The sequence below is a fragment of the Muntiacus reevesi genome, chromosome 4, assembly GCF_963930625.1.
Source record: "Muntiacus reevesi chromosome 4, mMunRee1.1, whole genome shotgun sequence".
NCBI lineage: Eukaryota > Metazoa > Chordata > Mammalia > Artiodactyla > Cervidae > Muntiacus > Muntiacus reevesi.
The window spans coordinates 144,554,856-144,671,645 of NC_089252.1; the positions used below are offsets into that span (position 1 = coordinate 144,554,856).

General features: G+C 43.3%; 1 protein-coding gene and 1 non-coding gene across 2 annotated transcripts; one reads left to right on the top strand and one right to left on the bottom strand.

Moving 5' to 3' along the window:
* Nucleotides 1–17,437: 17,437 nt before the first annotated feature.
* Nucleotides 17,438–96,789, bottom strand: SLC4A8 (solute carrier family 4 member 8). Its single transcript, XM_065934376.1, has 25 exons — nt 96,740–96,789; nt 82,066–82,147; nt 70,824–70,970; nt 69,881–70,016; nt 68,100–68,260; nt 65,377–65,565; nt 63,773–63,864; nt 62,664–62,821; nt 61,667–61,754; nt 60,602–60,748; nt 59,672–59,772; nt 53,743–53,917; nt 53,009–53,142; nt 51,398–51,643; nt 44,957–45,062; nt 44,191–44,352; nt 38,753–38,866; nt 35,147–35,308; nt 34,001–34,252; nt 31,215–31,283; nt 29,800–29,973; nt 27,396–27,533; nt 25,806–25,897; nt 23,804–23,899; nt 17,438–22,667 (listed from the first exon to the last, which is right to left on the bottom strand). The coding sequence occupies exons 1-25, from the start codon at nt 96,782–96,784 to the stop codon at nt 22,655–22,657; spliced, it is 3,279 nt and encodes a 1,092-aa protein (XP_065790448.1). The 5' UTR covers nt 96,785–96,789; the 3' UTR covers nt 17,438–22,654.
* TRNAE-CUC (transfer RNA glutamic acid (anticodon CUC)) lies at nt 82,561–82,633 on the top strand. Its single transcript has one exon. It is a non-coding gene; the product is annotated as a tRNA-Glu (tRNA).
* Nucleotides 96,790–116,790: the final 20,001 nt, after the last annotated feature.

The window sequence follows — 116,790 nt, forward strand, 5'->3', positions numbered from 1 at the left end:
TAAACTCAAGTGTGCGCTCCATATTTACACCTCTGGCTTCGCCTGAAATTGATATACCGAGTTTGCATTTTCTATCAGTTTCCCGTAGGTCAGGGCAGTCAGAAGCCTGGTACCACCTCTCCCCTGGGTACTGATGATGTCCTTTCTAGAGAAGTCAGGCCAGGCAGATTTCAGTGGTCCAGGCTGAGCAAGGTGAGAGGAATGCTTCTCTAGGTTACCATGGAAAGAGGTTCAGCTTTCCCCACCACCCCTCAAATTGTCCCTTCTCCATAAAGAATTGAAGATTGCTTTGCTTCTTGAACTTTCTGCGGTCTTAGGTCAAGTGGTTTACTAAGGAAACATTCCCACTGCTGTAAGGAGCTGTGGAAAGCAGAATAGGGAAGGAGAAGCTAGTGTCTGACTTCAGCTGAAGTCCCAACCTCAGTCTGATCCTGCGGCGAGCTCAGGAATATAACTGGTAGCTATCTTGGGGCAAAGGGACTGTTCCTTCCTATTGCCACACCCATCGGTCACTGGTTTCCACTGCCCCAAGGGACATAGTAAACTCACAGACACTTCCAGCTTCCTGATGCCTCTGGGTGAGGTAACTTCTGGAATGCTTGTGTTACACTCTGCAGACTCTTGTTGGCAGGAACCCTTAGGAGTGAACACAGCAGCCAGGGGTGGACAGGGAGCCGGTGAGAGGGATCTGGGGGGGGCAGTGGCAACACTCCCAGCATCTGCAAGGCCCCTTCTGTTTAGCCGGCTTCCTATGACCCAGGACTTTGTCCCCACCCACCCCCCCCCCGCCAGGGAGAGCCTCTGGGAAACAAATGAAGGTTTCAAACCCTCCCTTAAGAGGCATTTCCCAGGATCTCAGCACTGCCTTTGTTGCTCTCAGGAACGTAGATTTTCATTGCAGGGTTCTCTTCACCATCTCTGAATCCCTCCTTGCCCAGCTCCTTGAAACTTATCCCGCCAGATCTCTCTACTCCCAGCAATTGTCACTTCAGAAACCCCCTGTTGGACTTTCCTGGTGATAGGAATCTGCCTGCCAGTGCAGGGGACATGGGTTCGATCCCCAGTTCAGGAAGATCTCACAACTACTCTAGAACCTAAGAATGGCAACTACTGAAGCCCTTGTGCTTGAAGCTCATGCTTTGCAACATAAGGAGCCATCTCAAAAAAAGCCTGAGCACCGCAACTAGAGAGTAGCACCTGCTCGCTTCAGCCACAGAATGCCCACACACAGCAGCAGAGACCCAGTGTAAACAAAAATAATTTTTTTAAAAAAGAAAAAAAGCCCCATGTGTGTATGAATGGCAGAGAATGCTCCAAGAGGCGTACATTTTATCCCAATGACCCTCTGTTTCGCTGAAAAGTAAGTTCTTTGAGGGCAGGGCTGGGTCCAATCACCATTCAGGCAGCTTACTATGGAGTCTCCCCCTGTGGTTCATAGACCTCCAGTGTCAGCCTAACAGGAAGTGCTTGTAAAAATATTAACCCTCCTTCCCCTCCACATACAACGAAGAAGTCTGGGAATCTGTTTTTTTCACAAGTTCCCTATATGACTGGTGCTCATTAAAGAATGAGAACCACTGCTGAGCATCCAGGGGCAGCTTAGGGTTCTCCATAGAATTTTCATAGGTGGCTGACTCCCTCAGAGGCTCAGATGGTAAAGAATCTGCCTGCGATGCAGGAGACCCAGGTTCAGTCCCTGAAAAAGGGCATGGCAACCCACTCCAGTATTCTTGCTTGGAGAATCCCATGGACAGAGGAGCCTGGCAGGCTATAGTCCATGGTGTTGCACAGAGTCAGACACGACTAAGCAACCAACACTTTTTCACTTTCACCACCTCACCCAGCATTCTGTCCCTTATATCTGCTTGACTTTCTCAAGCAGGTATAAAACAATAAGCAATAATTACCTTATTTGTTTTGCCTGTTGCTTCTAGCCTCTCGCCATTCCCATTAGAACTAATAAGCTTCATGAGGGCAAAGGTCTGTTTCTCCCTGACCGGGGTACTCCAGTGCCTGGACAGTAGCATCTACAACTGCAGGTGTTCAGGGAATATTTGTGGCATGAATGAAGCATTTCTGTGGAGAGGCATCACTGCAGCTGAAGACAAAGATTATTCCATTTCTAATCTTCTTTCATCACAGACATTATGTTGGGAGTCCCCAAGGCCACCCTCAGGCTCAGTGATATACTGGAAGGAACCAGAGGACTCAGAGAAGCTCTCATACTCACAGCTATGGTTTATTACTCCAAAAGGATACAGATTAAAGTCTGCAAAGGGGAAAAGAATCTGGGTGTAAGTCCAGGAAAACCCAGGCTCAATCTTCAGGTGTCCCTTCCCATTGGAGTTACATGAGGATGAGACATGTGTGACAACACATGCAAAGTATTGCCAAGTCAGGAGCATATCCAAGCCTTGCCTCCAGGGATTTTACTGGGGCCAGTCAGGTAGGCATACAGTGCCCAGTGACCGACCTTAGCTGCCCAGTCTTTAGCTCTCTGCCTCCTAGAGGTCAAACTGATACACATGGTTTCAAGGCCTTCAACATGCAAAAACAAGTATTAGCCAAAAGTTACATTGTTGGCATTAAGTAGCTGGATAAGCTGGTACAGTGTGGCCCAAGTTCTCAGGTATTGAAAAAAAAATTTTTTTTTTTTTTTTTTGGTCAAGCAGGATATTCCAAGGACTCTAAGGTTATTTCCTAGGAGCCAAGTCAAAGGGCCAGTTCAGAAGACACACCTTTCTTTGAAATGTGCAGGGTTTGAGCAACCCAGGCCTGCTGAGTTAACCTTTCTACACAGACATCAAAATCATGCCCTCAGCATGGACACAACTGAGGTTGTTCTGTAATTAATTTATTTGGGATTGATCTGACTTCTCCTTAAACACAATTGTACCTAATTAGCATATACTTGCAGACTAATTCTGCCTCGGAGTTGGACTGAATGTTCATTTAACAAAGAGTTACCAAGGATTTACCATGTGATAGGTAGAGTTCCTCACTGGGAATGCAAAAATGAACATAATAGACCTTGTCCCTGTCTTCAAGAAGTTTAGAGTTTTAGGCCTGTAAAGACAGTTTTTGGACTTTGGCATGTAAAGTATTATTCTGAGATGACCAATTTCAAAGGTAGGCAGGGAAAAGGGACCATGGAATAAATATAATAAAGATGTAAAAATAAAAAGATAAAGATGTGAGTAAGAAAATTCCTACCATATGGTCAGCTCTGTTCTTTGGAATTGCTACTGCAGATCTTGGGGATTCTCCTGTGGTTTGTCTGAGCCTGGAGATTTGCTAGAAGCAAGGCTGCCTTCTGAGATTAAGGGCAGTCAGAGAATATCAATTTTGTGTTCATGTTTATTTATCACTTATATGGCAGCTACTATGATAGACACTTCATTGATGTTAACCCACTGCCACCCTGTGCCCTTACCTGCAGCCTCCCCACCCCCATGTTTCTGATGCAGGCTGTATGTGCTAGGAGGGCAGCAAAAGTCACTAGCTCTGCCCCTGGAGCCCCCTCTGAACCCAGCACTTTCCTACTCTCGAATGTTCATCAGCTTAGCCCTCCTGATCCCACTCATGTCTTCTTAATCTCTCCTTGGCCAGCCCCCTTCCTTATATTCTTAGGAAGCCCTTTCTTATAGGAACATACTCCCTATATTGCACTTTCTGCTAATGCTTCTGGCACTTTGCTTTCACTGAAACCTGGCTTTCTCCAGATATATTGATTCTCAGCTCAGGTAATCAATGAAGTAGTGACAGAATCAGTTTGCAGTCTGAGAAGCCAGCTAGGGCAGCAATGAGGATGGAAACAGGAGTTCAAGAAGAAACACCCAAGGGCAGAGCTGAAGGTCCCAGAGTCACATTTCACTGGATTAGAAGAGGTGAGGAGCTCTAAGACATGTGGGGATGATGGGCCAAGGCAGTGACAGATGAAATGGCAGGAGCTTAAGGAAACCCAGAGCTACCATTAGCCCATAGGGTGCTTTTGTGCAAATCTGACAAAAGTGCTCCTTCCCCCACCCAAATACAACCATGCTGGGGTTCAGAGTGTGGGGAGTGAGCATGAGGTTCCAGCTCCTATTCCCTCTTTGGCCTGGGCACCTTTTAGTGCAGCCTGTGCATGAATACACAGAGTAACCTTGGGAAACCCAGGTCAGAAGAGGCAGCTCTGACTCTGTTCTCCTCCCCAGATCAGCGGGCCAGTCCAAAGGCAGTTTGGCAAATTTCTCCACTCCAAATATCCCAGTCCAAGGGGCAGGTCAGACACAGCTGTGGAATTTGGGTGCCGTGGTTTTCAGAGTCTGGCGGCCATCTGGAAGGGCTGTACCAGGAAAGAAAGACCTTGGAAAGTCATCCCAGAACTAGCAGGAGCAAGGAAGGGATATAATAAGGGAGCGGAATAATGCTGGGGCCCTGTGACTGCTGGGCCCAGAAACAAGGGAGCCAGGCAAGCAGAGCTCCATGTCATTACTTCTTGTCCTGGCCCTCACACCACCCTCCCTAAGACACCCAAGTCCCACATCAATACCAGCGTCTCAGATACTGTTACTCTATATATTATTTCCATATCTCTCAGTTCAGCATTAGCTCAGTTTAGCCCCAGCAAATGCTTGTGGATTAAACAGAGAGATCCATTCTTTCTGTGACCATCATTTGTATGGTATTTATGCAACATAAAACAAACACTAAATATGTGCTATGTACACTGTGTTGTAGCAGAGAAATTACAAAATCATCATAAAGTGATAGGGATGGAAGCGATCTTAAACTTATTGAAATTCAACATCCTCTCTTTATAGACAAGGAAACTGATATCCAACATAGAGAAGTGTCTTACTCAGAGCCCCCCAGCTGGTGAGTGGCAGAGCTGGGATGAGGAGCTGAAAGAACAGTCAGATGGGGAGTGGAGTTTGGGCCCAGTATGCAGGGAAAAGGCTTGCTAGTTGTTGAAGTCTCGAACTTTGCTTTTGCTCCTGACCCATATGGCCAACGGAGAAGGCAATGGTAACCCACTCCAGTACACTTGCCTGGAAAATCCCACGGATGAAGGAGCCTAGTAGGCTGCAGTCCATGGGGTCGCTAAGAGACACGACTGAGCGACTTCACTTCCACTTTTCACTTTCAAGCATTGGAGAAGGAAATAGCAACCCACTCCAGTGTTCTTGCCTGGAGAATCCCAGGGACGGGGGAGCCTGGTGGGCTGCTGTCTATGGGGTCGCACAGAGTAAGACATGACTGAAGTGACTTAGCAGCAGCAGCATGTGGCCAAAGCAGAAAGGGAAAACCTGAGAGTGAAATCATTGAAGAAGTGTAGGTTGGTCTCTGTTCCCAGTTCCTGGCACAGAGCTCTTAAAACCCTTATAATTTCCTGAGTTACAGGAGGGGACACAGAGCTTCTAAACCCTTGAAATTCCCCAGGTGATGGGACCATCTTTTGTTCTAATGAGGCAGCTCTGCTTGGGCTCCTGGATGGGGTCTGATAACTAGAAAGACCAAGTCATGAATAGAAGCATGGAACTTCCAGGCCCACCCCACCCCCATTTTCTGGAAAGGGCAATGGGGCTGGAAGGTGAGTCAAATAATTGATAGTCTTAAATTATGTAACCTCTATAAAGCCCCCAAAGTACAGGGTTAGTAGAGCTTCAGGGTTGCTGAGCACATTCCTATGATGGCACCTCAGCTCCATGGGAATAGAAGGTCCCATCATGGAGACCCCCTCACCTCACCCTCTGTATCTCTTCATAGGGCTGTTCACTCATATCCCAGAAAGTATCCTTTGAAATAAATCATCAGTAGTAGGTAGACTGCTTTCCTGGGTTCTATGAGTCACTCTAGCAAATCATCAAACCCAAGGAAGGGATCGTGGGAAGTTTGTAGCCAAGTCGGATGGAGGTTGTGGGCAACCTGAGGACCCCACTACTTGCAATTGATATCTGAAATGGGGGAGAAGAGGCAGCTTTGTGGGACTGAACCCTTAACCTGTGGAGTCTATGCTAAGACAAGGCAGTTAGTGTCAGAATTGCCTGGTATGGAAAACCCATACATCTGGTGTCAGAAGTGTTGTGTGTTTGGGTTGAGAAAGAACAGAGCTTTTCCCTATTCACTGAGCATGCTCAGTACTGAATAGAAAATCTCTTGTTTTCACGAGGTGAATCTCAACAGGAAAGGGGGAAGTTGCTAATAAACTGGTGGTATACATGGAAGGGTTTTCCTACAAAATTAAAAAGTCTCCCAGAATCTGAGCACAGACTTTCTACATTTTAAAATATTTCTTGAAGTGCCTATTTCCTTTGAAGTGCATCTGTATCGTGCTCAAACTGCAGGTAAAACCCTGACAGTAGGGAACCCATTCTTCCTTTTCTCTGAGTTGAGAGGTCTGTAGTAGACTTGCCCAGCCCAGCATCTGTCAGTTTCTGAGGACCAGAGAAAAGCTGTGCTTCTTGGCAAGGGTTCTGTTCAAGCCCTGGGGGCTGATGAAGATTCTAAACTAGCCCTACCCGTTGCTGGGAGGTGCTCAGTCTGGTGGGGAGACCAAACTGGAGATCCTGTGATCCTGTTCAGGGAGGCTCAACCACCTCAACTCAGTCCAAACGGAGTGTCCCACACCACGATCCCACTGCACTGAAATGGGCTGCTCACCCCTGCTGGGGAATGTCAGTTGGACTATCAGGCCCGCTCACTACCCTCCAATATAGGACAAACTGAACAGAAAAAGGGCTGCTTTCTGGGGAACTAGAGCATGTTCCAACCCAGATAACCCAGGCAAAGGAGAGAGAAAGAACAGGCTCCTGTTCCCACCCTAGGGCCCCAAAGGCCCGTTCTTTTGTACCTTGACTGATTCTGGCTCAGAGTCATTCGTGAGGCCCATTCTAAGTCACTGCAGATGGCTTTCTTTCAGACACACTCTTCAAGCTCAGCATAGGGGCATTCTGGCTGCCCCACAAATAGAATCACAGGACTCTAAAGCTGCTCATGATCCCTAGGAGCTGGAGTGCGCAGCAGACTTTCCGGGGAGCGGGGAGGGAGCAGAATATAGAATACAGGCATGCTTAGTATTATGAAATAATTTTATATTTGGATAGTGTCAACTACAAATTGGCACTTGCCATGGGCACTTGCCATCTATCTCTACAAGGATCATTAATAAATCATGTGCTGCTGCAGCTGCTGTCCTTCAACACTCCTGAAGGGAGATCAAGGTGGAAAGCAGAAATGAAGTACTCTGTGCTCTGAAAAACTGGCAGAACAGGTCTTCAGGTAGTTAGATATTTTAAGGAGTCAATTTATGAGCCCAATTCTTGTATTTCCTTATATCTAGAAAAGCACTAAAATCCTTCACGGTGATGAATGTTCCTTGTGACTAGCAGAAACCTTCTGGAAACAAGCGTGCTTGAGTGCATGTATTCCCCCTTGACCAAAATCACATATATACTGTCCTTCCTCTCCTCCTCTTTGGAGCAGTTTCTCAGAGCTATCTGAGGTACTGTCTCCCAGGCTACAGTCCTCATCTTGTCCCAAATAAAATTTAACTTGCAACTCTCACATTGTGTATTTTTTTAAGTTGACATGAGCATCAGGTTAAAAGGCTTGAGAAAACTTCCCCTGAGGATTTCCCTTATTGGTTAGGACTGTATGCTTCCACTGCAGGGGGGTGGATTTGATCCCTGGTGCGGGAACTAAGATCCCACAAGTTGTACAGTGCAAACAAACAAACAAACAAAAAACAAACAACTTCCTCTCCAGACACTGGGAGGTAAATTAATCTAGTGGAAAGAGGAAGGACTTTGGAGGCATATCTGCCACCTAATAGCCGTGTGATTTCAGGAAAATTACTTTGCATCTCTGATCTACAGTTCAGTTCAGTCACTCAGTCATGCCCAACTCTGCGATCCCATGGACTGCAGCACACCAGGCTTCCCTGTCCATCACCAACTCCCAAAGGTTGCTCAAACTCATGTCCATTGAGTCAGTAATGCCATCCAACCATCTCATCCTCTGTCATCCCCTTCTCCTCCTGTCTTCAATCTTCCCCAGCATCAGGGTCTTTTCCAATGAGTCAGTTCTTTGCATCAGGTGGCCAAAGTATTGGAGTTTCAGCTTCAGCATCAGTCCTTCCAGTGAATATTCCGGACTGATTTCCTTTAGGATGGACTGGTTGGATCTCGATCTTGCAGTCCAAGGAACTCTCAAGAGTCTTCTCCAACCACAGTTTAAAAGCATCAACTTATTGCCACTCAGCTTTCTTTATAGTCCAACTCTCACATCCATACATGACTACTGGAAAAACCATAGCTTTGACTAAATGGACATTGGTTGGCAAACTAAAGTCTCTGCTTTTTAATATGTTGTCTAGGTTGGTCATGGCTTTTTCTTTCAAGGAGCAAGTGTCTTTTAATTTCATGGCTGCAGTCACCATCTGCAGTGATTTTATGAGACTGATGTGCTGCCTACTGCACTAAGGAGGCAGATGTCTGCAGTGATTTTAGAGTCCAAAAAAATAAAGTCTCTCACTATTTCCATTGTTTCCCCATCTATTTGCTATGAAGTGATAAGGTTGGATGCCATGATCTTAGTTTTTTGAATGTTGAGTTTTAAGCCAACTTTTTCACTCTTCTCTTTCACTTTCATCAAGAGGCTCTTTAGTTCTTCTTCACTTTCTGCCCTAAGGGTGGTGTTATCTGCATATCTGAGGTTATTGATATTTCTCCCAGCAATCTTGAGTCCAGCTTGTGGTTCATCCAGCTCGGCATTTCTCATGATGTACTCTGCATAGAAGTTAAATAAGCAGGGTGACAATATACAGCTTTGATGTACTCCTTTCCCAATTTGGAACCAGCCTGATTGATAACATAGAAACAATTATACCTTCTATACAGTGCTCTACAAAAGGTTTGTCTTCTTTGAAACTATGTATAGCCCAACAGCATCCATATACTTCAGTCAATTCCAGTTCTCTGGTGAGGCTGAGAGTAGCAGGTAGATGGGAAAGTATCTGGAGGCAGAAGAGGGCTTTGCTGGACACGTGTTGTGGAGAGGTGACGTGAGCAGGAAGGACCCGGAGCTGGAGTTTGAAGAGAACAACGCCCCATAGTGTCCTCTGAGATATGACGTTCCTGGTATGTCTGTCCCGCGCAAAGGGAGATATGGATGAGAAGGAACCAGTGGGGAGAACAAGGATGGAGAAGTGGGGAGGAGCGGTGTTAGAGAAGGAGGCAGGAAGGACAAGACCCAGATGTCAGTGGATGATCAGCTTCCATCACATCCCCAGGGAAGCTGGCGACACAGTCAGTAATGAGATATTCAGCAGGAGGACGGAGGAAGGCTGATGTGGAGGGCTAAACAGGGCTCTTCTTCCTCTATGGGTGTTCATTTTCACCCTTCCTGGTTGGGATATTGCCAGTGAGATGAAGACCCCAGTTCCAGGGACTTGATCTGCAAGGTCACAATGTCTGGGAGTGTAGTTATCACAATAGTACATAACTCAGGTTCCCTCTGGTTAGAGTTTTTCCAATAACTCATTAAAGGCCACACAAAGCTGAGTCTGTTTCCCTGTGATCATATGAGTGGGTTTGTGCTCCCTTCAGCAGGCAGTTAGATCAGAGGCTGTAAAACCCCTCCTTTGGACACTCTTCACAGTTAGTAGGCCTGGTTCAGGAGATCACACGTGGACACAGGCACCCAGCTGTCCCGATAGGATCCCTGAGGTTCTAGGTTCTGCATGGATTTCCTGCCCCTGGTGCTGCTTCCTCAGACTTCTACCCACTGGCTTCCAGACTCCAACGTGCCTGGACCCTCCTTGATGTCTCTGGTCCTCAAAACAGGATTCTCTGCCCTTGCACCTGATCAGTCTTATGGGATTTTCCCACCTCTGCTGCTCCTGGTTCACCACAGAGTTGATCCTGCCAAGCAATTCCTGCCCTCATTATAGACTCAAGGCACATAGAACTTGCAAGTTAAGACACCATATGAAAAAAATAAATAAAAAAAAAAAAAAAAAAAAAAGACACCATATGATCTAACCATATGATCCAGAGATCACACTCTTGGGCATATATCTGGAGAAAACTCTAATTTGAAAAGATACATGCACCCCAGTGTTCATAAGCAACACTATTTATGATGCCAAGACATGGAAGCAACCTAAGTGTCCATTGACAAATAAAGGAATAAAGAAGATGTGGTTTGCAAACACAATGGAATACTAATCAGCCATAAAAAAGAATGAAATAATCCCATTTTCAGCAACATAGATGGACCCAGAGATAATTAAAACATCATACTAAGTGAAGTAAGCCAAAGACAAAATCATATCATTCATATGTGGAATCTTAAAAAAAATTATACAAATGAACTTACTTAGAAAACAGAAATGAGCTCACAGACATAGAAGACAAACATGGTTACCAAAGGTGGAAGGGGGGAGGGATAAATTAGAGGAGTTTGAGATTAAAATATACACACAACTGTATATAAAATTGATAACAAGGACCAACAAAGACCACAGGGAACTATACTCAATATCTTATAATAACCTATAATGAAAAAGAATCTAAAAAGAATATTATATATGTAAAATATATACACAAATTATGAAAGTCACTCAGTTGTGTCCGACTCTTTGCAATCCCATGGACTATACAGTCCATGGAATTCTCCAGGTCAGAATACTGGAGTGGGTAGCCTTTCCCTTCTCCAGAGGATCTTCCCAACCCAGGGACTGAACCCAGGTCTCCTGCATTGCAGGCAGATTCTTTACCAGGTGAGCCACAAATTATATATATATATCTAACTGAATCACTTTGCTGTACACTTGAAACTAGTATGACATTGCAAATCAAGTATATTTTAATTTAAAAAATTTTTAAAAGAAACCATCTAAACATGACCTCTCATTTATACTAAGAAACTAAGGCCCAGAGAAGGAAGTGGAAACTGGCAAACAGCAGAGTCAGGACCAGAACCCTATCTCCTGACACCCACTTTCCCAGAGCCATGTAGTGACCATGAGACTGGGGGTCTCAAAAAAGTTTTACCAGCTGCCCACCCTGTTGGTGAGATCAGCCCCCCGCCCTGGATGTATGTAATGTGCTCATTTATGCCACCCCCTCCTAGACTGGAAGCCCTATGAGTTTGTTCACCATTGTGTCCCAAGCCCTAGGGGTAGTGCCTGGCTCAGAGTAAGTACATCATCATTATTTCTTGACTCTATAAGCTGGTCAGAGTAGATATGGCCAAACCAATTTACTCAGCTCTCAAAGTAGTCATTTGGGCCTAGGAACTGGATGAGCTGAACCCGTGTCATCAGAACAATGAACAGTGATACGGTTTTGAACATGAATGTACTTTGGACTCAGGAAGATTTGGGTTTGAATCGTAGCTCTGCCATCTACTGGCTGTACACCTCTTAACCTCAGTTCCCACACCCACAAAAAAGGAGTAACAATGCATACCTCAAAGGATTGTTGTGAGAGTTAAACGAATTATGTATTTCAAAGTACTCAGCTCAGTGTTTGACACATTCTGAGCCCTTAAAGCATGGAAACTTTTTATATTAGAGCAATTCCTATCCATGCTGCCTTCTAGGAGCCTCCGCTACTCATGATCTCTGCTGCCCACGTGACCTTAACCTTGGACATGGCTGATTGGACCAGGGTAGGGCGTTAAAAGGGGTTAACTTGTTCATTCCCCCTCTTCGTGGGACCTTCCAGGCAGCTGCCACCCCATCTTGTAATGGATGCTCTTCCTTTGGCCATGGGAGGAACCAAGGCAATTTAGCTTTGGGTAGCCATCGGGAGAGGGGATGGTGCCTCCGTGCTGGGAGAAAAGGCTCTTCATCCTTGGATCAGGGGAGCAGCCTGGTGATGCCTGGAGGGCCCCGGTGCGCCAAAGCCATCAACGCCTGAGGGTGTTGGCCCACCGCAGGGTGGATCGGCACTAAGTGTGTCTGAGGGGTGACAGTGGACGTGAAAATGGCAGGAGAGTCTCATTCAGCATTGGATGTGGAACACAGATGTGAGGTTGTCACTGAGGTCACCACATTTGTGAACAGACAGGAGTTAGCTCTGAGGGGTATTGAGAGGACCTGGAGGTCCTAGGATAGCAGCTGAGGAGCAGGAGGCAAGCAGGAAAATACTCTTATGTTTTTATGTTTTCTTATGGAACCCTAATATTTTAACCTAGACCCACGTGATCTGGGACCTGCATAACCAAAGGCCCCGCCCCAGGATGGTGGGGATTCGAAGTGCAGAAGCCCTCAGCCTCCTGCTTGGCCTCAGCAGCAGACAACTGCTTCCCACACACTGTCTTCCCTGCACCGTTTGCTCCCTCCACTTGACTCAGACATCTGTTCCCCACCACTCCTTCATCACCACCCTCCCATCTCCTCCCGGGCCATGCAGTCTGTCTGCAGCGCCCTCCCTATCTCTGCCATGGATTCAGGGGCCCGCCCGTCCATCCTCACACACCTTCAGGTCTCCAGCCAGTGTCCACCCTGCACCCCTGTGAGCTGTGCAGGCCCTGGCTCTTGAAGCAGCTGATTCTGTTCTTGGTCAGCTTTGGCTCTAAGTTCCAACCTTGAACCTAAACCTGTCTCCTTAGGAGAGAAGCTGGTCTGGGTTATGTCCTCTGGAGCTCTGTCAAGTGACTTTGCTCTTTATTCTACACAATGGACTTTTGCTCAGATGTGTGACTTCAGAGTGAGGTCCACTCTGCTTGGATCCCCCGCATCCTGTTGCTTTTTGCCTCCATCTCCCTCATCTGCCTGTCTCTCCGTCGGTGCTTCCCCTTCCTTCCCCAGAGCCTCACCACCTCGTGCTGGTCCACCCACCTCCCTTCTCCTTTTCCAAGTCTTCTTCCTCAGGGCCACAAGAAGAATTTTTCCAAAACATCAACAAGCATACATTTCCCTTGGGACAGCAGCCTGGAATATATAGGAAAGTCCTCCTTAATCTGGCATTCAAGGTCTCCTTTCCTCTGTCTCCAAGTTCATGGATAGTTGCTTTCTCACACAAAACCCTTTGTTGTTGTTTAGTTGCTAGTTGTGTCTGACTCTTTTGTGATCTCATGGACTGTAAACCACCAGGTTCCTCTGTCCACGGGATTTCCCAAGCAAGAACACTGGAGTGGGCTGCCATTTCCTCCTCCAGGGGATCTTCCCATCACAGGGACTGAACCCTCATCTTCTGCGTTGGCAGGAGGATTCTTTACTACTGAGCCACCAGGGAAGTCAACTGCAAGCAAATCAGTCAAATTCACTGTCATCAGAACATTCCGTTAGCACTCTTGCCTCTGGGACCTGATCTATATACTGTCCCTTCTCGTCTCCTTCTTCCTCTCCTGTATCATCTTTGGAGGCCTCCCTGACTAAGGCTCTGACAGGATCCCCTCCACATCCCAGAGAAACCCACAGGCCTCACCACTATGCGTCTCATATGTGATCTTACTTTTGATATGAGTCCCACTGAAGATCCTCTGAGAAGTTTTATTCCCCCACCCCCTTCCTAGGTAGGCACTGAACACCTGAGCTTTGAGGACAAAGATGAGATCAACCCTGCTGCCAAGATCCCTGAGTCCTCTCCCGCCTTCTTCACATGTTCCTCCTCCTCTCTTTTTCCAGCAGGCTCTGAAGAGGACACAGAAGTCTCTGGGGTCTGACCACTGTCAGGCGTGATGAAACCACAGCTCCCCTGAGCTGAGGTAGGGAGGAGCATGCAGTGGGTTATGATGCAACAATTTGGTCACCAACCATGAGTTACCAAGTTCCCCAAATATTGGATCTGTACTTGAGTCCTTCACATCTTAACAATGCATCCTAAAGTTCCTCTTCTTGAGAAAACATTTCCAGGATTGCTCAGAAGTGATCACTTTCCTTGGCCATTCAGGTTTCTTTTTGTTTTCTAATTGTTTAAAAAACCTGCCATATTGTAGGCACTCTTTTTGGACCACTGAATTTGGGTTTGTTTCCTCAAATTTGCCTGCTGCTTACAGGTCATATAACTTGTACATTCTCTAGTTATACATTTCTATGATGACTTTTCAGTCTACTCCTTTCCTTTTCTGTATGCATCCACACATGACCCCACAGTTAGGAACCTTATGAAGCCACTAGAGAGTGGGGAAGCTGAGGGCACAGATTCCAAACACACAAACATAGGCTCACTCAAGCCTCTGCTGTATCAGCTGCGTAAAGTTAAACAATAACCTTTGTGAGCTTCAGTCTTCATCTGGAGGAGCATCAAGTATCCATTCCGTATCTCGTGAGGGTCGGATAATGTACATCTGATGTGCTTAGCCAGGCATGTTACGCATACATACCAGATGTTGGCTACTGTTGCCAGGAATTCCCCAGTGAGGGCTTCAGCCCTGGTTATGAGGTGCCCAAGGAAGGCCTTTGCTGGTGATGATAGTGAAGATAGAACTGTTAAAAGAGGCCATGGAGGCCCTTCTGACCCAAAATTAGAGCTAGAATTACACAGCCCAAAATTAGTAGAAAACTTACCACTCTTTAGAGCAGTCAAGGCATGAGCATCTTTTCTTTACCCACTGTGTTTCTTAGGGAAATCAGGTGATAACTCATTTAGTAATTTCTGAGAGTGGGGAGGGGCTTTGGGGACTATAGTAAGAATATTACTATGGTAAGACTATTATCGTTTTGGGGATTGGGAATCACCCAGTCACCCTTCCTCTCCTCTTGGGACCTAGGGACTACACCCCTAAAGATCAATGGCTGAAGGAGGAACTGATGGTCTTATGCTGAGCTAGCACCCCACAACCCCAAATGGAAGCTGAGCTGGAGAGCGTGGCCAAGGCCCAGAAGCCAAAGCAAGGGGCTGATTCAATACCTATGAACCACACACACAAAGGTCACAATGACCATGACCCCTCTCCCCTTGACTCTAGGGGGTCCTCTCCACCACACAGCTGCAAGTCCGAGGACCAGGAGGGCAGGAGAGGGGCAAGCCTGCTCCTGGAGGAGGCACCAAGGGAAGGCAGAGAGGGGTTGGCCTTACCTGCTTAATTTAGCCTCTCCCGTACACCTATAAAGAAGGCAGTATAATCACTCCCATTTTGCAGGCAAGAAACTGAGGAAAGGATGAAGCAAGCTGCCCCAGGTCACACAGCTATGAGGCAGAGCTGGAACTTGAAGCCTGGCAGGTTTATTCCTGGTTTCCCTCTTATTTACTTGCCGTTTGCTGAGAGCCTCAGTCACACCCACTTAGTCTCCTGACAAGGAGGCTCGGTGCTTCCCTCCACTTGTGAGCACTGACATCAACCAGACAGGTGAGATTATGGGGGGTATGCTCTGCTAGGGACTTTTGGGGCAATGGTTGAAAGAGGGAGCAATGTAATTCTTGCACGTTTTTCTTGCAAGCTCGTACCTATGAGTTCCAGCAATTAAACACAACCAAGAGGTAAAGGGGGTGAACTTGTGATCAGGTTTGTAACCCTTGGATCAGCCTTGAACATGGGCATGTCAATTGCTCCATCTCCTTCTAAGGGACACCAACAAGTCATAGCCTCTGCTGAAGGAACATCCCTCAACTGCCATATCTGTTACCACTTGACCCTCATTCTTCCCAGTCGCCCTGAGAGGTCCTAGACCCAAAGGCCCATGATTCACAGGCTGGCCAGGGACCTACAATTTGGCTAAGAAATAATGAGCTGGGCCCAATCACATTCTCAACCTTGGGAATCTGATTCTAGAAATACAGAGACAGTGAAAGCTGTGAGCCATGGGGATTGAAGCTGAAAGAATCTGGAGGTGGTTAAGGCTGTGATAGGTTGGGCAGAGAGACAATGACACTGCAGAAGAGCTGTAAGGCAGGAAAACATACACAGTGGAGGGTGAGAATAAGCTGGTTGGAAGTGAAGCAGGCACAGACGAGCTGAGTCAGGCCAAGATGAAGGTGAAGCGTGATAGCAGTTGACGTTTGATCTTCCTGCACTTAAGTATCATCTGGAGAGAATCTAACAAATACCAGTGTCTGTGCTTATTCCCAGGGAGTCTGGGTAATCAGTGTGGAGTGGGGGCCAGGCATTAGTAGATTAAAAATGTCCTCAGGTAGAAGCAGGTGGAACACCTCTAACCTGCCGGGAAGCTCCCCAGCCTCCTGAGTCTCTTGTTTTCACAGCCTGGCTCCTGCTCTGCTGGAAGCCCCGTGGTTCAGGTTCCCCTGAGTCCTTTGGCAGATTCTTTTGGATATTCGGTCACTTAGAGCTCCTGCCTTATTCCTTACTAACAGAAGTTTGTACAAGTATTAGAGCAGCAATATGGTCAAGGAAGATGGGCCCAACCCTGGAGAATGAAGACAATTTGTCCAAGCCAAACAAGATAATCCCATTCCCTTCTCCCATCTTAGAGACGCATATGTGACCCAATTCTGACCAGTGACATGCTGGGGGCAGGGGGCTTCTAGGAGAAGTTTTCCCCTTTAAAAGAGAGAGAGAGAAGCTGGAGAAAGGCCCCCTCACCCTCTGTTGTACTGAAGAGTTACGCAGCCTGATGTGATGACCAGAGCTTCTAGAGCCGTCCTGTGACTATGAGGGGGAAAACCAAGAAAACTGCAGAAAATCTGACCAGAGCCCTGATGCCATGCCAGCATGCTGGCAGTCATGCTGCCATTAACCAACCTAGGAACCACTTTCCTCCAGGTTTCTTGTTACTTACTCTGTGTTTTTTGTGCGCCAGGTACCATCTTGAGCACTTTTCATGTGTAACTTAATGGGTGAACACTGGCTTACGTTCCTGCACAGGAGCCTTCCCACACACCCTGCGACGTAACCCTGGCTGGTCCTGTGGCCCACACCCACTTGTCCTGGTTCTCCTTGCTGGAAGAGCTGCGGAGGGCTGGCGTCCAGCAGGCTTCCAGCTGGTGCCCTTCTAGTCACATTCCACAAGGCTGGCTGGCTGGCTTTACCCTTGCCTTCTACCCCCTCGCTCACCACTTCACTCTTCCTTCTTCCCCTTTCCTCCATCCCTCCAATGACTGGATTTGAGAGGAAAAGAAATGGAGCCCCATGCCCCCTAAAACCAAAAATATCTGGAATGACTGTAGATCTTTAAAATCTGGATTTTTAGACAGTTGGCAAGTCCTTAAATATTAGCAATTGTCCACATCAACCTAGTTGTAGCTCCAAAGTGGGCTGGCTTTCTTTTCATGCTATCCTGTCCCCTGACCCAAAAATAAGTCTAAGTGGTCCGCAAAGAAAGGGCATTCTAGCCTCTTCTGTGGCTCCAGCCAGGGATCCTCAGGATTTGCACCCAGGAAAGCATACAGGCCCCTCTTCAGGCCCACCCCTGCATCTTCATAATTCTTCTTCCCAAGTCTGGAACGTGGTCACCTTGGCTCAGATCCCATGTTTCAAGCTCAAAGAACACCATAGGTATTAACAGTTACACAGACTTTATTTTTCACCCATTGAGCACAGGAAGGTCTGGGCAGGCAGAGGTGTCACCATCACCCCCTCGGTTCACAGACACAAACCGTGAGACTAGGCGGTGAGGGACAGGGGGTCCTGCTGCTACCGCAGATCGTTAGGGGATTATCACAATGACACGTGTTCTCGGTTCTATTTACACCATGGAGTGTGGAGAGGGTACATTTCTTACACTAAAAATATATACTTTGGAATCTCTAAAACAAAAATATCTCTATCTCTACAGGAGACCTACTAGAAAGAAGAACATAGAAAACGAGGGAAATGTACCAGCACCTCAAGCTGTCCCCTTCCATGGGAAGGTCGCTCTGCTCTCCACCTGACACCATGTGCTCGGGAGGGCAGCTGTATCTAACCAATCGGACAGACAGACACAGAAAAACGAGAGGGAGGCTTATCATCTTGGAGGAATGAATATGGAGGAGAGGTGTGGGGAGGAGGATTTTGGCCTCTTTTGCAAAAGGAGTAATTGCACATTCAGTTTATTGCACGTGTGAAAAACCTGCAAGTTGAAATCGACTGCAAACCTGCTAAGAGAACCCAAGCTCTGTTGATTCCTGCTGGGCTTGGGAAAGGGCTGTGGATAGGCGCTCTCTCTCCCGCTCAGAAATATTAATGCCATCATCTAGAAGAAAAGTTCTGTATTCTCCAATGCTGAAGGTGAGTTAGGTTTCAGAAAATGCTATTCTTTTTCTTTTCAGAAGGATCAGAAACTATTCCATTCCCTTTGAGCACAGAATCTCCTAAAAGAATTATGCCTGTAGTTGAATTTTTCCACTTTCTGATGTTTCCTATTGAAAAGATTCATGTGACACTCCTTTCCTCTTTTGATAGAGTTACTTCACACCTCTTTGGTTGTGAAAGTCAGCCTCCTTCTGATAAAGAAACTAAAGAAACATGAATTGAGTCAACTACCCCATTCTCTATAATTAATATAAGACCCCAGGGGCACCAAGAATGACAAAGAATAGGTTTGGTAGAAAAATCCCTTCTATTTGGTTTTGAAATGTCTTTCTCTATTTACACTGAAATATGGATGAGCCTGAGGGCTTGAGAATTCATAGTCCCTCATCCTAAATAAGGCAAATAACCATCAAGTTCCCTTTTGGAGCAGCCCCAGAACTATCCAACCTCCTTCCCTTTCTTCCCAGCCCCCACTGGAGGGGATTGTTAGGACCTCTGACCAAAAACTCCTTCCCTTCAAGAAGACCTTGAAAGACTGAGGAAAAAGCAGAAAGAAGGGGAAAGAGAGCTTGAAAAAGCTAAGTCAGCAAAAGGGGGCAGAACTGAGATGATGTCTCAATTGGCCAGTTAGGACTGGCAGGAACAATTTCTACCTTAGGAGGTCTGGCAGCTACAACCAAAAGAAAGTCAAGAAGGTTGAGAATATCCGATGCATGTTGACTGTCCTGCCAGGATGTGGCTTGGGAACCTGAGAAGTCTAAGGAAAATGCAGTAACGAACTAGCAAGCAGTACTTAAAAGTCCTCAGAGGATGTGCTAACTCTCCTGCAAAAGCAGACATTTAGAGAAGCTGACAAATTAGTAGAAAGAACATACTGGAGAGTATGGCTGATGATAGTTAGAATGAAAGCCACAAGACCTTGGGTCAAGCCTTCTCCTATGCATCAGGAAAACCTGGACATCCTGAACATGGATGTTGAAATCAACAGAGAAGTTTCAGGGAGAATTACTGATTCCTTAATTAGGAGGAGAGTCTAGAATACAGAATAGGTAGAATATAAAGTCAAACAGGGAATTGTCTTTTTTGGATGACCAAAAACCAGATTCCCCAAAGCAGAGACCTCTTAAAGGTCACAGATGTCGACCTAAGATGTTAACCAAACCTAAGACTTAGCATACCAGATTTTGACCAAATATCTATGACTAATTTAAAAGTCAGTCACATCTCAGACAAATAGAAAGAGCAACTATTTATAACTTGTTTTGGAAATGAATGGTTCTCTAGCTCTCTACCCCAAAGGCAAATTTAATATACGAACAAAGAGAGGGGACAGGAGCTGAGTGCAGTGAAGACCAGCCCTCCTGACAGTCCCATCATCAGAAGTTTGAAATCATAAACAGCTACAAAGAATTAGCTTGCATTTCATGTAAGCAACATTTTGGGCAATTTCACAACACATTTCTGCTGACCTTCACCTTCTCCCTAGACCAACCCTTCCCTAAGTCATAGATTAGGAAGTAACCCACTCACTTAGTGATGCCACTAAGATGCCACTTTTTCTGCTTAGAATCAAGATTCCACTCACCATCACTTTCTTAATCCCTGGCTTCCATCCGTTCCTACTCTACAATACCAGCCTATCAGGACACTGACTGTCAACACTCAAACTGCTGCTGAAATTTCCCCTTGTCAGAGAAGAGGTGGACAACTTCTCTGGCCCAAGCAAGCCTGGGCATGGGAATTACCTAACTACCTGCCTTGCTTTCTACCCTTAAATCAGTTTCTCCTTAACGTTGAGCTTAAACATCTTTTTCTAAGACTAAGCTACCTATATTTGCCCTCAGGCAGTTCTAATCAGGCTAGAGAGGGGAAGTCCTAGATGGGGGAAGGACCATATTCTCTTGATATCCCCACAGCTTAGATGCACAAGGCTGTTCGGTAGCAGCAACAAAATCCCCTGGATATACTCTTATTTGTCAGTAAGCACACATGCATGCACACACACACACACACACACACACATATACACACGAGGCCTCTGTTTCACTATCACTCTCAGTTTCCTATCCTAAACACTGTCCCAACTTGACTCTGCCACCCACAGTCACCAGCCACAGACCTGAGCTGGGAAGCAGCCAGGATTGGAGTTGAGTGCTGGGTGGGATTTGGGAAAGATGAGAGAGGAAGAGTATGGAGTGGTTCCTACCACTGAGATGTAGCACAAACAGAGCTAGCTGTTGTTTGAGGAAAATTTAATCTCCCCAGAAGACTGGCATAGCCTCCCAAAGCAGGCTGTGCCAGGACCCTGGGAGGGTAACAAAGACAGGAAGCCCACAGGACAGGGCCTCATGAGACATCAGTGTGTGCAGAAACATGTTCGGAGTGACACTGTCACCCAGTTCTGCTGCATGATGGAGATTTCCCTGCTATATTCCTTGTAGCCACACTGAGGCCAAGGGAACAGGATGCAGTCACCACCTTCCCTATACAGAGGTGGCAGGAAAAGATGGGAGGGGCAAGATGGGGGAAGAGAGGAGGGATGTTCTCAGGGAACAGAGAAGAAAGGAGGCAAGTTCAAGGAAGCAGCCAGAGAGGGACAGGGAAAGTCAGCAAGAAAGCTTTTCTCAATGATGGGTTGCCTTATGACTTTTCTAAACCAGGTAGGTAAACAGGTACAATGATTACATTTATCCTAAAGTGATAAAATGTGAAGCTTTGGCTCTCAAAGATTTTAATGCCCATAGAGTTCAAAGAAGCATGCCTGATCCTGTCTGCACCATAGGAAAGGAAGCTGAGGCTGTCCCTGAAACAGCCTTGTGAATAGAAATTAGACAAGCAGGAACAATACCCATAATTCAAAGGGATATCACTTTAATATTTGAAAGCAGGGTGATGCTCAGCCAGTAGGCACTGGTATGGCCATACATACTGCTTGTTTACATCAGGCATCCTTTCTGAGTGGTTGGTATCTATCCTGTACCAGTTGTTAAATATTTTGAAAATCATCTATGTATTAAAAATAATTGTGGCTCTAAGATATAGGGAGATAGGAAAATGCCGAATTCCTTCAATATCAAAGTCCCTAGAGTAAGACTAGAATAGCATCAACATATTTTTGGAGTCTAAGGAATGTAAACTTCAATAAGATTATGTAGCCAACTCTTCACCTGTGAAAAAGAGCACCCTGAGGGGCCGTCCCTCTGTACAAATATTTTCCAGGATGGAAACTGATCAGATCCCCTGGGTACCAACATGCTTGTTAGTCACGTTCTGTGCACAAAGGGAAAGTCTATACACAATGGAGCCCAAACCCTCACTGCGACAGAGGAGACAAGAAGTAGAAATATAGTTTTAAACTGAATACCAGAATGAATTTCACCACTTACAGTTCATTTCCCCATTGTGGCTTTTTACATCTGAAAGTCAAAACATGTGTCAACAAAAAAAATCCAGGATGATGAAAGTGGTTTGGTCCATTGAGTTGACGATGGTTTGCGACTAAGGCAGCTAAGGAGACATTATGTAAGCACTTGGATCTCTCCAGGAATGGAATCAAAATATGTCCTCAAGAGACAGCAGCAAGACACGGATGTTTCCTCAACATGCCCAATAAAAAACCCCTTATCTCCTTTTCTACTCACAAATAAATATAATCAAACTTTCACCAGATATCTAGAAAGCAGACAGTATGACAAATCTTCAGGCGAGTAAGTCCTTCCTGATGTCTAAACTAATTCCTTCTGTAGCCACTAAAGCTCATTCTCTTACTCTATCAATGAAACCAAGTGAAGCTGCTCATCCTCACTCATCATTTTCCCCTGAGCCTTTTCCCATCTGAGCTAAGCAAGTCCAGTGCGTGTGTCCCTCTTGGCCCTTTCATCATCCAAGGTTCTTGCTGAGTTATGCAGGCTGCTGCTAGGGAGCGAGGAGGATGCACTGGGTCAGAGGCATCTTCTGGTTGTTGTAGTTGGCACTGCCAAAGCTCAGGGTGCAGACCCTCCTAGGAGCAGACCTTCTGACAGCCTCTGGGTCTGACCAGCATCCCGCAGAGGAGGCAACCAAACCAAGGCCCAGGGCTGCCCAGGAGCCTGCAGTCACTATGCAACCGGAGAGGCTTCCCTTTGCTCTCTGCTCTCCTCCCACTCCCCCATCCCGTCCTTGAGCAAAAGGAACCTCACTGAGGAAAATCCTCAGTGGCAGAATGGATTTAGATGGCTCAGCAGGCCAGCCACCTGAAGAGGAAATGTCTGGCAAGTGGGAAGCTGGGTCTTCAATGGTGGCAGTTTTGAAGAGAAAGAGAAGGAAGAGGAGAAGTACCAGCAGGAGGTGGTCGTCTGTTTCCATGCGCACGCCTGGCGATGCCCTCTGACGCACACCACCAATAACTGAATCTCTCATGTCTTGGCCAGGACCAAGGACAGGGCCAGGCTGGGGCTCGCTTCTTCTCTGAGACCCTCGCCATCTTCTCTGTAACCCGAGCTTCCCTGTGGCACCTCAAGGCCCACAGCCTCCAGCCCAGCAAAGACTTTTAGTTGAAGAGACTGAACAAAAGTGTTACAATTAGACAAAAAGGGAACACATGATTCATTCCTGCTTTTAACACAATACTTTGAAGATGTCACCACAATTTGGATCTGGTTATATTTTAAGTTCATTTACAAGTAGACTAGTTCTCAACTAAAAATAATCATGTGCGTTATACTTTCGACAGCTGCCTGGATTTTCCTCTGAAGGAAACAAGATTCTATATTTCACTCACATTCAGCACAGATTTATTTTAACCCATTCGATGAAGAAATAACCCACCACTACCACCCACTGGTGGCTGTGACTTTCCAGAGCAGCATTATGAATGAGACAGTTATTACCCCCAGTTCATGGCTGAATAAACCAAGTGCCAGAAACAGTGGTCTGCCCAGTTACACATGAAATTAATAGCTAGGCCAAGTCTCCTGACCTAGCCTACTGAATTTTTTCTCTTTTTTTAAGCTAGAAAAATTGCCTTTAGTAAGACCTAAGATTTCACCTTCAATTATCTGATGACTTAGTGTTTGGATCAAATAATTTATGTAATTTGAGTACACAGCCTACCTCAATGTAGGCAAAAATGCCTCAAGTCTTTCCCTTTTCTTCATGAACCAGATTAAGATTGACCTATGCTACTGACAAACGATATTCAGAATTTGGTTTTCAAAATAAGAAAACAGTTATAATTTAATATTTCAAAATCTTTATGAGACAATAATTCTCATTATGGAACAAGTTAAATAGGTTAAAGTCTGTATCAATATTATCAACACTATCCAAATATTGTAAGGATTTTCCAGTTTGTATGGCTGCAATCACCAGAGAGATGCTCTACAGATTTTGAAATGGGAACTAGAAAGAGGATAAAGGGAATGAAACAGATAAAGCAAATTTACATTCCAAAATAATTCCATCCTGACTTTGGGCTTGTGTAAATGGGCAGCTCAAAACAATGTATCTGCTCAAATAGTTGGAAAACATTTTTGCTTCTCTTAGGCTTATAACAATTCTGTGAGGTTAGCGGCAGTCCTAGATGTGCTATTTAACAGATAAATTCAATTTTATACCTAAAATACAGTTTACTTTCAACATGATTTCTATTTTTAAAAGCCAGAAATAAATAAAAATCAGCAATTATAGTTCTCTTTACCTCTTTTCCTTTGTGTTTCCGGAATTCATACTGAGAGCTTTCCAGACCGTGGTTTTAGGCATTTCATCAGATATATTAATCTCAGAGGGGTCACATCTGAAATCAATGCTTAGGACAGTCAGTGTCAGACATAAAGTCAGACATATACCCCAGTCTGTGATGCCCGCCACCCACCAGAAGGGAAAAGATGAAGTCTGAGGGGGCTCGTCTCAGCTCTCGCAGCACTAGGAACCAGATGGTTGGAATTCGAAAGGCAAGGTGGCCTGTGAGTCAGAGCTGAGGGTTGGGCTGGGTGCTGGCAAGTGGCCAGCCCTGCCTGCACAGTTCTGCTCTCCTCTGAAGGGCCCCTCTGGCGAAGCTGGTGACAGCACTGTGATGCCCATAGTGGCAGCATCAGGAGCTACAACTGACTGAGCGCTCGCTGTGTGCCAGGCATGGGGCTAAGCACTCTTTGTTCCTTTTCTCATTTACACGGCCAGATCTTTTCCATTTGTAGTTTACAAATGTCTGTTACAATGTGGTATCTTAACGATTATAGCAACAGAGATGATTAACATCCTCACTCTGAATGTGTAGAAACCAGAGCTTGTAGGGTTGAGAGACCGCCCAAGGTCAAACATGCATAAGTGGAAAATCAAGGCCTTGAATCCTGTCCTTGGTCTCCCAGAAACTCCCAAGTCCCCAGTACTCTGAAGTTTTCCACATGCCAGACTGTTTCCTTCTAAAAGGCCAAGAGGAGGCAACACCTGTTAGAAAAGGCACATGGCTCCCACTTCACCGCAGAGAATGCAGTCTCTGGCTCCTTGCATGGCAACGTACAGAAAGTTTATTACGGACCAAAGATTCCATTTCTTTGTGGTCAGTGTTTTTTTTTAAGTTAAATACTCATAGTAACAGAGTTAGAATGGTGGTTACCAGAGGCTGAGGGGTGGGGGACAAGGGGAGATATTGATCAAAGGGTACAAACTTCCCATGAGTTAGTTCTGTAGAACTAGTTAGTTGAGTTAGTTCTGAAGACTTAATATAGAGCATGGTGACTATAGTTAGTAATAAGAATGTATTGTATACTTGAAATTTGCTAAGAAAGTAGATCTCAGCTGTTCTCTCCACCCACAAAAAAGGAATGGTAAGTATAGGAAGTGATGAATATGCTGTCAATTTGATTAAAGTAATTCTTTTACTATATATATATATTTATATATTATATATAATGCTGCATACCTTAAGTATATATTACTTTCAGTTGTCATAAATAAATGAATAAAAGACCAAAGAGAAGCTTTTCCTCTTCTCTCCCTCAGTATAAACCACAGTCAATTCAATAAGTCAGCAGTAAATTATCCAGCATCTAGATGGCCCAGATCCCCTCTCTCTCCCTTTCCTGTTCCCTCTCCACCTCTGGGCTTCTTTCAGCTTGTGTATTCCTCTCTCAAAGTGGAAACAAAATGCTAGGAATGAAAGCACAAATGGACCGATTTAGCATCCTGTGATTTGTGGTGAGCAGACCACGAACAGGTTGAACAGATCAAAAGGCTAAGATCACTGGCAGAAGTAAGGAATTGGAGGAATCCCAGTTCAGTTTCCCCTTGGGTTCTAGGACTGCAGTTGCCATGAGCCAAGCTGGAAGGGGCTTGGCTGCCCATCCCCCAAAGACTTGCCTAAGCATGGGAACTTCATGCCCACTAGAATGACAAGCATAGCCTGTATCCTATTCACCTTTGGAAGGCGGCAGAGATAGGCAGAAAGAGGACTGGTTTGAGGAGAGCATGAACTTTGGAAGCAGGGTCCTCCCATGACTCCCATAACTGGCACAGTGGCTGACGCATGGCAGGCCCTCAGGAAACCAAGAAAGGAAGGGTGTTTTCATAGGTTGCAACTGAGAGGTTGAATGTTTAGCTTTTTATAACGGCAGCTGCATTCATGCCCCAAGCCCCACCACAAAGCCAGAATGTTTACAGAACCACCGAAAGAAGTCAACTCTTCCATGTTCTGGGAGCTTTACCTGAAACTGTTGCTCTTTCCAGGACTACTTAGTAACTTCCTGCTCTCTAAGGGGAACTTGTCTCCCCCAATTTCTAACATTTTCTCAGCCTCCTGCAAGAAAAAGAGATATTATTTTACCTTGGATCAAGGTAGTCTACACCAGCCCATTTTTCAATCCCTATAATTTCTACCTAATTTTCTCTCACATTTATTATAAGAGAATGTAGCTATGTTCTTTCATAGTTTTGACTCACCATAAAATGAGTGACAATCCAATATCTGCACCTACTGAACAGTACTTAAAAAAAAAAAAAAGGAACCTGAATCTGAGTAAACCTTTAGATACAACTACCAATTTACTGGAAAGAGGACCCCGACAGGCTACAGCCAATGGCACTGCAAATGATTTAGCGACTGAACAACAATATTTGTTAATTATAGTCACGAGGCTGGATATTATAACCCCAGAACTTACTTATCTCATTGACCACCTTCACCTATCACAGCCCTACCCCTTAGCGCTCTGTGATGCCACCAGACTCCAGTCTGGAGATTTTATCTCTGAGATTACTCCTAATTCCCACACTGGCAAGCCCTATAGAAATATTGGTGATGTGGAGGACATTACTCACTCTAGTCTTCCTTTCCTCTGCAACCAGTGTGAAATCCCCCACAATAACATAGCCTATGTGTTAGCCTGTGGACTTTTGGACTATCCTACTTTTGGTTTAACTTACTTTAGGCTTGTTGTTGTTCAGTCACTAAGTCGTGTCTGACTCTTTTGCGACCCCATAGTCTGTAGCCCACCAGGCTTCTCTGTCCATGGGTTTCCCATGCAAGAATATTGGAGTGGGTTACCACTTCCTTCTCCAGGGGATCTTCCTGACCCAGGGATTGAATTTTTGGCTTATCCTTATATAGTATCACTGTACTGTACACTGTACACCTTAAACTTACACCATATTATGTGTCAATTATATCTTAAAAAAAAATTAGATTTTCAAAATTCAAGATTTTGGGAAAAAATTCCTCTAAAATGAATTTCAAAGTGCCTATTTCAGGCACTAACTGGATGCGGAAACTCTTTCAGGCTCATTCTTGGACTGGTATTTTCATTTTGCTACACATCCATTCTTTGCACATATTATAAGCCACTGACTGAAGGTCCATTGTGTGGATGGCAGATGCCAAGTGCTCAGGAAAATGAGAAAGGACAGAAAGTCCTATACAAGTTATCTCTGTGAACCACAACACCATCTGCAATTAAGTATGTAACAAATACTGTCAGAAAATAACAGATTTTGAATAATTATCAAATTAGACCTTTGGGAAAACATAAACTATTCAATCTGATAATAAAAGCAGATTCACATTCATATTCTAAGTGTAAACCTGGTAAGTAGGCTGTAGACAAACAGAGGAAAAAACAACTGGTTATCAAATTTAAAGATGAAGGACAGATATCAGCTGAGAATATCTTCAGAGTAATCTTCCTCAATCCTAAATATAACCCTTGGGATTCCAGACATGCTGACTTTTCATGTGGCCCTTCCTATGTTCTGTAATTTGAGGCTGCTGCAAAGTGTGCAGTTGGTGCAAGAACTATGACCTCTTCCTCCTTGGCCTTCTTCTTGGCATCATCCAACTTCTTCTTTTTGCTCTCAGGCATGAGATCATCCAACCAGCTCAACTCCCGCTTAGAGAAACAGAGATCCATGACTTTCCTGACAAAGACCAAGGCCAAAACCTGAAGAAATACAGAGAAAATAAATTAAAAAGGCTTGTTCCCTTCTGGAGTGAAAAACCAAGTCTTATATTCACAGCAGACTAGGACATGTCAGGCAGAATCAAACTCATAATAATCATCATAGTTGCCTTTTATTGAGACTCTCTGTACCAGATACTAAGTGTTTTATATACAATATTTTATTTAACTATCATCATAACAACTCTACAACTTATTAATTCCCTACTTGAACTAATTTAATTTCTTCATTGAAAAGAGAAACCCTCATCGTCAGACTGCCCTAAGAGCTGTCTTCTCCTGGCTCGAGGCCAGTTGGAAGGGCTAGAGGGCAGGATAGGGGTGGCAAGCCTCTCTAGGAGATGGTTTTAGTGGAGCCAGTTATACCCAACCCAAGCATGGGCCACCACAGGGTTAGGGAACCTTGAAGGGCCATCTGGATTTCCTCTGGGCCTCTGCCTGTACATTTACTTGCAAAGCCTTGCTTTGTGTCTGCCACATGGATCTCGAGTGGTTTCTGTCTCTGGCCTGTGATGTGGTTTGACACTCATTCTATAAATGAGGAAACTGAGGCCCAGGGAGAAAAGGTAACTGCCTAAAATATGACAGCTAATCGACTCAACAGAAATGACCAGAGTTCTCAATTACTTCTCTACTTTCTCCTCATTAGGGCCATTTCAGCCAAAGAAGAACCAGTAATAAGCCACAATGCCCTGCCTGGACTGACTGGTGTTCACCAGCTAAATCTGGTGACTGGACCAGAAATGGGGCAAATCTAGCTAACTGCATTCATTTCCCCTTAATTTCAACAACTATTTTCACAATAAATCCAAAATTGAAAGTATCCCCCTTCCAGGAGTTGCTGGGGGTTTGCTATTTCTTTAACCAAACACTCAAGCCCTGAGCATAGCACCCCAATGCAGAACCGTACCTGTATTCCGACAAAACTGAGAATCCCATCAGGAAGATATATATCTAGGAGATTGGGGAAAAAGAACCCCGAAGTTTCCTCATCCTTGAATATTCTCCTAGGAAGACAGACTTCAAAAGTCTGTAAATGAATACTCAATATTACCCTCATGGCCTTTTCCCTCCGGAGGCCCATCCTTTGGGTAACTTTCAAACACTGAGTGCTCAGCATTCTCGTGACATAGAGTGAGCCAGAGAGAGGAAGGCATCAAGAAGACAAGATGAAACAGTGCGGTGGTCGGGTGGCATGTATTTCATCATCACCCTGGTTTTAGGAAACAGGTTGTCACCAGTTGCACCACATAGTTCAACTTTCCTGGTCTCCTTCCCAAAGCCCTTGTTTCAGTTTGAAAGGAGGTAAGGGTGTCCCAGCCACTTTGCAGTGCTACACACCTCTTCCTCTCTCCCATTTCCACCACTATAGACACTTCTGATTGCAATGAATTCTAAACTGGAACCATATTGCTTTCAGATAATATGCAAATTATCATAAAGAGTCCTCTCTCCATATCAAATTCATGAAAGAAAAAGAAATATGAATAAATAGAAAGAAATACAGACAGGCAGAAAGGCAGACAGATAGTCTTAAAAAAAACATGGCATACTACTACACACATGCATCCACACCTCAAGGTCCCCTAAATAATGCTTGGCCTATGAAGACCAACCAAAAAAACAGGAACTCACCATCAATAAAGGACGAATACCCAGAATACAGAAAGAACTCCTAAAACTCAACAACAGAAAAACAATCCACCTTATCTCAAAATGGGCAGAGGACTTGAACAGACACTTCTCTAAAGAAGATATACCAATGGCCAATAAACACATGAAAAGATGCTCAAGATAACTTATCACTGGGGACATTAAAACCAAATCAAAACCACAATGAGATACTAACTCACACCCATTAGGATGGATGTTCTCCAAAAAACCCACCCTGACACAACATGGACGGACTTGAAGACATTATGCTAAGTGAAGCAAGCCAGTCACAAAAGGACAAATACTGTGATTCCACTCACATGAGATCCTGAGAGGAGTCAAACTCATAAAGACAGAAATTAGAATGGTGGTTGCCAGGGACTGAGGGGAGTTACTGGTTCACAGGTACAGAGTTTCAAGTTTTGCAAGATGAAGAAGGTTCTGAAGAAAGATGGTGGTGATGGCTGCACAACAAGGTGAATGTACTTAATGCCACTGAACTGTACAGTTAAATATAGTGAAGATGGTAAGTTTTCTATTATGTCTATTTTAGCACTATTTTTTAAAATAAAGAACAATACCTTTTAAAACTCACCATCATAGGAAAGACGATGGCAGCTGGGGATGCCTTGATGACCCAGAGCAGGACGAGGCAGGTCAGCTGGATGAGGGTGAAGAGGTGCACCTTGCGCAGCGGCACATGCCGGAGGTAAATGAAGTCTGGCTGGTGCTTCGCAGGCATCCCAAAGAGCTTCAGACGATCAAAGAACTGAAAAAAGGGAACCAGCACTTATCTTTCAGTGGTTTCCCTGGGGCTTGGAGGGCCCATTCATGTCTGTTATATCATAGGCTCTGAAAGGTAGCTAATACCATTTCTACCTGACAGAAGTAGAAACTGAGTCTCAAAGAGAACAGGTCATTCGGCCAAGGTTGGTAAGGGAGAGCGTCACATTTAAATCTGTCTCTTCTCATTTTCAGTTCAACTGTCTTTCTTCTATCCACACTGTAGCTCCTGAGAGAGCTCTTTCTTAGGGAGTACTGAAAACAAAATAGGCCAATGGCATTCTTCTGCTTAAAAGCCCAAATCTATTTGTTCTTGGAGGAGTTCGGAGCTTTTCACGAATTATTTAAAGAAAAAAGATAAAATGAAACCTCACAACATTCTGGATATAGAAAATATCCTTATATTATAAAAAGGAAAACAGAGACTCAGAGAGATTAAATAACCTGCCCAAAGAACTCAGTGTATAAAAGTGACTACTGGACATTCCAAAATAACAAAGAGGAACCAGCCACCAATAGAAGAAGCAGCTAAATTATCATTTTATCTATGATAAAATGAGCTAACACAAGTTAGCTCCTGATTTTCTCAATTCAAAGGACTCAGAGGAATGAGTTGATAGATGGGGAAAGACAACATGTGACAGGAAGTAATACCTGCTTACCTGGGGCAGTTCCCATGACTTCCCAACCTCTTCACCAATGTACCCCCAGTTACACCCCCACACATTTTAGCCTGGCACCAAAACTAGGATCATCCGTGGTAACTCACTCCAGTATTCTTGTCTGCAAAATCCCACGGACAGAGGAGCCTGGAGGGCTATGGTCCACAGGGTCATAAAGAGTAGGACACAACTGAAGCAATTTGACATGCACGTATGCATGTGTAGAAGCCATTTGGCTTCTGACCAACCTTTCAGATCTAAGTTTACTAGCATCTGACAAAATACCTAGTGTTTAATACATGTCTGATAACTGTCTGTTGAATAAAACTGATGAAGGACTGGAACCATGGTGCTGAGTCAGGCCACCCTGGAAGTCTCTGTGCCCTCATGCCAACATGACTGTATTTTGCCCAGTGTCGAAGGGAATGTCTAAAAGAGCTTAAGCAGCAAGACTAGGAAATAGTCCCTCGAGAACTGGATTGTGGTTCCCTAGGGAAGCTGCTCTCCCTGGTCAGGAAGGGGAGCTCACAGAGGGAAGACGCTGCCTGACTGAACCCCACAGTACCTGAATTCCCTGCAGGGAAGACACTCCCATGTAGAGGAAGACTCCATACAGGACCGGCATCGGGATAAACTGAAGATGAAAGGGCAGAGACCAGAAATTCAATGTGGTATCATAGCACACTCAAGATTATATAAACTGCCAAACCTCCAAGAAGGAAGCAAACTCCCCAAATCACTGCAGAAATGCTGCATTCGCTTCTGCTGTCTTTACATGATTAAGAAGCAGAAGCGAAAACAGAAGCTGACAATGATACAAATCATTTTGTTCTGAAATGAAATGATTACATGTAAGTGTAATCTGGTCCCGGTTAAATCATAGGCCTCACATCTTCTCCCCATCTGGTTCTTCCTCCTCCAGGGAAATGGGCAGGCACACACACTCATATGCACACATATGCACACACACACACACTCACCCATCTCTTTTACAGAACTGAAATCTTTTAAATCCTTTATAATCACATAATCATCTCCTCAGGGATTTGGTATATTTTAATATAGGCTAAAAGCATTTGCTTTTTATTAATCAGAGACTTAAGGGCAGGGGTAGGGGGTATTTTGTCAGATAAAGAATGGGGAGAAATGGCAACATGATTTTATTGCACTTGAATACACATGCAGGCTTCCCACATTATACCAATCTAGGTAATTTTCAGAGCAACTTTACGAGGTAATGAAGCCCATGGAATTAAGGCAAAGAAAATATCATTGCAAAGACTACACTCAATTTGCTTTTATTCTGGGGCTAAAGAACATTTCTAAACATAATTCTTCTTTGAACTAGAAAATCCGCATTGGATTTTATGTTGTTCTGGCTCTAGAGTGAGCAGACATCTCAATTTGGTGCTAACCTTGTTAGAACTACTGAATGAATGATTTCCCAAAAGAATCCTCCTGAGGCTGTACTAGGAAGGCCAGACAATGCCCACCACCATGACTTCATGGTTACGTTCCCAAAGGAGCAGACACCTTTGGGCTCCTCCAGATGGCACCCAGATCAGAGGTGGGGGTGGAGGTGGGCCAGGGACAGAGAGTAGAAGGGGGAAGGGGCATGAGGAGAGGTGGCAAGATTAAGCGGAAGGTAAGCGGGCAGGAGGAGGGTTCAGAATCCTGTCCCACCTCTGCCAATCTGCACCCTTAAACAGCATCTGCACTGTAGGCCGAAGTGGCTGACGAGTCACTAAAAAAGTGGGAGGAGGCAAGGGAGATAAGTAAGTGCTTCACAATGGCTGGGGCTTGAACTTTCTTTTTTATCCTGTTTTTCCCACAGGCAGGCCTTTCAGCCACAAAAAGTTTTTTTCCTCATGTTCAAAGTAGCTTCCATCTTTCCAAAAATCCTCTTTTCACCCCATGTCTCATATCAGTCACTGCTGATTTTGCTGATCTACTTTAGTAGAAAAAACTTTATAGAGTTGTCTGCCCACACTCTCTTTACTTCCTCACCACCTATATACTCTTCAGATCCCATCATTCAGCTTCTACAGTATTGTTCCAATGAATCTGCTCTTGGCAAGTCTCATTAGGCCTCCATGTTGCCAAACCCAATGATCTTGGTTTGGTCTTCATTTTTCCACAGTTTCCAACCAAGCATTCCCCTCGCTTGAACTCCCTGACATCATATGCTCCTGGTTCTCCCCTTCCCCCTCTGGCATCTCCTCTGAGTCTCTGCTGCTGTCTCCTCCTCTACCGACTTTCTAAACATTGGACCTCCATGGACTCTGCTCTTCTCTCTGCTCCTCTTCTTTTATAGCTACCCTTCCCCCTGAGTGAGCTCATCTATGCCCCTGGCTTTCACTACCACTGATGTGCTGCTGACTCCCACATTTATATTTTTAGTCTAGTAACCTCCCTTAGCCTCTTCACTCAGATGCCTAAAAGACATCTCACTCAAATCTGATCACAGCCCACCCCTTACAAAATCACTTCCTCCTTCATACAGTCTTTTCCACTTTAAATGCCATCACTCTCCACCCAGATGGTCAAGCCAAAAACTTAGCAGTCATTTTGATTTTTACCATTTTCCCATTCCATATCCAGTCAACCAGCGAGACCTGATCTCCTCCAAGATATACAGAAGTCATGCCTTTTATGCATTCCTTGCTACCAACTTCCCTATCCAACACCATCCTCTCTCACCTGTAATAGACTCACCAGTCTCTCTACCTCTACTTTTCCTCAAACTTAAATACTTAATTCTCTAGATATGAGCCAGAGAGACCTTTTAAAAAAATACTAAATGGATAATGTCCCTCTACTGTTAAAACCCCTTGAAGGTTACCTTCACCAGTGTCAACAAGCCCTACATGATCTGCCCTTGCCCTCTTCATTTGCATCTTGCATGCCTTTGGCCTTAACATCCCTGAGCCACACAGCCCTGGCAGCTCCTAGAACATGTATCATTATTTCTCACCTCAGGACTTGTCTAGACTGCTTTTCTGTCTTCCCTCCATGTCCTCTCCCACCACACATGGCAGGGCTGGCTCCATCTCATCTTAAACACCATTTCCTTAGAGAGGCCTTCTCTGACCACGCTAACAAAACACATCCCTTTAATTCTCTATAGAACCATACAACACTGTATATTTCCTTTGATCACATATTACATTCTGTAATTACCCTGTTTATTTTCTTAACTAACTTCCTTAACTACATCTTGTCTGTCATGCTCCACTTAGAATAAACTCCTCAGGGCAGGTGTTTGTATGTGTATCTATTTGTCATACCACTGCATTCCCAGCACAAATTAGGCACTTAATATTTACCTAATGAACAAATGAATAGTTTTACCTTTAATATAGTTGTCATGAAGACTGAGCAGCCCATCAACACAAAGATCATAAGGCCTGTCACTCTCTGTTCTCGGATGCCCAAGAACTTGGGCTGTTCTCCTGGGGCAGAGCACTCAGATTCCAGTTTGAGGCTATTCACGTGCGTGATGGATAGGACAGTTGCAGCCACAAACCAGGGCAGGCCCATGATGGAGCAGACACCCAGCATGATGGCCACCATCAGCAGGTCCAGGTGGTAGCCACATCCTTTCTGTGGGGAAACAGAGTCTCCATCACCATCAGTGGGCTGGCTGTAGTGGGACATAGGACAGTGAGCTAAGAGTCTCAGGCCCAAAGCAGGAAGGATAAGGAAGGGGTCCAGGGATTCCAGAAGAGTCTTGCAGCCCCTCCTGGTTGGAGGGAACAGAGAAGAAAGAGAAACCTTAGCGTGTCCTACACATGCCAATATCCAATTTTTATCCAAGTGTCCCCAGATCTCACCCTGAGTATCACATATTCAAAGATTCATCCTTTCTTGGCAGAGTAGCCAGAGACACATCTTGACCATTCTAGAGGGTCGAACCTACAGGAGTTGGCGATAGACAGGTTCCTATAAACACTCCCCATTCCTTGCCAAATATGGATGTTGCCTACTCTAGGTAATGCAGGAATAGAGACAAGTCATGAAGCCTCTAATAAACGTATTGGCACCAACCCTACCTCCTAGGATTCTTGGGCTCAAGGTTCAGTCTGGAAACCTCAGTAATGGACACCAGTGGGAGAACAGTTGTCTCCAGGAAACTGTGGTCCAAGCTCTAACCTGAACCTCAGGAAGATAATGCTGGACCAGAGCATGTGACCATATAGGGACCACCAAGAATTCTGCCCACCAACCTCCTCCATAGGTCTGAGAGGAGAGTAATGGATTCCAAGCTTCCTTCACATTGTACAATCATGCTCTACTCTAGTTTCATCTCCAAACCAATCTCTGTCATTAATGAAGGAGTCAGAAACCCCTGGAAACTCTGTATGAGCTCCTTCCATGACTGCTTTTACCAAGGTTCTACAGTTCATGGTCTAAATGGGCTTTTCCTATAATTTTTTAAAGATATAATAGGTTGCCATTATTATTACGCCATTATTCTAGGTCAGAAATTTTTCTTACCTTGAGTTTGTGTTCCTTCCTGTTAATGATGACGGCTGTGATCTGCTGGTCCATGAATATTAAAATAGTGCAGAGCAGTGCTGGGATAACCGCAGCAATTACAGTCCACCAGGGATTGGGGCCAATGGGACTAATAATCCACCCTCGGTCATCCCGTGTTGGCTAAAGGGAAAAAGCAAGGTTTTACTTTTGTATTTTAAGTTAACTGTAGTCATTAGGGCAAAACAGATCAAACTGAATCACAATAACCACATTTCTTTTTATTCTTGAATGAAAATTCTAAAAAAAAAAAAAAAGGCATGAAATACAGCAACTCCTTAGAAAATCTATGGCTTTGTTCCAAATCTCCTTTGAAAGAGTCAGTCCTTAATTGTCAATTTCTTATGGAATATTCACCAATCCTTCACTTCCTTCCCTGGCTCTCCAAACTCCTGCGTACAGAAAAAGTGACTTTATCTCTGCATTGACCCAAATAAAATATATTAACTAATAACAAAATTTGTTGTTTAAAGAATTTATAACTTCCAAAGACAATACAAATAACTTTGATTATCCTCCTCACTACTCTCCCCACCAGAAGCCATATCATGTATGTTTACAGCACAAATAAAGACAATATAGAGCCAGTTACATGGAAATTCAGAGCCTGGTCCAAGACCCACCTCCCACCAGCAATGAAACAAGGTCCAGGCCCTAGAGACCTGAGAGAGGAGACCAAAACACTGAATCTGGGGACTCGCATGATCTGGGACCCTCTCCAATGCCCCTGTAAGACTACTGTTCGTAAATCTTATAAACTAACTAAACTCTCCTAGATCTCAAAGAAAATGACAGGGTACTCTGGGGAAGAAAAGTTCACTTTGATTGGCAAGTAGGGATGGAAGGTAAAAGACTGGGGATACAAACTGGCCCCAAACTCATGAACAAAGCAAAGATTTTAATCCAAAGTATTTGGTTCCACATTGGTTATCATTCTAGGATTCAAAGACTCTTCAATAATGTCACCAAGTCCCAAATTATGAATAGGTTAGGTTCTGAAAGTTTATAGAATCTGTGTTTCCTTAGTAATAATGTTCGAAATGGTAGTTAAACTGTTAGGTCAACACAAAAACTTATTAATCCTTGACCAACATTCAGTTCAGTTCAGTCGCTCAGTCGTGTCCGACTCTTTGCGACCCCATGAGTTGCAGCATGCCAGGCCTCCCTGTCCATCACCAACTCCCAGAGTTTACTCAAACTCATGTCCATCGAGTCAGTGATGCCATCCAGCCATCTCATCCTCTGTCATCCCCTTCTCCTCCTGACCCCAATCCCTCCCAGCATCAGGGTCCTTTCCAATGAGTCAGTTCTTCGCATGAGGTGGCGAAGAACTGTATAGGAGAAGAAAGTATTGGAGTTTCAGCTTCAGCATCAGTCCTTCAGTCCTTCCAGTGAACACCATCAGGACTGATCTCCTTTAGGATGGACTGGTTGGATCTCCTTGCAGTCCAAGGGACTCTCAAGAGTCTTCTCCAACACCACAGTTCAAAAGCATCAATTCTTCGGTGCTCAGCTTTCTTCACAGTCCAACTCTCACATCCATACATGACCACTGGAAATACCATAGCCTTGACTAGACGGACCTTTGTTGGCAAAGTAATGTCTCTGCTATTTAATATGCTATCTAGGTTGGTCATAACTTTCCTTCCAAAGAGTAAGCATCTTTTAATTTCATGGCTGCAATCACCATCCGCAGTGATTTTGGAGCCCCCCAAAATAAAGTCTGACACTGTTTCCACTGTTTCCCCATCTATTTCCCATGAAGTGATGGGACCAGATGCCATGATCTTAGTTTTCTGACTGTTGAGCTTTAAGCCAACTTCTTCACTCTCCTCTTTCACTTTCATTAAGAGACTCTTTAGTTCGTCTTCCCTTTCTGCCATAAGGTGGTATCATCTGCATATCTGAGGTTATTGATATTTCTCCCGGCAATCTTGATTCCAGCTTGCGCTTCTTCCAGCCCAGTGTTTCTCATGATGTACTCTGCATTAACCCATCAATAATAGTATGAGTCTTCAGACTGGGTCTTGGTCACTGGGGGTCATGTGGTGTAATAGGGAAGAGAAGAAAGAAGAAAATGTTTTCTCTGCTTCCTGAAAGGGAGGCCTGCCAATGAGCAGCACTGCCTTTGACATTCTCCCATTTTCTTTGACGTCTCTCCCATCTTCAAGAGAGAGGCCTTCTTCCCAGATATCCCAGAAATTCAGTGCCTTCTGACTATCTTAAGCCTACCCATCAGGGAACCTTTCCAAGAACTGCTTAATGCTCCGAGATTACTTATTTTTACACAAAATCCATTCCTCCTGCAGTGTCGACCTCAGCCACCTATTAGAGAAAAAGCTGATCGCACTCATTTACACAGGGTGAGAATGATATATATTCTAGAAGGTATAAACTTTTAAAGAGGATGTTTTTTAATCCATCAATTTCTAACTGGATGGCATTTCAGTTGAATTTAACAAAACGAAATAAAAATTTTTCAAGCAATACAGAAAAAGATATTTTTAACCAGGCCTGCTTCAGGGAGAGAGAAAGGGAAGACGAAAGCCGACTGTGCCGGGTGTTTACACGTTACCACGGGCCTGCGTTCCCGGCCTCCTCCTCCTGCCCAGCCTCCCCCAACCCCTCCTCTCCTGGCCCCTCTTCAGTCCCCAAGGACACCCAGGTTTCCTCTCCTCTCCACCCTGTGGGGATCTGCGGAACTGAGCTCAGCTGTTCTATTTCCTCAGTTTCCCCAGCAGCTGCCCCCAAACTGAAACAGATTTGGAGTCCAGGTTTAGATCATCTGTTTTACTTTTTGTATAGGTTTTTGGATCAACAACAGTATTGATTATAGAGAGATATACAAACAATGAATTAGGGTCGAAGAGAGGTCACGATTACTCTGGGGGGGGGGCCCTAGACTGAGGGTGAAGCTCCTCCACCGCCTTACCTCCTCATGGGGCAAGATACTTGAGGAGCAGGACTGAGGCTTACAAAGAGCCTTTTCACCCTTCCCGATTTCCTAAGACAGCTGATATTCAGTGAAGTGCTGTGAACCAGAACTTGTTCCAGAGACCCATATTCCCACAGTCTTTGGTATATGTTTATGTAAATACAAATATTCCATTGTTTTATTTTTTAATTATTTATTTGGCTGCACTGGATCTTATTAATAGCTGTGGCATGGAAACTCTTGGTTGAGCCATGTGGGATCTAGTTCCCTGACCAGGGATCGAACCCGGCTCCCTGCATTGGGAGTATGGAGTCCTAGCCACTGGGCCACCAGGCAAGTTCCCACATTTCATTGTTATAAACCTTCACATATTAAAAACAATAAATGGCATTAAGAAAATAAATAACGCTTTTCATTCATTAAACAACATTAGGTTTTCTGACTTCTCTGATTTGAATTCGGCCAAGCCTGAAGAGTTTGCTTTTCTGAATGGCATGGCATGAGCAGCACAACTCAGATTTAGAGGACTGCAAAATATGTGATTAGGATAAGGAGAGAGAGGCCCCTGAAATAACTCGGGATCAGATTCTATGAACTACATAAGGGCACCAAGTACCCTAACATTTGTTTACCTTGAACACACTGGGAACCTGAAGCTTGGGTGATGGTACTCCAATCAAAAAATCAATAATCACCATTGTGAAGATAGTGAGGAAAACAGCAAAGTCACTCACCATGGAGCGGACCTGGCATGAAAAAGGATTGGAGATGTGTTACAGTAGATTAAACACAATAGAAAAGACTCAGGTATTGTAAAATGCTTAAACATGTCAGAAGAATGCTTTAATTTTATCGGTCAATTAATACAAGCATATTTAAACAATAGGACTATGTTAACATGCCCAAATTAATACCACCAAAGTGTGGGAATCATAAGGAAGAATGAATCCTCTGACAAACTCTACTGGGACCCACTCCAAGCTCTGAGGAGTTCTGTTTAGAGAATCTGGGCCCAGCACTTAGGGAATAGCTCTGAGACCTCGGGATAAGATTTTCTGGGACCAACAAGATCCAGCTGCGCCAAGACCTCGCTGCAGCACCAACTCGTCTTTGCTCTCAGCCCCAACATCGAATCCATCTGCAAGTCCTGTTGGCTCTGCTTTCAGCTCACGCCCACAATCTGACCCCTTCTCACCACCCCGTAGCTCCCAACCAGATCAGAAGCACCGGCAGCTCTTGTCTCTGTAGCAGCAGCAGACTCCTAACCGTGCCTCTGTCCTTATGTAAAGCTGCTGGAATGAGCATTCAAAACACAAGTCAGATCATGTCACTCTTCTACCAAAACCCTGAAATGGCTCTTCATTTCAATGGAGCTAAAAAGCCCAGAGACCTCCTTGGCCAGTGAGGCCCACACACATCTGATATCATTACTGCTCTGATCCAGGTCCTAAAGCTCCCCAACTCACTCTGCCTGTCCCAGCCGCACAGCCCTCCCTGCTGTTTCTTACTCACACCAGACTCTCTCCCACCTCAGGGCCTTTGCACTTGCTCATCCCCCTGCCTCAGCGGCTAGTCCTCCAGGTGACCCCATGGGCAGCTCCCTGCTTTACATCCACTCAAGTGTCACAGTTTCCACTCAGTCATCTCTGATGGTCACCACCCTTCATCCCGGTGCTTCCTGTACGCCTTTCCTCCTTTTTTTTTTCTTCAAAGCCCCCTCATCACCATTTTGCCCCTACAAGGACTGACTAACCAACTTTATAGTTTTGTAGTTTTAATAAAACACAGTCCCCCTCAGTGTCTAGTGCCCACTGTATGCCCACCTTAATCTGAGCTTCCAACAAGACAGAGCCAAACATATCTTGGCCACATGTAACATCGCTGACACCTTATGCTGACTTTGCTTTCATTTGAAACCTGAGGTTTCTAGCTCCCCTTCCCTGGTTTTTTAGTTCTCTTCTGAATGTTACATAAATTCTCTGAACATGTAGCTGCTCTACCAAGAAGCCCATCCTGGGGCCCAGGGTCCTTCTCTCCTCTAAACTCCCATGGCACTTATATCCCAGGATGGCATCCATCTAATGACTGCTCTCTCCTATGGGCCTCGTTGTTTCATGGGTTTTCCCTTCCTATTGATGGCAGGGACTCTCTCTCTCTCAATTGTCTCTAATGGTCACCACCCTCCATCCTGATACATCCTGTATACACACACACACACACATTAGAGGATAATAACTACTTTACAATACTGGAAGGTTTCTTCCATGCTGCTGCTGCTGCTAAGTCGCTTCAGTCGTGTCCGACTCTGTGAGACCCCATAGATAGCAGCCCACCAGGCTCCGCCGTCCCTGGGATTCTCCAGGCAAGAACACTGGAGTGGGTTGCCATTCCCTTCTCCAGGTTTCTGCCATACTTCAACACAAATCAGCCATACGTATACATATGTCCCCTCCCTCTCAAACCCTATCCCACCTCCCTCCCCATCCCAATCCTTTAGCTTGTCACAGAGCACCGACTTTGGGTTCCCTGCATCTTACAGCAAACTTCCACTGACCATTTTACATATGGCAATGTATATGTTTCAAGGATATTCTCTCACATCATCCCACCCTCTCCTTCACCACTATGTTCAAAAGTCTGTTCTTCATGTCTGTGTTGCCTTTGCTGCCCTGCAAGTAGGAATAAAACTACCATATGAGAAGCTAAAGGCAAAGGAGAAAAGGAAAGATATGCCTATTCGAATGCAGAGTTCCAAAGAATAGCAAGGAGAGATAAGAAAGCCTTCCTCAGTGAACAATGCAAAAAAATAGAGGAAAACAATAGAATGGGAAAGACTAGTGATCTCTTCAAGAAAATTAGAGATACCAAGGGAACATTTCATGCAAAGATGGGCACAATAAAGTACAGAAATGGTATAGACCTAACAGAAGCAGACAATATTAAGAAGAGGTGGCAACAACACACAGAAGAACTATACAAAAAAGATCTTAATGACCCAGATAACCACGATGGTGTAATCACTCACCTAGAGTCAGACATCCTGGAATGCGAAGTCAAGTGGGCCTTAGGAAGCATCACTACGAACAAAGCTAGTGGAGGTAATGGAATTCCAGATGAACTATTTCAAATCCTTAAAGATGATGCTATTAAGTGTTGCACTCAACATGCCAGCAAATTTGGAAAACTCAGCAGTGGCCAATGGACTGAAAAAGGTCAGTTTTCATTCTAATGTCAAAGACTGTTTAAACTACTGCAAAATTGCACTCATCTCACACACTAGCAAAGTAATGCTCAAAATTCTCCAAGCCAGGCTTCAACAGCACGTGAACCATGAACTTCCAGATGTTCAAGCTGGATTTAGAAAAGGCAGAGGAGCCAGAGATCAAATTGCCAACATCTGTTGGATCACTGAAAATGCAAGAGTTCCAGAAAAATATCTACTTCTGCTTTATTGATTATGCCAAAGCTTTTGACTGTGTAGCTCACAACAAACTGTGGAAAATTCTGAAAGAGATGGGAATACCAGACCACCTGACCTGCCTCCTGAGAAATCTGTGTGCAGGTCAAGAAGCAACAGTTAGAACTGGACATGGAACAACAGACTGGTTCCAAATTGGGAAAGGAGTACGTCAAGGCTATATATTGTCACCCTGCTTATTTAACTTCTATGCAGAGTACATCAGGCGAAATGCCAGGCTTGATGAAGCATAAGCTGGAATCAAGACTGCTGGGAGAAGTATCAGTAACCTCAGATATACAGATGACACCACCTTTAAGGTAGAAAGAGAAGAACTGAAGAGCCTGATGAAAGTGAAAGAGGAAAGTGAAAAAGCTGGCTTAAAATTCAACATTCAAATAATGAAGATCATGGCATCTGGTTGCAAATAGATGGGACAACAATGGAAACAGTGATAAAATTTATTTTTGGGGGCTCCAAAATCACTGTAGATGGTGACTGCAGCCATGAACTAAAAAGATGCTTGTTCCTTGGCAGAAAAAGCTATGACCAACCTAGACAGCATATTCAAAAGCAGAGAAATTACTTTACCAACAAAGGTCCGTCTAGTCAAAACTATGATTTTTCCAGTAGTCATGTATGGATGTGAGAGTTGGACTATAAAGAAAGCTGAGCACTGAAGAATGGATGCTCTTGAACTGTGGTGCTGGAGAAGACTCTTGAAAGTCCCTTGGACTGCAAGGAGATCCAACCTGTCAATCCTAAAGGAAATCAGTCCTGAATATTCACTGGATGAACTGATGCTGAAGCTGAAACTCCAATACTTTGACCACCTGATGCGAAGAACTGATTCAATGGAAAGGACCCTGATGCTGGGGAAGATTGAAGGCAGGAGGAGAAGGGGATGACAGAGGATGAGATGGTTGGATGGCATCACCAACTTGATGGATATGAGTTTGTGTCCATCGGGAGTTGGTGATGAATAGGGAAGCCTGTCATGCTGCAGTCCATGGGGTCACGAAGAGTCAGACACAACTAAGCAACAGAGCTGAGCTGATAACCCAGCAAACCCAGGCACATACCCTGAGGAAACAGTAATTGAAAGAGACACATGTACCCCAGTGTTCATTGCAGCACTGTTTACAATAACTAGCACATGAAAGCAACCTAGATGTCCATCAACAGATGAGTATATAAGGAAGTTGTGGTACATATACACAATGCAATATTAGCCAGCTATAAAAAGGTACACATTTGAGTCAGTTCTAAAAAGGTGGATGAACCTAGAGCTTATTACAGAGTGAAGTCAGAAAGAGAAAGATAAATATCATATATTAATGCATACATATGGACTCTAGAAAGATGGTACTGATGATCCTACTTGCAGAGCAGCAAAGGAGACACAGACATATGTTTTAAAATTATATAGTAACTTTACTGAGATATAATTTACATGTTTTACAGTGTATTATTTTTTAATTGAAGTATAGTTGATTTACAGTGTTTCAGGTGTACAACAAAGTGATTCAATTTCATATATATATTATTCTTCAGGTTCTTTTCCATTATATGTTAATTACAAGATACTGAGTAGTGTTCCCTGTGCTATACAGCAGGTACTTGTTTACCTATTTTATATATAGTAGTGTGAGTATCTGTTACAGAGACCACATTTTAAGCTTCTTTTGCATCCCCTGTTTCACTTAAGCCAGGTTTGGACAAGTAGCAAGTAGTCAGTACACAACTGCCACCTGTTCATTATTTGTCCAAACCGGAAACAACAACTTATTTAGAAACTATTTATTTAGACAACTTATTTAGAAACAACAACTTATTTAGAACTGCAGCCTCCACCTGCCCTCCATGTAGCTTCCCTTAACCACTGTGTAGACTGACTGACATCTGAGAATGTGTTGGTGTCCTGAATGTATACACAGAAAATGTCTCATCAGCTGAGACCCCCACCCACTCACACATCCTGCTTTGCATATCTGATAAAAGCCTCACACACAGAAAAACCACCATTTCCTCCTGATCCTAGCTCCTTCTCAAAGCAAAGATACCTTTGGTCCCTCTATTCTTGGCCTCTAATTCCACCCCGCCCAAACCAGTCATTATACAAACAATGCCATCTGTGTCAGGGAGAGGCAGTTGAGGCTTCAAACCATCATGCAAACCAAGTCAGGAGCGATTTGGCTGCTGTGGTCAATGTGCCCAGTGATTTCACAAGCTATTACCAGTCATCCCCAAGAGGAGACCCTAGGGTACCCTACATGTCCCAGGCAATCATCCCCATGTGCTGTCTTCGGGTGCCAGTTCCAGCTACTACTGGCAATATACCCCAGCATTCTGGAAATGAGATGTAATTGAACACGACGACCACCTTAAACTCACCTGACACTTTTCAATAAAAAATTCTTAGGTATTAACCCCTCATCCTACACCACACGTCTATGAAAGAGGCTGCTGGACACAGGAAGAAGAGAAGGCCATGGCCTCCAGAATCAGGTCTTTTGGAGCTCTGCACCTGTCAATGTACTCACAAGCAGCATGGAGGCTGAGAATGGGTTCTGTGATATTATAAGTCTAACACAAAAGAAATGTGCTACCTACTCTGGTTGGGAAATAGCGACTCGTCTTGAAAGTCTTCAAGGTGCTGGAAAGGATGAAGGTAGTGAAGAAGAGAATGCAGGACCAAAAGAGCACATCAGGAGTATAGGGTCCGTGGTGGCCGCACGCAGAGCCTGTAAACTCTCCGTGCATCTCCTGGCACTCCTGGAGGAATAGACATTCTGGGTGATGAAAGGCGGGCACAAGGGAGGAAACAGCTGCTGTCTCCTGACTGTCACTGTCATCCCAGGGTTGCTGGCTGGACATGCAGACTGCCTGTGGCTTCCACCTGCCCTCCGTGCAGCTGTGGGCTCTTGTTTGCATTTTGGGTGACCGCTTATGGTCTTAACTAAGACACTTCTGTAAATGAAATCAGAACTATCCTGAGCAAACATGAGGTTCTGGGATGGCCTCAGCTATTGCACTGTTTTTATTACAGAGGACTTCCAAACTTGAATGTTCTTCAAGCCCCCCCAAACCTGGATCTGCCCCCTGATCCTCCCTGATTTCATTCCCACACAACCTCAGTGTAGGGTCACTGGGCAGGACGTGTGTGGGAAAGAGGGGCAAGGTCACTTTCCTTTCCCTTTGTGTACAAGAGAATTTTGAAGGGAAAGGAAAGTCAGTTAAGAATTGTGTTCTAAAAAAACCAAAAAGTTTTATTTCTATCAACACCAGAGTTTACTGAAGGGCTCCCCACTTCTACCTAGAAGGCCCCCTTAAGCCCAGGGGTCAGCAGGCTGAGCTGCCTGGCAGCGCCCAGACTTACACTGACAGTCAGGTTGGCCCAGTGGACTTCTGTAGTCACGATGTTGTGGTCCTTCCAGTACTGTAAAGTGTGATTGTTTGGATTCTCTGGGAGGCTACACCTACAGCTGAGGGGGAAAGAAAAAACATTCCTGAGAAAAGTAGCCAAGTATTCAAGTAAATATTTTGAGCCATGATAGGGCCAAAGGCATTGCCAAAGCCCATGCTATTTCTCCTTTTTCCACTTCAGATCCTTGAGGTTGGTCCTCCTCATTGAGACCCAACTATACCCTGATTTTTCAGTCAGTCATTACTAAAACTGGGCTCAAATCAGCATGCGAGTCTTCAGATACTGTGCTGACAAGTTAGGCATCTGACGTGGTAGTTCCCTTGCTTAGTTTATATGTCTTGGGCTATTCCTACAAAATCCATTCTACATAGCAAGGTGGACCGGATACCCCATTCAGCTCTCAATAGCCTCCCCAAGCCTAAATATTTTGTATCTTAAACCCCTATCACAGTCTTGCTCTAAAATCAGAGCCTCCTGGAATCATGATGGAAACTACACTATTCTCCCTGGTAATATCCACTCTTCTGGTCATTCCCTGGCTTGCCCAAGCCTCATCTTGCATCCAAAGCAGAGCAGATCAGACCTGTCCCACTGGCCACCATGCTGCTTCCCAATCCCGGCATACTTCACGCCTGTATTGGCTCCCAGTATACTCAACTGACGTGGCCATTCCCAGCAACTTGGTTTCACCTCTGATTCTGCCAAGCATGCCTTCTAAAGATGTAGCATGACAGGATTAAAATTCAAAAAGATCTCAATAGGTAATAACAATAGAAGGAAATCAACAAAACAAAAACAGAGAAAGCCAAAAAGTGCTATATTTAAGTATTAAAAAAAATCAGTTCCAAACCTGGAAACAACACAAATGTCCTTCAGTAGGTGAATGTATGTACGGTAGTACATCTAGACAATGGACTATTATTCAGTGCTAAAATGAAATGAGCTACCAAGCCATGAGAAGACAAAGAAGACATTTAAGTGCATATTATGAAGTGAATGAAGCCAATCTGAAAAGCCTATGTACTGTACGATTACAACTATATGACACAGTAGGAAAGGCAAAACTATGGAATAAGAAGATCAGCGGTTGCCAGAGGTTGGGGGGAGGGGGAGGGATGAACAGGCAGAGCACAGAGGATTTTTAGGGCAAAGAAACTACTCAGTAGGATGCTATAACGGCAGATATGTCACTATATGTGTGTCAAAACCCACAGAATATACAATTCCAAGAGTGAATCCTAATGTAAACTCTGGATTATGGGTAATCATGATGTGTCATTGACTGCAACAAACATGTCACTCTGGTGATGGATGTTGATAATGGGGGAGACTACACGGTGGGGGCCAGGAGGTATATGAGAACTGTCTGTACTTTGTGCTCAATTCTGCTGTTATCCTAAAATTTGCTCTCAAAAAATTAACTCTATTTAAAAAATCAGTTACACAACCGATTACCATAAAATCACTTAAAGAATTGGGGAGTTCTAGCTTTATAATGGGCTTCCCTGGTGGTTCAGATGTAAAGAATCTGCCTGCAATATGAATCAACAGTGGAATGCAACTGAAATGCTAAAAACAAAACAAAACAAAACAAAAACCATCTTGGCACTTCCCTGGTGACTCAGTGGTAAAGAATTGCCTGCCAAGGCAGGAGGCACCGGTTCAGTCCCTCACCCGGGAAGATCCCACATGCCATAGAGCAGCTAAGCCTCTGCACCGCAACTGTCGAACCTGTGTTCTAGAGCCCAGGAACCACAGCTGCTGAGCCTGTGTGCCGCAACTACTGAAGCCCACTCAGACTGAAGCCTGTGCTCCACAACAAAAGAAGTCACCACAATGAGAAGCCTGTACACCACATCTAGAGAGTAACCCCAGGCCTCTGCAACTAGAGAAAGCCTGAGCAGCAATGAAGACCCAGAACAGCCACAAATAAGTAAAATTATTTTTTAAAGAAAATATTGTCTGGAGCTTTATTAACAAAGAATTTCAGCATCCAAATCCAAAGTCTACACAATCCAGAGCTGGTCACTTTGTCTGTCTTCTCCCACTTGGACATAAATCTCATGAGGGTTGAACTTTTGTCTGTCATGCTCACTGCTATGTTTCCAGGGTCTAAACAGTGCTGGGCACATAGTAGGTGCTCAACGAATTTTTGTTAAGTGAACAAATGACTGATTAAAAAAGGTCAAAGAATGAACCTTCCTCCAATGCCAATCAGAAATCCACTAGGTTTCAAACATTATACTCCCTGATGGTGATTATTTTGTAATAAAACAATATTTCAATTTTAATACATATTTAAGGAGTTATTTTTAAAGTGTGAATAAAGAGATAACTAGAATCTAGAAAAGTGTATCGAGGCTGGTTGGCAGTCATCTCCACACTGTGTGCCTTCTGCTTAGGCAGTTTCAGATTGATATTGTTCACTTCACAACCAGATCTTCCACATCAGAACGGTACAACCAGAACGGAGGGAACTTGATGTACAAAGCTAAAGGATAGGGAGAATTCTCTTTAGTTATAATTCAGAGAACACCATTCCTGAGAAGAAATGTTTACAGTACCAGACTCTCCTAAAAGAATGAAAACACAGTGAAACTCTTTTTTTCAACTTAGCCAAACTATAATGAATAAGTAAAAAAAAAAGTTGAAATCTAGGTAAGTAAGTAGATTTTTTTTTTTTTTTGGTGTTAGTTCTAGAAAGTCATGTAGGTCTTCAGAGAACCACTCAACTTCAGCTCTTCATCATTATTGTTTGAGGCATAGATTTGGATCACTATGATGCTGATTGGCCTGCCCTGTAAATGAACCGAGACCATTCTGTCATTTTTGAGTTTGCACCCAAGTACTGCATTTCAGACTCTTTCATTGACTATGAGGGCTACTCCATTTCTTCTAAGGGATTCTTGCCCACAGTAGTAGATACAATGGTCATCTGAATTAATTCACTCATTCCTGTCCATTTTAGCTCACTGATTCTAAGATAGCAATGTTTACTCTTGCTATCTCCTGCTTAACCACACATCCAATTTGCCTTGATTCATGGACCTAATATTCCAGGTCCCTATGCAATATTGTTCTTTACAGCATCAGACTTTACTTTCACCGTCAGACATATCCACAACTGAGTGTTGTTTTTGCTTTGGCCCAGCTGCATCATTCTGTCTGGAGTTATTAATAAATGCCATCCACTCTTGCCCAGGAGCATATTGGACACCTTCTGACCTGGGGAGGGGGGCTCATTTTCCAGTGTCATATCTTTTTATCTTTTCATACTGCTCATGGGGTTCTCGTGGCAAGAATACTGGAGTGTCCTTTTCATCAGAGGGGATTGGAATACAAAAGGAGAATGTCAAGAGATACCTGGAGTTACAGGCAAGTTTGGCCTTGGAGTACAAAATGAAACAGGGAGAAGGCTAACAGAGTTATGTCAAGAGAACACACTGGACATAGCAAACACCCTCTTTCCAACAACACAAGAGATGACTCAACACATGGACATTACCAGATGGTCAATATTGAAATCAGAATGATTATATTCTTTGCAGCGAAAGATGGAGAAGCTCTATACAGTCAGTAAAAACAAGACCTGGAGCTCAATGTGGCTCAGATCATTAGCTTCTTATTATAAAATTCAGTCTTATATTGAATAAAGTAGGGAAAAGTACTAGGCCATTCAGGTATGATCTGAATCAAATCCCTTATGATTATACAGTGGAGGTGATAATTAGATTCAAGGGATTAGATCCGGTAGACAGAGTGCCTGAAGAACTATGGACAGAGGTTCGTAACTCTGTATAGGAGGCAGTGACCAAAACCATTCCAAAGAGGAATGCAAGAAAGCAAAGTGGTTATATGAGGAGGCTTTACAAATAGCTGAGGAAAGAAGAGAAGGAAAAAGCAAGGGAGAAAGGGAAAGATATATCCAACTGAATGCAGAGTTCCAAAGAATAGCAAGGAGAGATAAGAAACCTTCTTAAATGAACAGTGCAAAAAAAGAGGGGAAAATAATAGAGTGGAAAGACTAGAGATCTCTTCAATAAAATTGGAGATATCAAGGGAATATTTCATGCAAGGATGTGCACGATAATGGACAGAAAAAGTAAGGACCTAACAGAAGAAGAAGAGATTAAGAAGAGGTGGCAAGAAAACACAGAACTATATTTAAAAAGGTCTTAATGACCAGGATAACAACGATGGTGTGGTCACTCACGTAGAGCCAGATATCCTGGAGTGTGAAGTCAAGTGGGCCTTAGGAAGCATTACTACAAAGAAAGCTAGTAGCGTGATGAAACTCCAGTTGAGTTATTTCAAATCCTAAAAGATGATGCTGTTAAAGTACTGCACTCAATATGTCAGGAGATTGGGAAAACCCAGCAGTGGCCACAGGACTGGAAAAGGTCAGTTTTAATCCCAGTCCCAAAGAGGGGCAGTGCCAAAGGAAGTGTCCAGTTCAAACTACTGGACAATTGCCCTCATTTTGCATGTTAGTAAAGTTATACTCAAAATCCTTCAAGTTAGGCTTCAACAGTACATGAACTGAGAACTTTCAGATGTACAAGCTAGGTTTAGAAAAGGCAGAGGAACCAGAGATCAAACTGCCAACATTTACTGAATCATGGAGAAAGCAAAGGAATTCCAGGAAAGCATCTACTTGCTTCACTGACTATGTGAAAGCCCTTGACTATGTGGATCACACAAACTGTGGAAAATTCTAAAAGAGATGGGAATAGCAGACCATCTTACCTGTCTCCTGAGTAACCTGTGAGTCAAGAAGCAACAGTTAGAACCTTACATGGAACAACTAACTGGTTCCCAGTTGGGAAAGGAGTACATCAAGGCTATATATTGTCACCCTGCTTATTTAACTTCTATGCAGAGTACATCATACGAAATGCTGGGCTGGATGAATCACAAGCTGGAATCAAGATTGCCAGGAGAAATATTAACAACCTCATATATGCATATGATACCACTCTAATGGCAGAAAGTGAAGAGGAACTAAAGAGCCTCTTGATGAAAGTGAAAAAGCTGGCTTAAAACTCAACATTCAAAAAAAGAAGATCCAGTCCCACTATTTCATGGCAAATAGGGAAAAAGTGGAAGCAGTGACAGACTTTATTTTCTTGGGTTCCAAGATCACTGCAGATGGTGACTGCAGCCATGAAATTAAAAGATGCTTGCTCCTTGGAAGGAAAGCCATGACAAACCCAGACAGTATATTAAAAAGCAAAGACATCATTTTGCTGACAAAGGTCCGCATAGTCAAAGTTATGGTTTTTCCAGTAGTCATGTACAGACGTGAGAGTTGGACCTTAAAGAAGACTGAGCGCTAAAGAACTGATGCTTTCAAATTGTGGTGCTGGAGAAGACTCTTAAGAGTCCCTTGGACAGTAAGGAGATGAAACCAGTCAATCCTAAAGGAAATCAGTCCTGAATATTCATTAGAAGGGCTGATGCTGATACTAAAGCTCCAATATTTTGGCCATCTGACTCGAAGGGCTGATTCACTGGAAAAGACCCTGATGTTCGGAAAGACTGAAGGCAGGAGGAAAAGGTGCAACAGAGGATGAGATTGTTAGGTAGCATCACTGCCTCAGTGGACATGAATTTGAGCAAATTCTGGGAGATAGTGGAGGACATGGAAGCCTGGCATACTGCAGCCCATGGGGCTGCAAAGAGTTGGACACAATTTGGCAACTGAACAACAAAGTAGATTTCTAGACCTTTTGGATACAAAGTAAGAGACCTATGGATCTATAAGGAATTATTAATATTTTCTACCTAATGATTCCTAAGAGTAGCCTATATATACTCACAGAGAATGTGATGTGGTCCAAAGTCTCACAAGTTTTTGCAAAAGAAGTTATCCCAACAACTAACTTGAATTCTCCTTGTTACACTTGCAGTCTATTTTTGTTTCAGTGCCTGGACCCAAAAGACATACTCTGGAAAGCATTTCTCAAGTCCTCTCTGATTGTTACTCTTAAGCTATCTTCCCCATCATTATCTTTAAAAGAATTTTTATGTGGGTAATTTTTAAAGTCTTTGTTGAATTTATTACAATATTCTTCTCTTTTATGTTTTAGAATTTTGGCTGTGAGGCATGTGGGGTCTTAGCTCTCTGGCCAGGGATTGAATCCACACACTGTGCTTTGGAAGGTGGAGTTTTTACCAATGGTCCACCAGGGAAGTTCCCCCATCATCACTTTTGACTGTTCTCCTCTGGCAGACCCCCAGGTCTCCATATTCATGTCTAAGCTCTGTTTCCCAGAGGGCCAACACACTTCCTTAACAGAAGCTACAAGCACCACATGGCATGCTACCTCAGCCATTATACTCAGGCTCTTCACTTTATTTTTTAAAAAATAAAAGAAGCAGAAGCATACTCACTAATACAGGCTAAGGTGGTCCAGCTGGCTATGCATGTGGATGGGGTAGGTCTCTGCCAGGTGAATCAGCTTTTCTATTGCTTCATAGATGAAAATAATGCAAATCAGGGAGGCAAACGCTTCTTCAGTGAAGCGAGTAATGTAGCAGACAAGGGAACTGGCATCAGTTGCCACAAGGACAATACATAGGAAGGCAGTCCACAGTCCAATACAAGCTCGCAGGGAGAGGTATGAAAGAGCGTAGTCTCTGAAACAAGACCAAAGTTCATCAAAAGTCAGTGGACAGCTTTACCTTCTGACCCACTGCATTACAGCAAGGGTCAGAAATGTGGTTAATTCATCTGCTATTGTCAATTCCAGTACTGCAAGCTACTTTGTCCCTAATTCTAACTGCACTTTACTTCTGAAGGCTGTCCTGGGACAGTTGTCACAAAGATTTGCTTTACAGGTAATATTTCCCACAGCAAGGACAGGGACAATGGAGAAGGTGCAAACTGTCCACTATCCACTTCTGCCATTCCTGTTGAACATGGTTAAGATCCTCTTCCTGCAGCTAAGGAGAAAGAGCTGGTCCTTGTTCTATGCGTTCCTACTTCTAATACACAATGAAAGAAAGATTTTATAGGAAAAGTAGGAAAACGAGGGCATTGCTGACTCCCCACCAACAATCAGAATATAAAGGGGGAGTATTATTTGAGTATTATTAACTGAGTATTATTATTTGAGTATTATTAACTCAAATTGGGACTTCCCTGGTGGCTCAGATGGTAAAGAATCTGCCTAAAATGCGGGAGACCCGGGTTCGATCCCTGGGTCGGGAAGATCCCCTGGAGAAGGAAATGGCAACCCACTCCAGTACTCTTGCCTGGAAAATCCCATGAAAAATCCCAGGAGTGTGGTAGGCTACAGTCCGTGGGGCCGCAAAGAGTTGGACACGACTGAGCGACTTCACTTCACTTAACTCCAATTAAAAGTTGACTGGAACAGACTTAGAGATATCAAAAACAAACTTATGGCTACCTAAGGGGAATCATGAAGAGTGAGAGATAAATCAGGAGTTTGGGATGAACATACACACATTACTATATATATATAAAACAGATACCCAACGAGGACTTACTATATAGCACAGGGAACTCTACTTAAAATTCCATGATAACCTATATAAGAAAAGAAACTGAGAAAGAATGAATATAGGTATATGTATAAGTGAATCACCTTGCTTACAACTGAAACTAACACAATATTGTAATTCAACTACACTCCAATTTAAAATTTTTAAAAATACATACAATTAAAAAATAAAAGTTTTTAAAAAGAAAAATTGACTGGAAATGAAAATTGAGTTTTCATTAGGAAACTTTCATTAGGAGTTTGGATTAGCTAGGGAAAGTGCTTTTAAAGATAAAAAGTCAAAAAAGCCAAAAGTTGAGGGACATTAATATGCTCTTAGGGCCAGGAGATCTGCTATTTTAGGTATGGTCCTACCTGGGGGCAGGGTGACAGACCACAGGATACTTTTGCCTGCTTATACTCTACTAGGACCCTACATTCAAACCTAATAGTAAACTAACACATCCAGATAGAGTTTTCAGAAAACCAAATATCTTACTTGCAGAATTTGAACAAAATCTTTTCAAACACGAGCACCGGCCCAGTACTTCCCAGGATGGTGAGAGCCTGGCCGGCAAACAAGGAATAGGCGATCCCAGTCATGGAGGCTCCAAACAAGGATTCAATCGCACTCTAAAGAGGGAAAAAAATCATCACTGAGTCCACAGCCCATCTGAAATGAGTGACACAGGCTTATATACATTTCTAACTTAGCTCTCCAATGCACCTGACAAGCCACTTGTTTGTATTTTGTCTCAGCAAGAGTGATGTGTACATAGTCTAATCTTCTTGTAAATGGATACTGCTTCAATAATTTAGGTCCCCAAATCTATCTACATATGATTCCTTAACAAATCTACTATGCACGACTCAATTCATTATTTATAAATATACATAGAAAGCACAATGATACCATTTACATTATGGGTTGTCACACAGAGTCAGTTTAAATCTTATTTTCAGATGACATCAATATATAATTTTCTATCTCTGGAGCAACGGGCAATACACCAGGAGAATCAGCTACCTAAATTGATATGCAGGCAGAAGAGGGTCTGTCTAAAAGGAGAGTGGTGTTGCTCATCGGCATGAAGTCAGAAGACTCTGTAATTCAGCAGGAAGAAACCAATCTCTTCAGTCCACCCCCAGGAAACTTTCCTCCCAGTAGACCTGGCTACCTTCATAATATTTTTACTCTCATTTGGGACCATTAGAAGTGGCAAAAGTTCTTACTATGCGCCCCTCAGTGGCTTCTCCCAGCAATCCCCCGAAGGTGATGACAGGTGACATGCAGGCGCAGTACAGGAACAGAAAGGAGGCCAAACACTGTAAGCTGAGGGCATCCCGGAAGTCGCTCCAGTACCAGGGGGCCTTCCGCTTGATGTCCAGCAGCAAGCCCCCAAAAAGCCTGCAGAAACACGGCAGACAGGCGTCTAATGCAGTCCCTCTCCCACTAAAGCAAGTCAACAGACCACATCTGAAAGCACTTCAAATGTGCTCTGTATGGAGGTTAATATTTGGCTTCAATTTGACCCCAAGCACAAGAGATGTCTTTTGGGCCAGCATGGATTCTGGCCATGTTCCAACATGGATTCTATTTGCAATCAAATGCATGAATTTTAATGATTATCCCAAGCATAAAAATAATTAATTTGCTATGCATAACACCCATTCAATAAAAAGTTTCCAAAATTTAACATGAAATTAAGTATTAGCTTCAAACTTCAACTTCTGAGCTGTTAGGAAGCAATGAACAAAACTATCAGGGTATTAAAACTGTTAGTTTTATTATATGTTTTCTAGATAAAAAGCCCCTATCACATGTATATTCTAACTCTGCACTACCCACCTTACTCTAGAAATCAGCATAATCATTCATGCAGTTGCCAAGTAGTAACAGATACTTCATGCCAAGCACTGTGCCAGGTGTTGGAGATGCAACAGTAGCAAGACAAACACAGCTCTCTCTCTCTAGGATGAACAGTCTGGCACAGGGGGCAGTGTTGTGAGGGTGCCATGGCCACAAAGAACAGGGAAGGCGTTCCAGCTGGGACTCCAGAATGGGTTGGGAGTACCAGATGAGGCAGAGGGGCTGGCGTGGATGACGCCTAGAGGTGAGAGCGCTTGGCACGTTCAAGGTGCTGAAAGAGGTATGACTGGATAAGGCAATGTGCGGGGTAAATATCAATAGACAAGGCTAGAGAGGTTGGAAAAGCTAAGTCTCAAAGGGCTTTATAAAAAGGAATCAGAAATTCATCCCAACAGTGTGTGAAGCAGTGAAGGACTTCAAACAGGGAAGCAGCATAAGTAAGCAGGCATTCTGAAAGGATCACTCCGGTGAGAGTGTCATGAAGGAAACATGAGGCAAGGCTGGAGGCTGTGGGTTGGAAAGAGAATTGGGTGCCAATTAGGAGGCAGAATCAACAGGACTTGGTGGCAGGACTTCGAGATCCCTCTCCACTTCCCAAGGACGAGAAAGATCAAGAGTGAGATGTCCTACACCAAGGAGGAGGAGTATGTCCAGACAGGGGCAATTTTTAAAGAGTGGAGTCATTGAAGAGTCATTCAGCATTCCACAAGGCAAATTACCTACTTTGTTCTACATGTGAATGGCACAGAAAAAAAAAAAGAGGAGGCGACCTGTTATGGAAGTTATAGAACGGGAACATAATAATGAAATGCAAACCTCCACTGGATCCTGTGTCAAACAAACTCTAAAAGGGTGTTGTCAAGACAATCACAGAGAGGTGAATTTGGACTCAGCATGAGACAATGTAAAGAATTATTGTTAATTTTATTAGATTTCATAATGGAATGATAGCTGTTTTTTAAAATGTCCTTATCGAACAGAGATACCTACTCAAGTAGTTACAGGTGAAATGACAAGCTACTGGTGATTTGGCTTAAAATAATCTAGAAAATATAAAAATAAAACAATTAAGTATTGAAGAAATATGAAACGAGGTTAGCAAAACGTTGGTAACTATTGATGGGCACATGGGGGTTCATTACAGTGTCCTCTCTTCTTGTTTATGTTTGAAATGTTCTATACTAAAAACTAAAAAACACCGATCTACTCTCTCATGAAAGGAGGCTTAGCTAGCTCTTTCTTTCTTTGTGCTCAGGAGCCTAAAGGTGTCCTATGAGGCCTGGGATCTGTATGCCAGGGGAGAAGGCCTAGCCAGCTTTCTTTCTCCATTCAAAAGCTCTCTCATGGGATGAATTGAGAGAGTAGCTTTGACATATACATACTGCCATGTGTAAAACAGACAGCTAGTGGGAAGCTACTATATAGCACAGGAAGCTTAGCTTGGTGCTCTGTGATGACCTAGAAGGGTAAATGGTGGGGGGGTGGGAGGGAGGCTCAAGAGGGAGGGAATACATGTATACATATAGCTGATTCATAGTTGTTGTACAATAGAAACTAACGCAACAGTGTAAGGCAATTATACTCCAATTTAAAGCAAAATAAAAGCTCCCTCTCTCATCTAGCTAGGTCAAATGGGAATGCAGATGGACACAGGGCACACGCTCTTTTATCTGACCCATTTGCTCTTCTGGTCTGCAGGGCACAGTTGGGATTTACTCTTCCTCAACCTACAGCAGTAACATCACAGTCTGGACCCGGGTTTAGAGGAGAGAGGCGAAGTCAGCCTTGTGACCTGCTCTGGTTCTAGCCTGCCTGGCAGACCCAGATGAGGTAAGGAGCTATCTACAGGGTCGAAGGAGCATGGGAGTTCCACCTCAGGGTTCGGGACCCAGGTTACAGTCTGTAATAAAATGTCACTGGGTCTTGCTTTCCCCCCCTGAGAAGACAGCCCCTCAAGGACCTTATGGGCAGCAGCAATTACTCCGGGGAAGCATTCAAGATTTTCCAGATCCTTAGCCAGCATAGCATTACCTCCCAAACACCAATGACCTTCCTCTGAAGGCTATTACTCTGGGAGAATAACCTTCTGCAGCAGTGAGCCTCACCCTACAAAGCTGCCATGATTGGTCATCCTGGATGCGCGAGGCTCATTATTCAGGAGGAGAGTCTATGAGTAACAGGCAAAAGATTTATGTGAAATGGATTTATAAGAAGCCATGGAAAGGAAGGACATCTGTCTGCCTAGCAGTGATTAAAAGGGGAGAGAAAAGATCTGAGGCTCCTATTGATGGTATAACATAAATTAACAAAACGATTTCAAATCCTGTTTTGAAATATGCCTCATTCCCCACTCATACAGACCCTAATCGAGTATCTGGCACAGACAATAACCAGACATGGATGCTTTCCTCCACACATTCGAGACTTTCTTTCCCTTTCAATACTATCCTTGATGCTCAAGTTTGGGGTGGCAGGAGGCACACAGGGCCACAAATTTAAGCTTGAAGCCAGAAAGGACTTACCTGTGGGGGGGGCCCCTAGACTCTAGAGCACCAACTTAGGAAGCCCTCTGAGGAGGGCTTTAGGGGCAGGCCAGCCATCCAATTGTCTGCTGTGCCTGGGAAAAAATCTGTTTCAAGGGGCTGGGATCATCGAGACAGTAACTCCCAATACTTATCTTCATCAACCCTTCCCCAAAGTGGCTTCTCCAACGAGGTATACCAAGCTACTTGGGAAAACCCCTCAGCAGAGCATGATTCGTGCTGTGAAGCTTCTGGCCTAGCAACTCTAGTCAGACTTTGCTCTTTGCTCTGCATGGGAATGCCTCGGTGTCACGATCTACCGTCAACATCGGGGAGGCCCAAGACACTGTCTCGGCCCTGGCTTGGGAGGTCAGATCACACACAACTCAGACTGTTCTCAACTTTGCCTCCTCTCCCACCTTCTTAGAGCCTATATTTCCACATCTTAAGTACCTCTCCATCCACTAGGATGGTGTCCCCAGGTTGTGCACCACCTCAAAGAAACACAGCTAAAGGTACAAAGAATACAGAGTTCAGGTTAATATAGTTTTAGTCTGTGAAGTCCAGGAAGGGCCAGAAAACGCTAGGATGTTCATCTGTAGAGGAAGGTTTATATTCACCCCTACATACTTTGAGACTGGGAAAGGAGCCTGAGTTGGCATGAACTGTGATCCCCGATACGAGCTGAAAAAGCTACAAGAAGAGGAAAGCCATGTGTCTTGAGGTCTTTTCCTAAGGGCTCTGAGGGAAACTTCTGGAGCTCAGGAAGAGGCACACCAAATAGAGTGAGGATCTGAGTCTAGATGACCCTTCCTTTCAGCTTTGTCAATTCCAGCAGTTCCCCACTCGGCATTATGGAAGAATGTCCTCAAGCCCCATTTGAACTTGTGAGGAAAGGTACTCGGGGCTGGTGATTAAGTGTGTGATGGTCCTGGCTATATTGGTTTTTCTTTGAGGACGTCAGGTACCATTTCCCAGGTCCTGTATTTGGTCTAGATATAGATCCAATCTAATGGGCTCCCAAACACCCACGTGGAATTGATTGTAAGTGACCCACCTCTAAAAAAGCATGGGACCCTAGTTTATTCTCTTTTTGACACCAAAAGAAAGCTGAGCTCTCATCTCTGCAAAGATCATGTGTTTGAAGGAAAGTTGCTGGCCTCATTTCTACTACTTTCAAACTCTCAGTCCTGAGTTGTGAACATCCTTTGTATTCAAAAGGATAAATCATAGCTTTGAAATTCTATCAAATCCATACCCAAGACTCTTCCCCTTAAAAAAGCACCACCTCCTTTAAGATAGTCTCAATCCTGGAAACTATTCTAAAGACAAATGTATCCTTTGAAATGCTTCTCAATACCAGGACTCCTCTGCCACAACTCAGACCTCCTCCAACTTTAAAGAAAATATGAACTTTACTCCTGGAACTTGATCCCTCTTTCAGTGATCCCTTCCATGAAAGGGCTCCTCCTTTCCTCCAGTAATCCCTCCCAGAGCCCAGTTATCCTTCCACCCTCGAATACATTCCTCCAGCCAGGATGAATTATCCCGATCAACACTGCTAGTTAAATGCTATTCTGTCAGCTTCTCAGTCTCCTCTCCTGTCTGTCCCTGAATATCCAAGAATGGAAAAATTAACACTCTCTGCAATCCAAAAAAACAAACAAATGTTGGGTTTCTATTGGATAGAGTATTAAAGATAAAGAAATAAGGAAAGCAACTTCAAGGAAGGAAGAAAAAAATAGTGAAAGCACCAGAGTAGACATTAGAGCTCCTTTCCATCATCTGAGTCCTGTGCTGAGAATCTCTGCCCAGCAGACCCTCTTAGACACAAGCATAACCTACAATGCCAGAACCATAGACCCAACCTTCCACTCCAAGCCCAAATCTCATTCTCTTTTACTACCTTTCTACCTGGAATATAAAGCATCCCCGCCTGGGGACCCTCTTTCCTCATCTACCACAGAGAACCTCCTCATTGGACATCTGTCCTTAAAATTTGGGCCCAGAAGAGTAAGTTGCCTGTTCTCAGACACACCTAAAATAGTACTTATTTCCCTACCCCAAGGGGTTTCTTAACTTAAAATAACCATTTAAAATTTATCCATGTCTTAACTTAAAATAACCATTTAATATTTATCCATGCCATGTCCACTAGTGCTAAAGAACAGTCATTATTCTAATAGTATTCATTCATCAGATAATAATTGTGTAGCCACTCTATGCAGGGCACTGAACAGGGTGTTAGGAATACAGTGGGGTCCCTGCCCTTAGGGAGCAAACATTCTGGCAGGAAAGACATCAAATCAAGAAAGAATAATAAAATCTGATCAGGGCTATAACGGGGGACTAGGCTGAGGATAGTAGCTGGGCAGGGGACAGGGCTCCAAGCTGTGACATCACACCGCAGGAATAACCTAACCTCTAAAGAGTGTCTTGGAAGACTCTCCAAAGGGACACCTAAGCTGAATCAAAGGACAAGTAGCGGTTAGCCTAGAAATGAAGATGGGGAGGAAAGTTCAAATCAGGGAGAACAATGTGTGGGAAGGATAGAAGGTTAGACAGAACATGGTAGGTGGTTTGAGAAACTTGAATGAATGATACAGTATTTGATAGAATTGTAATACTTATTGTCAGTGGTCCCATTGAAAAGTCATTCCCAGCCAATAAAGATACTATAGAGAAGAAGGCTGAAAGCAAAGATGACTCACTTCTTTATACAGCTTCTGTCCAGTAAGCAGTATTAGCTGTGAAATATTCCAGAACTTACCGCCCAGTGCGCTGAAGCTCTGGCCCACTGTGGCCCCCATGTGGCTCCTGTTCTATGTGGCAAATGTTTCCATTTGGAACTCCAGGCATTTTCCTTTTCTCCTGTTAACAGAGGACCACACAATTAGCAAAGTCAACCACCTATTCTGTCTTTCCTGCTATGGGGGGGTAGGTGTGGTGGGAGGGTGGGAGATGGCGGGGGTCAGGGTAGCATGAGAGAATCCAAAAGCAGCCCCCAAAATACCCAAGTGTTTCTTATAGCTTTCAGATGCATTTACTGATTTGGGACAGTTTATTGACTTTCCTGAAAAACACAAAAGACAACAAATAATTTCTCTTCCTCTCCACTGGTACCTGACTCCTCTGTCTTGTCCAGAAATAGAAACGTGAAGGCTTTGGCATCAGATATGACCTAAGTTCAAGTTGCAAATCTATCTGTGTAATCATTACCTTAAAACCTTGAAGATAGTATTTTTATTCCTCATTTGTTAAAGAATAACAACACCTGCTCAGAGATTTAATTAGCATATGTAAAGCACCTGGCCCAGGGACCAGTGTATAGTAGAAGTTTTCTTCCATCTTTAACATCTCAAAAAAAAGTATTGGGAACTCTATTTGCACTCTCTATGCACCAAGCTCTTTTCATTTAGTGGCTTCATTCTTAATAGACTCCCAAGAAATGCCCCCTCCTCTCCTCTCTGCCATTTCACATCAATCCTTCAAAAGTTAGCTTAAAATTCATCCCAGGGTAATCCTGGTCAATCAATGTTACTGCATATTCATATTTTATTACTCTTCTGACATTCTAGGCACCCTGCAACAGAACCACATCTCAGTTTATTTAGCATACACCAACATGGTCTTTGCTGTGTCCATGGTGGACCCTCAGTGAGTGACACTAAGCCACCACTGGCTCATGTGCATACATTACCTGGGAAGGGACATTTTTGGGGGGCTCAATTCGAATGGAGGGGTCCCACTCCCCTGGAGGAAGCACCGTCACCTGGTCTAGGAACTCATCAATCCCTGCCAGGAGGTCATCTCGCTCTTTTGCCTTATAAGCCACATCATGAAAAATCTAAGAAAAGAAAAAATCCTCAGGAAAGCTGAAAGTCACTTGACTTAAACAATAACCAATGGATATGGTAAAAGATTGATAAAACCTCTTGGTTTTTATCTTTGTCATAGGGCTCTGAAATGTAGATAAGTTTAGTACTTTAAAAAGTACAGGGATAAAAGAGTTTTAAAAATGAATCTAAAGATGAGGCAAAAAAACCCTAAATACATGTCTATTAGTATAGAAAGAGATAAGACATAACTCTAAAGTTTTGTAATTCTGTTATCTCCTCAAAGAACAGAACAAAAGCCAAAATGCATGAGAAATTTTTCTGACCATGATGGATGATCTGGATGGAATTACTAATAAAGGTCCTCCATGAAATATGCCTTCCAACCAAAGACAGCTGATAAAACACATCCCCATCTCCCTTTGCCTCTAAGACATATGCCTTTACAAGGCTCTACTTGGCAACTTACCTGAGTAGCACAGTCCTCACCAGGGAAGCAGCAGGGGCAGCTGAAATGTCTAGTAACCCTAGGACATTCACATGACAATGCCCAAGAGCATCTCCCTGATGAACTGGTCTCATTTATGTGAAATGGGAGTGAGGTTTCTTTATGTAAATAGCTTGGATACACTTCATTAACTATCTTCTCTAGAAAGTTAAGTCAGCCTTAATATCTTTCCTACTTGGTATCGTACTTGGCAATAGTTTTCCCAGAAAAAAAGATTTCTCTGCATCCTTGACTTTTCCAAAAGGGAGAAATGACAGAGGAAGGAAAATCCAAGAGGGCTTGGTCCTCAAAAACATAACCTGCATTGCTTTCCAGCAATAATTATTTTATCCCCAACAACTAGCACAATGCCTGGCACAGAGTAAACACTCAATAAACATCTATGCAATGAACACATGAAAAGCAGAAGTGGTGTGCATACCTCATCTGTCATGATGGTGGCCATGGATCTGCCAATCTCATGATACTGCTGACCTTTCCCCACTGGACCCAATAGGATAAATAAAAACCTGGCAACACACAAAAAAGATGAAATTATGTACGTAAATATAAGGAAGTTGTATCTTTCTTCTCTAAACAACAGAACATTTCTCTTTTCTATTAAACAGAATTTATCACAGTAATGTCAAAAAAAAGGAGACAAACTAATGATGGAGCAATCTGAGTAGCCTTGACCTAATAGCTCTACTATAGTCATTGGAAGCTATCTGTACGACTCCATTCAATAATGTGGTTATAATTCTCAGGGTTTCCATAGACACAATTCCTTGCTCTAGAAAGGATGCTTTTTCAAAACATGGCATTGTAGTGCAAATTCAAGGTTATCTGAATCTCATTCATTGCTCTAATAAGAAAATGATGGGGAGAGGAGAAGGATAAGGCAATTGAAATGATCAAGCCCTGCAGAGGAGTCTAAATTGTGTCCCGGACATCTGAATACTGCATAATTAATGGGGCTCTGAATCACCTGAATCACCACCTTCAGAGCGCATGAACAGGCTTTGGAACAAATGTGGACATATTTGCAAACCATACAAATCCTGCCAGAACTATGGAAAGAGACGTCGATACCTTTGCTCAGAGATGTCTCCCTGGGATAAAGTTCTGCAGAACGGGGAGATTAAGACAGGCCCCCTAAACCAAGTAAATGGTCCTTGCTACATCTTCAGAATGCTCTTTGGGTCTCAATTTCCCAGGTCATAGAAACTGCACAGTCATAGTCTTAAAAGTCTTACAATTCTTCTGCACAGAAGTTAGTCAAATATACTCCAGTTTTCTGAGATCACTGCTGAATTTTAAACAGCAATGTCCAAATTAATTAATCCTACATTTTGGCATTAGCTGGTTTATTCCACTAGAGCTCATATAAACCTGTACATTAGACAGCAGGCACTGTGCTTTGTGGCCCTCATCTTTACCTTGTTGGGATGGGCACTTCTGTCAGGCCTGAGAGAAGGACAGCTGGAGACAGCCTCACAAAGGCGACGATGGGGCGGTCCAGAGAGTCCACCTCTCCAACCAGGACATTCGAGGCCTCCGCCCCAGTGGGAATTTTCTTCATAAAATGAAGGTCCACCTGAAAATTTAAAAGCACCCCGACAGTGTGGGAGCCATCACCTACACATCCATCACCCTCCTCACAACTTACATTCATGCATCATTTTATGATTTAACATATTTTTCTCACACTGCTTCACTTAATCCTTACAATACCTCTGTATGGTAGATAAGACTGGCCAATCAGCCTCATTCTTTACTTAAAAAAGTGAAGCCACCGAGACCCAAAGAGATGAAGTTGACTTGCCCATAACAACAGAGCTTCTAAGAGAGAAAATTTAAATCTAGGGTTCTGATTTGAATTCCATTACGCCATGCATCCTCAAAGAAAATATTTTTGAAACTCCAAGTCAAATTGTTTCCATTTTAAAATACCTGAATGCTTTGTCTGAGGTTTCAGGGAGCCTCATGAGCTGAGAAGTGACATAATACTATCTGTGTGTTTGGAAAGACAGTTTCAGGGAGAGACCAGAGCAAGCAAAGGCTGGCAGCTGGGAGATCAAGGATTGAGCCAAAGGCTGCAGGGGAACCCGAATCCTGGGGGGGCGGCCTTAAACACCAAAGTCACAGTCCCCAAGAAGAGTTTAACCACAAAGTAGTTGTGAGATAGTAGCAGAAATATTGTTTTCACAAAACCCTTAGAGAAAACCTTGGAGGTAAGAAGGTGCTCCTAGAGAGCAGGTACCAGAAAATAATTCTGAAACAGCAGGAGGTATGTGTCAAGGTGGTTTATCAGTGCCTAGTGGGTTTCAGCAGGTTGAATCTGGGGGAAAAACTGATGAGTCAGCCCTCTCTGGGATGGAGAAGGAAGAAGACATGAGCAGATGGGCCTTCTTTTTTGCAGAAGGGGCTCTGGTCCTGGAGAAAGGATATTGAAATGCCAAAGCTTACCCAGCTTCCAGCAACAGGACTCTGGGCTCCACAAGAGATATGCTTAGGCCTGTGAGCCAACTTCCACATCTCTGCTCACCTTGCTTAAATCCACTGGACTGTGTTCACAATTCACTCCATTCTTTACTTCAAGACTTGTGGTTGGAATGGACTGAGGAGACACAGTTTGACCTATTTGGAGAAAATCAAACAGAATTCTCTGAGTCTTGCCTTTTCCCTCTTTGACACACCCCATCTGTTGTTGGCTGGTCATGGCTCTCTTCCGCAAAGCCCACAGAGAGAAGAGGTTCAGGTGACTAGGAAGCGAGGAGCCACACATACCTGTCTCCTTACCTACCAGCTAGCAGTAAAGGGGGCACAGAGATCTTACTACCCCTGAGCCCTCTTCCTGAACCATTTGTGATGTTCTTTTCTTCCTTTATTAAAGGCAGTAATCCTCAACCAGGAGTGCACACCATAAATTCCTATGGAGAACTTTTCAAATACATGGATCCCCAGGCATATCCGCTATACATTGTGTTTTGGTAAATGTGGGGACACAGAGACTAGTATGGATTAGGCCCCAGCCTGGCCACAGAAATGGAAAGCAGTCAGCAGCTGAAATTCATCAGATGTTTACAACCCACCACACACCTGGCTCAGGGCTTTACATGGATTAACTTACTGAAGCCTCACAGCAGACTGATGGAGTAGATCTTATTATTATCCTTACTCTACAAAGTGGGCTTACAGAGGTTTAGGAGGTTTGTCCAAGATCTTTGCAAGAGGTGAAGCCAGAATCTCAAGCCTGGAAATCTGACTCAAGAGTCTACACTACTGTATTTTGCCTCCCTAATCTAAGACATTTGTTTACTTCTAAAAAGCTCCAGTTGACCTTCTCTGGAGCCAAATTATCCCCAGTGTGTATATCTCCCTGTCTCGCTGATCCTGCTGACTACACCAACCGTCTTGCTGTATCTCACTGTGTACACTCTTCGTTGAGCCCAGGGTAGGCAAGGTGCAAGCAGGGAAGCTGGAAGAAAACTCAAGGAGTTGTAGGAACTGCAAATACATTTATTCTCTCCTGAATGGCACAGCCCCCATAGCAATGGACATGCTATATTCTCTCCTCTCGTGGTTGACCCAGCAGACAGCCTTAACGCAGCCTCACCACCATAATGCAGCCATAATGTAGCACCCATCAGCACTGCCAACTCTCTCTCTGGCAGGCCAAGTGAAGCTTATATATACTTACAGAACAAAAGTAGGCTGCAGGCAAGCGAGTATCTCGGAACACGCATCTCCAGTGCTATAAGTGATCTCAGCTGATACATAATCATTATTATAAAACATGGGGCGAAATGAGAGGGCAAGGGTTGAGAGAGCCTGACCAAGCCATCTTGGCTAATTTGATCTTTCCCGACACTCCCCAAGTCACATCAGCTCTGAGACCATTCTGGGGCACAAACCTTACCCCTGAGGTCCACTGAAATGTATCTGAGGCATGCATCCTTAGTACCACAAGAGATGATGGTCGCCAGTCCCAGCCACCCATCTTGCCAATCCTCAAAAAGGACTGTCTATGTGAGCATGAAAGCATATTAGAGAAATGCTGTTCCTACCCTCTAGTAACTCAGCATCTCCAACTAGTGCCTAAATGTCTTATTAATCTAAAGAGAAAGCAGTTACTCCTAATAATCTTACCATGTTTATCCATTGAATGTGGATCAGACTGCTTCTTGCCAACCTCAGCAAAGGAGCGAACAATGGGGATGAGGTTATTTCTCTTCTTTTCATTCTGATGATGATGCTTTTTGAGAAGGGCTTCCCGGACTTTAACCCTCATGCTGTCATTCAGGTCACTGAACAGCTCCTGCTGGTCCAGGATCAGGTCTGGAAGGCAGGTGCTAACATGAACTCTCAAATTGATGGCCAATGATTCCAAAGAAGGAACGGTCAGGTGAGGTGAGGGATACAGAGTGGGTGGAAGCAGTTCTACCAGGGTCACTGAGGTTACAGTCTCTGTATCAGCGCCTGAAAGAGCTAACTGCTGATAGCAGCTGTGACACATTACACGTTATTCATGTAACAAATCATTATTTTTATAAATGGAAACTACTGAGCACTTAACATGTGCCAGGAACTACACTCTGAACTTTTTACATAATGATCTAATCTGATCCTTATAAAACCTCTGAAAAGTAGGTGACATTATAACAATTTTTACAGATCAGGAAACTGAGGCCCCAAAATTACAAAATCCCCATGATCTCACATCTAGTGAGTTGCAGAGATGGGATTCAAATCCCAGACTGTCTGACTCAAATGTCCACATTATTGCCATTCTGTTCTATCATTTGCCAAAGTTCCTCTAGGTTCTCTTCCTCTGAGATTTTAACATTGCTGTGATTGTCAAGAGAAACTATAACTGTAAAAGGCCACATGACTGTTTGAAGGAAGAATCCATAAAAATAATTAATTTGTTCTTGATTAAGCCCTTCAGACAATTAATACCAAGCATCAATCTTGACCTGCCAAGTCCAGCAGAACTGAGGGGGAAAAAATCCCAACACCTGCTACTGAAAAGCAGCTGGCATAGAAGTTAACAGCATGTGTTCTAGAGCTAAACGTCCACATCTCTCCCACCCACTTCTACCACTTTCTGTGTGGTAACCTCTCTGTACCTCAGTTTCCTCATCTGTAACATGAAGCTAATATGATCCTTAGCAGATTGTTGTGAAAAATTAATGAGATATATAAAGTCCTGATTCACTACAAGTGACACCATTTGCCTACCCTCATCACTAACATGAACACCTCAGGTCCCTAATGTGAAGGACCATAGCTGTTTTGCTTAAACCCTACACATCCACCCCCCGCCACCGCCTCTCCCAAACTCCAACCTATTCTCAACTCCAGCTCCATCCATGACTATCCAAGTGTTAGAAGCAATAAATAAAAGAAAATCTATTTCAAATGCTCAAGCCAAAGATCCAAATTTCTCTCTCTTTAACTTTTACATTGATTGGTTCCTTGTCCCAAAATATAAACATGTTTCAGGATACTTCATCTTGGGAAAGAAAAAACTGAAGAAGAACGTCCATCCCAGGTGTCCCTTTCTCTGTTGCCTTCCCTTTCTCACACATGCACGCGCTCTCTATTTCTTCTCAAAAGAAAAATTTCTCACCTGCTGCAATGTGGCTGCCTTAATGAAACTGCTTTTGATAAAATCATCAACAACCTTCCAGATGCTAAATCTGGTGAATGCTTCTAGTTCTTACTTCATCGGACCTCTCTGCAGCATCTGACACTGATGAACCAAACTCCTCTCTTCTTTTGTTGTGGGTTGAATGGCTCCCCTTCAAAAGATGCTGTGTACTATATACTAACCCCCCAGAACACATGAGCATGATCTCATTTGTAAAGAGAGTCTTCACATATGTAACTAAGGTGCTAACACAAGATCCCATCGGTGCTGACCTCTCCCCAGTTCCCCATGTGATCCCAGACAGGCAGAATTATTTGGATACTTGTAATGAAGAAAAGTTGGAAGAAACTTAAAAATCTGTCCAACCAAACAGAGCCAAGCCAAGGAAAAGCCTTACACGCACCCAGGTGTTTCTCAAACCCCATTCCCCAAACACAATAACTTACACTCACCTGTACTAGGAAACTCCATCAGACATCTCCCCTTCACATCATGCTGAAGAAGTGGGGGATCCTTTGGCTCAATTTCATACATGTTTTTCCTAGTTGCCATATTGAAAAATCTTTCTTTCACTTGAACCCACTTTTCTCTGCAGAGATCCCAGTCACACTTATTACCAAACCAGAGCTTGGCTGTTGCACTTATTTTAACTGCCCTATGGCTATTTTCCTTACGGGGGCTTCCCTGATGACTCAGATGGTAAAGAATCTGCCTGTGATGCAGGAGACATGGGTCCAATCCCTGGGTTGGGAAGGTCCCCTGGAGAAGGAAATGGCAACCCACTCCAGTATTCTTGCCTGGAGAATTCCATGTACAGAGGAGCCTGGTGGGCTACAGTCCATGAGGTTGCAAAGAGTTGGACACAACTAAGCATCTAACACACACACACACACACATTTTTCCCACTAGGAGGTGAGCTCCTTGAGAGCAGAAACTGTATTGTATCCTGTGCCTAGTACATAGTCAAGCACAGAGAGAAAACAAATGTTTGCTAAACAAACAGGCAAATGGAAAACCACACGCCATGTCATTTGCATCCCAGAACAAGCCTGTGCAATAGGCAGGGAAGTTTCTTAGTTTGAAACCCATCCCAGAGCTAAAGGTGCTGAGGTCAGGAAGAAAGTGACTTGCCCAATCACAAACAGTCACTTTCTTCTTTCTTTCCTCCACACCACACCACACCACAAACGATCCTCTGCTTTTGCTCCCCTAACCTTACCTGAGATTTCTTCTATGCTATTTGCACGCATATCCAGAAGGACCGTTCCATTAATAAGACAGCTTCTTAACTCAAAGAGGCTGTGCAGTGAAAGGGTTGCCACATAAGGCTTGCTCCATCGTTCTCCCCCATCCTCAACATCTTCTTCAAACTTCAGCCACCTGAAAGCATGACGCAGAGATGCCAAAGACAGAAAATTAAGAATTTTCAGGAGAGGGTTTCTAATGTAGGTCACAAAGAAAGGTACCTGAATAATCACACTGAACCCTGTAATCTAGTCTATATGTTCAGCATGCATTGGCACGTGAAATAAGTAGGTTACAAACCACTGCAAAATTGAGTATAGCTTGATTCCATTTTTATTAAAGGAAAATCTTAAAATACAACACATACATATATAAGACACCAAATGTTACATTACTCATTATCTCTGGGGTATTAATTTTTATTTTTGCTTATCCTTATTTTCTCATTTTGTATAGTGAGCATGCATTACTCGTGCAACTAAAAAAACAGACTAATCTATATCATTTGGATATACTGACAAATCACATTAATAAAATGATCACATTTTTCTTTTTTAAAAGGTCTTTGTGACCTTCAGAAGTTTGAAAAGACAGGATGTTAAGGCTAATTGCCTTCTTGCTTGGTATCAGGTTAATTGGTTTGTTTAATCCTCTGCTTCCCTGGTGGTCAGAGGTTAAAGCGTCTGCCCGCAATGCGGGAGACCTGGGTTCCATCCCTGGGTCGGGAAGATCCCCTGGAGAAGGAAATGGCAACCCACTCCAGTATTCTTGCCTGGAGAATCCCATGGACAGAGGAGCCTAGTGGGCTACAGTCCACAGGGTTGCGAAGAGTCGGACACAACCGAATGACTTCACTTCACTTCACTTCACTCATTGAACACATCTACGGATACAGCAGGTATCCAGGAAGAGCTATTTCAATGAGACCTTGAGCCATGCTTTGCTGATTATCCACCTCTTCCTCTTCCCAGAGGCTCAGGCATGCTGGCTGTGTATTACTCAGAAGTCTCACTTGTCAGTTACTAGAGGAACCCTAGACATGGGCTTGGTTCATCTGAGAGTTATTCTTGGGTTTGAGCCTTAGACAAGCGTACTCACTCTCCAATCAAGGGAAGCCTACCGTCAGGCTGGCTATTATCCCAGAGGTCTCTATGAAGTTGGATTGTCCCATAGGATGTCTCAAAAATTCTGGAATCTCCAGTGAATTAAACCTCAAATGATTGGGATTTCCCTGGTGGTCCAGAGGCTAAGACTTCACACTCCTAATGCAGGTGGCCTGGGTTTGATCCCTGGCTGGGGAACTAGTTCCTATGTGCTGCAAATAAGAGCTCCCATGGTGTGACTAAGACCTGGCACAGCCAAATAAATTAAAGAATTTTTTAAAAAATTATGCTATGGCTCACCCACAGGAAAAGGCTATGTCTGCTGGGCTAGGTTTAGGCCAAGGTGGCCCCCTCAGACATCTTCTAAGTCAGACATACAATATTAAGAGCCCAGGAACAAGTGAGATAGGACCCCCCATTCCACATTACTGTCACCAATCCCCAGCTCAAGGTCAACTGGAACAGGTGTTACCATAGACATGACAAAGAGGCCAACATCAAGATTTCCCATGCAAGACCCTAGAACATCAGTGCCCATGTCAGTCATCACGTCTACCATGAAGAAATAAAAGGCAGGCAGATCTGTCACTCATGGAAAGGTACACATTTGCCTGCCCCAGCAAACCTTAACCCAGGCTATTCAGGACCTCACCTGGCTGTCTCCTTCCATTCAGCATCTTCTCCCTCTTTCAGACAGATCTCATCCAGCTCCGTGAAGAGGTCATGAGGCACATGTTCTTCATCCTCCTCAGTGCCAAGAATGAACTGAACACGCTGAGATGGTGTGTCTGGAAAGGCAGCCACAGAGAAAGGTCTGCTCCCAACCTCCACTTGGGACAGAAATAGCATCCTGCCACACTCAGTGCACCTGGGGGGCTTCCAGCTTGTGAACCATATAAAGACAATCCTGAATTCAAATCAAAAAGATTCCTTTATTCCCAGAATTTAAAAAAGAACAAAACAACTATTCTTTGGAGTTTCCCTGACAGCTCAGTTGGTAAAGAATCCACCTGCAATGCAGGAGACCCTGGTTCAATTTCTGGGTTGGGAAGATCCAGTGGAGAAAGGATAGGCCACCCACTCCAGTATTCTTGGGCTTCCCTTGTGGCTCAGCTGGTAAAGAATCTTCCTGCAATGTGGGATACCTGGGTTCGATCCCTGTGTTGGGAAGATCCCCTGCAGAAGGGAAAGGCTACCCACTCCAGTATTCTGGCCTGGAGAATTCCATGGACTGTATAGTCCATGGGGTTGCAAAGAGTCAGACACAACTTTCACTTTCATGCTTCAGAAGCAGTTTCATGAAAAGAAAAAAATTAAGTAAGACCACTTGAAGAAAACCCATAAGAAACTAGAAATCTGATGAATTTGATCAAAAGGAATAGCTAATTCTCCAGCAAATGATTTCACCTTCTATGGTATTGATTTGGGGGGCCTGGATGGTGAAGTTTTCAGGCAGATACTTTTGATTCTCAGAGGCATTTCTTCTTTGAAGCAAGCAGGAAACGCTACCTGCTGGATGTTCATTCCACATCCCCTCAGTCTCGTGGGGCCTCCCAGCTGTGGACACCCACCCGCCCGCCCTCCCGAGGTGTTACCGTGGGCCAGGGCCTCTGGGCCTTCCTCCCCCTGGCTGGCTCCCTTGCCCCGTGTTCGTCTCCGGTGCTTCTGACCATGCGTTCGGTGATGCCGATGGCTCTGCCGGCCCAGTGGCATCCGGACCCCCACGTACAGAGTCCTATGGCCTGAAAAGAAGCAGAAGGTCGGAAGAGAGAACTCCTTTAAGAAAAGGAGGCTAGTGTATTTAAGAGGGGAGAAGAAAAAGAAAAAGTTACAACTCTGTAATGACAAAACTTCAAAGACCTCCAGGACTGAATCTGTACAGATGGGCAAGTTGAAGGTCTCCATCCTGTTCATGGCTGCAAACCTCACAGGAGGGTTGTGAAGATCAAAGGAAATTATGTGTGTGAACATGATTTGCAAACTATAGGGATAAAAACAAAAGCTAGTAGTTGCCACTACAAGACAATTTGAGATAAAACGTGATATGGTCACACCAGGACACCTACAGCAAGTCTTGGCACGGAGGTCATTTGGGAAAATGATTAAGTGCTCAAGTCAACCTGCCTGGGCCCAAAACTTGATTTCACCATTCACTTGCCATGTGACCCTGAACAAGTTATCTAATCTCTCTGTAATTGTCTTTAACAAGGAATACTGAAGCTTATTCTTTAAACTCAGAAGAATTTGTAAGCAGTAAATAAGATAATGTATGTAAAATGCTTAACACAAAGCCTGGAATCAATTTTAGCAGCCAGTACGTTATAGGATCAGTTTCCATTTTATTTTTTCTGTGCTGTAGAATACACCATTTAGAATAGCAGTGAGAGGCTAGTTATAAATCATAAGGGGTACAAGGCTGGGAGCATAAAGGAGAGATATGACATATTTTACAAAAAGAGAAGAATACAAGAAAATAAGTGATCCCATAGCATTCCTCTCTAGTTCCTCCTTTCTACACTCCCACCCCATCCATAAACTTTATTTTGTTTTGTTCCTCAGTTTCAGGCCTCTCTCACCTCCACCTGATTCCCCTGGCCTTCCTGCCCAGCCTGGGGCCCAGAACCAGCAACTGTAAGGATGCTATCTATGCCTGACACACGGGGCTGTGACCTTGCCCCATTTCTGCCCAGTTACTGATGCTTGGCTCTTGATCTCAGGCTGCCTCTGCACATCTTCCCCACAGGAGCTTTTGTCACTGTACTCACATCCACAAGCCTACCCACACTTCCGCCCTCTGAGCAGGTGAACTCACTTCATGCGGTACTGAAAAGACAGGTTCTGTCCTGTGAACTCCCACCTTCTCAGCCTGGCTCACCTTCCTCCCCCAGCCCCCCCTCTTTGCAGGTTAATGAGTATCACCTCCCATCCTGCTGGGTTGTTATCCTCAGTCCCTCCTTTCCATCCATCCCTTCCCTGGGCTTCTCAAGTCTCTCTTAACCTAATAAAGAAATGTTCCTGCCACCATATGATCCAACAATTCTACTCCTGGGTATATATATTTTAAAAAACCCATAAAACACTCATTTGAAAAGAAACATGTGTCCCAATGTTCATAGCAGCATTATTTACAATTACCAAGGTATGGAAGCAACCCAAGTGTCCATCATATGAGGAATGGATAAAGAGGACATGGTGTACATACATACAATGGAATACTACTCAGCCATAAACAAGAATGGCATTTTGCCATTTGCAGCAACATGGATGAACTTGGAGAGCATTATGCAAAGTGAAACGAGTTAGAGAAAGACAAATACTGTACAATACTTCTATGTGGAATCTAAAAAATACAACAAACCAGTGAATACAACAAAAAAGAAGCAGGCTCACAGATATAAAGAACAAACAAGTAGTTACCAGTGGGGGTGGTGGAAGGGAAGCAATATAGGAGTAGGGGGAAAGGGGTTATTATGGGATTATATGAAATCATGTGTGTGAAAGTTTTGAAAACTGTAAAGCACTATAGAATTTAAAGTTTCTTTCATTCAATAAAAATAAAGTTTTAAAATAAAAATAAATTAAAAAAAGAAATGTTCCCATTAAAGTGCTACTCTTCCAAGTTCCTCCATCAGGTCACATTCAAGAACAGTCTATTGATCTAGCTCCCTTTCCTCACCATCTCCTTGCTCCATAGCCTCTGCATGTGGCTGCCCTCCACTGATTGCCTTCATTAGGGACACTAAAGTCCACTAAACCACTATGTCTATCATATTATGTCTCTCTCAACTCAATTCAAAAGACTTCCTGGAGAGCCCACCAGGCTCCAGACATCATCCCAATCTCTAATGACTTCCTCCCCATGGTGGTCTGGGCTCCCCAACACCTGTACCACTGCCTTCCCTGGTTTACTTGCACTCCTCTGACCGCTTCTCCAGCCCTTCCACAATCCACTGAAGGAAGGTTCTCCAGGTTTCTGTCCCTTTCTTCTCTATTTTTAGTGATATTTACTCTCATGATTTCAAAGTTTCCTTCCACAAATGACCCACAAATGTTTAACTCTGGTAAGTCAACATGTTCCAAAGCAAACTCACTGTCCTCCATCTCAAATCAGGCTCATACTCATTTCTTTTATTTTTCTGTCCACGGCATCGACATTCTCTCAGCTTTTCAGGCTGGAAACCTCAGTGTTACCTTGTATTTCCACCTTGCCCCTCAGCGCTCCATCCCACAGATTATGATCATCCACAGATTAGATCAAGTCTTTTCTCCTCCCATTTTGACAACAGCAGGGGCCTCCTTCCTGTCTCCCCTACCAATTCAATCCTACAAACAAGACCTCCTGAAGCACTGCTCTGATCCTGGCTCACTCCCACAATCAGGACTCTTATGCCCCAGCACGCAGGGCCCCAGCCTCCTTTCTAGTCTTTTCTTCCTCTAGGACAAATTATACATTCAGTAGGGAAAGAAAGGGAACGCTCTCTAAAAGAACCGAGTGATCAGCTCAAGAAAAATCAAAATGGAAATCCCACATATGCCCACAATGAAGAAATATTCTTGGGGAAAAAATCTAGAGATGTATACCTTCTGCATCTACCCCAACAACAGAACAGCCTGGTTTTGACTCTGTCTCCTTCTTATGGCCTCAGCTGATGCTCCTACCCTCACTTCACACTGGTTTCCATCTATACCAAACTGCTATTCCAAAAATGTGCCAATGCCTTCCAGACGCTGTCTTAGCTCACTCCTTCAAGACTCATTTCAAATACACCTTCCTCCTTGGTATTTTTGCTGATTCCCTCGATCAGATGTGCCTGCCTCCTTTCTGTAAATCCCCAAAGTCCTTGGCTAGCATTCCCTTATGTACTTATCTCATGCCTTGCATTAAAGTTAGGTATCTATCAGTTTTTCTCCCACTATTCATCTGCAAGCTCCTCAAAGTCCCAGGATAGGGCTTCTCTGGTGGCTCAGTGGTTAAAAAAAAATCTGCCTACCAATGCAGGGGACATGGGTTCAATCCCTGGGTCAGGAAGATCTCGCATGCCTCAGAGCAACTAGATCATGTGCCACAACTATTGAGCCTATGTTCTATAGCCCAGGAACTGCAACTACTGAAGCCTGTGCCTATGCTCCACAACAAGAAGCCACTGCAACGAGAAGCTTGCACACAGCAGCTAGACAGCAGCCCCCAGTCACCACTACCAGAGAAAAGCCCATGCAGGACAGCCAAAAATCAATCAATCAACCAATTAAAAAAGTCCCACATTATGGGTGTCCCAGGCTTCCCCAGTGGTACTGTGGTAAAGAACATGCCTGCCAGTGCAAGAGACATATGAGACATGGATTCAGTCCCTGGGTCAGGAAGATCCCCTGGAGGAGGGCATGGCAACCCAATCCCATGGACAGAGGAGGCTGGTGGGCTATAGTCCATAAGGTGACAAAGAGTTGGACACAACTAGCAACTTAGCATGCAGAAGGAACAGAGAGAGAGAAAGGACCCGAGAAAATATATAAAGAGATAATAGTTGAAAACTTCTCTGAATGGGAAAGAAAAAGTCAACCAAGTCCAGGAAGTGCAGAGAAGAGTCCCAGGCAGGATAAATCCAAGGAGGAATATATCGAGACACAAAATAATAAAACTGACAAAAATTAAAAACAAAGATAAAATATTAAAAGCAACAAGGGAAAAATGACAAATAACATACAAGGGAACTCTCATAAGGCTATTAGCTGATTTCTCAACAGAAATTCTACAAGCCAGAAGGGAGTGGCATGATGTATTAAAGTGATGAAAGAGAAGAACCTACAACCAAGAATACTCTACCCAGCAAGACTCTCATTCAGATTTGATGGAGAAATCAAAAGCTTTCCAGACAAGCAAAAGTTAAGAGAATTCAGCACCACCAAACCAGCTTTACAACATATGCTAAAGGAACTTCTCTAGGCAGAAAACACAAGAGAAAGAAAAGACCTACAGAAAATAAACCCAAAACAATTAAGAAATTGGTAGTAGGATCACACATTAATAATTACCTTAAATGTAAATGGATTAAATGCACCAACCAAAAGACATAAACTGGCTGGGTGGATGAAAACGTGTCCATGCATGCACTTCCACTTACCACATCACGCTGCTTAACCCCTCAAATTGTATGTAATTATTTTATATTGTTAGGTTAATCATGTTTCCATTATGACTTGCAATTATAATTATCTTTTATCTGACTATTGTGAAAACTGATAAACATCTTTTACTATTGTGATTATGTAACTATTATTCACTTAATGCTGTTTAATCATGACTGGTCAACAGAAAATAATAGAATTCTATATCACTAATGCTACCATTTAAAAGAAAAACCTGTAATCACTTTTTAAAATCCAGATGCATATCAGAATTATCTTGGAATTTTTTAAAGAATACAAATACCCAGGTATTGCTTTTTTTCTCCAAAGTTCCAGATGCGTTTCTAATGAGCAACCATATTTAAAAACAACTGGACTCCAATGTTCATCACAGCACTGTTTATAATAGCTAGGACATAGAAGCAATCTAGATGTCCATTGGCAGACGAATGGATAAGAAAGCTGTGGTACATATACAGAATGGAATATTACTCAGCTATTAAAAAGAATGCATTTGAATCAGTTCTAATGAGGTGGATGAAACTGGAGCCTATTATACAGAGTGAAGTAAGTCAGAAAGAAAAACACCAATACAATATATTAACGCATATATATGGAATTTAAAAAGATGGTAACGATGACCCTATATGTAGGACAGCAAAAGAGACACAGATATAAAGAACAGACTTTTGGACTTTGTGGGAGAAGGCGAGGATAGGATGATTTGAGAGAATAGCATTGCAACATGTACATTACCATATGTGAAACAGATCACCAGTCCAAGTTCGATGCATGAAACAGGGCACTCAAAGCCGGTGCACTGGGACAACCCTAAGGGATGGGATGGGGAGGGAGGTGGGAGAGGGGTTCAGGATGGGGGACACATGTACACCCATGGCTGATTCATGTCAATGAATGGCAAAAACCACTACAATATTGTAAAGTCATTAGCCTCCAATTAAAATAAATTAACTTTTAAAAAGAAGAAAAAAAACAACTGGACTATATGATTATTTTTCATTTTTGTCTATATTGTTTTACTTTTTCTATTTCATATTCATTCAGTGTCCCCACTTCATTTAGTTTGTTATCCAATTTCTCCATCTCTTCTTTTTTTTTTAATGTTCTCTCTCAAATCTTTATCAAATGTAATAGAAAATCTTTTGTATATATACATATATAGTATGTATAATATATATATTTTAGAAAACTTGGGAATTTTTTCCTAGCTAAAAAATTTACGACATTTTGATTCCACTCATTTGACTTAGTATGAATAGAATGCTAGATTTCTAACTTATATTCACTTAAAACTTGATACAGTTCCAAGTATTTTGGCATCTAGTATTACTGCTAAAAGTCTAGAAAATTTATTATCTTAGTGATCTTTTTAAAAAAAATTTGAATGAAGCTTGAAACTGCTAATCCAATTCTGAGAATATAAAGAAATACTATGTGTTAAAAAATAGGAAATTAACATGTGACACAGTATTATTAACTAAAGTATAAATTTTGTTCAAATTTCAAAAAAAATTTATGCTAGTGTCCATTATTTGTTTTCATAACTTATTCAAAACTCCACATTGTATTTGATTGAACAGCTTCAGCAGCATGCAACAAATTCTGGTAAATTCTCTTTTCATTTTTATTCTATTACAAGTATTTACTATTTCCTTGTTATGGTTCCTTAGATACACTCATCATTTAAAAGTAGACATATAATTTTCAAATACATGGTATTTTAAAAGTATCTTTGATGTTAATTTCTCATTTTGATATTAATTTCTCTTTTAAATGTTTTCTTCTCTGCAATCACCCTCTATGTTTTACCAGTCTTCTAACTGTATTGAACCTTTCAATGACTAAGTCAAAGATCTCTGGTAAATGTCACACTGCACCTGAAAATATGTGGGTTATTTTCAAATATCTTTTTTTTTTCTTTTCCAACATAAAAATTTTATTGAAAAAAATATTAAGTAATTTACAAACTCCTCTGTTCCTCTCTGAAATGAGAGGAACAGTACATCTCCACTTGCCAAGACTGGTGACCCCAGCATAGCAACTGAAACCATCTGTGAACAAGGCTTGTGGTTGCTTTCCCTTCTCCAACTGACAACAGAGAACCTGCCGTAAGGTCACAGGTATTAGTAAAAGCAGAAGCAAGCCGGAGAGTGAACAACAGCTCCTACTTACCCCTCTTCCTTGAGATACCACTGGCACGAGTTCCAGTGAAGAAAGTTCCCTGTGGCCTGACTTTGGAATCACCACTGGTTGGAGTCAGACAGCTGCAGTGACCTGGTATCTCATGTTAGGATACTATTTTCAAATATCTTTTGACATTGATCTCTAACATACTTCCACAGTGATAAGAGAACAGACTCTGTATTATTTTATTACCTTTATGCCATCAAATTTTTGCACTTGGTTTTATGTCCCTGATGTTTTCCAGTAGTCTCTCCTAGTTTATAGTCTGTGGGAATTTGAATAGAATTTGTATCCTACTGTTGTGTAGAAACTGTATAAATCTTAATTACGTTGAATTGGTTCACAGTGCTTTTCAGGTCTACTCTCTCCTTCTACTTCTCTGCATATTGATTCTATTAACTTTTGAGAGTTTGATATTGAAACTCCAACTAAAAATCTTAATTTATCTACTAAAAAAATAATTATAATATATAGTGGAACTATAGGTAACCTTGTTCTATATTGTCTAAGTCTACTATAAATGTGTTATCATATTTTCATAATTTAAAAAATTTTAAAAAGCAAAAAAAAATAAATAAATAAAGTTCCAGATCAGACCTTCTTCCTCTCAGAATTCCTTATATAACAAAACACAGTATCTGAAAAGGGCCACAAAAGGAACATGCAACCAAAGTGAATGTGCTTAGAGTGGATGAAATACTCACCAGAGCATGAGATGATTGAGAAGGTCCTAACCAACCTAGGAATGGAAAGCTCAATCCAGGAAGAGTTCCTATATACGGGACTTTTGCAAAGAGTTACTAAGAAAGATTTTTCCTCTAAGAAGTATTTTTGGTCCAATCAGTTCCCATAAATATTAGCCAGCCACAGCACGTGCTTTTGAAAACACCAGAGAGATAGGCAAAAATGAAAACAAAACCCAGCAGAGGTCAGAGCTAAGAACAACCAAACGGCTATCAGAAAACCAGACATCAGTTTCTAGGCTGGAGACTCAGAAACGGGGACTCAGATATTCTGAGTGAAATCAGAAAAGATGACAAACGAATGGACACTGGGAAACGAATGCAGCACCAACAAAGTCCAGTCCATCTAATGGGATTCTGTAGACCAGGGACTTCACTAAACCTAAACTAATCCTGTGGTCACTTCACTGGCCTCTCAGCTGCTCTCCTACCCAGAGTCTTCGTCCCCCTCATCTACGTACTTAGCCAATTCCACCTTTTTCCCAGTCTTTCTTCCAGGTCAAACGTACTCTCTAGGGACTGTGTGCAAATACAAGTATTCATTTAATAAAACTTACTAGGAGATGTAATTGTAGAGTTCACTTTTTAAATAAGTATGTACACACATACAGAGAGCAATCATTAGTGAACTGGAACTGAATCTTGCAGAGCATGATAGGAATCACAGAGTGAGCCCACCCTGCGGATGGAGTCTGGGCTGTCGGAAGCGGAGTGCATTCTGAGCGCGCTGCTCATGGAGCATGCGCACAAAGCACAGAACGCCTGAGCACACACTGATGGGTGCCCTATTTTCTGGGCTTCAGGTTGAGTCAAAGTCAGTTACGGCAGGGAACGTATAACATGTGGAGCACTTGCAAGCCCCCCTTTTTTCCCAACTTATAACTAAGGCCAAATGGCTCTTACCTCTGCTAAAAACTTATTTGAAGGTACCAAACTCACTCTAGGATTCATTAGTCTAGTAGCTAATCAGGAATAATGATCTGCCAGAAAAGATGGAAAAAGCCATTTCTCTAAATAAAGCCACTGCTCTATGTTTCTCTGGGACTGGGAGAGTCCACTGAAGAAATCACGCACTATTGCTCTTCTTGAGTTTCTCTTTGGAAATCTGTCCTAATGTTTGCTTTTAACTCTTCATATATATATATATACATACATACATACATATATGTGTATGTATGTATATATATATAAAGCAAAGGCTTCCCAGGTGGCACAGTGGTTAAAAAAAAAAACAAAAATCTGCCTGCCAATGCAGGAAACACAAGAGACATGAGGTCTATCCCTGGGTCTGGAAGATCCTGGAGGAAGAAATGGCAACCCACTCCAGCATTCTTTTCAGGAATAGTCCATGGACAGAGGAGTCTGGTGGGCTACAGTCCCTAGGGTCGCAAAGAGTTGGACACAACTGAGCACACACACAATGTAATAGTTTAGTGCACCTTCTTCTGCTGATGGAGTTAATTTATGCAAAAAAAGAAAACAACAACCCTCACGTTTACAAAAGTCTCTAACAATGTCCAGAGATTACATCTCTGAAGTAGTTCTGAACGTGGTTTATGTTAGGTGGTGTAAAGGGTGTAGAACAAAGGGGAAGGAAGACCCAGAGATTTATCTGCAGTCACAGAGCCCTGTAACTGGCACACATAGCAAAGTAGACTACAATTAGAACAGTTTGCTTGTCTTCCATCAGAGTGGAACTGATTTTATTCCGTGTCTTCTAGAGACAGCACCTGGCTGAGCACGGCCTTCCTGAGCTATGGGATGCCCTGGGAGCCCACAGCACGGTCAATCCTACATCACATTACAACTTCCTCTTCTCTCCAGAGTTACTCAAGAGCCATATCAGGCCTGAGGAGTGGGCACTATTTGTCCTCCATTTGCCTATAGCGCTTTTTTCTAAAGTGCCAATGTAAATAAGATTCTCATTTTCAAAATGGTCTATTGTAAACGACTGTTTCCTTGTACACTATCTCCTAGCAATGCCATCATCACACATGGCCTTCTCTTACAGGAAAATGTAGAAACTGTGTAAGGAATAGATGATGTCATCTTGAGAAGATGCTCCTGCTGCCAGTTACTCAGCTGATCTCTGTGATGGAACTCAGTCCTTGGGACACAAGAGGGTTTGTCCAGGCTAATTATTCTACTCCCAAGTAGAGAAGAGTATTCATAAGTGGTTAACTTCTAGCTGAGGGCAAAGGTCTAGTGGGCTCAGAGACTAAACTAAAAGTGGCAGTACTCCCACAGTACAGTGAGAGGATAGAGAGGTAATAGGATTAACAAGGCAGAAGAAGGGGAGGGGCAATACATAAAAATGTTCACATGATGGAGCAGGATGTTGAGGTTGGGTGGTTTACTCTGAGTACAGTCCTCCTTTGCAGGTAGTATGATAGAGGGGAAAGAGTAGAATTCCATCCCAGTCTTACCTGCTCAGAGCCTGAGAAGTTTCCCCACCATGTAAGATGGGGATGATAGCTACCTGCCTTGATTGCTGTGAAGATTAAAAAGACAAAGAAGTGCCTAATCAAATGCTTATCACGCAAGGGGTATTCAACAAACGTTCGCCTCCCACCTCCACACCCTTCTTTCTTGCACTTTGTTCCAACTGCTGAAAGCCACACTGGCTCCTCTTCCATCTGGTCAAAATAACTTGAGAAGCTTGATCTTGATACATCCAAACGCCACTGACCTCTACAGAGCCACCCACAGAAATTCTCATGGTAACAGACCCAGAGGCTGAGTCAGCCTCTGCAGCTTTGACTCTCCCAACCAAAGGACAAGTTTTCTCTGGGGATTGTACAACTTTGATGAAAAAAAAAAAAAAACCAGCACGGGAACAAGCAGTACAGAGAGAACATTTCACATGCTATCTCAATCATTAGAAAGTTGCTGTATCATAGCCTTCAACGTTGCAGGAGATGCTATAGAGATTTCACAAAGGCTTTTGAGCCAAATGTGGGTTCGTGTTAAAGTTATCGTGGACGCAAGCCTTTCTTTAATAGAACTGAGCATCACCAGCATTATCAGGACACTAGGCTCTGTGGGAAAAAGGAAAGCAGAAGGACAGCACATGATAGTCATGTGGGGAGTTGGGGGTGGGGAGGGGAGAAGAGCCTTGACAGAGAGACAGATGGACAGAGCATGTCGATTAAAATGCCTCTTCTTTCCCTTCCACTTCAGTGGGTTTTTATACAGCTCTGTGCTGTGGACCCTCAGCAAATATGCTACAGGTGTGTGTGTTTTCTCTCTTCTTGTTTAGATGAAAACACCAGACAGAAATGGGTATTAAGGGGAAAAGCAAACATTGGAAGTGGGATAAAAATAAGGTTTTATGTTTAAACTGAGTTTTAAAAACTATTTGTATTTTATTTCTTTCATATAGATTTGTGTTTGTATTTTATACAGATCTGTAATTTTTGCTTACTGATTCGAAGCAATCATCAAGAATCAATAAGTTGATCTGAGTGCTTCACATTCTCAAGGAATAGGTCATTTATTAGTACTTACATTGGACTTTACTGTATTCAAAGCACTGTCTCACTAGCTGTCTAGTAGATTCTAACAGTAAGACAGATAGTATTTTGTCCACTTTCATTTAAGAGATGAGGAAATTGAGGCTAAGGGAAATAAAGTGATTTTCCCCCAAGGTCTCACAGCTAGTGAGCCAGTTAGGACTCCAGCCCAGGTCTCCTGAGAACAAAGCTGCTCCTCCCCCACCAGACTGCCTCTCACTGATTTCCCTCAGGACAGTAACAGCAGGGCTTACCTTCCAGCTCTTCCTTCTCATAGTGGATGTTGAGAATTGTGCTGGTCCCACCCTGATCCACCACAGCTTCTTCATCTGGTCTCTGTTGAAACATAAATTAGTAGCCACAGTAATACTCATACATTAATTCAAACTTTCATTCAAGTACTGTGTGTTTGCCTTACCCTTTATGCAACGCTGAAGGGGAAAACCCAATGGTTTACAGATATTTTCAGTTTGAACCTCACAATAACTCTGAGATGCAAACATGGCAGCCACTCTTTCTCATTTCATAAATAAACAACCTGAGACCCAGAAAATTTTAAGTAATTATTGCCCAAGGTCAGAAACATGGTAAAAGGCAGAAGTAGGATTGACCCGAGGTCTTGTAACTATGGTTCCCATGTCTTTCCCACCTCCATACTCTACCCATAAGTCTGCACAATGTATTGGAATTTTGCAAGTGGTGTCAACCATATTGCCTCATTTGATATAAGCTGGTCTCTTTGAGGGGATTCCCTGGTGGTCCAGTGGTTAGGACTCTGTACTCTCACTGCCAAGGGCCCAGGTTCAATCCCTGGTTGGGGACCTAACATCTTACAAGCTGCATGGCATGGCCAAAAAGAAGTGTTGGTCTCCTTGACCTCTCTGCAGCATGAAGCCTATTTACCACTCTGTTCTTGAAATACTCCATCCTGCTCCTCTGCCCCATTCTAAGGCTCATCTCCTTCCTCCAACCATAATTCCCAAGAATGAGCACTCTACCTTTTGTTTCCCATGCTTGAGTCTTGCAATTTCAACAGCATACTGAAGCTATGAGGCTCAGTATTTGACAAGCCACTGGGATGCCATGCCGCAAGATCCAGGTGTCTAAAACCCAATGAATCTTCCTTCTAAAATAACATCCTGTGCTCATTTACTTACTCCTACCCATGGCTCCTCAGCTCCATGATTTCTTAGCCCACGTTTGAAATTTCAAACTTATTCATCCATTAAATGTATTGAGTCCCCATCGTATACCTTCCAGGAAACAGTTCCCTTTTCTTATCAAGTCCTCCTTTGCAATTCTCTCAGGTTCACTCTCAACTCTCAACCTCTCTATTGCCCATTCTCCTGCCCTTTCAGTCATAGTGGATATTTTTTTTGAGTTCTGGAATCACACTCGCATTCTTCCCTGAGCCTAGAACTATCCCCCTCTCCCTGCTAAGCCCACCTCCATCACCAGCATCTAACACTTATTCATCATCCCAATCTCAGCCTAAAAGTATTTCCTTAGAAGCCTTTCCTGACTTCCCTCCATTTATATGCCCCCAAAGTACACTGTATTTCTCCTTAGAAATGAAATCTCTCTGCTTCTTAGGGAGCGACCATATCTGTCTTCTTCACCATGGTTTCCCTAACACCTGATGGATTTTTCGCATAGGAGGTGCTCAGTAAATTTTTTTTTAAAGAATAAATGTAATGGCATCTACACCTTATTAAGACCCTTACCAGATCCGGAATTATTTCAAAAAAGATCTTAGCTAATTTCCCTGCCAGTCAATTTCTTCTACCAAACCTGCAACTCCAGCCAGGTTCTCTGACCCCATGGGCAGCACACACATTCCCATCTTCATGTCTTTGCTCACACTGTCTGGTCATCTAACAGGCTCTTCCCCAACTCTCCAACACACCAAATCCTCACCATCCTTCCATCCTGCTCAACATTCCAGCTTTAGATTCAATTTTACTATTTTATAGTCATAATCTATGTCCCTTATGTTTTAAAAAATAAAAAGGAAGGTGGAGAAAACTGTTTAATTTGCTAACTTTTAGCTAAGAAAGGGTGTTGGAACAAAAATATCTGCTTATACTTAAGAAACATATAAACGAAGAATAACCATAAGGAATATTTTTAAGTAGTTACCTACAGAGGAAGGAGGCAATGGGGTAAAGATGACAAGGACAGAAAATAAACTTCTTCGAAGATGACTTACATTGAAAATTTTAAAACAAAATTAATTTATTAAAAAAAACCAAAAATTTAAAAAACAGTTCCCAGAAAATGGAAATAAATGCCAAATCGATGGCATAACTGTTCTAAGAGAAATTATTCCAAATACATTTAAAACATAATAAATTGACTAAACATCCTTAGTGATATATACCCTAAGGACAAAAAGAATTGTAAAGATCTGAAACTGCTTTTTAGTTGTCATATTGTTGGTTACAGTGTTGGTGTTATTTTTCGGAGACTGTTCTGTACTGTGAAATACATTAAATGATTATGTGAACTTACCCTGGCACTCTCAGTGTGACTGACACCTGGGGTTCTCAGCAGGGATGAAAGGAGATACAGTTGTAAGGCAGAAGTTAAGTAAAAACTATATAGTCCTGAATTTGAATTGGAAGTATCAACAAGAATATATATATATTTATAACTTTAAATATTTTCAAATTTATAAATTTATATTTCCTAGCTCTGTCCAGAAAAAAAATGTCTAGAAAAAATTATCAGTTGGTAGCAATAAGAATCATTAGCACCTAGACTGTGGTCTCTTAAAATACCATTTTGTGCTAAAAGACACTCAAAGACAACTAGGTTTATGTCAAAAGGATACAAGGTCCAACTTAGACAGGGTACTTACTAACAGAGGACAATCTGAGCATCAGTAAGGGTGATAACTGTAACAGATTGACTATATCAAATATGTTTGAATCCATGAGATCACCATGTCACTTTAAAAATTAGTTAACTGGTCAACACTGGAGGATAACAGTAGCAAGTGGAAAAGTGAAGTGAAAGTGTTAGTCACTCATTCGTGTCTGACTCTTCGTAACGCCACGGACTGTAGCCCACCAGGCTTCTCTCTCCAAGAGACCCTCCAGGCGAGAATAATGGAGTGGGTTGCCGTTCTCTCCTCCTGGGAATCTTCCCGACCCAGGGACCCAACCCAGGTCTCCTGCACTGCAGGCAGACTCTTTTATCATGTAAGCCTCCAGGGAAGCACAATACTAGCAAGCGAAAGTCGCTCAGTCGTGTCCGATTCTGAGACCCCATGGACTATGCAGTTCGTGGAATTCTCCAGGTCAGAATACTGGAGAGGATAGCCGTTTCCTTCTCCAGGGGATCTTCCCAACCCAGGATCGAACCCAGGTCTCCTGTATTGCAGGCAGATTCTTTACCAGCTGAGCCATGAGGGAAGCCCCAATACTAGCAAACCAATTCATTATTTTGCAAACTGGTAAAAATTCATCCTGGCTTTCCTATATAAATTGTACCTTAGAGTGATACCATAGAGTAGATGAGAGAAGTTTCCCATTATAGAAAAGAATAAATGAAAAAAGAATGCTAGCATTAGAACATTGCCATTTTACAATCCCTAATGGACTGCATTGATTTTCAAGGCCACTAAGACCACAAAAAGAGACAACCAGACACTATGCCTCCTAATGGGAGACCTTATCACCACCCGTGAGGTAATCTTACCAAATAAATTGTTCCTGAATCTGATCAAGACGCTACACCCAAAAATCAATTTCCCGAAAATACAAAGAAACACAGTTCCATGGAAAAATGACACCACAGGAATATATTCAGCAAAATCCAGACTGTGGGAAACTCTACAGCTATAGAATAAACCCTCTCCCCACCATCTTTTTTTAATAAATAAAAATATTTTTAAATAAACAATTGCAAGAAGACAAAGAGACAGAGACAGAAGAATCTAAAACCAATAGGTCAAAAGAGACAACAAATCAATCACAATGTGTGGGCTTAATTTGAATCTTGATTTAAACAAACTAACCAAAATAATTTATTAGTTATTGAGAAAATATTTTTTAAGGATATGACATTTGAGGCAACTGGAAGTTTTTCTTTCATGACATTAAGGAAATTGTTATTTTCTTTTTAGGTGGTACTATGCTTATTTTTTAAAGAATCTTTACCTTTTGGGACTTCCCTGGTGGTTAAGATGGTAAAGAATCTGCCTACAATGCAAGAGACCTGGGTTCCATCCCTGGTTTGGGAAGACCCCCTGGAGAAGGAAACGGCAACCCACTCCAGTATTCTTGCCTGGAGAATCCCATGGACAGAGGAGCCTGGCAGATCTATAGGCCATACAGTTCATAGCGTCGCAAAGAGTTATTTTTGCAAATTGTTATTTTTTCTTTTAGGTTACACTATGGTTATTTTTTTAAAGAATCTTAATCTTTTAGTACTCGTACTGAAATATTTACCAATAAAATTGAGCAATTATAGATATATAAAATAACAGCCAACTTAGAAACACTATTTTTCTCACATTTTATAAAATAATGTTATTCACAACCCTCAATACATCTTTAACATCAGTGTCTTTCCTCAATACCATAGATGCTTTGAGTCAATTTTCCAGAGCATGTCAGTTTCATTTCCACCTAAGTGGAAAAGGTGTTCATAAAAGGTGTTCATAAAAAGTCAAGTCCTTTCTGAAGAATAACTTCTTGGTGGAAAAAACTCACCTTTATTTTAGACTTATTTATTATTTGTGAATTCCCTGATAGCAAGAGCCTTGAATTTTCATCTTTTTATTCTCCCAGAGCCTAACACAGTAGTTTACCACTGTAAGGAGCCTGCGCTCCTGTAAGTTCCAAGAGGGAAGGTACTGTGTCTTTTGTTGACCACCTAGCACCATGACCTAGCACCTAATACCATGTCCAGTATGTGGTAAGTATCCAATACATTTTTTTTCCATTTATTTTTATTAGTTGGAGGCTAATTACTTTACAATATTGTAGTGGTTTTTGTCATACATTGACACGAATCAGCCATGGATTTACATGTATTCCCCATCCCAATCCCCCCCTCACACCTCCCTCCAATACATTTTTTAAATTTATTTTTAATTGGAGGATACTTGCTGTATAATGTTGTGCTGGTTTCTGCCAAACAACATGAATCACTTGTAAGCATACATACAACCCCTCTCTCTTGAACCTCCCTCCCACCCCCACCCCATTCCACCCCTCTAAGTTGTCATAAATTACCAGGTTGGGCAACTTCTCATTAGCTATCTATTTTACATATGGTGATGTATATGTTTTATTGCTACTCTCTCAATTCATCCCACCCTCTCTCTCCTTCCCCCACTGTGTTCACAAGTCTGTTCTCTATGTCTGCATCTCTATTCCTGCCCTGCAAATAGGTTCATCAGTACCATTTTTCTAGATTGCACAATATGCATTAATATACAATATTCATTTTTCTCTTTCTGACGTACATCGCTCTGTATAACAGGCTTTAGGTTTATCCACTAAAACTGACTCAAGTGGGTTCCTTTTTATGGCTAAGTAATATTCCACTATATATATATATATGTGTACCACAACTTCTTTATCCATTCATCTGTCAATGGACATCTAAGTTGCTTCCATGTCCTAACTATTGTAAATAGTGCTGCAATGAACATTAGGGTACATGTGTCTTTTTAATTATAGTATTCAATAGATTTTGATGAATGAATATTTGTTAGTTTTCCAAACTTTCTCATATCATCATATGTTTCCTCATAAAACGTCACATATATGTATACCCATATACACATACATGAATAATTTTTCATGTTGGCTTCCCCACAGGTTTGTAATATCCAGAGGACAGGGGCCAACTAATTATAACGCTTAATACTGTCCAGAGATGCCTGACACAGCACAGAACACAGAATCTGGAGGAAGGGGGGAGGGAGGGGTGATTGATTTCTTGACTCTAAGACTATAAAAGCAAACTGTATAGAGCAAGGTCAATCAGCTGAAAAATTCAGGTTGAAAATCAATTTGTTTGTTACTTTAATTTAGCTTGATTAATCACAGTCTTAAGTCACTGAATAAATGTTCATGCACCTTCTGTGTCTTACCAAAGAAAAGAGAACTACTGTCAAACACCATCAGCCAAGCACTGTTGAGATCTATTGCTCAGAAAAAAAGATAATGCCCTTTGTCACCCAAGAGCTCTAACGAAGATGTACAGTGACATGTTGCTTTCATGCCTGCTAACAATACAACATCCATTCTGTAGCCCATGGATCAAGGAGTCATTTCAATTTTCAAGTCATATTTTTTAAGAATATATTTCATAATGTATGTAGTACCTATGGAGAGTGATTTCTCTGATGGGTATGGGCAGAGTAAATTGAAAATCTTCTGGAAAGGAGTCACCATCCTAGATGCCATTAAGAACATTCATAATTCATGGGGAAGAGGTCAAAATATCAATATGAACAGGAGTTTGGAGGAGGTTGATCCCGACCCTCATGGATGAAGCCTTGTGGGGTTCAAGACTTCAGAGAAGGAAGTAACTGTGGATGTGGTGGAAATAGCAAGAAAACTAGAATCAGAAGTGAAGCCTGAAGATGGGACTGGACTGCTAGAACCTCACAATGAAACTTGAACAGATAAGGAGTAACTTCTTATGAATTAGCAAAGAAAGTGGCTTCTTGAGATGGAATCTACTCCTGGTAAAGATGCTGGGAAGATGCTGTTGAAATGACAACAAAGAATTTAGAATATCACATAAACTTAGTTGATAAAGCAGTAGCAGAGCTTGAGAGGAGTGGCTCCAATTTTGAAAGTTCTACTGTGGGTAAAATGCTATCAAACTGCATTGCATGCTACAGAAAAATTGTTCCTGGAAGGAAGAATCAATGGATGTGGCAAACTTCACTGTTGTCTTATTTTAAGCAACTGCAACAGTCATCCCAACCTTCAGCAACCACTGCCCTGACCCATAGGCAGCCATCCACATCAAGGCAAGACTCTCCGCTAGCAAAAACATTATGCCTTGCTAAAGGCTCAGATGATGGATAGCATTTTTCAGCAATAAAGTATTTTTTAATGAAGGTATGTACATTTTTTAGATATAATGCTATTGCACACTTAATAGATTACAGGAGAATATAAACATAGCTTTTACATGCACTGAGAAACCAGAAAATTTGTGCAACTTGCTTTACAGTAGTCACTTTATTGTGGTGGTCTGGATTGAACCAGCGGTATCTCCAAGGTATGCCCGTATTCTGAAATGGTGGTCATGTCATAAAAAGAGAAAAAGGGTCCTTAATCTTTAGTAATACATACTTAAGTTTTTGCTGATGACATGATACAATGTCTGGGATTTGGAGACTGAGTAGAGACATAGATGAAATAAGATAGGCTGTCTGTTCATTGTTGAAGCCAGGTCATGGGATACACGATGATTCGTTTTTCAAGTCTCTCTATTTTGGAATATCCTTAAAATGTTGGATAAATTTCAAACATATTAAGCTTTGCTTAAAATCATTAAACATGAAAATAAAGGAACATCAAGTCTCAGTTGTCTGTGCTGACTGAAGATTCCTCACCATTTGATTAGTATGAACCTCTGATACTGTCCTTATTTAAGGCAGAGAGGATTTCTTAATCATGAATTTCCAGGATTCCTATGAATGGGCTTCAGAGGATTATGTGCAAGTGTACATTTTTCTTAGGAGAGATTTCATAGCTTTCATCAGATTCTCACAGGTGCCTGTGACTCAGAAAATATTAGCATCATGAGAATCACATTGTATAAGTTTAGGAGAAAAAGCAAAGGAGGAGGGGAGGGAAAGAAGGGTAAACTGGAGAAAAGACCCAGTTTCTGTACATCTTCCTGACTCATGACCATGACTCACAATGTAAATGTGAATTGATGTAAGTGCCTACCAGAAGGATTAAGTAAGATAAAAAGAACTAACAGGGTTAAATACACATTAAAACACTGAAATTGCAAGGCACATTGGGAGAAAGAAAGCATTGTTATGAGCCTTGAAAAATGAATGAATTACAGTTGAGTAGCAGACCAGCTTCTCACTTACAGTTAATGGGCAAATTAAAAGGCAGAGGCGGGGCTGAGCCATACATAAGGGCCCCAGATCCTTGAAGCAACCACAAAGGCTGCAGCAGGCAGTGGAGCCCACCTTGAGCCCTCTCCCTGACCCCTCCCTGTGGCTCCACTCTGGTCCTTCCAGGTGGCAGTCCTGCCAAACTCAGCTCTGCTTCCTCTCCTGCAGTCAGCCTCAGACCCTTTCACCTTCAAAGACCCCTTTCATCTTTTATCCAATGTTTTCAGATAACAGCCTCCTACCCCACCCACCCAACAACAATAAGAGTCAAGGGTTGATTGAGTTCTGATACACAACCATTTTTAAATCAAACACAGAATTGACTTTCAGGGTTTCTAATCAGCAAGCTGAGTTTCTATAATTAATATTAGAAACAAATATTTACAGAACATTGACATGGGTTTGAGTAAACTCCGGGAGTTGGTGATGGACAGGGAGGCCTGGCGTGCTGTGATTCATGGGGTCGCAAAGAGTTGGACACAACTGAGCGACTGAACTGAACTAACTGACTGTATACCTAGCATTGTGCTTCACATATATCATCTCAACCCTCACAACAGTCCTAAATCAAGGCTAAGGAAGATCTCACAAGGGCTGAGACAGGAGGAATTCCAACTTGAGTCTCTCTGTATTAACATTATATACTATAATGTATTAACATCATATACTAACATCGCCAAAAGCAAAGAACCTGGTCATTTTAGAGAGCTCAGGTCACCTATCATGGATTAATGTCCACAGTGGAAACAGCTTAAGATTGTCACATTCTTATCTTCTTAAAACCTTATACTTCACACTGCCTTTACTGACCAGAGTTTCAATACAGTTCTCCATCTCTTCACTCTCGACTTCCTTTTTATCCAGAAAGCTCATGAATTCTGACCCCTTGTAGACCCCATCACTGAATCTGACCCAGAGATCCTCAACTCTCTAATGCCCTCAATTTGACTTCCTCACTGGATGCAGACAATAGATAGTAAGAAAAGGGGATTCCACGAGTTTGTTGTGGTCCTCCTCTCAGGGGCCATGAGCTCCTGAACAACCACAAGTTTCCTAGTCTGACTTTTCAGCAGGCTGCTAGGGGCCTAAAATTGCAAAGTGACTCTGGTTTCTCAGTGATTTTTCTTTTTTATTGAACCCCACTTGGAGTCACTTGGAGTCACTCCTGTTCAGTACAATTTACTAGTAAAAGCACATTGCAGTTTGCAGAATAATGGCTCCCAAAGGATTTGCACATCTTAATCCCTGGAACCCAAGAACACGTTGCTTTATACAGCAATGGGGAATTAAGGGTGCAGATGGAAGTAGTGTCGCTAATCAGTGGATCTTAAAATAAGGACGTTATCTGGATTATCCATGGGTTCAATGTAACCACAAGGATCCCTAAAAATGGAAGAAGGAGATAGGAGAGTTGAGCCAGAGAATGAGGTTTGATGACAAAAGCAGGGCCTGAGAGATGCCATGTTGTTGGTTTTGACTGCTGAGGGAGGGAACTGTGAGCTAAGGAATGCAGGCAGCCTCACAAAGCTGAAGTTAAAGAGACAGATTCTCCCACAGAGCCTCCAGAAAGAAACAGCCTCGCCAACACTTTGATTTTAGCCCAGGGAGACTCATGATGGAAATCTGAAGTACAGAACAGTAAGATACTCAGTTTGTGTTGTTCTAAGCCAATAAATGTGTGGTCGTTTGTTAGGGCAGCAACAGACACGAATACATACATCATGGCTTTCTAACTAGCAAGATCAGGGTAAACCTGTTACTACCTTATGGAAAACAACCAACCCCTCCATTATCTCGGATTTGTTGCTGTTACCTAGCAGCAGATTTAGAATAAATATGTTGCTTTTCTGTGTTCTGATTACCATTGTGATAGGCTTAATTGAGAGCCTTGTCCACCCTGCCAAGGCAAACCATGAGCAAAGACAATTATCTACAAGTTCACAAGAAAGTAAATTTGCAACCTGAATTGTATCCCCAGCCTACCTCAATTCTCTGCTTGGCAGGAAAGCCCACACCTCTCCTACTGAAGTTCCCCAGTAGAGCTGATAGCACCAGGTAAAGAGAATGTTCATGTGTCCCTCAATTCCCACACAGGAAAGGAACAGCTAGTGTGAGGTGGGAGAGGCTGGAGGCGTGCAGATTGTATGTACACTGCAAGGCAGTGAGAGGAGAAGCTGCTACGGTTGATACTTCTGTTCAATAACATTCAGTAAATACATGCTGATTGCTTCCCATGAACTGACCATGACACTCAGAAGTTACCAGCTCTCTACAGAGACATGCATGCATTCACTCAGTAGACATGCACCAACACGGGCCAGGGCCACCAGGCCCGAGAGTTTTTCCAGGTCCACTTTAAACATGAACTGTGCCTCTCTTGCCATCTGCCAAGTTTCCCAATTATCACCCATTCACCAGGATTTGTTATTCTGAAGATTTCTACAAAATTTCCCAGTCTGAGCCGGCCTGATTCACATAAAAGCCTTGGTAATTGCCCTAATTCACTTGCACCTCCCTTTACCATTTGAGCCCTCTCTGAGCCTCCCTGAGATTCCCAGCACCACTTGGCTCATGTGCTGACAGTTTCAACCTCTGTAGCCTTCTCTTCCAGAAATTCTGCTCGATTCTGAAAGTGCTGATCGGAAGAATTTGAAGCTACAGATGTCCCTTGTTCCACTCCAAACTAGAGATTCTCCCTCAAGCTGTCTGATCTTCTTCCACTCTTATCATGCCCTTTAAGAACCCAAGACCTTCAGAGATCTCATCAAAATTCAATAATTCAGGCCTTCATTAACTCATTCTAAATTCCACCAGCAGCCACTTATCTGTCCTCCATCATCCCAGCTCTTCTCACTCTAATATATCCTTTGTACACCTTGCCACACATATCTTCCCAAACATGTTCAAGGGCTCACTCTGAACCAGGCACCAGTCTAGGTGCCAGAGGCACGAGTTATGGTCATGTAGACTAAGGGCACATTCTGTGGAGAGGGTCGGCTCTGCCACTTACTAGAAGTTACTTAACCTCTTGCTTTCCTCATTTGGAAAATAAGGATAAGAAGGGCATGTAAATCTCATGGTTATTGAAAGACTTGAGACACCACATGGAAAGCACTAGGCGCAGTGCCTGGCACACGGCACGCACTCACGCGAGTTAACTTACAGAAACAACCTCACAAGGAGCTGGCAGGGTAGCAGCAGAGATGGACATGTAGATTTCACAAGTAAGGGGTGGAAGAAGTAATATGACTTCGTGAGTGTTGTGAGCAGAAAAGACTAAGTGAAATTCTGCTAGTGATACAGTGCTCCTGCGTGCTTAGTTGTGCCAGCTCTTTGTGACCCTGTGGACTATAGCCCACCAGGCTCCTCTGGCCATAAGGAAAGAATACTGGAGGGGGTTGCCATGCCCTCCTCCAGAGGATCTTCCTGACCCAGGGATCAAACCCAAGTCTCCTGTGTCTCCAGCATTACAGGCAGATTCCTTACCCACTGAGCCACCTGGGAAGTCCACTGATACAGAACCAGATCTTAAAGATTAAAACGGAATATTCTAGGCAGATAGGAGAGGGGAAGTTTTCCAGCTAGAACACCTGAGCAAAGACACAATAGCAGAAATGGGTGACTTTTAAATGGGGAGTGTAATAAAACAATGGTCATCTCAGACTCTGGGCTAATACTGACAAGACCATGAGCTCCTTAAGAAGAGGCACAATGGCTGTGGATACAGGAAAGTCATTCCCTCACTCAGAACACCAACTTTATTCCAGGGACTGTGTAGACAAAACGATTTTCTGCCCAGTCCATCCTGTCATAATGCTTCTATTTAAAAAGATTATAAACAAGACCATATCATATAAGTCATATGTGCTATTAAGAAAGTAAAGCAGAATCAGGGGCTTCCCTGGTGGTCCAGTGGTTAAGACTCCGCACTCCTAATGCAGGAGTCACGGGTTCCAATCCCTGGGCAGGAAATTAAGATCCCATATGCTACATGGTATGACAAAAATAAATTAATAAAAACTAAAGCAGAATCATATGAAAGAGAGTAACTGTGAGTGGAGACCAAGGACAGCTACTCTGAGGAGGTGACATCTGAGTTGAGTCATGAGAAGATTTGTGTAGAAGAAAATCCACAGGAACGACAAGAACAAAGCTCTTGGAGAATGAGGAGCTGGTTGCACTGAAGAAAGAGAAAGAGAGCCAATGCAGGGGTGCATGGTGAGAGAGCTGGACAGGCTATCAGGGCAGGTGGGCAAGGCCCTGGTCATGATGACACTTGGGAGGCCATGATAAGGTGTTTGGATCTTATTCTAAAATGCACTGGGTTGTAAAGTAATTAGCCTCCAACTAATAAAAATAAATGAAAAAAATTTTTAAAAAGAAAGGAAAAAATAAAAAAATAAAATGCACTGGGAAGCCACTGAAGAGTTTCAAGATAGGATATGACATCACCTGATTTGTGTTTTTAAAAGCTCTCTCTAGCTGCCACAGGACAAGTGGACTGTAGAAGGAAAAGCAGGAGAGAAAGCAAAGGGAACTGTCAGGGGTCAGCACAGTAGTCCAAACCAGAGGAAAGAGCCTAGGCACACGGTATGTAGATGTGATGCCTGGAATTTCTGTTTACATCGAGTACACAACCAGCTCACTTTGCAAGGTCCATCTCCCCTCCACACAGCCCAGCTGGCATACAGGAGGTTTTGTTGGTAATTTTCAATTGATTGACTTGTCTCCCCCAAATTACCTCCATTTCCTTTCCTCTTTCTATCCTCATTTTTCCCCCCTTGTATCTTATCTCAAGTACCCATTTGCCCATCACCTGACTCAGCCTTTACAAGGTCTTGCTGTTCCCATCCTGTTTTTTTCTCTCTCCTCACCCCACCACCCACGAGTTTCATGAACTAGATGTAAAAGATATAATTACTTTCTGTCCTACCCCAGAAGCACTCAGGAATTATCAGTTTCACAGAGCACCAACAGAAGCCTGGGGGTTATTATGATCCTGACAATACAATTGGAACACATTCTGCATATTAAGGACACTGTCTCCCCACATTCGTTCCAGCCTGTTCTCCCCACTGCAGCCAGAAAATCTTTCAGGAGGAGAATCTGATCATAATCTCGTCGGCTCTCATTCTCTCTCTGGCTCCTCTCTCTCCTACTCTCTGTATGCTATGACCCTGGAGTACATCTCACACCATTCACCTCTTTGCTCCCTGTGGCTCCAGCCACTCTGGCCTTCTTTCAGATCTTTGAACCCGATGGGCCCCCTCTGTTGTTCTCTTTGTCTCCAAAGCCCTTTGATCTCCCTCTTCCCTCAGTTGACACTTATTCTTTAGATCTTTGCCCAAATTTTCTTCCTTAGCAAAATATCTGATCTGAGACCAAAGCTGGAACCATTGTGATACACATTCACAGCACTGCATATCTTTCTTTCTAAGCACTCACCACAGTTTATAATAATACATTTATTTGTGTGACTGTTTGATTAAGATGATTATACACACACACTAAATGGGAAACTCCAGCAGGGCAAGAACATTGCCTATTTTGCCCATCACTGTATCACAAACATAAGCTGAATATGTTCTTTGTAGACCTTAGGAGTATTAGATGTGGAAGGATTTCCCAAAATCACAGATATTATTCCTTCTTTGATGGAGCAAGCAAAAGGAATTATGGATCACTTAGTAGCAAACTATTGCCAGAAGGGGAGTGAGCCAATGATACCCATTTTGCTACAAACTCAAAGAAGAGTTTTCTGTCTCTTTACAAAAACTATCCTCACATCAATGTGGCCCTTGTTTCAAGACCTGTCATCCTTCTGAGTAGGTCCATCATTCTCTTCACAGCCCTCCACTACGTATCTGACCTCCCTTCAATATCTCTTTGCAGATCAATAAGCATATCATCACCTGATGGGCACAGAAAAGGGGGGAGTGAGAAGTCAACGAGTTATCTCTCCTATACTGGTTGCCACATCGCTTCACAAAGCCCCTTCCCAAACAGCTGCTCATTTAGTTCTCAAAACCACCCTGTGAAGTAAGCAAAGCAGGTATTCTTATCCCTATTTTACGAGATGGGGATATGTGATTCAAAGAGGCAAGTGACTTACTCAAGGTCACAAAGCCCATGTGAGGCGGTGTAGATTTGAACCTACAGTCTCTGACGCCCAGTCCAATGCTTTACCTTGCATTAGCCACTCCAACAGTTATCAGTTTCTTAAACCTGTTTTTTTTCATTTCTTTAAGTAAACACCTGTTCCTGACCCCTCAGCACTTTCCCAGCCTCTGTCCACTTCGGTATCCAGAACTTGTCAGCCCGTCTGTGCCATGGAATATAGGGAGTTTTATGCACACGAACAAGGCTGAGCGTTTGGTCCCAGCCTCCAGTCTTTTCCAGCTCTTCCTCTGAGCCAGTAAGGAACCAGAAAGCCCCATTAATAAAACACAAAGAGACCTGCCCCACCAGAGCAAGGTCCCTGGCTATCCTTTCTCCCACGTTCCAGCAGGACGCGAGGCCAGAAGCCAGCCTCTTTCCCAGCAAGGAGGACCTGAGCAGAACAGAGGTCACCGGCCGCGGGCCGTCAGGGCTCCTCAGCTGGCCACGCAAAGGATGCGGCTCCCGGTTTGGCCCAAGGTCACCCTCTCGCAGCCCGGGCCCGATCCCCGACCGCCCGGAGCGCCCCCTGGTGTCGCGGGCTGGCCTCCCCTCGCCCTCAGGGAGTGGCCTGCGAAGCCCCGGCTCGGGGGCAGAGAAAGGAGGGTGGGCAGAGGATGAGGAGGCTGAGCCCCTGGGAGGGGCGGGAGGCGGGGCCCTACCTGATAGCTGAGGACGCCATCCGGATCGTTACTCCCGGCCGGCATGGCGGAGTCCAACTAGGTCTCGCCCGCGGGGTCCAGGCCGAACGTCAGCAGGCCACGCACTCCGGTCGGGTTTGAGCAGATCGCCCGAGCGGCGACCCCTACCCCGGTGCCAACGGTCAACCATCAACCGCCGCCGCCTCCATAGCCACCGGCCCGCGAGGCTTCGCCGCAGCCAATCAGCGCGCGGCCTGTACGGCCAATCAGGGCGCGGAGCACGGGAGGACGCTGTCCGGCGGTACCCTGGGCTACCAGGAGGTGGAGGAGGGAGCCGGGAGAGCCAACGGCTCTGGGGCCCGGTTGCCGTGGAAACCGCCTCCCTCCCTTCAGGGGCCTCTGGGCTTGAAGGTCCTCCCAACTGCTTGCTAGAAATTGAAGATCTCGTGGTTCTATTTGAGGATGCACCTGACCCTTGAAAACTGAGAAAGTGTCGGGATTGTCTATCGTGATTTTATTCCTTGGTAATAATTTTTAAATTCTGGGGAACCATCCCTTGAGCTTGCAGAAGGAAGTAACAGAATGAGAGGGAAGGGCCTTCTCAAATTACTTGTTAATCCTCGAGCTAGTGGCCAGATTAAATAGTATCAAAGAGAAGCAGGCAGGCAGTGATCCAATCCCCTCCACAGACTGACTACCATACAGGTCTTCTCCCTGGGCCTCAGGTTGGCAGTGAAAAGCACGGGGTTGAGCTAAGGAAGATGGTTGAAACAGTTCCACAAAAATGCTTCCAACTTTTCTGAGAAATAATCTAGGGCAAATTATTTAACAAAAGAATAACTACTGATTTAAGGCAAAGTTAGAAACCCATGAGTAACACATTCAATTTGATTTGGGTTTGGTGGTTTTTTTTTTTCTATTTTCTTCTTGATTTGGGTTTAAAACAAGAGAGACTGGCCATAATCCAACCAATCCTCTGTCCCCAAGAGGAGGAAAGGGATCTTTTCCTTTATGCCCACTATCACATCAGATGGTAGGAGAGTCCACATTATTAAAAGAAAAAGAGCAGGTGCAAATCATTCTCAGCCTCTAAAGAAACTACACTTGGGGAGCATAGCCTGACTGGTGCACATTAAATGTTCAACCCCTGCATACTACTGCTTGCACTGGCTCTGAAATTTGAACCAAGTTTGCGATTCCGTGTCCCTGAGGCAGAACTTCCTCAGTCTTTGATTTAAGGTCTTGGGCCCATTTTTGAGTCTTAGTGTTCATTTCCCCAGTCTCTGTTGACCTCTTCACTAATTCTGTCCCTTGAATCTGTAATTCAACCCCATTTTTGTCCATCAAAACCTTAATCATACTTCAAAGTCAACCTCAAAGGCCACCTCTTCCAAGAAACTTTATTCTACTCTCCTCAATACCTCCAAGAGATGTCATCACTCCCCTTTGAATCTTCATAGCACTTCATACCTTCCTTATAGCAGTCACCAAGCTATGGTCAAGTACTTTAATTAAATGTTAACTTTAGCTTACTGTAACACTGTCATTTTTTGAAGGCAATAATTATTTTGTCCATCTGTAAAAAGTCTCAAAGAATGCTGGGCACATAGAACATAATTATAAATATGTAAGTTATATAAGTATATATAAATAAATATAACAAATATATAAGTGAATATATGTACTTTTAATTCAGTCTAACCAAAAACATATTAAACACAAACTACAAGCCCAAATGGCACTGAAGATGCAGCAAATCTAAAATAAAATATGTATCTCCAGAGGGTTTATGGTCTAATCAGGGGAACAGGATATATGCTAATATGATGGCAAGATAACAATATAAAATAAGAGCCATATGAGTAATACAGGCAACAAAGGTTATCAAAATTTAGAAGAGAAAATGTTAATATGATGACAAAATAATAGAACATAAAACAAGAGCCATATAAGTTATATAGACAACAAAGATTATAAAAATTTCCAAGAGAAAATAATTTTTTTTTTACTTGGAACATGACACAGAGGACATTGGTTTGGGTTAAACCCAAAAACAGTCAAGCCAAACTAAAGAGAGCAAGCATCTTAGTTCTTAGGGAACGACTTAGCAACCAGGAAAGCATGAGACCCATTCAGGATAGCCACAATTTGGACCAAAGCAGAAAGGAATGGAGAAGGAAATAGGAGTAGGAGTAGGAAATAAAAATTGTGGTAAAGAAAAACAATGACCAAATTATAAACAGCTAATCAGTTCAGGCTTTTTTTTTTTTTTTTTCTCATATGATAGAAAATATGATCCTGTTGAAAATTTTAAAGAATTTGTCCACACACCACGGCCTGGGTTTAGTGGTGTAAATGCACTATGTCATTTAATACTCCTAACACTTCATAGTTTATCCATTTCATTGGTAAGAAAACTGAGGCTGAGAAGTTTAGCAACTTTCTCAAGGTTAAGTAGATATTAGGCTGGGATATGATCACCTCTTGAGCCTTGCAATCCAGTGGAGAAACAGCAAACAAGTAAAAATGAACACATTTACAGGTTATGAGAGCTGCTATGAAGTAAACTGCGAAGTTTTGTGATAGAGTATTGCCGAGTGGGGTGGAGAGAGCTACTGTAGATGGTATGGTCAGGGAGGGCTTTTCTGAGGAAGTGAGAGTCTCATTTGATGACTCAAGGATGAATCTGTCTGATTTTAGAGCCCCTGGCCACTATACGACATTGTCCTATGTAAGTGGTACCATTGGTGAAATCTGCCATTGGGGGCAAGGCGGGTTAGAGGGGCGAAGCTGAGGCAGGGGGTCATTTAGGCTGACTGGCAACATGGTAGTTCTAGGGCCAAGGATGGTGACCAGAAGAAAGATGTGCCCTCCATTTGCCACTCTAAAGAGCCAGCCCCCGTGGTGCTCTCATGAGAGTGGGCATGAGTTGTCAGGGCATAGAGAAGCAGCAGGAGGGAGAGGATTACTAGTAGGAGCTCTACAAGTCTGATTTGACTCCAGTTCAAATGTAGAAAAAGTCAGAGCCTCTGGCTCTTGACTCCAGGGTCAAGAGCCCCATCTTCTGGTCTATTGAGCAAATTACAAAAGGAATTGGCTGCAGAGGTGGCCGCGAGACTGCTCTGAGGCTGTCTGCAGAGACAGGCTCTCCCCTCCCAGCGCTGTTTTGTGTCCTCCTTCCCAAAGAAGGCGAGCTAATTGGCTCCAGGCACCTTCAGGCACGAGGCTGCCGGCACCTTCAGCTCTCTACACAGCTTGGAAAGGAGCAAATATGCCCCTCTCAGCCTAGCCAGCAAAGAGGGGTAGAAGGAGCTGGAAGGAGGAAGATATTCAGCCAAGGACACCACTTCACACTGATTATTCTTCTAAAGAAAGTGGGGGTTGGGCCAGAGGGGTGGTGCAGAGAACCCAGCAAAACAGAACTCAGAAAATTCTGAGGCCTGCACAGAATTCTTGGAGGAGGAGACACAAAATAGACAGGAAAATGCAAAATATGGGTAGAGACATAGACCACCCCCCCACACATATACATACACACACACATCTCACAGGGAAGCAAGGAGGCTTGCAACAACTCTGTGAGGTAGGTTCTATCTCCTCCATCATTTTACAGATGAGAACACTGAAGACTGAGGCTTAGAGATGTAAGCTAGCCCAGTTCACACAGCAAGCATGGTTTATAAGTGGAGACCCTGAGTCTGAGCTCAGAAGTACCTCATTACAGAGTACACACGCTTACCTGCCTACTGCCTCCCATGGCGCTGCTTGGACCTTAGTCCTCCCCTAACTTTAGAAGCTCCACCCTCTCTTTGTGACTTCTAAATGTGGTTATTTCCCCATCTTTGTCTCTAGATCCTTCCTTTCTCTAATACTAGCGTTCTTAAACTTTGGTGGGGAGAGGTCAGGTCTTGAACCTCTAGGGACATGATAAAATCTGTGGGACTCTCTTTTCAGGTAAGTAGACAAAAACCCAAATTTTGCACCTCATTGTAAGGATGTGTTCACAGCCTGCCCAGGGAAACACTAAACACCTTACCTGTATTATTTTTAAATACTGGCTGGAAAACATGGAGATTCTCTCATTCAGAGACAAAAAAGGCAAGAAACTCAAGTAACTCAAAAGGTCTGAGGAAATGTTCTCACATAATTGCAACCAATTTTCCTATCAAAAGCATCTTAATTTCTCCATCTATGTACCATGTTTCTTGTCCAGCTTAAACTGTCAAAAGAGCAGCCAGTGCAGAGGTTTTAGCCTTTACTCGCTATTAGGTAATACCCAATCCCAGCTGCATCTTATACCTGATTTGGTTTCTCCACATTCCTCTTAATTATACATCAAAAACCAAGGAAAGGTTGGAGGAAAAGACGTCAGGATTTGAAGAAAGACTTAATTAGGGCTTGTTGTGCGGTCGTCTGGGAGCATTTCCTGTGAAGGGAGCCGGGGAGCCGGAGAGAGACACTATTCTTTGTCAAGCTGAAAAGGTCATCCAGGTGCATGGTATGCAGTCAGCCCTCGCCAAGTCACAGCATTTCTAGAGAGACTACAGAATACGGTTTTCTTTATTCACAGCAGGCTGCCAGCCTGGGACACTACACATCATACAGAAAAACAACAAAATGCTACACAAACTGACTCTGGCCTGCGAAAATCACTCTCCCTCCATTCATCATCATCAACATCATCCATAGAAATCGCCTATACTGGGGAATTCCCTGGTGGGTTCAGTGGTTAGGACTTGGCATGTTCACATCCACGGACCTGGGGTTCAATCCCTGGCTGGGGAACTAAAATCACACTAGCTGTGCCGCATGGCCAAAAAAAGTTTTTAAAAAGAGCACTGGACTTCCTTGGTGGTACAGTGGCTAAGAATCCGCCTGCCAGTGCAGAGGATGCAAGTTTGATCCCTGGTCCAGGAAGATTCCACATGCCATCGAGCAACTAAGCCCAGGCACCACAATTACTGAGTCAGAGCTCTACGGCCCGAGTGCCACAGCTACTGGAGTCTGTGTTTAGAGTCTGTCCTCCACAACAAGAAAAGTTACAGTAATGAGAAACCTGAGTACCACAACAAAGAGTAGCTCCTGCTAGTGATAACTAGAGAAAGCCCACACAAAGCAGGAAGATGCAGAACAACTAAAATTAAAATAAACAATAAATTATATATTTAAAAAGAGGACTTCCCTGGTGGTCCAATGGATAAGAATCTGCCTGCCAATGCAGGGGACACAGGTTCAATCCCTGATTCAGGAAGATCCCACATGGCTCAGAGCAACCGAGCCCAGGCGAACTGCTGAAACCCAAGCACCTAGAACCCCTGCTCGAAACAAGAGAAGCCTCCGAAATGAGAAGCCTGCGCACCACAACTACAGAATAGCCACCACTCGAAGCAAAAGCCCGAGCGCCAGAAATAAATAAATATGAGATAAACTGACAGGTGAAAGAAAAGGAATTGCCTATACTGTACTCATTTACACCTTGCTCCACACTCAGTAAGGCTCTGGCAGACAGAATCCATTTAAACTGGCAAAAACCTCCTTCCTCCTTTCTCTGGGATCACAATTGAGATATTTAGACAGAGGCAGAAGGAAAGGACTAATAGAGGGATTAGAACAAAACAGAAACAGATTAGAACAAAACATAAAAGCAAGCTTTGAAGAAGGAAGCTTTGGGACTTCCAGATCCACATAGGAAGTCATTCAGGAATTTAGGAGTGTTAACCATTTGTATTCATTAAATACATTTATCTTATCCGTTTCTAGCCAAACCTCACCCTGCTTAGAAATCAAGTATGTTTACAGTGGTTTCACTCCCTGTCTTATCTTCTTGAGGATAAGATCTCTTGAGCCTATAGAGAAGTTCTTATTTCACTTTTAATCAGTAGGCCTGGGATATCCTTAAGGTTGCTACAGATTCAGTGCTTCACACCTGTGTAATTCTATATAGTCAACATTTATATCACCTTACCTCATTTCTCTCAAATGGGACTGTAAATGTACACAGAATATTTCACAGACTAGAAAGCCGAAATAAGCCTGGAACAAGGACTTGCCCAAGCCAGTTAACAACAGAGCTTGGAGAATAACTAATCGTGCTTTTCATGGTTTGTGTGGATTTCTAGAAATACAATTCCATGCAGCCCCTTCCTCCATAAAATTGAATTGGCTTCAATTGAACAGTAAATTGTGAATCTGCTTTAGAAATGACATGAACTCCCCATAGCAGAAACCAAGGGCTTCTCCTTTATTACGTTTTACCATCTGATTACAGTTTCATATAATTTCTACTTCGGAAAGTTTGTCAGTGATACCCATTCATTAGTTTACTGAACAAACTCTCATGAGGTTCTGAAAATAACTATTACTGCTTATCTCTATAAACACATTATCTGACATAGATATAAATTCAAACCAAGATACGCTTACTCCCACTAAAATACCACTTGGGGCCTTTTATTTCGCAGTTAATTTTTTTTTTTAAGTGGGAGACCCATTCAGACTTCTGGGCTGGGGCAAAAGGGAATAGACATAGAATCTGAATGTATCTCAAGAATTTATCTTTCTCCACCTCTAATCTTTTGCCAAATTGAAACGACCACCCTCCTTTTTAAAAGAAGGTAGAGTTCCTCTGGTCCTTTCTTATAAAATACAAGAAAGAGTATTTGCTAGATTTACCAAGAACAGCTAGGACTGTGAGATGGGCCGTCAATGAATAGCAGAGAAAAAAATTCAACCCTGAAGCAGATATAGAAGCACTCAGCTTTGTTTAGGGTAGGCGAAATGAACAAGGGCCATTACAATTTGATTACAACCTATATATCTGTTGAGATTTCTCTAGAACTTCTTGCCCATGCCCTCTAAGAATTGTTGGAAGGGATTTAAAAGGCCTATATTCCAACACCATGTACATAAATAAACTCAAAATAGTTAAAAGACCTAAGTATAAGACTGGATACTATTAAACTCCTAGAGGAAAACATAGAACACTCTTTGACATAAACCACAGCAATATTTTTTTTATCTCCTAGAGTAATGAAAATAAAAGCAAAAATAAATAGGACCTAATTAAACTTAAACACTTTTGCACGACAAAGAAAACCATAAACAAAACAAAAAGACAACCTACAGAATGGGAGAAAATATTTACAAACAACATGACCAACAAAGGACTGATCTCCAAAATATTACAAAGAGTTCATACAGCTCAATTTTTTTTTCATACAGCTCAATATTAAAAAAATAAAGTAAAAAAATGGGTAGAAGACTTAAATAGTTCAGTCACTCAGTCCTGTCCGACTCTTTGCAACCCCATGGACTGCAGCATGCCAGGCTTCCCTGTCCATCACCAACTCCCCAAGCTTACTCAAACTCATGTCCATCCATCGAGTTGCTCATGGCATCCATCGATGCCATCCAACCATCTCATCCTCTGTGGTCCCCTTCTCCTCCCGCCTTCAATCTTTGCCAGCATCAGGGTCTTTTCCAATGAGTCAGTTCCTCGCATCAGTTTCAGCTTCAGCATCAGTCCTTCCAATGAATATTCAGGACTGATTTCCTTTAGGATTGACGGGTTGGATCTCTTTGTAGTCCAAAGGACTCTCAAGAGTCTTCTCCAACACCACAGTTCAAAAGCATCAATTCTTCGGTGCTCAGCTTTCTTTATAGTCCAACTATCACATCCATACATGACTACTAGAAAAACCATAGCTTTGACTGGACGGACCTTTGTTGAAAGTAATGTCTCTGCTTTTTAATATGCCGTCTAGGTTGGACATAATTTTTCTTCCAAGGACCAAACATCTTTTAACTTCATGGCTGCAGTCACCATCTCCAATGATTTGTGAGCCCAAGAAAATAAAGTCTGTCACTGTTGCCATTGTTTCCCTATCTATTTTCCATGAACTGATGGGACTGGATGCCATGATCTTAGTTTTCTGAATGTTGAGTTTTAAGCCAACTTTTTCACTCTCCTCTTTCACTTTCATCAAGAGGCTCTTTAGTTCTTCACTTTCTGCCATAAGGGTGGTGTCATCTGCATATCGAGGTTATTGATATTTATCCTGGCAATCTTGATTCCAGCTTGTGCTTCATCCTGCCTGGCATTTCACATGATATACTCTGCATATAAGTTAAATAAGCAGGGTGACAATACACAGCCTTGATGTACTCCTTTGCCGATTTGGAACCAGTCTGTTGTTCCATGTCCAGTTCTAACTGTTTCTTCTTATCCTGCATACAGATTTCTCAGGAGGCAGGTCAGGTGGTCTGGTATTCCTATCCCTTGAAGAATTTTTCACAGTTTGTTGTGATCCACACAGTCAAAGGCTTTGACATAGTCAATAAAGCAGAAATAGACTTTTTTCTGGAATTCTCTTGCTTTTTTAACAATCCAACAGATGTTGGCAATTTGATCTCTGGTTCAGATCTCTGTTCTCTGCCTTTTCTAAATCCAACTTGAACATCTGGAAGTTCATGGTTCACATACTGTTGAAGTCTGGCTTTAAGAATTTTGAGCATTACTTTGCTAGCATGTGAGATGACTGCAATTGTGCGATAGTTTGAGCATTCTTTGGCACTGCCTTTCTTTGGGTTTGAAATGAAAACTGACCTTTTTCAGTCCTGTGGCCACTGCTGAGTATTCCAAATTTGCTGGCATATTGAGTCCAGCACTTTCACAACATCATCTTTTACGGTTTGAAATAGCTCAGCTGGAATTCCATCACCTCCACTAGCTTTGTTCATAGTGATACTTCCTAAGGGCCACTTGACTTTGCATTCCAGGATGTCTGGCTCTAGATGAGTGATCACACCATTGTGATTATCTGGGTCATTAAGATCTTTTTTTGTATAGTTCTTCTGTGTACTGTTGCCACCTCTTCTTAATATCTTCTGCTTCTGTTAGGTCTATACCACTTCTGTCCTTTATTGTGCCCATCTTTGCATGAAATGTTCTCTTGGTATCTCTAATTTTCTTGAAGAGATCTCTAGTCTTTCCCATTCTATTGTTTTCCTCTATTTCTTTGCACTGATCACTGAGGAAGGCTTTCTTATCTCTTCTTGCTGTTCTTTGAAACTCTGCATTTAAATGGGTATATCTTTCCTTTTCTCCTTTGCCTTGAGCTTCTCTTCTATTCTCAGCTATTTGTAAGGCCTCCTCAGACAACCATTTGCCTTTTTGCATTTCTTTTTCTCAGGGATGGTCTTGATCCCTGTCTCTTGTACAATGTCATGAACCTTCATCCCTAGTTCTTCAGGCACTCTATCAGATCTAATCCCATGAATCTATTTGTCACTTCCACTGTATAATCTTAAGGAATTTGATTTAGGTCATACCTGAATGGTCTAGTGGTTTCCCCTACTTTCTTCAATTTCAGTCTGAATTTGGCAATAAGGGGTTCATGATCTGAACCACAGTCAACTTCCGGTCTTGTTTTTGATGACTGTATGGAACTTCTCCATCTTTGGCTGCAAAGAATATAATCAATCTGATTTCAGTATTGACTATCTGATGATGTCCATATGTAGAGTCTTCTCTTGTGTTGTTGAAAGAGGGTGCTTGCTATGACCAGTGCATTTTCTTGACAAAATTCTGTTAACCTTTGACCTGCTTCATTTTGTACTCCAAGGCCAAATTTGCCTGTTACTCCAGGTATCTCTTGACTTCCTACTTTTGCATTCCAGTCTCCTATAATGAAAAGGACATCTTTTTTGGGTGTTAGTTCTAGAAGGTCTTATAGTTCTTCATAGAACCATTCAACTTCAGCTTCTTCAGCATTACTGGTCAGGGCATAGACTAGGATTACTGTGACATTGTATGGTTTGCCTTGTAAATGAACAGATATTTCTTCAAGGAAGACAGGCCAACAGGTATGTGAAAAGATGCTCAATATTGCTAATTATTGGAAAAATGCAAATCAAGGCGACAATGAGGTATCAGCTCACACCGGTCAGAATGGCCATCATCTAAAATTCTATGAAGGGCTTCCCTGGTGGTCCAGTGGTTCAGAATCTGCCTTGCAATTCAAGGGACACCAGTTCAATTCCTGGTCTGGGAAGATCCCACATGCCATGAAGCAACTAAGCCTGGGCTTCACAAATGAGACCTGGCCCAGCCAAATAAGGAATTACTTTTTTAAAAGACACCAGAAATGTGTCTTGGTACAAGATTACCATGCAAAAATCAATAGCTTTCCTATAACACTAAGCACAACTGATTAGGTAACGGAATGAGAAAATAGGAATTCCATTTACATAATTTCCTTATTCCATTACAGGAATAAGCAGAGATGAAAAAACTGAACAGACAAGTAACATGCAAGAACGACATGAAAACTACTACTGAGTGGCACAAAAGAAGTCTTGAGTAAATGGAAAGGCACATGCTGCATCTTGTAGAAAAAACCCAATTTTATTAAAACTATTAATCATCCTTTTTATTCATCTGTAAGTTTCAGGATATCATAATAAAACTACCAACAAAGTTTATTTCTTTAATGGGAAAACAAAAAATATCTAGGAAAATTCTGGAGGAAAAAAACTGGGTCACAATTACATCTGTTCCTCACATCTTAACCTGTTCTGGAAGGGAAAAGGTCTGGACATTACACTGGGAGCCTCTTTCCCTGAAGAATGACTGTGAACAAGCCCCAAAGTGGCTCCCTTGACAGGAACTCAACTATACAAGCTTCTCCAGACCCAACATCATTGTGGTGTGGCAGAGCCCCAGCTTCCGGGAACCCACACCTGTAGCCACAAACCCAGGCAGCCTTGGGTCTTTAAGCTGAAAGATGTGAACACTGTGTTCCCGGAGTATCACCCCTGAATGGGAGGCACTTCAGTGCCCTGGGAGCTGGCAGGCCTTCCTTGCCCTTTGCAGGCTTTCTGATGTGTCTGAGAGATGCTGTTACGGATTAAATTATGCCCCCACCCCAAGAGCAACAAAAAGCTATGTTGAAGTCCTAAGCCCTAGTACCTCAGAAAGTGACTTCATTTGGAAATAGGTGGTCACTACAGGTGTAATTAATTAAGATGAGGTTACACTGGAGTAGCTGTGTAGTGGCTAAGTCATGTCCAACTCTTTTGCAACCACATAGACTCTAGCCCAGCAGGCTTCTCTGTCCATGAGATTTCCCAGGCACGAATACTGGGGTGGGTTGCCATTTCCTTCTCCAGGAGATCTTCCTGACCCAGGAATCAAACCTGTGTCTCCTGTGTTGGAGGTGGATTCTTTTACCACTGAGCCACCAGGAAAGTGCTACTGGAGTAGCGTGCGTGTCTGGCTAAGTTACTTCAGTCGTGTCTGACTCTGTGCAACCCTATGGACTGTTGCCTGCCAGGCCCCTCTGTCCAAGGAATTATCCAGGCAAGACTACTGTAGTGGGTTAATATGCCCTCCTCCAGGGGATCTTCCCGACCCAGGGATCGAACCCACGTCTCTTACATCTCCTGTATTAGCAGGCGGGTTCTTTACCACTAGAGTCAGCTGGGAAGCCCACACTGGAGTAGAGCAGGCACCTAATCCAGTATGACCGGTGTCCTTATAAAGTGAGAGCCAGGACTTCCCTGACAATCCAGTGGTTAAGACTTTGCCTTCCATTGGAGTGGGTGCGGGTTCAATCCCTGCTCGAGGAACTAAGTTCCCACATGCCTGGTGGCCAAAAAACCAAAACATAAAACAGAAGCAATAGTGTAACAAATTTATTAAAGACTTTTAAAAAATAAATAAAGCAACAACCAGATAAAGACACAGAAGGACACAGGGAGAACTCCATGTGAGGATGGAGGATTGGAGTGATGTGTCTCTGGTCCAGGGAATGTCAAAGAACGATGATAAAACACCAGAAGCTAAGAAGAGGCAAGGAAGGGTCCCCTACAGGGTTTAGAGGGAGCATGGCCCTGCAGATTTCTCCAGAATCATAAGACAATAAATTTCTGTTTTAAGCCACTCAGTGCATGGCACTTTGTCATAGCAGCTGTAGGAAACAAACACAGACATCTAGGATTAGGATCTGTGCACTCTACACTACTAGGGCAGGAGGCTGCGTGCCAGCTGGAAGGGGCCAGGTGGAAAAAGAGTTTTAAACAGGAAATTCTGGTCCACCCAGGAGTGCAAGGATGATGCCTTCTCAGGGCAAGACATCGCTCCAGCACCCTTTCACATGCCTCCAATTTTGCCCTGAGGACCTGGCTGGCCTGAGCTGACTCCTCATTAACTTTGGCTCCCTTTGCAACAAGCTGGCTGCTGAGCCAGGATCACAATGGCTCTGCTGTTACCCAACACCAGTGACCGTAGGGATGCTGGGGAGAGAGAGGAGCCTCAGAGAGCCCCAGGCTAAGCTTCTGAATCTGCTCTGGCAGGACCTAGAGCACTAAATTCTGGGGACGAGCTGGGGTGTATTTGCGGTCCAAATCGTGGGGCCACCCAGCTCACACAGATGCCCCTCCCTCTACCTGTGCCTCCCCCCACTTGCCCACTTGGCAATCCTCTGCTCATTCTTTGCAAAACAGGTCAGCTCACCTCTTGCTCCAGCAGGTAAGTTCATCACTCCCTCCTTTGTGCCATCCTGGACCTCCTCCACACATTCCTCTATTACACTACAGCTCATTCTAGAAGATTCGTTCGGTGGACCATGACCTCCTTACAGATAGGGACCGAGTCTTTCATCTCCGACTCCCTAGGGCCCAGCACTGCAGCCCACACCAGCAACGCTTTACAGCTTCCATGGAGCTTCCATGTGCGTTAACCATCCCAACTGTGGACGGAATGTTAGAACATTACTGCTTATTCCAGGGCAAAATCTGCCTCCTGGGATAATTTGATTTGTAGCTGGTGATCTCTCTCATTAAACAAAGAACTCCCTGAGAGAGAAATGCTAGTTCTTCGCCCTCCGATGGTCCTAACCCCAATTACACAGAAGTCACCTTCGGTAAATGCAACTTCAGCTTTTGCTGCCCCCACCCTTCCTGCTCTCAGGGAAGCACACTGATAACCCCATTACACATGTCTGGTGCTTTCTGCCCTGAGTATCTCCAGGGAACCAGGCAGTCCAATTTATTTAATGCTATGTGATCTGCTGCACGCACACCACATTTTATTATCTAATTCGATTTATTATAGACATTATGATATGGCTCTGTTTCTCTGAAAAACAGGTCACCTCTTACACTAGTTACTTAGCCATTAGCTGTCTCCTAGCCGACAAGAGTGGGGACTTTTACATCTCTTTTTCTAGTAATGGATAATAGTGCCTCCCAGGATAAGAATCAAAAACCTTAGTAATAATCATAGCTTTTGACTCAGCAATTCCACTTCGAGCAGGTAAGCCTAGGAAAATGGCCAAAGATTTGCACAAAGGAAGGTTACAGAGACACTCTTTATATTCAGCAGGGAAGACCTCACTAGGTAATTCGGTACAATTTCTCCAAAGCAAACATGGGGGACACAGCTGGCCAGAGAGCATCAGCAGGCCTGGACCTAAGTTTGTAATGACGTGGAGAAATGGCGACCTCTCCAACTCACTAAGCACTAACAAGTCCTGAGGCATGCCATGCCCCGAGGGCCTGGGAGATAAGCCAGACCGCAACAGCCCCTTGTCTCTCCAGTTTCGGGGAGGTCTCCCAAGCAGAAGCCCTCCAGTTCCCTGGTCTTCCAGCTATCTCCAGGCCCTATCTGGGAAATTGTCCGGTTCAAAAGGTAGCTCATCAGATTAAGTCTAGACGGTGGTCCATCCCTCACAATCTAATAAATGCCCCTCCCCCTCCCCCCATCACCCTACGAGTTACCAGTCAGCTTTGTTCCTCTGCTCTTTGGAGACTCAAAAGTGTCATCTCCTAAGCTGTTCTTCGAAGTTCCTCTCTGCCAGGCCTGTGTTTAAACAAACACGGACAGCCCTTTTACTGCTCCCCTGTAGCAGTAAATCAATTCAATGTGTCATATGGCTTATCTGTCAGATTCTTTGGGTTGCAAGTAACAAAAACACCCTCCAAGAATTTTCAACCAGGGCTTCCCTGGGGCTCAGCAGTAAAGAATCCACCTGCCAATGCAGGAGACACGGATTCAGTCCCTGATTCGGGAGGATCCCACATCCAGCAGAGCAACTAAGTCCTTGCACCACAACTATTGGGCCTGTGCCCTGGAGCCCGGGAGCCACAACTACTGAGTCCACAAGCTGCAGCTACTGAAGCCCAAGCACCCAGAGCCCGAGCTCCACAACAAGAGAAGCCACTGCAGTGAGAAGCCCATGCACCGCAACTAGAGAGTAGCCTCAGCTCTCTACAACTAGAGACAAGCCTGCACAGCAGCAGAGACTCAGCACAGCCAAAAATAAATAAATAACATGATCTTTTTTCAATAAATTTTTCCACCAACACAAGAAAGAAGGAAGGAAGGTAGGAAGGAAGAGAGGGATGGAGGGAAAGAAAGCAAAGGAAAAACAGAGAAGAAAAGGGGAAAAGAACGTGGAAGAAGGGAGAAATCTAGCAATAAATTATTTCCTCCGTGCTTTACTTTCACTGCCTGCTTTCGGAGTGTTGGCTTCATGCTCGGTTTGCCTGTCCATCCTCATGTAACAGCAAAAATGGCCACTAGCTGCTCTGAACTTACATCAGCTTCCCAACTAACGATTCCATCAGTGATCATGTGGGGTGGGGGATCAGAAGTGTGGGCCTGGGGCAGCCCATCTCTGTTTTGCTGGTTCCAGGAAATATATCAGGGAAGGCTTTGGGTAGCCTGTCTTGGGTAATGTGCTGAACCCTAAACCAATCACAGTGGCCAGAGGATCTCTGCACATGTGTATGACGTACATATACATAAACATGCACATCATAGGTCCACCCTTGGTGCCGGAGACTGAGGTGGGCCTCATCTGAACTCCATGGGACTAAGAATCAAAGGTGGTTCCCTGAAGACATGCTAGACAAAGAAGAAAGCCAGTCCTTTCTGCTTGACCAGCCCTGCCCCGATCACCATCTGTCCGTCCATAGGCTCCCCAGTCTCCCCTGCATTTGGTCAGGAGTCAGCCTCACTGACCGACAAGGTAACCCCAGTCCAAGGTGGTCGTCAGGTTCCTCCATGCTGCTCCCGACGTCAGATCTGGGTCTACTCTTAGACCCAGCAACGGCTGCTATGGGGGAGATTCTTAGAGTTTGCCCGAGTCTGGCTTCACCCACAGTGAAGTCCCTCCACCTGCCTCTAGGAGCGATCACTGAGGCAGGCTCTGGACAGAGGCAGGAGCTCCATGGCTGCCCGGGTGGTGTGCAAGTTGTGCCCTGCGCAACCTTAGCTTGCCAAGTCGGGCCCTGACACAGGTCTGCATCTACCCCGAGGAAGGGGGGCCTGCTCACAACTCATCAGGCTAACAACCGCCTGCTCAGATGGTAAAGAATCTGCCTGCAATACAGGAGACCCAGGTTCGATCCCTGGTTTGGGAAGATCCCTTGGAGAAGGAAATAGCAACCCACTCCAGTATCCTTGCCTGGAGAATCCCATGGATAGAGGAGCCTGGCGGACTACAATCCATAGGGTCACAGAGTCGGACACGACCGCAGCGGCTAACACACACAACCACCTGCCTGCAGCTCATGGACAGATAAGGGGAGACAGGCTGCCCCAAGGCTGATCCAGGGAGAATTTCAAGGCTTGGACTTTAGACCCAGGACACCTGGCTTGAGTAACAGAATGATTGTCTTATGCAGTACTTTTATTGTTTCTGGGTGTGACATCACCAAACGCTGGGAACTAACACAGGAAGACATGGGAGCAGCAACCAACCACCTGAATGTGTCCTTTACTCATTTCTATCCCTTGCACTGCTTTCAGCTGCTCAGGGACCAGACCAATATGAAAGAACTTTCAGCAGGAGCCAAGGAGTCATTCTTACCCAGCCTTGAAACCCAGACCAGACACCAGTCACCCAAGCCCACCAACTAGTGGTGAGACTCCTGCCCAAAGGCTGAAAACGACTAAGCAAAGCTTCCAGAGGAGTTCAAGTCATTTGTATGTGTGTGTTAAGTCGCCTCAGTCGTGTCTGACTCTTTGCGACCCCGTGGACTGTAGCCCACCAGGCTCCTCTGTCCATGGGATTCTCCAGGCAAGAATACTGGAATGGGTTGCCATGCCCTCCTCCAGGGGAGCTTCCCGACCCAGGGATGGAACCTGCGTTTCTTATGTCTCCTGTATTGGCAGGCAAGTTCTTTACCTCTAGCGTCACCTGAGAAGCCCATCAGGAAAGTCATGTATTAATATTATATTCTGAGTACGAATGATTTACATACTTTATCTCATCAAACTCTACAACAGATTCACTCCAATATTTTCTTTTCAAAATGAAAAAAACTAAGGGACTTCCCTGGAAGTCCAGTGTTTAGGACTCTGTGCTTCCACTGCAGGGGGCATGGGTTCAATCCCAAGTTAGGGGACTAAGATCCCACAAGCAGTATGTCATGACCAGAAAAAAAAAACAGAGAGAGAGAAACTGAGATTGAACAATTTGCCCATGATTACAGACCAGTAGCCAACTGAGGGACCCTCTGTTGTCACTCTCCAAGCCTCTTCTTTGATTATGGGGAGTTCTATCAGGCCCTCCCAGGCCATAGGCTGAAACATGCCATCCTCATAGCAACTGGCTGTGGGGTAACCATGTGAAGAAAGGGTGAGGTGACCTGGCACCTCCAGAACATTCCCTGGGCTCCTACTCTCCAGTCCCAAAGACAAGAAATGCAGGAGCCCCAGCTCCAGGGTTTTCCTCCTCTGTAAGTTCTCAGAGGAGCTGTTCACGGGAGCAGCAGGTTAAGGCTCCCATTCAGACAGAATTTCTCAGCCATAGGAGTTAAAAGATGAGGATCAGATTGGCTCTGACATTCTCTGGCTCCCCAGGTAGGATTGTTTTCACTGCTGCTTTCCAGGTTCTGTAGAAAATTCTACTTTTTCTACACTCAAGCAAAATCTGAATGCCCTTAAGAGGAGGTGTGGGTCCCTTTGGAATGGTTCCTCATACTTTCTTTCCCCTTGGCTCCAGAATAGTCCACTGAACTGTCTCACCTAACAGATGCCAGGATGGGAAGGACTTCATGAGCAATGTAAGCTCTAGCTCAACAGTGTGAGTAGTGGCCTAGGTTCTGTCGTCCAAATTCTGCTCCACCCTGTCACTGTGTACTTTGTCCTCGGATAGACTTCTGAGGGGGTGTCTTATTCTTTCCAAGGAATGAAAGCTCTCTTGGAGGCCCCCAGCAAACACCCTTCTTTGCCCATCACAGGCAAGGAAATCACCATATTGAACTTAAACTAATGACCAAGGGATGAAAAATGCCAGGAGGTCAAATACCCTGACCACTATAGCCTAGTACCTAGTGGGCTCCTCAGCATACTGAAGCCAGGTCAGGATAACACTTTACAGAGCCCATCAGGGTCCTAAAAGTGTGTCTAGAGTGCTCCGGTGGGGCTTCTCCTCTTTCTATTTTTGAGGCATCCTTGTTTTGTATCTGCTAAATCACTCGGTAGTTCTGCAAGCCTGGAATGGTTTTCCATAAACCTCCTGTAACAGCTGAACCCCAGCATATTTTAAGTCTTGATAATGAACGTGTGTGTGTATGCTCACCTGCTCAGTCATGTCCATCCATGAAGCCTGCCAGGCTCCTCAGTCCATGGGATTTCCCAGGCAAGAATACGAGAGTGAGTTGCCAATTTCTGCTCGGGGGCAACTTCCCGACCCAGAGTCTACTACATCTCCAGAGTCTCCGGCATTGGCAGGCAGAGTCTTTACCACTGAGTCACCTGGAAAGCTGATAATTAATAAGCAGAGCCAATATCCTTTCAAAGTGTGAGCTCACCCCTTGTTAGGACAATAGAATGCTGTCCCATCTTACTGCAGTCTGGAGGAATGCACTTCAATCAAGGCACACACTCAGTTCTGTCTTTACCTGGTAGGGTAAGGTGTAAAGGAGTGCATTCAGGCTCCTCGAAGGTCCTGCTGAAAAAATTATGTGATGTAAATAAACTAGATAATTCATATCCCTATTCATCTTTTCCATGGAGTACAAAAAGGGATCAGAGATGTTCTGGGGCATCCCTTCAAATTGATAAAATTCTATGAATAAGTAAGAATGTGGGTTTTTTCCTCACTAACTAACTATAGGTGTTTCTTAGTATCACTCCTCACCAAATACCACCATCTTCCTGTCTGGCAGTTGGTCCCATGTGTGAGAAAACATTTTCACATTCCCACTGCGCTGGACTGTTTTTTTCCCACTGTTACATTGCAGGTGGGGTGGGGTTGTAGACTTTGCTGATAATCAGCAGCTCTTTAAAGAACTATAAATCCATGATTTCGAACAGTAAAATCTATTTTAATCTGCTTTCAGCAAATATAACACATTCCATTCAGGGAGAAAGAAAAGACGATTGTATTAGTTTAGGGCTTCCCCTTCAGTCTCTCCTAATGGCTGAGTGTTTAGAAATCCCTGAGATCAAAGCCCTCCAGATGTATCTGCAGATTCACTTAAAACAAACCCAGGAGAGGGCAGAGGAGCAGTACTTGGCAGAGCGTGGCCTCTGCACACTCTACCCACGCCACCTGAAGGGAAGGCCCACTCTGTACTTACGGGCTGCCTCTGCAGAGTGCCAACATTTTTTAAAGGCTGGATTTAAATCGGACAGAGCCAAGATTCAATCTCAGGTCTCACTCCAAAACTGTTTTCACTTTGCAAAAATCCTATGCTGTTGATATTCTATCTACCTAGAAAATCCAAGAGAGTCCACTGGAAATCTATCAGAACCACGGAGAAAGCTCAATAAGTTGATTACTTTTAAAATAATTTTAACCTCTTCAGATAACATAATGAAAAAATTGCTATTTATGGTACTTGCTAAAATTAGGATGACTCCTTCTCTGCGCTATGTTTCTAGAAAGAATCAAAAGAAGCTAGTGACAGTGGCTGCTCCTGGGAGGAAAACTAGGTGACCAAGAATAGGAGTAGTTCACTATATTTGTGAACTTTTGATCGTTGCGCCAATAGGTAATATGCATGTTACCTACAGAAAATAAATAAGTTTCCATGTGAATTAATAAGCAGTGGGGCAAAAACTTCAGGACACTAAGAGGACATTAAGAAATCAGGACATTAAAAAATACCATTGAGTTATTCTATCACTTCTCCTTTACTTTCTATATGAAACAATATTAAACAATATTCCAGTGCTATCTGATAGATTTCAACCCTTTCTAATGAAATCTACTGTTTCTTCAAATGTCTTAGAAGATAGGAACCGCCTCTATTTTTTAGGGATAAATAACAGATGGAGAAACAATGGAAACAGTGAGAGACTTTATTTTCTTGGGCTCCAAAATCTCTGCAGATGGTGACTACAGCCATGAAATTAAAGGACGCTGCTCCTTGGAAGAAAAGCTATGACCAATCATACCTTTAATATGTTCTGACAGCATATTAAAAAGCAGAGACATTACTATGCCAACAAAGGTCCATCTAGTCAAAGCTATGGTTTTTCCAGTAGTCATGTATGGATGTGAGAGTTGGACTATAAAGAAAGCTGAGTGCCGAAGAATTGATGCTTTTGAACTGTGCTGTTGGATACAACTCTTGAGAGTCTCTTGGACTGCAAGGAGATCCAACCAGTCCATCCTAAAGGAAATCAGTCCTGAATACTCATTGGAAGGACTGATGCTGAAGCTGAAACTCCAATACTTTGGCCACCTGATGTGAAGAACTGACTCACTGGAAAAGACCCTGATGCTGGGAAAGATTGAAGGTGGAAGGAGAAGGGGACGACAGAGGATGAGATGGTTGGATGGCATCACTGACTTGACGGAGATGAGTTTGAGCAAGCTCTGAGAGTTGGTGACGGACAGAGAAGCCTGGTGTGCTGCAGTCCATGGGGTTGCAAAGAGTCAGACACGGCTGGGTGACTGAACTGAACTGGGGGAAAATTTGCTCTGGTGGAGAGTTTATTGCTATATTTTTTCAGTTATATAATTACTTCAGTTTCAGAAGGTTTGATGCGCATATCTCTTTCTTTCTTTTTATTTGTTTATATGTTATTTTATTTTTGGCTGTGCTGGGTC

Bases quoted from the DNA above. Each gene is read 5' to 3' on its own strand.
- SLC4A8 (XM_065934376.1), bottom strand. From the start codon at position 96,784: ATGCCGGCCGGGAGTAACGATCCGGATGGCGTCCTCAGCTATCAG. The intron at 70,017-70,823 runs GTAACACCTCGG...CTGCCTTTCCAG, and splicing joins CCCAGAGGCCCTGGCCCACG to ACACACCATCTCAGCGTGTT. The intron at 53,918-59,671 runs GTAAGTTCTGGA...GTGTTTCTGCAG, and splicing joins GAGCTTCAGCGCACTGGGCG to GCTTTTTGGGGGCTTGCTGC.